Below are 111,443 nucleotides of genomic sequence, written 5' to 3'. Positions count from 1 at the left end.
TTCCAGCCTCCAGAAGGGACGAGATACTACCTCGTGCAAAACAACTGCCATGTCCCTGAGGCGGCAGTCACCCTGCTTCCAAAGCTCTGGGCTCTGCTGCAAACTCACCTTGTCACCTGCAGAAGGATCGTTTCCAAGCCCCTCCGCCGAGCACAATGTCTTCTCTAACATCACTGGTTTGGAAAGGGATTTGTTTAAGCATCTAAGCTCAGCTAAACAAAGGGAGTTGCACACAACGCAGTATCCCTGGAAGCTTTAACAAAGGATCTATTAAAACTTGCTTGCTTGCCCATTTTCAATCTTTAGCTTGCAAAAGTAATGCTCGACAAATAAGCAGGGGAATTTTCCAAAGCGTTAATGCGTTGTTGGTATTCACTTTAGAAATAAGTAAGATTGTTGAAGTCTAACCGATTAAAGCTAGTATTGGTTTTGAAGTAATCAGGCACTGACTTTTGAAAGAAATCTGAATTTGAGGCAGTAGCCGTCCCATGATCACTTTCGAACAAGAGTACAACATTCCATACCATTTACAGGCTGAAGGCTTTGACTTTCAGCTAAAGGACTCGAAGGCTGATCTGACAGGTGGACAAACCTCCCCAGCAAAGCACAGTCACTGACAAATGTCCAGCCCTCTCGCCCTTGAGACTCCGAGGCCCAGGCAGACTCTGCTGACACCTGGTGGCAGACTGTGAGTTCAAAGCTGATTTCCCTCCACCTGACCTGCTGCCTGGATTTCTAGTCCGTGTAACGAACACCTGCTAAAACAGCAGGAAAGGCGTTTTGTGGAGGAAGAGCTGCTCTACAAGATCTAAAGATTAATGGCGGGGCATTAGCACCACTGAAGAAGTCTGGGCAGGTACCAAGAATATTCACACTGCAAAGCCTGCCTTTGCAAAATTGTTCTTCCCAAAGATATTTGTCTGAGCAACCTCTGAATCTACTTCTGCATCTGTTCATTCTATCACGCCTCCCCTGCTCCTGTTCTTTATGGCCAAAGAATACAGAAAGGAATGGCCTTATTCTTACAAAAAGGAAATTTATTTATTTTTTTTTTTAATTTTTTTTTCAATGTTTATTTTTGGGACAGAGAGAGACAGAGCATGAACGGGGGAGGGGCAGAGAGAGAGGGAGACACAGAATCGGAAACAGGCTCTAGGCTCTGAGCCATCAGCCCAGAGCCCGACGCGGGGCTCAAACTCACGGACCGCGAGATCGTGACCTGGCTGAGGTCGGACGCTTAACCGACTGCGCCACCCAGGCGCCCCACAAAAAGGAAATTTAAATGGCTCTGCTGTTGTTAATGAACTCAACCCTAATTGGGAAAAACTCCAACCAGAAGAAAGAGGACAAGTACAGGAAACATTTGACTGGTAACATTTGACAGGTAACATGCCAAGCGTTAGCTTCATCCAAGGGCAAGGCACCCAAGGAAAGGGAATGGGAGGGAAGGTTTTGTGGAAAATGAAAAGTTGAGTCCTTGCCTGGGTCCCAGGAGCAGTACTGGGCAGTATTATGGGAGATGACAGGTGCAGGTGGAAGGGAGAGAATTCACAAGCAGTGGAAAATACCTGACTTGTAGGAAAAGGCCTGTCTTTACTTCCCAATGTGCTTCTCTCTTTTGAGAGAGAGAGAGAGAGAGAGAGAGAGAGAGAGCACAGCCACACACTCGAGCAAGTGGGAGAGGGGCAAAGACAGAAAATCTTAAACAGGCTCCATGCCGAGGGCTAAGCCCTACGTGGGGCTCGATCTCACAAGCCTGAGATCATGACTTGAGCTGAAATCAAGAGTCTGATGCTTAATTGACTGAGCCACCCAGGCGCCCCACTTCCCAATGTTTGATGTGGGATAACCTTTCATTCTGTGCCTAAACCTTCCCTCTGTGCAATAAATCTTCTTTGTGCAACAGCAACGTGACAGTTGTCCCCAAAATAGAGTATGTGTGTGCCAGGCACTGAGCCAGGTCATCTGACCAAAACCTCAGAGCCCTTCTGTGAAGTCAGTGCTATCATACCCTATTTAACGGGGAAAGAAACTGAGACGCAGACAGACTGGGTGGCTGGCCCGAAGTCACACCTCCCAACTAGTGACAACATATGCATTCTTCTAACCCAGGGCCGTCTGCCTTCAAAAACCCTCTTCTTTCCTCCTTCCTCACGCTCACCAAAACCAAACACTGGGGGAGAAACAGTTCCGATCCATGCCAAAGTGCACCACTGGCCGTTTTGAATTTGTGTCATTTCAAAATGTCACCACAAGTTCACTTCTGGGTCACTTGTAAAACAAGCAACTTTGCTTTAAGGTAAGTGAGTGGCGGGGGGGAGGGAGGGGGGAGATCCTGCTGTAATTTGTACAGTTGTAGGATCCACGGTTCAGTTCCAGCAGAAACCGAGTACAGCTTTCCAGGGACAGTGCAAACAGAAACAAATGACAGTCTAGGCCACGTATGTTGCCTCTTGTGAATAACCACCACGGCGCTTTTTCCAGCTCACGCGAGAACCCCGCTGCAGAAAACACCTGGCAGCAGAGGGAAGCCACAGGTGCCGCAGCACCCAGCTTCAGGCCAGTAAAAACCAGCTAACTCTTGATGAGATGTTTCATCTCACGTTCAATTCCCCAATTCCATCCGAGACACATATGCGCGCAGGACTGCTGACCAATTACAGCCTACGTCTGTGTATAAATGCGGATGGCCGTTCTTCAAGTGCAGAAGCTTCTCGAGTTTGTCCGATCGACACGGGTCTCCTTTGCTATGAAATGAGCTTCAAGAATCTATAAAGTTTTGCTTTCAGGCTCAAATACAATCTCAAGGTCATTCATTCATTCAAGAAATATTTATGCTGCCCCACTAAGTGCCACAGACTTCTATACACTGGGGGCATTCTAACAGCAGGAGACAGACCAGAAAAAGATTTTTTTTTTTTTTTTTTTTTTTTTTTTTAGAGTTAGAGGGGCAGGGAGTGCTGCAGGGGGCAGGCTTTTGCTATTTTATATGGGGTGAGCGGGGAAGTCTTTAACAGCATTATGCAGACACCTGACAGAAGCGAGGGCAACTCACAAAAATAATGAGGAGAAAAGGCATTGCAGGCAAAAGGAAGAGTGAGTGCAAAGGCCCTGGGCTATGAATGTGTTTGGCAAGCACCAGGAAGAGAAGCAAGGCCAAAGCGGCTATTCAGAGAGAGGAGAGATGCTGGTTGAAGTCACATAAGCTTAGGGGCTGATCACATAGGACCTCACAAATCTCAGCAAGAAATTGGCTTTTTTCCTCAGCAAAGCATGACAGGATTTAGGTTCTGAAACAATCACTCTGACTGCTGGGGGAGGGACACCGTAGCAGGGCAAGGAGTAGGAGCAGGGGGTCCCAGTTAGAAGGCTCTTGCAGTAATCCAGGGGAGAGATGGTGATGCCTTGGACCAATCAGTAGCAGGGAAAAAGGCGAGTCGAGGCTGGAGGCTGGATATACTTCGCAGGTGGAATTGACAGGGCTGGCTGATGGACCGGATGTGGGGTAGAAGAGGAAAAAGAAAAATGTCTCCAAAGTTTTGGGTCTACACAAACGGACGAGGGTTCTTTCCTTCGGTGGGGAAGACCGAGGGGCGACCAGGGGAGGGGAGAGAGCTCAGAAGCTTGTTCTCTGACATGTTAAAGTCTGAGATGTCTGTTAGCTCATTCGCCACCTTAATGGAGATATAGAGTGGCCAGTTAGAGGTACGAGTGCGGGGCTCGGGGGAAGATCTGGGCTGTGGGGTAAAATGAGGAGTCGGCAGCATGTAGTTGGTGTTGAAAGCTGTGAGATGGCTGAGCTCATCACGGAGGTAGATGCAGTTAGAGAAGCCAGGGGGACTGGGCGTTCCAGTATTGGAGGAGATAAGGGCGGGCGGAGGAAATGAGGTTGAGTGGCCAGTGGAGCACGAGGAAGCCACAAGAAGCAGGGGTTTGCAAGAGGAGGCTGTCCGTTGCTTTTGTGTCAAATGTCCCTGACAGGTGGACTCAAACACGGAGAAGCACATTCCTCTGGCAACAGGGGAACCACTGGTGACCCTGCCCGGCGCGGTGTCAGTAGACCGAGGGGGACAGAAGCCCAACCAGAGAGAGTTCAAGGGAAGCTGAGAAGTGGAAAAAAGGAGGGTGTGCAGAACTCTGTCAAGGGTTTGTGTTAACAGGAAGATGGGAGTCACCCCAGCATGTTCACATGCCGGTGGGAATGACCCGGAGGAGGGGCGAGGACAGCACTGTGGTGGTGCTTGGGGGTGGGGGCGGGGGCGGGGAGGATGCCCAGACGAGGACAGACTTGGAAAGGGGCACTGCTGCTGGCTCACCACTGTCACAAGCGGGGGGACACGGTAGTGGGAGCAGGAGCAAGCCACCCGCCGATGGCCTGTTTTCTCAGTGAAACAGGAAACAACAGGAGCAGCCCTCAAGAGGAGAGGAGGGGTCAGGGTCAAGGGTCGAGGGTCAAGGAGAATGTCCCCTGGAGGACGAAGGAACCAGGGACGTGCGGGGCTGCTGGGCAGCGTTAGGAACTTACTGGAGCCCGGCACTCATGAACCAAAGCTTTGTCAGTCCACATGCTTGTATCCAGCCGTGTGCAGGCATTCCAGGCACAGAGTGGGACTAAACCCGGGGGCATGGTGGATGAGGACCAGAGAGTCTCCGGGGAGGGGAGGGGCAGTGAAAAAGGTGGTAGGGGCCACGAACTCTAGGCCCGGCGAGGCTGAAGAACCGCTGAGGGGGTGGGCACTGGAGGGGGAGGGACGGAAGGGCAAGGGGCCACGGTTGGAAAACGAGAGGTGTAGTTATGAAGACCGTGTTGCCTACTGGGGTGTGGCTACTGATGATGACCATGGCTAAGGTGTGACTGCGGGAGCAGGAGGCCGAGACGGAGTACGGGATCAGCACATCGCAGCCAGGCTGGTCAGTGACCTGAGAGCCCCGTGGTACTGTGAGGCTTCTCTGTACTGAACCCCGACCAGAGCGGTACGGGAGAGGTGACGGTGAGCCAGGAGCTAATATGGTGAAGGAATGGGGGGGCGGGTGGCCGGGGGCCTGCAGGCGTCTGCAACGGGGGGTGGGAGGTAGGAAGTGCGTAGTCTGATGGCACGGGGAGCAAAGTTGGGGGTTAGAGGGAGGAGGAAGGACAAGGATTAGGAAACTAAATGAGTTTTTGTGTTTGTTTTTCGCTAAACAGAATTTAACACTGAAAGGATAGGAGAGAGCTCGTGATCTTTCTGGCTCCTACCACGAACTCCCCTCCCACAAATGCTGGTGGGGCACAGAGAGAGGTGGAGGGTGGCAATGAGTTTGATAGTGTGGGTCCAACGTGCGCGATGGGGGCTGCCCGGGCCTCCAGAACCCAAGACCCACCGCCTTGACGGTGGAGTTCAAAATATTAACCTCCAACCAATTAAAAGGAACTATCCTGCCAGCTTCAGTTACTCATGCTAATCTAACGAATCAGAAGAGTTCTGAGGAAAGTAAGGGAAACCGCGAGCAACCAGTAATCAGAGCCCTGCCCCCAACACGCATGCACACACAACAAAGAAAAGATGACAAGGGTCGGTACCTCGAACACCATCATCCTCAGACTTCTCTTCCCGCTACAGATGCGAGTCCACAGTCTCAGACACCCCCTCCTTGCCTCCATATGCAGCGGCAGTTTTCCAAAGGGGCCCAGGCAAAGCCGCCTCTCTGGGTGTCCCAACGAGGCAGGAACATCCTCACCTCCCCTGCCTGTGTGTGGAGGAGGCAGAAAGGAAAGCAACTAAAACAGCTTTGCTGAGGGAAAGCTCCTCAAACTCACATACAGCGAGGCTCAGCTAAATGTGGGACTAAATGTGGGACTAGGGCCTGTACGTTCCTGTGGCACAAGAACAATTGAAAAGGGCACAGAACCATGTAGAAGGGGTGCCAACCAATAACAACGGGACAGCGTCTCTTGGCTGACACCCTTGCTACCATGTTTCTCCAAGGGCCCAATATTGCTAAGTATGGCATTTGAAGCCAGGAGGAACCTGTTCTGTGACTTCTCAGGTTTTAGGTCTTGGGCGAGTGTCTTCGTGTCTGAGAGCATCAAGGTTCTTGGTGCCTTGATAAAGTTGGTGGCTGCTGCAGTGCTCATAATAAGCATAAGACACTGTGCACTTACCTTTGTGCTAGCCCTGCGTGCCCCGTAGGCAACGTCTTGCTCGATCCCCAAAACTCTGTGAGGTGGGCATTGGCTTCTCATTCTACAGATGGGGTTCTGCTCAGAGTTCTTTCCAACTTGAGGACTTATGACATCATACTTACGACACCTGCAGTGTCTGGAACATAGTGATGATTCCAAAGGAAAAGGATACTCCTGAACCATGTTTAAGAGAATGAGAATATTTTAAATATCAAATGATAGCGCTTTAGAGCGCATGTGTAAATAATGAGATATATGCAGAAAAAAGTATGGCATATCGGGCTACGCAAAGGAATGACCTTGGAAGAAGGGGATTTTTACTTACCTTAAAAGTTGGTTGTTTTTAACAAGCAGATGTTACCTGCTTGTTAACCAAAATTGGGGAGGCTGGGGGCTCCGTCGGTTAAGCGTCCGACTTCGGCTCAGGTCATGATCTCACAGTTCGTGGGTTTGAGCCCCGTGTCGGGCTCTGTGCTGACAGCTCAAAGCCTGGAGCCTGCTTTCGATTCTGTGCCTCCCTCTCTCTCTGCCCCTCCCTTGTTCATGCTCTGTCTCTGTCTCAAAAAAATAAAAATAATCAAATAATAATAAAATAAACAACAACAGGAAAAAACATACCAAAATGATCAGAAACACTAAAAAACCTATATAGAAGAAATAACCCTAGATGGGATAACCAAAATGTTACTGGAGATTGCCTAACGAGTTTTTTTCCTTGCTTCTTTTAATTTTTTAAAATTAATTTTTTTAGCAGGCTTCATGCCCAGCATGGGGCCCGAACTCACAACCCTGAGATCAAGACCTGAGCTGGGATCAAGAGTCAGACGCCTAACTGACTGAGCCACCCAGACGCCCCTATTTCTTTTCATTTCTGTACAGATATTAGTTATTAGTAATTCTAACACAAATACATTCTCCTTATAAACATTACAGGCTTTTACGATTTTAGGACTTTCACCTCCCAATTGTGGTCCCCTCCCTAGAGGTAATCAGAGTTACCAATTTGGTGTATATTCTTTTTTGCATATGTACATATGTGTATACAATGTGTATATTCATATATATATGTACATATATAGACACATTATAGGTATTATTTTGTGCCTTTAAACAAATGACATCACAGTTTGAGTCCCTCTGCAATTCCATCAAGATGTCCCGAAGACGGTCCCGTGTCAGTAAATAATATATGTGCCCCTCATTGTTTCAAATTAAGTAGTTGAGAATCCAGATACACTGTACTTTGTTTACTCTGCTATGACTTTAATTAGGTTGTTTACAGTGTTTTTCTACTGCAAATAACACTGCAGTAGATTCCCTTATAAATGCCTCCTTCTGCAGGCACGAGAGGGTTTCCCTGGGACAGATTCTGGGAAGTGGAACTTCTGGGTCAATGGAATCTGCACTTTTGGTTTTTTAATAGATACCACACCTAAGGGACTGCACACGAATTTCTACTCCCACTGACAGCGTGGGTACACATCACTGCCAATATTTATTACCAAACCCTTTTTTACTTTTTGCCAACTTGACGAATGAAAATGTATCCTTTTGTTTTGAATTTCCTTGAATAACACCACGTGCTCCTTTTCACATGTTTATAAGCCATACAGGTTTCCTTTTTCATGAACTCCTCCATAAAATGTGTCTGTTTTTTTGTGGCATGTGTGTCCATTTCTCATAGACTTATTATAATAACAGTTATTCACATATTCAGGAAACGAATCCTTTGTCTATGTAAAATTTTTTTTCATGTTTATTTGAGGGGGGAAGGGGCAGTGCGCGTGCATGCGCGAGCGAGAGAGAGAGAGAGAGAGAGAGAGAGAGAGAGAGAGAGAGAGAGAGAATCCCAAGCAGGCTCCTCTCTATCAGTGCACAGCCTGACTCAGGGCTCGATCTCACTAACCCAACGGTAAGATCATGACCTGAGCCGGAATCAAGAGTCAGACACTTAACCGACTGAGCCACCCAGGAGCCCCATTCTTTGTCTACTTTATAACTGCAAATATGGGGCACCTGGGTGGCTCAGTCGGTTGAGTGTCCGACTTCAGCACAGGTCATGATCTCACGGTTCGTGGGTTCGAGTCCCGCATTGGGCTTTGTGCTGACAGCTCGGAGCCTGAAGCTGCTTCGGATTCTATGTCTTCCTGTCTCTCTCTGCCCCTTCCCCACTCACGCTCTGTCTCTCTCTCTCAAAAATAATACATTAAATTTTTTTTTTAAATAACTGCAAGTAGTTTCTCCCATTCACTTGTCTTTCAACCTTTTTTTTTTTTTGAGGGAGGGAGTTAGTTTTTCATAGATACACATAAAATTTAGCAAATTATAGTATTTGCATTTTGTGTTTTAAAGACTTCTCTATCCCATGGTCATATATACAATCCATTTTTTTCCCTAATAAGCTCATCATCTTGTTTTTCATGCCTAGTTATTTAATCCATTTGAAATTTATGTGAATGGTAGCAAGTAGGACCCTAACTCACTCTTTTCACGCCTAGCCAGCTGCTAAAAATATCCTTTTCTTTTTTTAAATTTTATTTTTTTAAATTTACATCCAAATTAGTTAGCATATAATTATCCTTCTTTTCTTACAAATACATTTATTATATACTAAGTTTCCACATACATTAGTTTTACTTGTTATTCTCTTTTTTTTTTTTTTTTTTTTTTTGGTCTATTTCTGTATCACTCCCCAGTTGTTTTAATTATACACCTTTAAAGCATATTTTGACACCTGGTGGGTAACCCCCCTTCCTTTTTGCTTTTTCAGTTGATCGTGGCTCTTTTCGCACATTTCCTTTCCCAAATAAAATCTCTAAGCCAGTTTGTCAAACGCCAATATAAATCCTTGGGGGTTTTGATGGAGGTTACACTAAGTTACAGGTTCGGTACAAACCTACGTCTTTACGACACCGGGGTTTCCCTCTATGAACATGTGATCCCTCTTCGCTTAGGTCTCTTATATCCTCTAGGAACGTTGTGTGCACATGTCTCAGTAGGTTGGTCATCAGGTGCTCTGGAAGTCTCTCGTTACTTCTCCTAATGTGTCACTCGATACGCTTGGAATCCTGTTGTCTGCAAAGGGATGGTTTACCTCCTCTCCAGTGTCTGTGCTCCTTATCACTTTTCTTATTGTATTGGCTACAACAAGACCCGCAGAACAATTCTGGATAGTCCCGGCGGCAGTGGTCACCTTGGTCCTGCATCTTCTCTGATAGGTCTGCCTAGAACACTTGGCCAGTAAGCGGGTTCTCTGTGGACAACTTTCGCTAAGCGAAGGGCACATCCTTTTCCTGCCTTTCACTTATGCCCGGGGTTGCGGATCATCAAATGCTTTTTTGGCAGCTACTGAGAGAAGCGTAATTTCTTTCTCCTGTAATCTACAGATTTTGTGAATTACTTTGATAGGTTTTCTGTAGTTTTGAACCAATCTTCCATTCCTGGTAAAAGCCCTCTTCAGTCATAAGACATTTCTAGTTTTGATTTCCACACCTGTGTTTATAACTATATGTAACTGTCTAATCAGGAAAACACACACCAAAACAAAGGACTTTGTATGCATCTTTTTGCATTATTTGTTAAAAAAGAAAATATACAGGTAAAAAAAAAAAGGCTTCATTTTTCTTAGAAAAGAAAAACTCGGGGCACCTGGGTGGCTCAGTCGGTTGAGCATCCGACTTCCGCTCAGGTCATGATTTCACGGTTCATGGGTTCGAGCCCCGCATCGGGCTCTGTGCTGACAGCTCGGAGCCTGGAGCCTGCTTCAGAGTCTGTGTCCCCCTCTCTCTCCACCCCACCCCTGCTTGTCCTCTGTCTCTGTCTTTCAAAAATGAATAAACATAAAAAAAATGAAAAAAAAAATGAAAAACTGGTGTGTAAACTGAGTGCAAAACGAGCAAATGTAATGTGCTCTAACCCGTTCTTCTCCTCACCAAATCCCCTACTTGGGTCAACGCCCTCGCCATCAAGCCAGCCACTCGCTCCGGCAAGAATCACCAAGTCCCCACTCCTCCTTCTGCTACACCCTCCACACCCAGCCCTCACCAAGCCCCAGATTCCCCCAGTCCCTCCACCCCACACCTCTAACTGGAGGCCACAGGGCTGACAGGGCAAGGTCAGGACTTCAAGATACACCCAGGTCCAATCCCACTGTACACGACTGCATCACTTTGGGTGAACTACCTTACCTCTCTGGGCCCCGATTTCTTTATCCATAAATAGATATGATACTATCAAGACTGAAGAGCTGGGGTAAAAAGTGAATGAGATAATATACGTAAAGTACCCCACAAGATGCTTGCCATGTAACGCGAGACCAAATGTCAACACTATCTCGCGAGAAAGTCTCCTCCCCTCCCCTTCCCCTGTGCTGAACTCTGGAGGTCAGGCCATCCAGACTTTTACCTGGTCCATGACAACTGTCTTTCTGCCTTCTAGATGCTGCGGCCAAAGCTCCCTTTCTAAAATACAAATCTAGTCCTATAATTTATCTGTTTAAATCTTTCCATTGGCTCCCTACTACCTACTAGGTAAAGTTCCAACTCCTTAGATAGATAAAGGATAGATAAAGCCTAGCTCAACCTCCCTTCTGGCCTTCTCTTCCTCCCCTCTGGTGCCAGGGCCTCCCACTCTAGTACATTGAAATCTGTAACTTCCTGCGGAAAATCCCAAGTTCTTTAACAGCATTTTGCCTTTACACATGCTGGTCCCTCTTCCTAAAAGCTTTTCCCTTATTTTCTACTAAGTAAAAATTCCTATTCAATCTTTTAAAAAAAGCTCAACGGATACTTCTTTTAAAATAAAAATTAACCCAGGGCACCTGGGTGGCTCAGTTGGTTAAGTGTTCAACTCTTACTTTTGGCTCAGGTCATGATTGCAGTTTGTGGGACAGAGCCCTATTTCGGGCTCCATATTCACAGCATGGAGCTTGCTCGGGATTCTCTCTCTACCCCTCCCCAGCTCTCTTCTCTCTCAAAATAAACTTAAAAAAAAAAACAAATAAATAAAAATAAAAACTAAGCCTGCACAGAATATAGAATTAACTATCCCATCATCCATTGTTCCCATGGCAGCTTCCATTGTTACTATATTAAAATTACTTGCTTAAATATCTTTCCCCACTTGCTGAGGCAAAAACTGTGTCTTATTTAAGTGTTTATTCACTCCTCGGGAGCCTGGGTCATTGGTCCATTCAGCCCTTTTTTAATGAATGAAACCATGAATAAACTTTCTCTTTTAAATAAGGCTCTACTATACTAAATCTTTCAACAAGCCCCAAAAAACCATATTTTGATTATGTTAATCAGACTTCCAAAGCTGATTTTTTTTTTTTAAGTTGGCCTCTACCACAATGAAACCAATTTGTCCTACTAGCAATTTTGAGGGTTCTTGGAATAATTCCAGGGCCGACTAACTTCGTAGGAGTTCTCATTAGATCCACATGCTGTCCGAGAGGCCCCTTTGAAATCAGGACTCTTTAGGAACTGGTAGTAGCCATTATAGGGAACCCAGAGTATTATATTATTTTGAAAAAAATGTACCTTCCATGACTTAGACTTGTTCTCAGTGAACAATTTTCTTCCAGAAGTGCAAACATCCTGCTACCTTTTCTCTCCAAAGAAATGAGTTTGGTTCTATTATAGTTTGCTCTTGAAGTAAGGAAACACAGCTCGGGGGGTGGGAAATCAGTCGTGTTATTTGTGTGGGCTAAAATATGAAAAGAAAAGAAACACTCTTACATCAGAAAACCTCTCACTGTGGCCAAAAAGATGCCACTGGTGGTCATGAGAGACTCATAATCTCTGCTAACCAAAGATGGTAACGGTCCACAGTGGCTCTAATGGAAACCATGGGAAGAACACAAAATGAACAATGACCTTAGTCTTATATTCTTTTCTTATTAAAAAAATTATTTTTGAAATTTATTATTTGAGAGACAGGGTGGACACATGCAAGAGAGCACGTGTAGGGGAGGGGCAGAGAGAGAGAGAGAGAGTGGCAGGGAGAGAGAGAATCTCAAGTTGGACGCTTAACTGACTGAGCCACCCAGGCTCCCCATCTTCCAATCTTTTTAAGGAACCCAACATGCAAGCCACCCAAATAACCCCTAATTTCAGAAAAATAAGTTATGACTAGAGAACCAATCGTCCATGATGATTTTTGGATAACCATTTCTTTCACTTAAAAAAAAAAATCGTATGTTTTTTTTCTCATAAATAAATACATTATTTTACAACAAGAAAAAAAGAAAAAGTACAGACCTGCAGGGACAGAAAACACCACAGACTTCAGCAAAAATCGCAGAGCCTACGATTAATTTTTTAGGTTTATTTATCAATTTCAAAAAAAAAAAAACTCACTAGTGGGATAAAGAGCTTAAGACAGGTATGCAAAAAGGGAGCCCCCAAAGGGTTTTCACCAGGATGAAATGGGATTAGCTTTGTAGTTCTTATAATCTTCTTCACAGAAGAATGCAATTTCAGTTTCATGAGCTGGAAAAAAAAAAAAAAGACAATGGAAAAAAAATGTTAATGTAAAACTAGATTTTTAAGCAAGTATTGAAATCCATATTACTCTGATTCAGTGTTTCAGACGCCGAAAGTGAGAAAAATGAGTTACTTGTTTGGTTTCACATTTCATCAAATCAACAAGAAGTATCGGTTGTTGTTGGAAGAATTCTGAACTCGAATAATTTAAAATTAAAAAGAAAAATACCCAAGAAAACAATTAAAAACAAGAATTCGTACAAGACTCTGGTGTCCAGGAAACCATAAAATTGCTCATGTTATAGACCTCTTAACAGTCCTAGAAAATTAACGTTTATTTTTTTTTCCCCAAATTTGCTGCTCGGTTACTGAAGGCGGAGGAAGAATGCTCTTTTTTTCTCTCTCTGAAATTAGCCTGTAGGTATAATAATTTAATACTTAGAGGATCAGTAGAATACTTTACAGATCACTTTACATTCTCCCTCATGACCCATCAAAATATGTGTCTGAAGAAGTTAATTTTTTGCCTGCTTATGACTAATTCATGAGGCTTCAACAATATGCAAAGTGAAAGACACAAATTGGCTTCTACCGCAATACCTTCAAACACCTCTAATTATTCACAGGGGATATAGCACAGCTAAAGGACCCACAGAGGGGCAAAGCAGTCACATTCTTTCAACCCAGCAGGTCAAGGACTCCGTCTTCTAAAACAATAAGTCAGCAACATTATTAATTCAGACTGGAGACAAATCTGATGGAAAGCCTTCCAATTATTAAACATGCAATTCTTTAAGGTGTGCGCCAACAAGTTCCACATTCGTTTTTTAAATTAAACCAGAAGTTAATACAGTCTGCTTAGCTTTTACAGAAAGAGCAAAAGGGCCTTCAGAATCTCGACAAGAAAACAGACAAGATTATTTGTAATGAATACTGATCACTCAATTAACATATCCTCTAAAAACAGACAAGTAAAACTCTTCAAGCCAAATAAATAGGATAATAGGGAAAGATGCCAAGGATTACCACCCCCGGGTCTCTTAGTTTACCAAACTCATCTCATCGCTAGAATTTACCACAAAAGAATGAAATTAAGGAGCCTGGCACAGCACTTCAGTTAAAAAAAAAAAAATGCTGGTCTTAAGAATATCAAATTTATTGTTTCTCAACCATGAGTTGCCCGTGCTCATTACAGAAAACCCAGAAATGTGGAAAGAAGAAAATAAAGACACCCATAGTCTCAGATCCTCATTCCAGTCTCACTGCATCTTCAAGATTAAGTGAAGATGAATCTTGATGAAAATCAGATTACAATCTCGGCACAATGAGCCTGGGGGTGGGGAGGAGGTGGGCAGAGAGAAACGGAGAATCGGTGAGGAGGGGCTGTAAACAAATGCAGGCCAGGCAAACCAGAAGCTCACGTACAGCTACATTTTACAAGAAAACAGCCTTTAGAAGAATGGCTAAGAGGCCCCGCACTTGGAATCAGTAAACTGTTGACGAGGGGGCTTCAGAAAATTCAGTATTCAAAGAGAAGATGTTTTGGGGTCTGTCCTTTCTACAAAAAGCTCCCGGGGTTTCCTTTTTTGAAGTGAAGCAAGCCCAAAGGTAGACCGATATCATTTACAAGCGATGCTAATCGTTCTTCAAATGGAGAATGGGCAAAAGGCACCCTGTTCTTAATAATCACAACGCAAAGTGTTATCTAGGATGTGCTATTTACATACAGAACTTTACACAGTGCTTTGCCCACACAGCACTTTGCTCAATACACACTAACTGTAATTACGGTTTTCACTTACTGCAGCTGACATTTATCTGTACCCCTTTTGAGAAAGGGATGGATCGTATGGTTCCTCAGTACCGCAGTAACAGGTTCAGAATAAGCGGATGTAAAGAAAACACTGACGAAGCATTTTTGTTTTGACATGCAGGTTTGCTCGGGTTTAATTAACTTACAGATCAACTCATTATTTATCTAAAGTATTTACGCCTTCTCCCATAATACAGGCTCAAAATGAGATCCTCCTAAGATCAAGATTTTATTTCCAGATGAATACTTTTCCTCAAAAAAAAAAAAAAAAAAAACCAAGACTGACAAAATGGATTACACTCAAAAACTTCAGGCTGGTAAAACTGATACCCTTAAAAAACTGGAAAACAAGACACAAATTCAAAGCAGGTTACTCGGAACATTAAAAAGTAAGACTTAAGATGTATTGTAAACTTTAGTAATGTGGTCCTCAAACAAAATGGAATGTTTTTTAAAATCTATAAAATTCTGTTGAAAATGTTTGAGACAACGATTTCCTGTACTGAGGATGCAAATTTACTTGTGAATTTAAAATGAAAACAAATTACAAAAGATTTTCAAGACCTCTCCATAATCACCCTTTCGCACCATCATCCCTTAAATTCTTGCCTCTCCAATTCTATTTAAAATGGCTCCAGAAGAACCCTCGGGAAGGCTACTGTGTGCCAGTCCCCCAGGGCACCTGATTTTAAATTAAATGTGCTGTAGGCGACAGGGCACTCGGGTGCACAGCGCCTTGGCAAGTGGATCTGAAATGAATGTAAAATCTAAAACGCAATAAATACATTGCCAGTTCATCCTTTGTCTTACTATCAAATGATATCAAGTAGGAATCCTTCAAATACCACGCACCATTTTAATACAGACTTTCAAGTTTGCTGAAATGAACATAAGCCAGGACATTCAAACTTTGAAAATGAAATGAATAATTGTATACCATGTGTCCAAACAGGTCAGACACCATATACGTTCACCTTTAAAAGGAAAATAATAATGACTTTACATAAAAGGATGTAAGAAAAACCAATTTTAAATGTGAAATCTCAAGGAAAATTGAAGGCAATCTGCTTAAACTCCTTAACTAGCTTATTTCAAAAAACTCACCCATCGACAAGGATTTATTGCAGTTTCAAACGCCCTGGCCTGTACTAGTCAGCACCAATGTAGCATAAGGCACAGTAACTGTTGTCTGAGAAGAGACAGAGACCTGTGCGCTGACTCTGTGGGACAGATAATGATCAAGGCAGTCTGTAATGTGATAATAATTGCAGATTATGGACACACGTACACACACACACACACACACACACACACACACACACACACACACACACACACACACAAAATACGGGAAGAGCGAGGTTTGGTTTCTGCGGCAATTTGAGACCAAAAGGACAAAGTTCTGCCCTCTCTCCTGGTCCAGGAATACATCTTACCCTTGCCAGGGTCACAAAATCCCAATGTACAAATCATTCAAAACTGTGCTCACAGCTGAGTTATATTTCTAACTTTGCACCAAAGGGATCCGGCAGAAAGTTCCCAAACACAGTGGTTTTTATTTTATGTTTGCTTCAAGCGTCTGGTGTTCCTGAGATCAGCTGGCAGAGAGGGTTTCAAGCTACAGTTTGAAGAAAACGAATAGTAAAAGAAATCTGACCTTTGACAGACTGGACACAGGCCTGTGATGTCCACAATGGTGAGGGGAAGGCAGAAAGGAAACAGTCCAGACCTCTTGCTCTGGAAGCCCAATTTCCTGGGTCTAGCACCTACTTCCCTGGGTACCAGACTATCACTGTGTTGATGCTTAAAGTACAGAACAGCCCCCTTCCTGCGCTGTCAAGGGAGAAGAGCACGTCCGCCCGAAGATATTACTACCCAGAAGAGAATGGGAAAGGGACCCAAACCTTCAGGAAACACAAATCAAACACGAGCCCGATAAAGGAATGGAAGCCAGGGGTACCTGGGTGGCGCAGTCGGTTAAGCGTCCGACTTCAGCCAGGTCACGATCTCGCGGTCTGTGAGTTCGAGCCCCGCGTCAGGCTCTGGGCTGATGGCTCAGAGCCTGGAGCCTGCTTCCGATTCTGTGTCTCCTTCTCTCTCTGCCCCTCCCCCATTCATGCTCTGTCTCTGTCTCAAAAATAAATAAATGTTAAAAAAAAAAATTAAAAAAAAAAAAAGGAATGGAAGCCAAAGAATCCCACAATATCAGCTGTACGTGTGAGGTCATCAGAAGGTGCTGGGCACAGAGTCAGGGATCTGGTCGTGGGCAGGCACCAAGAGGTGACACGCAGGAGGAAAACAGACCACAAGGGAGCTTTGGAAGGATCACAGGATCTGGTTTTATGCAAACTCTTCCCTCAGATCAGCACTTCTGGTTTGGCCCACTGTATCTTGTCTTAAAATATTTCCAGCAAAACACAACTGGTTGGAAAGAGTTACCCTGCCACCATGTCTTTCCTAAGGAAAGAAGCCTCAAAAGATAATAGTGGCAGAGTGTTGCAAAAGGAAAGAGATACCCCCAAAATACTTACATGCAAATCTACCACTTAGGGGAATCAGTGCACAAAACCACAATCATTAATAACAAGGTAAAAATCTTTCGACTACAAATAACAGTTCTGAGCCAAGCTTTCTTCTTCCTTCCAAAAAGCAAATCTCTTTACTTCTGTCTTTTAGCTCTGAGTCCGCAAGCGAAAATTTGCCCTGACGTCAGGCGCAGAATATACAATTGGGATCTGCAATGCAGATAAAAGGTCGGAGCAGGAACTGGAGAATTTCTCCGTGAGAAAAGAGATCTTCAAACAAGTTTGTTCCCCTAATTTCCCCTCCACACACACAGTCCTTCTTTCCCTTTCATGAATTCTGCAGGAAAGTCATAATGATAAATTTGTTACATTGGCATTATTCCCGTGGCAACTGGCTGTGATGGCAGAGTGACAGCTCTACAGCAAGATCAAGTGGTGCAAAGGGAGAGGGACGACTTCGAATTTTTCCCTTAAACCTCTTAAAAACCTAACCAGACACAGCACTGAGGGAGCGGCAATTCCCTAGAAAAGTTGCACACTTCAAGGGTCGTTTTTACAACTCTACTCCCACTTAGAATTTTTGGTTGGTCTCCAGGGCCCGTCGCCTCCTCCTCTAGGTGTTAAATGAAGCTTCTCCAGGGTACAGCTACACGGCCCCAGGCAACACGGAGGGACGTTGTGGGACAGGAGAGCCACTCAGGCTGGGCCTAGCGTCACCCCTGAGCAGGGCTAGGGGCTTGCAAGGTTCTTGTACCACCCTGGGACTCGTGGAAAGGATCTGATTCTCCCCAAAGACCCATGGCTTTAAAACAGGAATGACAAAAAGGTGGATTTGATGCTTACCTTCACAGGTAGTTCATTACATGAGTCTGAAAGTGTTTTTTAATTTTTCTTAATGTTTATTTATTTACTTTTTGAGAGAGAGAGAGAGAGAGAGAGAGAGAGCGAGCGCACACGCAAGCGAGCTTGTGCAGGGGAGGGGTAGAGACAAAGGGAGACGCAGAATCCAAAGCAGGCTCCAGGTTCCGAGCTGTCGGCACAGAGCCTGACGTGGGGCTCGAACTCACAAACTGTGAGATCATGATCTGAGCCGAAGTCGCACACATAACCGACTGAGCCACCCAGGTGCCCATACCGGAGTCTGAGATTGACAATTAAACCAACAACTCACATTTGCCAACTGCCTTCTCCAAAATGGTTTCCAAACAAGTATTTCTGACTGTCTCTACGGACATCGTTCCAGATGCTTTCATAGATTTTTTTCATTCAACTCTTAAGACAACAGTCTGACACAGGTCTAATTGGTTCTGTTTTGTGTTATAGAGATCAGAACATTCAAAAACACTAAATGGCTTCCCAAAGGTCACAAAATAAGTGAAATGCAGAGCCCTCACTCAAACCAATTTTCAGGAGTCTATTCTTTAAAATTGGTTCCTTAATTTACAAATTAGTATATGTGAACTGTATAAAAATTTTCCACTACAAGAACAATTAGACAATATGGAGAGGAAAAAAAAATCAATTGTTTAAAGTGCCACCGCCCGAAGAACCATTTCTAAAATTTTGTTACATGATCTTTTCTCCATATACACATACAGATGTGTAAACATATACTTTAAACAGTAATGGTATCACACAATATATTCTATTTCCATTCAATAAAGAAAGCTCTACACCAGTGATTTCACAAACAGGGAAGGTGAGAGAACCCCTGCCACCCCTCTGAAGGCACATCTCAACCTCCTGGGAGTCACAGAGTTTGAGGAAGCGTACTCCTGTTGGCCTGGTAACAGATACAAGACAAAGTTAAGGAGTGAGAAAGTCTCATTGGCCAAACTGACCTACAGGAAGTTAAAGGTAATATACATTCCCAAGAGTAGTACAAAAGAGTATCCACTTCCCAACATTCTCTTGGATACTACCACTTTTCTTCATGTCTGCTAGTCTTGAAACCACTACTTGTCAGGGAGCCTGGGCAGCTCAGTTGGTTAAGCGGCCGACTTTGGCTCGGGTCATGATTTCACGGTTCATGGGTTCGAGCCCCATGTCAGGCTGTATGCTGACAGCTTGGAGCCTGGAGCCAGCTTCGGATTCTGTGTCTCCCTCTCTCTGTGCCCCTCCCCTGTTCGTGCTCTATTTCTCAAAAATAAATATTTTTTAAAAATGTTTTTTAATGTTTAAAAGAAATAATAAATAACAAATTGGTACTTGTCCAAGGTCACCCAGCCAGTAAGTGGCAGAATGAGGTTGTAAACCCAAGCGCTCTGGCTCCAGTCTCTAATTCTTAACCACTAGATTACTATTACTACATAAAATAGCATCTATCATCATGTATCTCTCTCTCTCAGGACTAATAAGGCTGAACTATTTCTCATATGTTAGCTATTTCTTCCACCAGTAGGATTTCTTATCTTTTTCAAGCTAATTATAAGAGCTTTTATCAATTCAGGCTAATAACTTTTTTGTCATATACAAAGTATTTTTTCATAGTTTGGTGCTTCTGCTTTAACTCTGTTTACAATTTTTAGTTTTTACGTGGTCAAATATATCACTTCGCCCCGATTTATGGCTCTGCCTTCAAAGTCATGCTTGGAGAGCTCTTCTCCCCATGATTATGAAATTACTAAGCTACATTTTATTTAAAAAGAATTTTTTTTACATTGTGACATTTAATCAATCCACAATTTTTTTTGGAATAAAGATTGAGATAAGGATTTAAATTTTATTTTCCTGAATGCTTTGGCAATGGGCCTGACATCATTTTCTGGCTAATTCACTCTTTCCCCACTCATTTGAGATGTCAAAACTGTATCATATTGCAAACTCTGACTTCTTTTTTAGTTTGCTTCTGATCTTTTCCATGGAGCTTTCAACCCGTACATGAATACCACAGCAATCTGTTATAATAATTACAGCTTTATGCGTTAGTGACAAGCGGGGCTAACTTCTAGGTGCTGTATGCGTCAATAACACAGGTGCCACTTGCTGTAATAAGATAACAGCATTTGAAGAAATAAATGCCAAAATAAAAACCGTGTTTGCAAACAATAGCAATCTTACCTACTTATGATATGAAAAGACACTAAATCCAGCTAATAGTGGAAACAAACAGGGAAAGTCAGTCTAAGATTTTGTAACGTGTTATACAAAATCCTACTTAAATTAGAAGACATGTCAGGAACTTACCTTAGCCACACGGATCCTTCGAAACTGAATTCCTGACATATGTCACTAAAATGACTCAAGAGAACACCTGCCAAAAAGATGGAAAGCTTCCTAACAGGGACCTCACTTAGAGTACCCCTTAACCAGTACATGTAAATAATTATGAAGGAAGTGTGATCTGTGCTGTTTCATTAGAGTCACTGACCGCAGAGGTACGTCAGAGGCATAGTGCCTTTAACTGCTCACACCTCTGAAAATCTTCACTGCTGTTGCCAGATGATCTCTTTAGGTGTACATACGCAGAATTAGAGTGACATCTAATGGTCACAAAACATGGCACATGGTATTTCTTTAAAACAGAACCACACGCAGGTTGAAGAGCTAGGTGGGGCCCCTTTTCAACCGCACACACTAGGCTCCTGCTTGAAATTCCACGGCTTGGCGGCCCTGAGTGATCCAGAAGACTATTAGAAACTGCGCTGCACGTTATACAAACAACATCTTACTTCATTATTCCACGTTACTTCTACCAGGTCCGTTTCTCTCAAACCGTCAGTTCAAATGATGCTGATAAGAGTAAGTAGGTTATTAAGTGAGTAATAACCTGTCAATCACTTAAAATAACTCTGGGCAGAATTCTGAGCATACCTGCTGAAAAGAACTATTTGCATTCTGCACATTTGGAGAGCAGATATCTCCTGCCCTCGGTCAAATGATCTGAATGTACATCATTCTCGTCCTCCTCCTCTGAATAATTATCAGGGAGTGTAAAGAGCACCCAGGGTAGCATTTACTTTGCGGTGAGTTATCCAAACATCAGCCGGGCGTCAGCAGAGAGGCTGGGGGAGCGAGCGCCCCTCCAGCACCGCAGGGCCCCTCTCGCTCACCGATTCCAGCGGCTCGCAGCGTGCTGTCTTCCTTCAGCATGAGTCTGTCGTCATCTTCCAAACTCAACACAAGCTCATTCGTCTGGAAAGAAAGAAAACCTGCATCTTACCAGTACTGATAGGTGCTTTGTGTTTGGTAAGACTTCTTGAAGACACAGGATTGTTACCCTGGGTCACGGCAATAACCGGAGTCACATGCTGTTCCCACCACCGACAGGGCAGAAGCACACACATGTGAACACCCATTATGTGTGCTCGCTCCGCAAGGGCTGGGGAGCACAGGGCTTTGGCACCAGGTCCAGATTAAAATTTGGTTTCCACCAATGCCCCGCTGTGTGTTCTCACCAAACTACACAGCCTCTCCAAGACTTAGTTTCCTCCTTTGTAGAAAAGGGGAGAGGAAGGAATCTTCTCTTTTGCCCTGTGGTGAAGATGAAATGAGATGAAACCGTCAATATGTTATCCGTCACAGAGCAAGGACTCTCCACGTTAGCTGCTGCTATTCTGTTGTTGCTGTCGTCATCGTTGTCATTACCATCATCATCATCTCATCCTCACAGTGTTTCAGGAGACCACCATCACCATCATCACCACCACCACTACCATTATCATCATCATCGCCACAACCACCACCACCATCATCACCACCACCATCATCATCATCACCATCATCACCACCACCACCATCATCGCCACAACGACTACCACCACCATCATCATCATCACCACCACCACCACCATCATCACCACCACCATCATTGCCACAACCACTACCACCATCATCATCATCACCACCACCATCACCATCATTATCACCACCACCATCATCATCATCATCGCCACAACCACTACCACCATCATCACTACCATCATCATCATCACCATCATCACCACCACCACCATCATTGCCACAACGACTACCACCATCATTATCACCACCACCACCATCATCACCACCACCATCATCATTGCCACAACCACTGCCACCATCATCATCATCACCACCACCATCACCACCACCACCACCATCACCATCATTATCATCATCACCACCACCATCATCATTATCATCATCCCCACAACCACTACCACCATCACCACCACCACCACCATCACCACCACCACCACCACCACCACCACCACCATCACCACCATTATCATCATTGCCACCACCATCATCATCGCCACAACTACCACCATCATCATAATCACTACCACCATCACCATCATCACCACCACCACCATTATCATCATCATCATCACCACCATCATCATCACCGCCACCACCACCACCACGATCATCACCACCACTACCATCACCATCATCATCATCTCATCCTCACAGTATTTCAAGAAACAGAGAGGTTACGAAACAGACCCAGAGTACATGGAACTGAAGCCTGAGCTCTGGCCAGCTTGACTTCCGGGAAAAACAAGCTTACCTCCATGTATCTAAAAACCTTGCCCTATCGAGTAAACACAGGATCCCATGTCATATTAACTTGATCCCATGTGATATTGACTGTACCCTTTCACGATGAGGTTTCAGGTGGTAGTGGATGAATCTGTCCTCCAATGATTTTTTTTTTTTTTTTACAAATCCAGTTAAATATTATAACTATAGGAGAAGACTTTGAGTTGATATCTGCCCCCAAAAAGCACACAGAGATGAACACACAGTCCACTTGTCAACCAGAATGCAGCTGCTTAGCAACATAGTCTATTTCTAGAATATGGTTAAGAGGGAGAGTCAACAGAAAGGCCACTCCAGCAGCCAAAATAGAAGGCCCAGAAGCCATGCTCCACAGTTCACAACTTCACCTACTAGAGAACACAGGGCTTGATCTCCAGAGCACAGAGATTAAACGGGCGGCGGCTGGGGGGGGGGGGGGGGACGGGGGGCGGGGGAATGTTATTTAAAACAAATCATTTTAGAATAGGTAACAAACTCATAATACAAAATTCTCCAAGTGCATATGGATGGAGTGTAAAGTACGTCTCCTTCCAATCCCTGTCTACCAGGTGCCCAGTTCTCCTACAAATAACTTCTACTAATTCTGGTGTATCCTTCCAGACACTGTCTCTGTATATGTTCATGCAGGCAGAAATGTGCATGTAAAATTTTTCAAACAAATAACAGCATATTGTACGCTATATTCTAACACTTTGCTCTTTTCTCTTAAAACATAGCTTAAAATCATTCCAAATCGCTATACGAGATGCCTCATAATGTAGCAAGGCTGCAGGGTATTCCACTGAAGAGACACAAACACACATACACACACTCTGTCCTCACTGATGGCCATTAGATTGTTTCCATCTCTTGCCACCGTAAAGAACCCTGCAACAAATAACCTCTCATACGTGTGTCATTTTGCATACATACAAGTTTTATGGCGAAGATAGATTTTGCACAAGTTTTATATGTAAGATAAATTCCCAGAAGTAGAACCGTTGGGTCAGAGAATACACACAATTTTTTTTCTGGCAGATATTGCTAAATTATGCTTCACAGAAGTGGTACCACTTTACAGGAACGCTACCAATTGCTGAGAGTACCTGTTTCTCACAGCCCCCCTGACACGGCGTATTATCAACACCGTCTGATCTTTGGCAACCTAACAGATGAAGATTATGTGCAGTCTTAATTTGTATTTATTTTGAGTAAAGCCATAAATATTTTGTTTTTTAATGGGCTCAGAGGATAATTTTTTAAAAAAGACTTTATTTTTAAGTAATCTCTATACCCAACATGGGACTTGAACTCATAACCCCGAGATCAAGAGTTACATGCTGTTCTGAGCCAGCCAGATGCCCCTCAAATGATAATTTTTTAAATAGAATTGTAATACACACACACACACACACACACACACACACACACACACACACTAAGAAAATTAGGCCTTGTCTGTAATATAACTTAGAAAATTTTGCTCCAAACAGAAGAGACTCATAAATATGGAGAACAAACTGAGGGTTGCTGGAGGGGTTGAGGGGGGGATGGGCTAAATGGGCAAAGGGCATTAAGGAATCTACTGAAATCATTGCTTCACTATATACTAACTAATTTGGATGTAAATTTTAAAAAATCAAAAATAAAGTTAAAAAAAAAGAAAAAAAAGAAAATTTTGCTCCAGTGTTCATTCCTTCCTTGATTTTTTTCTTATAATGTTTTTTTTTCTAGTAAAAGTGCTGAATGCCTGTTGAATAAATACATGAAGTAAACTTAGCAATTTTTCTTACAGTTTCTGGGTTTTCTACATCTTACTTAGAACGGCCTTCATTCCAAAATTCCTTCTAAAATTTCACGTTTTCTTCAAACATGTTCATCAATTTCATTTCTTCTAAGCTTTTAATTATGGAGAATCTCAAACATACACTGTATACCGAGCAGCATACTGAACCCTCCACGTACCCATCACCTGGCGTGAACAAATGATCTACCCATGTTCAATCGGTTTCATCTACATTCTTACCTGTGGGCTCTACTGTCATACTTAAGTCATTAACCCGATGGATATTTCTTTTGGCATGAAGAAAAGAATACGGATTCAATTTAGCTGTTTTCTGGACGTCTCCCCAGTTGTCCCAGTAACACTTACAGAATCCTCCATATTTTCTCTACAGCTTTGAATTTACTATACACTAAATTCCCGTATATATTTGGGTCTCTTTCTGTACTTTTAATTCTGTGCCATTCACCTAACAGTTCATGTGCCAGTTACTACGCTGTTTTATTTACTTTAATCATATGGCTAATACATGTCAGGGCTGGCCACTCTCCTTTCTCTTCCTTTTCCTGACTGTTCTTACTTTTTGCATATTAGTATTACAATCAGCTTCTTTAATTCATATATACACAACTGCTGCTGTATTTTATTGGGGTGACATTAAATTCGTAAGTTAACTAAGAGAAAACAGACATCTTCAAGCTGGTGCATCTTCCTATCCAAATACCCTAAGCATTTCCATTTAAGTCTTATGTTGGATCCTTTTGGTGTGTCTATTTTTTTTTTTGTTAAATTGAGGTAGAATTTCACATAAATAAAATGCAAAGATCTTCAGGGGAGTTCAGTTCAATGGACCTGGACAACTGAATAACCCTCACTAGCATTTTGAAGTTTTCTTCTTAAAGATCTTACACATTTCTTAAAAAATTTCTTGCAGGGTATGACTTCTTCCTCTCATAAACTTTTAACAAGAGTAGTTACCTGGTTTCCAAACTCACAAAATAGGAGAAATTAGAGTTTTTATTTAAAAACAATTTTTTAATGTTTATTTATTTTTGAATTTATTTGAGCACAAGTAGGGGAGGGACAGAGAGAGAGGGAGACACAGAATCCAAAGCAGACTCCAGGCTCTGAGCTGTCAGCACGGAGCCCGATGTGGGGCCCAAACCCAAGAACCTCGAGATCATAACCTGAGCCGAAGATGGGCGCCCAACCAACTGAGCCACCCAGGCGCCCCTAGAGTTTTCATTTTAAAACTCTTTAATAGGAATTATTCTGACTTTACAAACAGCCCCATAGTACACACACAGGTACATTTTCTTGATAACCATAAATCATATTACGGTAATTATTTACACTGTACTATTGATTGACTCATTCATTCAACAAAAACTGAGCTCAGGGGCACCTGGGTGGCTCAGTCAGTTGAGCATCTGACTTCAGCTCAGATCATGGTCTCATGATTCATGGGTTCAAGCCTTGTGTTGGGCTCTGTGCTGACAGCTCAGAGCCTGGAGCCTGCTTCGGATTCTGTGTCTCCCCCTGTCTCTCTCTCTGCCCCTCCCCTGCTCGTGCTCTGTCTCTCTGTCTCTCAAAAATAAATAAACATTGGGAAAAACAAAAAACAAAAAACTGAGCTCGTGAGCTCCAAACAGTAGGCTCCTCCAAACAGGAGGCTCTCACAGGAAGGTATCCAGATAGTTTCATTGTAATAGTGGGAAGAAATTTCTGTAGATACCTGGTAATTAAGAAGTCTCTAAAAGTAGAAAATTGAGGAAATGGGGGAAATGCCTTTGTGATCAAGGTCATTAAGACAGTTGGAAGTCGGGGCGCCTGGGTGGCGCAGTCGGTTAAGCGTCCGACTTCAGCCAGGTCACGATCTCGCGGTCTGTGAGTTCGAGCCCCACGTCAGGCTCTGGGCTGATGGCTCGGAGCCTGGAGCCTGTTTCCAATTCTGTGTCTCCCTCTCTCTCTGCCCCTCCCCTGTTCATGCTCTGTCTCTCTCTGTCCCAAAAATAAATAAAAAACGTTGAAAAAAAAATTAAAAAAAAAAAAAAGACAATTGGAAGTCTCTTCCTCTGGCTGAGGAAGGAGACTAAAACTACAGCTGGGTTGCTGGGTTGTTGGAAAACTGATGGGCTGGTCGCTGGTCCAGGGTTGCTTTACAAGCCCCACAGATGAGGAACAGAAAACAGAAAACAGAATGCAGATGGGGAAATGAGAAAAATGACTGGAAGCTGGATAAAGCACAAATGAGGGCTTTGGGGTAAAGTTTTTCTTAAGTTTTAAATCTGTATCTGTAAAAATATATTAACCCCTTTCCTTATAAAAAGCTGAAGAGGAAACATGGAAGAACCATCCCTGGGGTGTATAGTCTGTACTTAACTAGAATGGTTATGGCTTAGATGAAAATTTATAAAGCCAGATTCCAGAAATATTCTAAAGCAACTTTATTTCTTTAAATAAAGACATTGTTCAACTGGAAAGATAAGCTCTAATTCTATAACTCTAACATGCCAGGTTGGAACATGTGTTTAAAATATAAGAAACGGGCTCCTGGTGGCTCAGTTGGTTAAGCATCAGACTCTTGGTTTCGGCTCAGGTCATGATCTCACAGTTCATGAGTTCAAGTCCCATGATGGGTTCTGCACTGGCAGCACGGAGCCTGCCCAGGATTCTCTCTTTCCCTCTCTCTCTCTGCCCCTGCTCCACTCTCTCTCTCAAAATAAATAAACTTAAAAACCATTTTTAACATAAGAAACAATTCTAATAGATTTCCAACTACAAAAGGAAAATTTTCTGATTTTTTTTTTAAATGTCATGATATTGAGTATTTGAATATTATGCATCAGGTCTTTGTACCTAATCGTACGATCATATGGACAAGTCCAACAATGTAAAAATGCAACACTGAATGGAGAATGACATCACTCTATTTCACAACCTTTTCAAAGAGCATATTGTTTCCTTATAACTTTATTATATATATATATATATGTGCATGTGTGTGTATGTATGTATACATATGTATGTATACATGCACATATGTATGTACACACATATGTATGTATACATGTACATATGTATGTATGTATGTATATACACACGCACACGCACATGTATGTATACGTATATATTTTTCTCCCTCTACAACAAGCCCAAACTTCCTATTCTCCACATTTTAGAGACAAGGTTGTAAACCCTCCTGTCCCAGAAAAAGAATGAAGTCGGCGGCCATAGTGGAGGGACATTCTAGCACTCACACAAAGTGCAGATTCCACACCGCAGCCTGGACACATGTGGCACTGAATTTTAAAGCATCTGACAAGGGGTAACGTCAAATTGGTACATATAATCCGTGGTATAAAAAAGTAAAATTACTGGAAAGAACTAGTCCCACCAGCACCTTGATTTTAGCCCAGTGAAACTAATTTTGGACTTCTGGCCTCCAAAACTAGAAGAGAATAAATGTGTGTTATTTTAAGCTACAAGAAAAAACAAATGTTTTTTGAAGGTACTAATTCACAGTTGATAGCCATACCCTGATGCCATTTTCTTTGTAATGTCTGGTATACATTTATTTGAAGGCTGACTGAGTTTATGGTAGGCATCTATGACTAGAGAAGACAATGAAATTAGGTGAATTCAAAAATAAATACTTAATTCAAAAATCAATGGTGTGCCTGGGTGGCCCAGTCGGTGAAGCATCTGACTTCGGCTCAGGTCATGATCTTGTGGTCTGTGAGTTCGAGCCCCTCATCAGGCTCTGGGCTGACAGCTCAGAGCCTGGAGACTGCTTTGGATTCTGTGTCTCCCTCTTTCTCTGTCTCTCTCCAGTTTACCCTCTGTCTGTCTCACTCTCAAAAATAAATAAACATAACAAAATTTTTTAAATTGTTATAAAAACACTCTTATGAATGAGGCATTATGCTAGATATTGGAGATATGAAGAACAGATTATGGTCCCTCATCCTTGACTAGTTTGTATAATAGACTAAGGTTACAGCTTTAATGAGGAGTCGATACAAAGTCATTGACATTCAAGAAAAAAGATCGCTTTAGCTTGTATGAGAAGCAAATCTTTGATTGTGGCTTTATAAATACATTACTCTAAAAAAGTAAGAAAATAGACATATAAACACATGATAAATAAACAGCTTTCTCCAGAGCAGGTAAGATACCATTAAGACTGCAGGCCATGCCCTGTGTGCAACTTGAAGGCATGTTCCCAAGAGCCAGAGTCCTGGACCTTCTCTTACACACAGAAAGAGGTCAGAAAAAGCAAATTATTTTTACCTGCTTTTGGCTCTTTTCTTCTGGTACACAATTAAGAAAATCAAAGATATTGAACTGCCAGATAACAAGTGGTTTCCTCTTTTTTTTTTTTTTTTTTTTTTTGTAACCTAAATTTACTTTACCAAGTTTTATGCTTATGTTTATTTTATTTTAAATATTCGCTTGATATAGAACATGTATTCTTTGGGATGCCCGGGTGGCTCAGGTAAGCATCTGACTCTTGATTTTGGCTCAGGTCGTGATCTCACGGTTCATGAGTTTGAGCCCTGCTTGGGATTCTCTCTCTCTCCCTCTCTCTCTGCCCCTCCCCTGCTCATGCTGGCTCACGCGCTCGCTCTTTACATAAATAAATAAATATTAAAAAAAATAACATGTATGCTTTTTTATAAATTTTTCTTTTAACATTTATTTATTTTTGAGACAGAGACAGAGCATGAACAGGGGAGGGTCAGAGAGAGGGAGACACAGAATCCGAAACAGGCTCCAGGCTCTGAGCTGTCAGCACAGAGCCCGACGCGGGGCTCGAACTCACGGACTGTGAGATCATGACCTGAGCCGAAGTTGGGCGCCTAACCAAATGAACCACCCAGCCGCCCCCATGTATGCTTTTTTAAAAATTAACACTTTTTAACAAAATCTACTACTCACAGGGATATGACTTGGTGAGGTTTTTTTTTTTTTCCTTAATGGAAAAGTAAGGCTGTAGGAAGGGTACTTATGAAATAAAAAAATGCTACTATAATGGAAAATATTTTAGGAGTGCATGTGTTTGTTCCCTTATTCACTGAGACAGCCGACAGCGATTACTTTCTACGTGCCAGATGCCGTACATATGAAACGTACCTTTGATTTATGTGCTTGATGGACAATCTTTAGTTTATCTGAAAGAAAGAAAGAAGTATTTTTACAAAGATTATTCTAAAACTTCATTTTAACAATTTGCAATGGAAAGATACAGCTACAGAACTGAGAAACTTACGTCCTTGCCTTACGACCAGTTCACTTAAAAATGTAGTGCAATGGGGCGCCTGGGTGGCGCAGTCGGTTAAGCGTCCGACTTCAGCTCAGGTCACGATCTCGCGGTCCGTGAGTTCGAGCCCCATGTCGGGCTCTGGGCTGATGGCTCAGAGCCTGGAACCTGTTTCTGATTCTGTATCTCCCTCTCTCTCTGCCCCTTCCCCATTCATGCTCTGTCTCTCTCTGTCCCAAAAATAAACAAATGTTGAAAAAAAAATTTTTTTTTTAAAAAATGTAGTGCAGTAGAAGAAAAAGCACCACTATAGGCCATTAAAGATCACTGTGTTTAAAGATATCTGAAAGCCGTGGCCTTTGGCACACACAACTATATGCCGTAACCTGCAGTCACCTTGGCACACCTTCCCCTTAGAACAGAAGCCAGATGGATCATGTCACTCTGTCTTGTTCCTGGGGGGACTTGCAGAATGCTACAACGAGCAAATAATGTAAAAAAATTATCGGACATTAACATAAGCAGTTCAAAACAATCTACCCGGCTCTCAGAATGCATACAAGTGGCAGGAGGTCAAAGGATCACCCTGGTAATCTGGCCAAGGCTGCTAATGCCCAAAGAGTACCAGTATTTGCCTCCTGGTTTTCAAATGATGCACAGGCTCACACCGTCTAATCTGCTTTATTCAATCCTCCTTCACTCTTTAATCTGTTTACCTTGAAGTCAGGCCACACTGTGCTTTTCCAAGAAGTAATTTCTCCGCATTGGGCAAATTCTGACTCTGTAACAATGACCTCTTAATTATAAATAGGCTCAGCATTCAACAGGCTTAAAGTCACAAAGTTTCCAATTCTTCACTTGGTTTTCTTTCACCATTTAATTAGTGTACTGTGATTACATGTATTATTATATCTGGATAAACTCTTAAGCTTAAACTAAAATTTATTTCTATCAATCATGCCGTTTGATTCCATAAGGAATTCCAATAGTAAAACAAAAGGATCTACTTTAAAAAAACAGGCCCTGATTTAACTCTGTTCTAATAACACAAAAGAATAGGGTAGCTATCCAGTTAAGAACCAGCACTCAGAGTTACCCGTTATTTTAAAGTCAGCTTTCAATTATCAATTGCAATTTTTAATACAAGGTCAGCCTAATCCTAAAACTCTATGTATTGTTAAGAACTAAAACGAAATCTAATCTAAGTGAAAAATGAGTATTAGGAATGTAAATATACCACAATTGCTAAAAATAAGCTTATAAGGTACACAAGAAAATAAACAAATAGGCTTTTGGATTACCTATTATTCCAAGTTCACTATTCTCTTTTTCTCACTATAGACAGATACTGGTTTATTATTAGAGACAAGTTAGAAAAGCCAGTAACAGTTTTTTAAGTAAAAGGATCCTGCTTAGGGTTCAGTTGGTTAAGCATCTGACTTCGGCTTAGGTCATGTTCTCATGGTTTGTGGGTTTGAGCCCCAGGTCAGGCTCTGTGCTTACAGCTCGGAGCCTGGGGCCTGCTTCGGATTCTTTCTCCCTCCCTCTCTCTGCCCCTCCCCCGCTTATGTGCACACATGTCTGTTCTCTCTCTCTCAAAAGTAAATAAATAAACATTAAAATTAAAAAAAAAAAAAGAATCCCACTTAAAGCCTGTTACAATCAATATGCAAAACTGTAGTTTGGTCTTACCAAATATTAATTATGTTCTATATATTGTGCTAATGAGCCTTTAAATTACAAATATCTTTGTTCTAATGGGTTCTACAAACCCATAATAAGAGGGCTATATTTTTTTTAGCAGAAGAAGAAATAACGTGAACAGAAATTTATAGATTTTTCCCTCCAACAGAAACGGGTAAGATGTGATAAGGAACAACAAGCTAGCAAAATATACTATATTAATAATAATGTCCCTTTCTTGTTAAACAATCTTTTTTCACTTGTTCTTACTTCTTTTTTTAAAAAACCTGCATTGGGGCCCCTGGGTGGCTCAGTCGGTTGAGCGTCTGACTTTGGCTCAGGTCATGATCTTACGGCCCATGAATTCGAACCCTGCGTCGCGCTCTGTGCTGACAGCTCAGAGCCTGGAGCCTGCTTCAGATTCTATGTCTCCCTCACTCTCTGCCCCTTCCCCACTCATGCTCTGTCTCTATCTCAAAAATAAACATTAAAAAATTTTTAAAAATTAAAAATTAAAAAATTTTTAAAACCTGCATTATTTTTTTAAATTTTCTTAATGTTTATTTATTTTTGAGAGAGAGACAGAGACAGAGCCCAAGCAGGGGAGGGACAAAGAGAGAGGGAGACACAGAATCTGAAGCAGGCTCTAAGCTCTGAGCTGTCAGCACAGAGCCCGACGTGGGGCTCAAACTCACAAGCCACGAGATCATGACCTGAGCTGAAGTTGAATGCTTAAACGACTGAGCCACCCAGGCACCCCCAAAAATATCTGCATTATTAACAGAAACAACATCTATGGGTATTGCACCCTTAATGGAAATTCCTTGAGGAACATAACCTCATAAAAATAAAAATAAAAAACTTGTTAGGTATTTGACGTGTTCACACGAACATTGTTTAATCTCACACAGCCTCATGAAACAAACAGTATTAGAAGCTCCATGCTGCACAGCCACCAATATTTATTACACACATGCACAGTGTCTAGGTGACAAGGATTTAAAAATAAGACAGCATCCGATGTGCTTTAGAACACACAGTCTGGTCAGGATAAATCAATAATAGATGTAGATGACAATTAAATGGGAGAAGAGCCCATGAGAAATCTCAGACTCTCAAGTCGAGTGAGCCAGCCCTTTGCCCAAGGGCACAAAGACCACAACCAACAGAGTGGAGATCTGACTCTGCACCCTTTCCACTCCCCATCACCCAAAGGATTCTATTCCCACAGAGTATGTAGCAATATCAAAGGACAATGACAGGTGAGAAAGTAATGTTTGGCTGTTCTTAGTGAACACAAAGCAGCAGATTGTTACGAAGCCAAACCCAGACTGAGTTACTAAGTCCCTGGAAGTCTATCAAAACCCTAGTTCTCTAATTTCTAATTTCACAGATAAATGTATTCACTTCTTCTGCCAATTCACCTAAATAGTACACAAATCCTAGAACAAAGCAGTGTTAAAAAGGTGGAAAAATATAAAAGGCACATGATCTACCACCATGATGATTAACAGACATTCTAATGCCAGTATCTAAAAGTTATTTTTCAAAATAACTTACATGGAACACAAGTTTGAGTATGTATGCATATGCATGCACATGCACACGCACACACACACACACACACACACACACACACACACACACACACACAGAGGCATGCACGCACCATGCAAAAAAGGAAACGGCATTTGTAGGTTGATTCAAGTTTAAGGTTATATTGCAAGTGATTATACTCTGAAAGCCATGAAAGCCAGAATTGAGAAGTTTCATATTTACTTAACCATGCTTTTTTATTCCTTTCTCTTATTCAATATTTAGTATGTAAATTCTTTAAGCCCAATAAATCAAAGTACTTTCCATTCAGTGCCTTCAACTTCTGCTTGACTACCCCTTATGACCTCACAATTAGTCTCTGGATATTAAAATGCATACACACGGTGAAGATTGTGATTTCAAAGTATTTTAGGTCATAAGTTGCTCTACCAAATGGGAACAGAATTAAAAGCCACTCCAAAAAAAATGATCTAAGGTAATAAAAAATTTATACTTCAAAAAATGTCTGTACCAATTAACAGAAATATTTATTAGGTGCGTCATAATTTTCAAGTGAAGTCTCAGACTCAAAGTTTGATGAGTGTCATTCTGCTGAAGGTTAATAACCATGCCATCTTTTTACCAAATAATGAAACCCAACTTCCTGCCTCATTACTACATTTTTAAACAACACTGCAACATACAAAACTGCTATGTAATATGGTCAAGTTACTGGCATTTAAATTAATGTTTAATCTCTTCTTTTAATTCCCAGTCTTTAATCACTTTTCTTTTCTGGTTACCTTACAAAGAAATTCATTTAATTTTTTTTTTAATTTTTTTTTAATGTTTATTTATTTTTGAGAGACAGAGAGAACATGAGCAGAGGAGGGGCAGAGAGAGAGGGAGACACAGAATCCAAAGCAGGCTCCAGGCTCTGAGCTGTCAGCACACAGCCCAACATGGGGCTCGAACTCACAAACCGCGAGATCACGACCTGAGCCGAAGCCGGACACTTAACCGACTAAGCCACCCAGGTGCCCCAAGAAATTCATTTTAGACATGGTTTGCCAAATATGCTATTTATTCCTCATAAATAGGCCACTTTCATACACAATTACAGTTTAATGATACACCAGGATTCCTAGATTTCTAAATAAACTTCCATATTGGTTTTTATTTACAGATAGTAAACTAATTTTTAAAAACCAAATTCAGGGGCGCCTGGGTGGCTCAGTCAGTTAAGCGTCCGACTTCGGTTCAGGTCATGATCTCACGGTCCGTGGGTTCGAACCCTGCGTCAGGCTCTGTGCTGACAGCTCAGAGCCTGGAGCCTGCTTCAGATTCTGTGTCTCCCTCTTTCTCTGACCCTCCCCTGTTCATGCTCTGTCTCTCTCTGTCTCAAATATAAATAAATGTTAAAAAAAAATTAAAAAAAATAAATAAAAACCAAATCAAATTGCTAGCAACGTAAAACTAATGTGAAACTACATTAATATACACTTTTAAAGAATACGAAAAATTAGTTACCGTATTTATAATTTCTGAATGGTGGTGGCAGGCTGGTCCTCAAAGGAATATCTATAAAAGAAGTATTATTTTTATTATATTCAAATAGACACTCATAGTATATGCATAGTCTTTTGCTCACTCTGTTCTCCTAGACCTCCAGACTAAGCTACTTTGAAAAGGTCAATAGAACACAAAATGAAGCTAACATGCCACCAAAATCCAAAGGTCACCTAAAATAATGGAACCACTGAGAAGATGTTGAGCCGTTATTAGCTGAACTAAGAATTCAGCAACGTTCTTAAATGCACTGGCATTTTATTCAATACAACAGCATCTATGCACATTTGAAATATATAGCATTCATGTGTGAGGTAGTATTTTCTATACAGTTGATGTTAGTTTAGCATTATGACCCCTTCAGGGTCTTTGGCCAATAGTGGAAACCAATGATCTAGAACAGTCATTACTCTTCCCAAAATTCAGACAACCTACAATATAACTACCTCAGCAAAGAATGCAAAAAAAAAAAAAAAAAAAAAAACAACAACAACCAAATATTCTTTTTAAAAGAGTATTTCAAATACCAGTATTAGTTTTCATTAATAACATCTGATGCTACAATACCTACAGAGGGCAATCTTATATCAAAATTACACATGCATATACCCTTTGATCTAGGAATTCCACTTGGAGAATTGATCACAGAGATACACTTTGCACACTCTGCACACGTGTTCAATATGACACATATACCAGGATACTAACTGTAGCACTGGTTGCAATAGCAAATGCTTAGGAAAATCCAAAGAAATGTCCTCCAGTGGGGGGGCTTTGCAAATAAATTATAATATGCCCAAACAATGAGACATAGTTTTCAACTGTACAAAAAAACAAAAGAGGCCAAGAAAGCACTCTACTAATATAAGATATTCAAGATATGTTAAAGGTAAAGAAAGCATAAGGCTGGCCATTATTTTTCTTTTTTTTTTTTTTTAATTTTTTTTTTTCAACGTTTATTTATTTTTGGGACAGAGAGAGACAGAGCATGAACGGGGGAGGGGCAGAGAGAGAGGGAGACACAGAATCGGAAACAGGTTCCAGGCTCTGAGCCATCAGCTCAGAGCCCGACGCGGGGCTCGAACTCACGGACCGCGAGATTGTGACCTGGCTGAAGTCGGACGCTTAACCGACTGCGCCACCCAGGCGCCCCTGGCCATTATTTTTCAAGTAAGCCACGTTTTGAGTAAAATGGGGGAAAAATAAGAATATATGTTGTAACAATCCTAAAATTTGTATGGAACCACAAAAGACCCCAACTAGCCAAAGTAATGTTGAAAAAAAAAAAACCAAAGCGGGAGGCATCACAATCCCAGACTTTAGCCTCTACTACAAAGCTGTAATCATCAAGACAGCATGGTACTGGCACAAAAACAGACACTCAGATCAATGGAATAGAATAGAGAACCCAGAAGTGGACCACACATGGATGGCCAACTAATCTTTGACAAAGCAGGAAAGAGTATCCAATGGAAAAAAGTCTCTTTAGCAAATGGTGCTGGGAGAACTGGACAGCAACATGCAGAAGAATGAAACTAGACCATTTTCTGACACCATACACAAAAATAAACTCAAAATGGATGAAAGACCTAAATGTGAGACAGGAAACCATCAAAACCCTAGAGGAGAAAACAGGCAACAACCTCTTTGACCTCAGCCACAGCAATTTCTTGCTCAACACGTCTCCAAAGGCAAGGGAATTAAAAGTAAAAATGAACTATTGGGATCTCATCAAAATAAAAACCTTCTGCACAGCAAAGGAAACAATCAACAAAACTAAAAGGCAACCAACGTAATGGGAAAAGGTATTTGCAAATGACATATTGGATAAAGGGTTAGTATCCAAAATCTATAAAGAACTTATCAAACTCAACACTCAAAAAACAAATAATCCAGTGAAGAAATGGGCAAAATAGACACTTTTCCAAAGAAGACATCCAGATGGCCAATAGACACATGAAAAAATGCTCAACATCACTCATCATCAGGAAAATACAAATCAAAACCACAATGAAATACCACCTTACACCTATCAGAATGACTAACACGAACAACTCAGGCAACAACAAATGTTGGCAAGGATGCGGAGAAAGAGGCTCTGTTTTACACTGCTGGTGGGAATGCAAACTAGTATAGCCACTATGAAAAATCGTATGGAAATTCCTCAAAAAGTTAAAAATAGAACTACCCTATGACTCAGCAATTGCACTAGTAGGTATTTATCCAAGGGATACAGGTATGCTGTTTCGAAGGGGCACATGCACCCCAATGTTTACAGCAGCACCATCAACAATAACCAAAGTATGGAAAGAACCCAAAGGTCCATCAATGGATGAATGGATAAAGAAGATATGGTATATATATACAATGGAGTATTACTCAGCAATCGAAAAGAATGAAATCTTGCCATTTGCAACAACATGGATGGAACTAGAGGGTATTATGCTAAGTGAAGTCAGTCACAGAAGGACAAATATATGACTTCACTCATACGAGGACTTTAAGATACAAGACAGATGAACATAAGGGAAGGGAAGAAAAACAATATGAAAACAGAGAAGGGGACAAAACATAAGAGACTCTTAAATATGGAGAACCGAGGGTTGCTGGAAGGGCTGATGGGGTAAATGGTGAAGGGGCATCAAGGAAGACACCTGTTGGGATGAGTACTGGGTATTATACATAGGAGATGAATCACTGGAATCTACTTCTGAAAATATTATTGCACTATGTTATATGCTAACTTGGATGTAAATTAGAAATGAATAAATAAATAAATACATTTTTAATCATGAAGAAAAAAGAATTAGCGTTGGATGCTATTTTCACTGTGGTTTTCTATTTTCTACTGCAATCTTTGTTTGTTTATTCTGCTTACTTTGGTTTTCATTTTTCTTTTTCTAGTCTCTTAACATAGAAGCTGAAATCATTGGTTTGAGATCTCTTCTCTAATTTAGGCACTTCTAGTCCTATAAACATTCCTCTAAGTACTGTTTTACCGGCTTCCCATAAATTTTGCAAAGTTGTGCATTCATTTTTTTTCAGTTCACAATACTGCGTCTTTTGACCTCTGCTTTTGCACATAGGTTATTCAGAAGTATGCTAATATTTGGTTTCCAAATATTTTGGAATTTTCCAGAGATATTTGTGTTATTGATTTCTCATCTAATTCCACCGTAGTCCAAAAAAAAAAAAGCCTACGTTGTACGAGTTTAATCCTTCTACATTCATCATGACTTGTTTTATGGCTTGCAATATGGTCTCTTGGTATACGTTCTGTGTACATGAGACAGGAATGTGTATTCTGTTGTCCGGTGGAGTGTTCTACAAACGTCAACGTAGCCAATTTAGTCCAATAAGTGTTGTTCAAGTTTTCTGTATCCTTACAGATTCTCTCTGTGTTCCATCAATTATTGAGGGAGCAGTGCTGAAATTTCTCACAATAATTGCAGAATCACCTATTTTTCTTTGCAGTTCTGTAGCTTTGACCTCATACATTTTTGAAGTTCTGTCGTGTCAGGTGCATAAACATTTAGAATCCTTATGTCATCTTAATCGGTGTCTTACCATTATCAAACGAGAGTCTTTATCCCCAGCAATATTCTTAACTCTGAATTCTACTTTATCTGATATCAGTTTTCTTTTGATTAGTATCAGCATGGTATAACTTCTTTGTCCTTTTACCTTTAACTGATTTTTATCTTTATATTTAAAGAGCATGCCCTGGGACACCTGGGTGGCTCAGTCAGTTGAACGTCCGACTTCAGCTCAGGTCATGATCTCACGGCTTGTGGGTTGGAGCCCCGCGTCAGGCTGTGTGTTGACAGCTCAGCGCCTGGAGCCTGCTTCGGATTCTGTGTCTCCCTCTCTCTCTCTTTCTCTGCCCCTCTCCCACTCACTCTCTGTCTCTAAAAAATAAATAAAAACAGTAAAAAAAAAAAAAAACAAATAAAGTGCATGCCTTATTGGTAACACATAATTTAGGACTGCTTGTTATGTCTGTCTTTTAATTAGGGAGTTCAGACCATTTACATTTAATGTGATTACTGATATGATTGGATTGAAATCTACCACTTTGCTATTTGGGTTTGGTTTTGTCCATCTGTTATTTCCTCTTCTACATTCTTTTGACAAATGGCTCTCTGACAATTTTTTATGATTCCACTTTAACCCTTCTGTTTGCCTATTATCTATAACTCAGGTAATGTGTGTGTGTGCCCGAACATGTGGTTGCTCTAAGATTTGCAGTAAACAGATTTAACTTATCAGTCTACCTCCAAGCGACACTGTAACACTTTATAGAGAGTGAAAGAATCTTACGCTTCCAGGGGCACCTGGGTGGTTCAGCCTGTTGAGCAACTGACTTCTGCCCAGGTTATGAAGTCACGGTTCATGAGTTCAAGCCCTGCATCTGGCTCTGTGCTGACAGCGCAGAACCTACTTTGGATTCTGTTTCTCTCTCTCTCTCTGCCCCTCCCCGGCTTGTGTGCACTCTCTCTCTCTCAAAAATAAACAAACATTAAAAAAAAAAAAGAGGACCACCCAGGTGGCTCAGTTGGTTAAGCATCCAACTTCCGCTCAGGTCATGATCTCAAGATTCGTGGGTTCGAGCCCTGCATTGGGCTCTGTGCTGACAGCTCAGAGCCTGGAGCCTGCTTCACATTCTATGTCTCACCTCTCTCTTTGTCCCTCCCGCACTCGCACTCTGTCTCTGTCTCTCTCTCTCTCAAAAATAAACACTGCAGAAATGTTTTAATAAAAAAATTTAAAAAGGATCTTATGTTTCTATTTCTCCCCTCCTAGGCCATGTACTAGTTCTGTCATATATTTTCCATAAACGCCACAACGTGGTTAGTGTTTTTCTTTACGTGATGAAACATATTTTAAGAAAATTTTTTAAATAAGGGGAAAAAAAGCCTCTCATATTGACCCATGTTTACCATCTCCAATAGTCTTCATTTCTTTGTGTGCCTCCAAATTTCCATCTGGTATCATCTTCCTTCTGTTGGAAGAAGGCCCTTTAACATTTCCCGTAGTTGATGTTTCCTGGTGATGGTCTCTTTCAGCTTCTGTACGTCTAAAAAGTCTTTCTTATGCCTCCATTTCTGAAAGATGGGAATAGAATCCTAGATTGACTTTTTGTCTTTCAATACTTTAAAGATGTCGCTCCGCATCTTCTGACATGCACTCATTCTGATGAGAAGTCTGTGTCTTTCCTCTTTGTTCCTCCTTATATAATGTGTTCTTTTTTTTGGCGGGGGGGGGGGCTGTTTTTAAACTTTCTCTTTATCACCAGCTATAAGCGACTTCATTATATATGCTTTGGTATAGCTTTCTTCATCCATCTTTTGCTTGGGATTTGTTGAACTGCTTGAATATGTGGGTTTATAGTTTTCATCACATTCGTAAAATTTTCGACCATCATTTCTTCCAATACATCTTCTGTCCCCGTCCCAGCTCCCCTCCTCATGGTCTCCAATTACACGTATATCTGGCTAATGGCAGCTGCCACACCCCTCCCTACCGCTCTATTTATTTTTCTTTCGGGTTTTTTTCTATGCTCTATTTTAGACTGTTTTTGTTGCTTTGTTTTCAGTTTAAGGATCTTTTCTTCCACATCTGATCTACATGTTAATCCTATTCGGTGAATATCCATCTCAGACGTTGTAGTTTTCATCTCTAGTTCAATTTGGGATTTTTTTCTTTTCATACCTTCCATCGCTAACATGTTCAACTGTCCGTCTACCTTCCTGAACATTTGCAGTATAGTTATAATAATTTTCAATTGTCCTTGTCTACTAATTCTGTCATCTGCAGCATTTCTGGGCTGGTTTTACTGGATTGATTTCTCTCCTAATTATGGGTCATATTTTCTCACTTCTTTGCATGCCTGGTAAGTTCTGATTTGATTCAGGTCATTGTGAATTTTATCTTGTTGAGTGCTGGATATTTGTGTGTTTCTATAAACATCCTGAGCTTTGTTAAACTACTTGGAAACTTAGATCCTTCCAAGTCTTGCTTTCGAGCTTTGTCAGGTGAGAGCAGAGCGGAATTTACCCTAGGGCTCATTTTGCCTTACAATTTCAGCAATACCCCTTTAGGTACTCTGCCTGATAACCTGTGAATTACAAGCTCTTCCATTCTGGCTGGTGTGGAGAAAAAAAAAAAAACTATTCTCAGGCCTGTCTGAGCTCTGAGCATGCTGCCTTCTGCTTCCTTCAGATTGTTCTTCACCTTGACTTCCGGTAGTTTCCTTATACCCTTGTGCTGACTGTATTCAACTGAAGACACACGCTCTGCAAATCTTCAGAGCATTCCCTTTGCACAGCCCTCTCCGTTCCAGGTCTCTGTCCTATGAAGTCTCCAGGCTCCCCTCCAGTGTGCCAGCTGTTGAGCTGAACTCATGGAACTCACCAAGTTCTACCTGCTCTGTAGCCTACAGACTCCCTCCAGGTGGTAAGGTGGCACAATCACAGGGGTCACCTTGTTTGCTTCCCCTATCTCAGGGACCACTGTCTTATGCTGCCTGATGTCCGGTATCTGAAAACCACTGTTGCATAAATTTTGCACAGTTTGGTTTTTGTTTTTGTTTTTTTTTTTTTAGTTGTTCCAGGCAAGAGTAAGTCAGTTCCTGTTGCTCACCTTAGCTGAAAGGAAAAGTCTGGGGCCTATCTATTACATTTTGAAAAGGATGTCCAACTTTACACAGAGTTTTTCTTTTATTTTATCTTTCCTCACCTTTGAACTTAACTTTGAGACCTAATGAACTTTTACAGGAGAATCTGGGATTACAGAATGAATTCTGCAAAAATTAATTTAATATTTCATTATTGGAAAGTTGATGAGAAGGTAACCGCTAACTTTCCTCATTCACTTAGGTCTCCATGAAAGGCATCCATAGAAAAATGAATAAGCAAAATAAAGCAACTTAATAAATATACTGCTGGCAGTCAGGATGCCCCCCAAAGAAGTCTGATGTGTTGAAACATACATTTCAATATAAAAATCAATAAAGTCTCAAAAATTATTAAAATATCAACAGGCAATAAAATAATTCTTTTCCTCATAGTAAAGGCTATAAAAATAGAAGGAGTACAGTTTGTAACTTATTTTTAGACTTTCGGGAAAGCACAAACACCTAAGGGAAAGAAGTGACCAGTTCAAGGACTAATCAGTATAAGCAAGAACACCAAACACCCACCATTAATCAGAATAATGTCCAATATTATAACTTAACAAGGGGTCCTGTCTATATAATAGTAAGATTCCAAGGTTCAGTTCTATCGAGATGCTATTCACTTTAATTATGAAATACTCTAAACATAAAAAGTGTGGAAAATGGAAAATTCCTTTAACTCACCAACCAAATTTAACATACTGTCATGACTGCTTCAGATCCTTTTCTATTTTTTATGAAATAAAACAATATAGATACAGCTGAAACCTGTCTTTCCCTAGTCCCCTTATCGCTCCTTTCCTAGAAGTAAGCACTAACTGCCCCTAACTTATCATATCCCCTATGTTGTTATACTCTCATTCTATAAGTCACAGCCACAGAAAACAGAGTGTTATTTTGTGTTCTAAGTTTACAGAGTTCAGAATTTAAACTAAAGAATCTAGGGGCACCTGGGTGGCTCAGTCAGTTAAGATCCGACTTCAGCTCAGGTCATGATCTCACAGTTCGTGGATTCGAGCTCCATGTGGGGCTCTGTGCTGACAGCTCAGAGCCTGAAGCCTGCTTCAGATTCTGTGTCTCCCTCTCTCTCTGCCCCTCCCCTGCACGTGCTCTGTCTCTCTCTCAAAAAATGAATAAACATTTAAAAAAGTTAAACTAAAGGATCTACAGTATATTTTTTAGTACAAACTAGAAAGCATCACCTCAACATAGTGTTGAAGGACGGGTCTCTTTGTGACAAGGTGATAATGTGCTGTGACTATGCTACTACAAAATTACCCTGTTCCTTTCCAAAAAAAAAAAAAAGGGGGGGGGACCAGGGGACTGCTTCTTTACAGCAGCATGTGAAATAATAAATGTAGAAAGAATCACACAGTGAGAAACATCCTGATTTCTAGCAATATCAGCGATTCAGATAAGGATCACTGGTAAATACTAAATCTGCTGGAAACAAGATATGTATATGGTCTCAATGTTTATCACTCCATATGCTACTTATTAATTAGAAAGATACTTTTACAACAGAGAAATCCAGCAGCCAGTGCCTTAGCCAAATGACTGAAATCTGTATGACCAGTAACAGGACAAAGCAACATCAAGCGCTTTCGGATCTGATGCAAACAAGAATGAGTCACCTCCATCGGAGCTCAGCAAACTATTTATGTAAAGGCCAGCTTGTCAACATTTTAGCTTTTGTGAGCCACACGGTGTCTGTCCCAGCCATGGCTGTGTTCCAATAAACTTCGTTTACAGAATCAGGTGGCAGCAGGTGGCAGGTCAGACTTAGCTTGTCGTAGCTTGTCCACCTGCAACCTAGGCGGTAATCCTGCCAAAAATGTTTAACCTGAATCTGATCATGAGAAAACAATCAAATAAATCCAGATAAAAAAAATCAATATAGTGACAGATAAAAGGTGGGGGTGGGGGGCTGCTCCAGATCAAAAGAAATTAAGAAGACATGGTGTGCCAAGACACAATGGAACCTGAGATACATGCTTCTAAATGAAAGAAACCAGTCCGCCAAGACTATATATTGTGTAAGTCTAAGCACATGATATCCTGGAAAAAGCAAAACTAGAGGCATTAAAGGGCTCAGTGGTTGCCTGCGGCTTGTGGGGGAGGATGAGCAGGCAAACCGTGGGGGATTTTTATGGTGGTGAAACTATTCTGTACAACAGTGTCATGGTGGCTACACAACATTAGTCATCTGTTGAAGCCCACAGAACTTTAGAGCACAAGGAGTGAGCTTGAATGTGTGCAGAGTGAAAAACCACCATTTAGGAGGGCGGAAGATCCCAGGAAAGATTGCAGATAGTGACCAAAGAATCCAGCTGCATTGCAAATGTACGAAGCAACCTTCCTGAAGGCAGTGAAAGAAAGGCTGCTGATCTAATTAACCGTGGCAATGAAGAGATTCTTGTAAGACTAAGGCAAAAGGAGCTGCACAAAAGCACTGCGCTCTAGTTAATATCAAGTTGCTTCCCAGAGGGTATAGATGAAAAACTCTGATAATGCTAGACATGTAAACTGGAATTAAAGGATTAAGTAAGTGGATGGCATAGGATGGGAGCCAGAGTTCTCATTCTTGGAGTGGAAACACAAATCCGCCAGGGGAGGAAGCTAGAAGGAGACATGTTGGGATGGACTGGAAAACATCAGGAAGGACTCATGTTTACCACACAGATACAGATGGTAACATGAAAACACTTGGGGATGTGTGTATGCGCACAGGCTGCCCTTTCAGCGGAGAGAGCTTTATTTTTGTTTGTTTTTAATATTTATATATTTTGGGGAGAGACAGACCGTGAGTGAGGGAGAAGCAGAGAGACAGGGAGACACAGAATCCGAGGCAGGCTCCAGGCTCTGAGCTGTCAGCACAGAGCCCGACGTGGGGCTTGAATTCACAAACCGTGAGATCATGATCTGAGCCGAAAGTCGGACGTTCAACCCACTGAGCCAACCAGGTGCCCCTCAGCTGAGAGAGCTTTAAAGAACAATACCCCGGGAGTAATGACCACACCCAGATCTGTGTTCAGGGACCAGGGATCCTTTGAGAAATGGCTGATTCTGGGACAGGGACAGGAAATCTACACAATGAGCCTGAAGCATCTTATAGTACCAGAAAGTAAGAAAGTACTCAAAACACACATACATACCGAGATGGTATACGAGGGATGAAGGAGTTCTGAACTGCAAGTCTGGACAAACCCTCCACAGCTTTTTTCTGTTTTGTGGGTGAAATGATTTTACATTTAGAAGGTCTCACGTGTTACAAAATATTTAAATGCTTCCAAATCAAAGATTGATTAAAAGGTCTTATATTAGCTAGATAGCTGGTTTGGACACTATTCTGAATCTAGAAAGTCATCTATATAAGGTAGTATATACAGTATCTCTGTGATCAGAATATCTGAATAACATCCATCCCCCATATGTTAATAACAGGTTTATTTTATTTATAAACTCATACATAAATATAATCTTCTGTATTTATATACTTATTTATAAATAAATGAGCTTATATTTACTGCATTTATATAACTTTAGGTTTTAATAGCATGATGTTGTGGAACAGTGATTGTCAATGGAGAATGAATCCAATTTAACCAAAGCTCCTTGGCTGAGGGAGAAATACAGAGACAAGGCAGGAGACTAGATGAAGGACGGCAAAAAAGTGAAGAACAGTTAGAAAGGCAAGAAGTCATCTAAAATAACCCCAAAAATTCATGGCACGCAAGCGTGGCTCAGTCGGTTAAGCATCCGACTTCAGCTCAGGTCATGATCTCATGGCTAGTGAGTTCAAGCCCCGCATCAGGCTCTGTGCTGATGGCTCAGAGCCTGAAGCCTGCTTCGGATTCTGTGTCTCCCTCTCTCTTTGCCCCTCCCCGACTCTCACTCTCTCTCTCTAAAAAATGAATAAACATTTAAAAAAATGTTTTAAATAACCCCAAGAGATCATTCATCACAATGACCACTTTTGGCTGTGTGCAAAATTCATTGTGCCACGGTGGCAAACCTCTCTGCTCGCTGTCCATGTTCAAAACGCTAGCGCAAGGTGAACTCCATGTAAAGACTCACTGACAGTGGGTCCATTTAGCTCAGAGATCCCACCTCAGCAAGTGAGGCAGGAGAACAGAAAGGAGGCAACTTAGCGCGGTGTTTAAGAGCACACGTTGTACAGTTAAACTGCCTGTGTCGAACTGCAGCTTTGGCTTTTATGAGCCACGTCACCGCAGGCAAGTGTGTTAACCTCTCTGTCCCTCAGCTGGTTCACCTGTAAGATGAGGACATAACCGATCCCACTTTAGAAGGATTCTGTGAGGATGAAATGAGATCACCTAGTTTAAGCTCCGAGCACAGGACCACATACAAAGCTGGTTATCATTATTACTTGAAAAATTCCCCAGAAATAAACTCTTTGGTCTTCGTCACATACAAAACTGTAAAAGGTAGACAGGTGGCCCACCGACCTTTCAGAGAGGTTCCACAGTGCTTCCAATCGGATAGGCTTGGGCACAGAGCCCACACCCCAAAAGTTCACCTTTTAGAGTCCCACCTGCACGTGTCCTACCCCAACAAACGAAAACAAGCAGCGGCCATGTTGTTACTAACACGGGTAAAAGATGTGGGAAGGCGAGGCCGAGCACCGAGCTGTGATCGGTACTGCTGCTCTAACGGAGAAGGCGTCCTAGGGTACCTAGAAGGAGAAGAGTACAGTGACCCCGGGGGGACTATGTCTCTTTCTGCCACTGCAGCAGCCTGAAGATCACACCTCATTGTCAAGGACTTCAGGAAGAACCTATCCTGCACCGTACCAAGAACATCAGAGCGCTTACAAGGTCAACACTAAGAAACGCTGTCAGCCATAACACACAGACAGGTTTTATTTTTATTTATTTATTTTTTTTTTTTAATTTTTTTTTTCAACGTTTATTTATTTTTGGGACAGAGAGAGACAGAGCATGAACGGGGGAGAGGCAGAGAGAGAGGGAGACACAGAATCGGAAACAGGCTCCAGGCTCCGAGCCATCAGCCCAGAGCCTGACGCGGGGCTCGAACTCACGGACCGCGAGATCGTGACCTGGCTGAAGTCGGACGCTTGACCGACTGCGCCACCCAGGCGCCCCGAGACAGGTTTTAAAGTAAGCAATGTAGGGGTTTGTTTTTACTTCAAAACCCAAATATGCTTTTTGGTGTTATCTTTTCCAAAAGCAGGACACTCTGCAATTGGCAATATGTTAGTGCCAACTCTCAACTCCCCCCTAAGAATTAAAAACACAGCAACAACAACAACACATAACTCTATACGTCAGCCTGTAGTTACTTTCACGAACAATTATGTTCTCATGAAATCTTTCACAGTCACTACGAAGCCAACTGACTGGTCTGTCTTCTGTATATGTCGCCCACCTTGACCTATACAGGTAATACTGAGTAGTAAAACTCCCAAAATTAGAGGTCGGGGGAGATGTGAGGGAGAAGAGTTGAGAAGATTTACAAAGTCAATCAGGAAGTACAATGTCAAGAATTCACCACATTTTGGATTTGGAGCATGCGCTCTAGGCTCAGACCCAGCCTGATGGAAGAAGGCCCCCTGAGTGGAGACCGCTGATCCCGAAGAGGCTGGTCTGCCAGATACCTGGCCTTGCCCAGAGTCTGACCACATCTGGCATGTTCTGGGACAGGGCCAGCTGGGACTCCATCCCAGGCTGTGGGGGGGAGGGGGGAAGGTATGGAAAAATGAATCAACCTGCACTGCAGTCCTGACTGGTGTCCTCATCTGTGTGAGACAACATGTGTGTTCAGAGCAGTGAGGGATAAATAAAATACTGATGATGGTGGGGAAAAAAAAAAAAAGGAATTTACCACATTTTAGAAACTTAGCTATATACATTTCCACTGCATATGTATAAACCAAGATACTGGTTTTGCAATATCATTCTCCAGTAACGGAATCAGAACTCCTCAGAGAGATAGTTGCTTCCAGGGCTGAAGCAGGGAAAGAACAGGACAAGTCTGGGACACCTTGTACCAAAAAAGTAAAGAAGTGCTCAGAGAATGATGGGGACGTGTTAGAAGGGCCTGGGGCCCGATGGAAGGGTCTGTCACCAGCCAAAATGGGGATACCTGGAGCATCAAAATAAATAATGAGGGGCGCCTGGGTGGCTCAGTTGGTTGGGCATCCGACTTCGGCTCAAGTCATGATCTCATGGTTCGTGAGTTCGAGCCCCGTGTCAGGCTCTGTGCTGACAGCTCGGAGCCTGGAGCCTGGTTCAGATTCTGTATTTCCCCCCTTCTCTGTCCCTCCCCTGCTCATGCTCTGTCTCTCTCTCAATAATGAATAAGCGTTAAAAAAAATAATAAAATAAATTTTTAAAAATTTTTAAAAATCAACAAAATAAATAATGAGAGTAAAGAATTATAATCCTCTGACTAAAGTAAGAATCTGTGAGTCCACAGTGATATGATTAATGATTAAATAAATAAATGGGATGGCGGAGGTGGGGGCTGTTCCTTAGTGGAGAAAAACAACTACCATATGTAAGAGGAAGGACAGAATAGGAAAAATCACCATTTGCCAATTATCATCATAATCACTGATCCCGGCAAGAATCATCAAAGAATACTAAACTGGTGGATCAAAGTTTGAGAAGTAACAGGATATTCACATGGCCTCAGAATATATCCCTACAAACTACTTTTTGATTATGATTAAAATTTGCAGTGGAGAAACCTGACAGACTCCACTCCAACCAACTGATCAGAGTTACCATGGCCAGTACTGGTGTTGAGGGACAGTGGAACCTCCTGGTGTGATGCACAGAGAAGCCTGCATCACGTCCGGGACTGCTCTGCCAAACATAGAACCTAAACCCAACTGTGAGAAGACACCAGAAAAATCCAACCCAGATGCACTCTATAAAACAAGTGGCCCGTGCTATTCAAAGCTGCCAACGTGGGATGCCTGGGTGGCTCAGTTGGTTAAGCATCTGACTTCGGCTCAGGTCATGATCTCACGGTTTGTGAGTTCAAGCCCCGCGTCGGGCTCTGTGCTGACAGCTCGGAGCCTGGAACTTACTTCGGATTCTGTGCCTCCCTCTCTCTGTGCCCCTCCCCCGCTCATACTCTGTCTTTCTCTAAAAAATAAATAAACATTAAAAAAAAATTAAAAAAAAAAAGCTGCCAACGTGATGAAGACTGCAGACTAAAGGAATCACAATGTCAGGGGAGCCTGGGGGGCTCAGTCGGCTAAGCGTCCGACTTCGGCTCAGGCCATGATCTCATGGCTCGTGAGTTCAAGCCACACGTCGGGCTCTGTGCTGATAGCTCGGAGCCTGGAGCCTGCTTCACATTCTGTCTGGGTCTCCCTCTCTTTCTGCTCCTTCCCTGCTCACACTCTGTCTCTCTCTCTCTCTCAAAAAGAAAAATAAACATTAAAAAAAAAAAAGTCAAGGGCGCCTGGGTGGCTCAGTCAGTTGAGCATCCGACTTCAGGTCAGGTCACGATCTCGCAGTCCGTGAGTTTGAGCCCCGCGTCGGGCTCTGGGCTGATGGCCGAGAGCCTGGAGCCTGCTTCCGATTCTGTGTCTCCCTCTCTCTCTGCTCCTCCCCCGTTCATGCTCTGTCTCTCTCTGTCTCAAAAATAAATAAACTTAAAAAAAAAAAAAAAAGTCAGATTAAAGGAATTGAATGTAGCATGTGCCCTTGAATTTTCTTTTGCTATATTTCAGTGTTAAGTTCCTGATTTTGATCATTGTACTGTAATTATGTACGAGAATTTCTTGCTTTTAGGAAATATACACTTAAATACTTAGAGATAAAGGAGACTCATGTCAGCAATATACTTCTAAATGGTTCAGAAAGAAAAAAAATGAAGGGGTAAGTTCAGTAAGAGAGAAAAGGGAGAAAAGGAGACAAAGGTGGAGGGGAGGGGAGGCTAAGGTTAAAAAAAAATGTAACAAACCACTAACACTTCAGGAACCTCTGTGAGAGCATCTAGGAATTCTCTGTCCTAGTTTTGAAACTTCTCTGTGTCTGAAATTATGTCAAAGTAAAAAAAAAAAAAAAATTAAGTTGGATATAAAGTGATACATTTGTCAAAACTCAGGGAACTGTATGTAATCTGTCCATTACATCATATATAAATTAGACTTCAATTAAAATAATAAAAGCTTATTCTAGAAGTTTTATCAAATGTTGATGATCGGAACACTTCAATAATTAAAAACAGGGGTTAGAAACCCATTGAGGTCCTACAAAAAGCCTTCACTGACTTCATGCCTATCGAACGTCAAGCTCAAAATGAAAAACGAACACCAGTTGGTCTGGCTGTCATTTCTATGATCACACTGACCCACAGCACTCATGATTTTCCGGCTATAAAGACGGAGGCCTGCCACCTTCCGAGCATGCTCCCCATGAGGCCCTCTGTGTGCTCAGCCAGGTAACGCCATGAGCTACACCGCGTTCCCTTGTTAATCAATCTCCAAATCCATAAGCCCACCACAAACAAACCGAGATCTTAAGTTTTTTTAATTAAAAAAACGGGGGGGAGGAAGTGGCACCTGGGTGGCTTGCTCGGTTAAGCATCCGACTCCTGGTTTCAGCTCAGATCATGATTTCATGGTTTGTGAGTTCGAGCCCCACGTCAGGCTCTGCGCTAACAGTACATACACAGCCTGCTTGGGATTCTCTCTCTTTCTGTCTCCCTCTGTCTCTGCCCCTTCCCTGCAGAGGCTCTCTCTCCCTCTCTCAATTTAAATAAATACACTTTAAAAAAAAAAAAAAAAAGGCGGGAGGGGGAGGAAGAAGCCAAACATGAGGGTAATGATTCCCGAGGAGGGCACACGCAATGCCCAAAGAGCCTTGGGAAGATATTCTGGCTGATGCCAAAGCCCAGACCAGGAGCTGGCCTAGCACCTGGCTGAGAACCTAAATTAATATCTTTCAAAGTAGTTTTAAAAGATTACCATCAATATAGTAGTCAACTATTTTTCTCAAAATATTGATAAACTGAAATGATTAAGACATCTCATACCTTGCTTTAGAAATACTATAAATTCCTTTGTAGTTTGGTCCAAATTAACTCCATGATACACTATAGGTTTGAAATTGCGATGCTCAAAAGAACGAATGAGGCGTACTGTAACGGTCACTTCTCTGGAAGCCATGCGGAGAAATTCCTGTGGCGAGGGACATGAGAACAGTCTGAATAACATCCATTCACAATTACCCAACAAGCGTGCATTTCCACCATCAGCTCCAGGGCGCCCGGCCATCGTTCCCACGCTGCATGGTTACTGACGGAGTCCCCAAACCCAGGCCAGATCCCGGGCACCCAAAAGGGTCCCAAGGTTACCCCCGTCTGTCCACTGTGACCCTGGACAGCTCTGTCACAGTCACTGATGTCCTGATTGGCACAAAACGAACAGGGCCCAGAGGAACACAAGTGACACAGGTGTGTGGGTGGGTGTACGGGAAGAAGTGGGGTTTCCAAATGGACGCATGGCATAGACATGACTGAATGGGATTTGCTGTGCCAGTCGTCCCCTCGCTTGGTCCTGAGACAGAGTCAGCTAACGATACGTCGCGGTTTAATCTCACAGCTGCTGCCAGATTTCAGTGCTGATTTCATTTTCTGCTGTGGTGTTTTCCCTCTTTCACACTATTGTTTAAGCACGTTCGCCTCATTCTAAAACTACATGCTCGTGCTACGTGCCAGCTGTTAATGCCATCGCCCCTAACTCTATCATCAAACCATGAGGTATTACACTGATTTTAAAGGTGAGGAGACAGACTTGGAGAGACTGCACAAATTGCCCAAGGCCGTAAAGCAGGTAAATAACGGAGCCACGTTTAATTCCAAACTGATGCCTGAATCGTGGCTCCCTTGTTTACCTGTTCCAAAGTCCATGCTCTCATACGCTACCAGAAAATCACACCAAATTATTTCCTCCTCAAAAATCTGCAGAGTTGCTCATGATCTAATGAGAGAATTATGGTCTACTTCTATCCAGTAATAAGTACTTCATGCTTTCAACTCTGCATACAATTTGCAGCCGTAATATACAATTGTATTTGGGGGAAAACACCTGTAATACTACACATTAGACATCTAACCTCCCTAGTAATCAGAGAAATTCAAAATAATGAGATCACTTACTGAACTAACAGACTAAAAAATCTGATAATATCTAGTGTCGGCAAGGGTGTAGAGCAATGAGAATTTAATCAGGGAAGGTGGGCATCCCAAACAGGTACACTTTTGGAGACAATCTGGCAATATTTAGTCAAACTGAAGATATATGCTCCTTTCAATCCAGCAATTTCATTCATAGGTACCTGAGGGAACCTCCCAAATATGTGCAAAAGAACATTGTTTATTAATTCCAAAAACTGGAAACAAAATGTCCATCAACAGAAGAGGTAAGTAAACTATGAAACAGTGAAACAGTATAGCCACTAAAAATAAATGGACTATACACACCAACATAAATGAATCTCAAAAATATTATGGCAAACAGAGGGGCAGCTGGGTGGCTCAGTCGGTTAAGTGTCCAACTCCAGCTCAGGTCATGATCTCACAGTTCGTGGGTTCAAGCCCCACATAGGGCTCTGTGCTGACAGTGCAGAGCCTGCTTAGGATTCTTTCTCCTTCTCTCCCCATCCGATCCCCACTTGTGCTCTCTCTCTCAAAATAAATAAACTTTTAAAAATATATATTATGGCAAACAAAAAGAAAGCAAGTTGCTGAAGAGTCAGAGCACATTACCATTTATGCAAAGTTCAAAAACATAGCTTGTTTCCTCAAAAAATTAAAAATAGACCTACCCTATGACCCAGCAGTAGCACTGCTAGGAATTTACCCAAGGGATACAGGAGTGCTGATGCATAGGGGCACTTGTACCCCAGTGTTTACAGCAGCACTCTCAACAATAGCCAAATTATGGAAAGAGTCTAAATGTCCATTAACTGATGAATGGATAAAGAAATTATGGTTTATATACACAATGGAGTACTACGTGGCAATGGGAAAGAATGAAATATGGCCCTTTGTAGCAACGTGGATGGAACTGGAGAGTGTGATGCTAAGTGAAATAAGCCATACAGAGAAAGACAGATGCCATATGTTTTCACTCTTATGTGGATCCTGAGAAACTTAACAGAAACCCATGGGGGAGGGGAAGGAAAAAAAAAAAAAAAAAGAGGTTAGAGTGGGAGAGAGCCAAAGCATAAGAGACTCTTAAAACCTGAGAACGGGGGCACCTGGGTGGCGCAGTCGGTTAAGCGTCCGACTTCAGCCAGGTCACGATCTCGCGGTCCGTGAGTTCGAGCCCCGCATCGGGCTCTGGGCTGATGGCTCAGAGCCTGGAGCCTGTTTCCGATTCTGTGTCTCCCTCTCTCTCTGCCCCTCCCCCGTTCATGCTCTGTTTCTCTCTGTCCCAAAAATAAATAAACGTTGAAAAAAAAAATTAAAAAAAAAAACAACTGAGAACGAACTGAGGGTTGATGGGGGGTGGGAGGGAGGGGAGGGGAGGGGAGGGTGGGTGATGGGTGTTGAGGAGGGCACCTTTTGGGATGAGCACTGGGTGTTGTATGGAAACCAATTTGACAATAAATTTCATATATTGAAAAAAAATTACTTAAATAAAAAAAATTTAAAAAAAACACATAGCTTGTATTACGTTTAAAAATGAAATAATTGTTATCTCTGAGCCAAAGGAAGGAGTATGCAGTATGAAAGAAGTACACAGACCACTTACATTGGTAGAAGTTTATACTTTAGGCAATGTGTTCGGTATATGGGTCATACGTTATTCTTTACACCTTTTAATGTGTTTGGACTCCTTCATAATATACACCACAAGCTACACTAATTTGGCCTAGAAAGTCTTTCTGCATCATAAAATGCTGATACAACATTTTACTAAGGTTGAGGGAATATATAGACCATTATATATGAAAAGTTAAGGTTCAAGCTGCTTTAATACATAATTTATAACTAATATTGTTTATATTTAAATGAATGGTTCTTAATGAACTGAAAATTATTTTCTCCCCCTAAAATAAAGTTAAGGATTCACTTTATAGTCTTGCATAGTGGTTAATGGCCTTAAATTAACAAATCTTTTGGGGCACCTGGGTGGCTCAGTCAGTTAAATGTTCCACTTCAGCTCGGGTCATGCTCTCACGGTCCGTGAGTTTGAGTCCCGTGTCGGGCTCTGTGCTGACAGCTCAGAGCCTGGAGCCTGCTTCGGATTCTGTGTCTCCCTCTCTCTCTGCCCCTCCCCCACTCAAGCTCGCTCTCTTTCTCAAAAATAAACATAAAAAAATTAACAAATCTTTTGATAATTCCAATATTAGCTATGACATTATTTCTTCTTAAACTGGATTACAATGCCCCCACCCAAATTCTGATCCAAGAATTCTACCAAGTAATAGCACTTCAGCAGACATCCACAAAATTACAATTTAAAATATACTGAAGTACTTAATAAAGCAAACTCCTTAAAAAAAAAAAAAGGGATATTATAAAAGAGCCCTGTATTTTTTTTTATGTTTGTTTATTTTTGAGAGAGACAGAGAGATAGAGACAGAGAGTGAGTGGGGGAGGGGCAGGGAGAGAGGGAAACAAAGAATTCGAAGCAGCTCTGAGCTGTCAGCACAGAGCCTGATGCGGGGCCTGAGCCCATGAACCGTGAGATCAAGACCTGAGCCGAAGGTGGATGCTCAATCAACTGAGTAAAATGCATCTAAAATTTCTGTATTTTAGAAGCAGCGTTAGCAGGTTTGTTAAAAGCATGACTACTTCTTCCTCCTGTCATCAAGCTCCCACAACAAAGAAGCCCTCCAAACCACACCCGCACACATGCAAGACACACATGCCAGGAAGCCCGACAGAGTAGTCCAAGTGCCCGAAGAGTTTAGAGACAGACAGAACTAACTAAAAACCATCTCTACCTCTTTGCTGTAACACAAAGTTGGATCCCACACAGTAGAATCTCAATGAATAGTGGTAGCTGCTTTTAGCAATAGTCAACTTGGGATAAAATAGGGTTGGACATAAAGGCAGCTCATTTAGACAGCAGCAGAAGAGCCTAGATTCCCAGGTGTCATAAATGAATCGTGTAAATGGTCTAAGGAGGCTGGGCAGGCTGGCACATGCATGCCTTATGAAACTGTTTTATAATTACAGGTTTGTTTCTTTCCCTTAATACAAAGCTTCCCAAAAGTCATACTTAAATAGCTGAAATTGCAAGTCTGCATTCATATCTAATTTGGTCCACAATGCATTGCCATCTTCACGGGAAATTTGTTGTTATTTGTATCAGTAACTAAAGAATAACAGCTACTGTCAGAAACCAGCCATTTCCAGATTTGTTTTAAGGACTGCGGGAATTACAGCTTGTTGGTTTAGGAATGCAGACATAGTGAAGAGCCAGTTTAGAAAGCTAATATTACAGATTACAAAACGTGACATTTTCCCAGAGGTTCAACCTACTTAAAAAAAAAAAAAATGAATCTCGTCAAATTTAAAAGACATTCCACTGAAGGGACAGAGAAACCAAAACAATACACTTGGGAATAAATTAATAAAAAATCCTCAAGGGCAGACAAAAGATCTGAATAAATGAAATGACCATGTTCTTAACTATGAAGGCTCAAAGCTGTAAAAAAATCAATCCTCCCCTAAATTATTCTATAAACTGAATAAAATCTCAATCAAAGTATAAAAGGTGCTCTAGAAACATGTCACAGATATTTCTAAAATCTATCGGAAAGAATAAATTTGTGAGCTTGGTCATCAAAGTCATAAAAAATGAAAAAAAGCACCAAGTATTGAAACACATTATAAAGCAACAGGCATATAATAGTAATACATGAATAAGCTGGTATGATTCATATTCTTACAAAAGTCAAGAGTAAAAATGTTAAAGGGACAACTTAAGTAATTTAATTAACTTAAGCAATTTAAGCTGTGATAATGAAGCAGGAAGACCTGGCAAATCGGTGGCACACAACAGAAAACTCAGAAACAGACTCTAGGTTAGAGAATTTGGTACAAGATACAAGTGGTATTTTACATTACTGGGGAAAAGATAGTTTATTTAACAAATGGCATTAGGAGAATGGTCAGACATTTGGAGAAAAGTAAGGCTACATTCTTACCTCACTCCTTATATAAAAATAAATCATATAAGGAACAAAATTTACATTTAACTGTAAAACCATTGGGGTGCCTGGGTGGCGCAAACATGCTCTGTCTCTCTCTGTCTCAAAAAAAATAAATAAACGTTGAAAAAAAAATTAAAAACCATAGACAGGCACAAGAAAAATGGGCACATATTTTTATAATCTTAAGGTAAGAAAGCCCTTCCTAACTGAATAAAAATCAGCAACCATCCAGAAAAAGGCTGATAGGTATAACAACAGAAATATGTCAGAAAAGACCAATATCTTGGTAGAAACATGGGTAAAGGTACTTGGTTATCTTTACAAAGCCAATAATGTGAAAAGTTGATCAACTTTACTAGTAACTGACAAATCGCAAATAGAAACAGTAAGATAACAATTTTGCCATCAGATTGGTAAAATGTTTAAAAATTTTAAAAAGTGGCCAAACCAGTGTTGGCAAGGATGTGGAGAAATACTTTTATACACTATGGGTAACAACATAAAATGGGCACAGCCTTTCTGGAGACGAGTGAGGCAATCAAAATTTTTAGTTTACCTGCCCTCTGACATGGCAATTTCTCTTCTAATCTACCCCGAGAAAATTATCACATCAAATATTTTATAAATCCATGAGTTCATAATGATACTTTTAAAAGGCCAGTCACTCTGGGAGTTAACATGGCACTTGTTTTTCTGAAAATTGGTTTACCAAGGTGGGATGGGGCATAGAAATGAGAAAAATAATCAAATTTTATGCTTTTCTTATACAGACTGCATTTCACGGTTATCAAACAGCTGATGAAGAAAAGTTATTTTTTCTAGAAGAATTATAGCTAAAAAGGAAAGAATGATAGGATTTTAAATTTTTTTTCTATTTATTTATTTTTGAGAGACAGAGTGAGAGTGGGGGAGGGGCAGAGAGAAAGACACAGAATCTGAAGCAGGCTCCAGGCTCTGAGCTGTCAGCACTAAGCCCAGTGCGGGGCTCAAACCCATGAACCGCAAGATCATGACCTGAGCCTAAGATGAAAGGTCAACTGACTGAGCCACCCGGGCACCTGAAGAATGATAGAATTTTAAAATCATGATTTACATAGCTATCAGAATGGCTAAAATAAAACATAGTGATAACGCCAAATGTTGGGAAGGGTGCAGAGAAACTAGATCTCATTCACTGCTGGTAGGAATGCAACTCTGGAAAAGAATAGGTCAGTTTCTTACAAAACTAAGCACGCGCTTACCATCCGTCCTGTCAACCGCACTCTTGGGCATTTATGCCAGAAAAATGAAAACTTAATGCTCACACAGAAACCTGAATATGAATGCTCGTAGCATATTCATTTGTAATACCCCAAACCTGGAAACAACTCGAACATCCTTCAACGCGTAAATTGCTACACCAACTGTGGTATATCCATATCATGAAATACTACTCAGTAATAAAAAGGGATAGACTATAAATATGTGCAACAATCTTAATGGATCTCAGGGAAATAAAGCTGAATGAAAAATGCCAACCACAAAGGTATCATACTGTAGAATTCCATTTATATGTCATTCTTATAATGACAAGATTACAGAAATGGAGGACAGATTAGTGTTGTCAGGAAAGGAGGAGAGAAGGGAGCAGGTGTAGCTATAAGAGGGTAGCATAAGACAGCCTTATGATAAAAATGCTCTGATTCTTGACTGCGGTGTTATCCACATTGATCAATACGTGTGATAAAATTGCACAGAACTAAATACATGTGCATGTACAAGTAGTGAAATCTGTATACCATCCATGGATTGTATCAATTCCCTGGTTGCGATGCTGGACTATATACTCAAGCAAGGAATTAACCACTGGGAGAAACTGCGTGAAGGGCATAAAGGAGCTCTCTGTATCATTTCCAACAGCTGCATGTGAATCTACAATTATCCCAAAATTATTAGTTGCTAAAAATCATCATTTTCAAAATTCTATGAAATAATAAATGTAAGGAAAGATCATAAAGGGATGCCAAAATGACGAGGCACAAGATTGATGGGAAACTTTAGAACAGATACATCAGGGGCTGATGGCACCTGAACTTACTAACAATCAACCCTCATGAATGATGCTAGTTTCCAGATCTGACTTCCCACTTATGGGCTATCACGACAGGTAGAAGAACGCGTCCAATGACACCAGAAGGAGGCTATCAGTCAAGTTCAGACTGGAACATTCTACCTAATAAGTGACTTGGTTTCTTCAACAAATAACATGAGAAATGAAGAAGGGGTAGAAAATTATAAATTAAAAGTGACTTAAAGAGATATATCAACCAAAGCAACATTTAGATGGGTTGTGATTTGCATAATATTAGATCTCATTAGGAATTAATGTCAGTTCTGTTTACTTGATATTACGTTTGAGTCCTTATCTTAAATTTTTTTTAATGTTTATTTTTAATGTTTGTTTATTTTTGAGAGACGGAGCATGAGCAGGGGAGGGGCAGAGGGACAGAGGGAGATACAGAATCTGAAGTAGGCTCCAGGCTCTGAGCTGTCAGCACAGAGCCCAACGCAGGGCTCGAACTCACAAACTGTGAGATCATGACCTGAGCCGAAATTGGACACTTAACCGACTGAGCCACCCAGGCGCCCCCTCTGAGTCTTTATCTTAAAAGAGTAAGGTGTATGGGGCTCCTGGGTGGCTCAGTTGGTTGAGTGTCCGACTTCGGCTCGGGTCATGATCTCACGGCTCGTGAGTTCGAGCCCCGCGTCGGGCTCTGTGCTGACAGCTCAGGGCCTGGAGCCTGCTTCCGATTCTGTGTCTCCCTCTCTCTCTGCCCCTAACCCACTTGCATTCTGTCTCTCTCTCTCTCTCTCTCTTTCAAAAATAAACATTAAAAAAAAATTAAAAAAAAAAGAGTAAGGTATATATAGGCAAAATGGTATGAATGATTTGCTTTCAAATACCCTGACAGAGGAAAAGTAAGTATGAGAGGGTAGATTTGGGGGGAAAGAAGAAGAAGAAGAAGGAGGAGGAGAAGGAGGAGGAGGAGGAGGAGGAGGAGGAGGAGGAGGAGAAGAAGAATGGTAGGGGCACCTGGGTGGTGCAGTCGGTTAAGCATCCAACTCGTGATCTTGGCTCAGGTCATAAGCTCACAATCTGTGAGTTTGAGCCCCACATCAGGCTCTGTGCTGATGACAAGGAGACTGCTTGGGATTCTGTCTCTCTCCTTCTCTCTGCCCCTCTCCAGCTTGTGCTGTCTCTGTCTCTCTCCTCTCTGTCTCTCTCTCTCTTAAAATAAGTAAACTTAATTTTGGGGGAGGGGAAAAAAACGAATGGTAGAACTAGAACATTGTCAACTGCTCAAGCTGGGTATATACGGGGCCTCGTCATACTATCCTATTTTTTTATGTTTAAAATTTCTCACAAGAAAAATATTTTAAGAAAAGGTAAGTACATGCAGATGTACATTCAACGAAGCTGTTTTTCACTAGAGTGCTTCCAACAGTTAACAAAAATTAGAATCCATCTAGAGGCCCACTGGCGAAGAACTGGTTAAGTAAATTGTGTCACACAGCTGCCGTACGATAAAATCCCCTGCAGCCACTAAGGGCGATATGGTTCCAGGGACACTAACTTTGAAAGCTGCCTATGGCATATTAGTGAATAAAAATAAACACAAGCGAGAAAACGGCAGGTACGCAGTATCTCCATAAGCACGGCGAGACGTCCAGATGCTGACAGTGGCTTTACCGAAATGCTGACAGTGGCTATCTCTGAATGGTAGACATACCAGAGACTGCTACCTGTTTTATATGTTCTTAATATTGCTGGATGTTTTAATAACAATTATGTGTTTTTAAGTTTAGCTGTTTCCCTGTATGCTTACTTTCATGTGGTATGCACCAAGAAAAAGGTATTTTTAAAATGAAGCCATTTCCGTTTCTTTTAAGAGATAACTGGACAAAAGCAAACAACCCAGGACTTATCAATACTGTCAAGGATAGACGAGGCTAGAGACTCAGTTAGGCAACCAATAATGCATTAAGGGTCACCAAATAAATCTGAAGCACACGCAGCCCAGGCACCAGAAGTAGGTCACACGCCCAGGACGAGTCTAACCTTGTCCAAGATGGCACAAAGGCCCTGGGTACCCAGCCCTTCCCTCCTCTCTGATGTTACCTGTCACCACCACAGTCCACCTTCCATGTATCACTCCAGCATCACTGACAGCCCATAGTTTCCCACACATACCACGCTGTTTCTAAGCCTCTGCCATACCTTTCCAAACCCCCCCCCGGCTTTCCCCCCAAACTCCCTCTGCCCCTCGCCTCTCTGCCTCACCGTGCAAGCAAGCATCCTGCAAAACTCAGTCCAGACCACCTGCTCCGGGACATCTCTGCTGCTCCGCCTCTGCCCCAGGCTGAGCCAAGAGCCCCTCTGCTCGCCCACAGCACTGGGTCATGCCGCAGGGAAGACAACTGTTAAAGCGGGTCAGCATACAAGCCCCTTGAGGGAAAGAAGGTTCCATGGCTTATTTTTGTAGAGCCAGCAATACGTGTGGCCTGAGGCACATCAGAGCCCCCCAACGATGTCAGGAGAAGTAATGTGCAGCTGAAGGGCTGAGGAAATGAGGAAAATCTGAAGCCTTTCCTACGGACACCCTGCCATTATCAGTCCTGCGCAGTCACGGTACCTAGGGTCTATGAGCTTTTCCACAGCCCGTGAAAGTGTTTGAGACCTTAAAAAAAAACAAAAACAAAAACAAACACAAAACCTTATTATTCCAGAATATGAAAACGTTTTAAAAAGTCAAAATTAACATTTAATCAAATACCTACAACATATAACCTTTCAACAGCAACTCGGCTCTGTTCATAATTATATGTCAGGTTTTATGTAGCATATGGGTACATTTTATATGATGTAAGGTGGGGATTTGAAATGTTATAGTGCCGAGGGGTGAGGGGCATGAGAGAAGGAAGGAAGGAAGGAAGGAAGGAAGGAAGGAAGGAAGGAAGGAAGGAAGGCAGGCAGACAAGACAAAAGAAACATAACAGTGCCTGGGGCTTAGGAAGGTCATTAAACCTCCCTGCCTAAAAAAAACCTGTTCTGGTACTTCCCCAGCTGGTTTGGGATCATGAAGTAAAAGCCATATCCAAAGCAAACTAAATTCTTGAAAGCACAGGGTGTTGAAACCAATTTGACAATAAACTTCATATTTAAAAAAAAAAAATTTAGGGGCACCTGGGTGGCTCCGTCAGTTAAGCGGCCGACTTCGGCTCAGGTCATGATCTCACGGTCCATGAGTTCGAGCCCCGCGTCAGGCTCTGTGCTGACCACTCAGAGCCTGAGGCCTGCTTCAGATTCTGTGTCTCCCTCTCTCTCTGCCCCTCCCCTGTTCATGCTCTGTCTCTCTCTGTCTCAAAAATAAATAAATGTTGGGGCGCCTGGGTGGCGCAGTCGGTTAAGCGGCCGACTTCAGCCAGGTCACGATCTCGCGGTCCGGGAGTTCGAGCCCCGCGTCGGGCTCTGGGCTGATGGCTCAGAGCCTGGAGCCTGTTTCCGATTCTGTGTCTCCCTCTCTCTCTGCCCCTCCCCTGTTCATGCTCTGTCTCTCTCTGTCCCAAAAATAAATAAACGTTGACAAAAAAAAATTTTTGAAAAAATAAATAAATAAATAAATAAATAAATAAATGTTAAAAAAAATTAAAAAAAAATTTAAATAAATGTCCATCAACTGACAAATAAATTCTTGAAAGCAAAGATGCAAACACAAAATGTGTGTAGGAACCCCCTCACCTGGAGCTCCCAGGTCCCTAACAGGTAACCAGCGCATCATTCAGAGCCAAGAATGGACGCAGCCCAGCAGCCTCCCTCCTGGACCAGAATTCCCCGGTCCTTACAGGATAGGTCGGAGCTGTTTTTTCCGACCCAGGCTCCAGAAGCACAACCAGCAAAGGTGGAAATGCAGCAGGGAATGGTCAGGGAAAGCCAAGCCAAGCTGCATGCCAGCTTCCCTGAAGGCCAGCTGTTCTCCTTCCAAGCCGGCTCCCCTCCTCGTGGCAAAATTCCGAGCTGAAGCACTATAAACCGGTTGGCACAGGCTCCTGAGGTGAAAAAATAGACACAGTACATAAAAGCTCAGAGCCTAGCATTAGGACAAGCACAAAACATGCATGTTCGCAGAATACTCGATTGTTAACTTTAAGTTATCTCTATCAGCTCTAACTAACTTACTACAGCCGATTCCGGTTATTTGCAGTAGACAAGGTCTAGAAAGTGAATCAGTGAATATTGAACCACTGCCCCTAAGGACATACAGGGTTAGGTTCTCATGAGTCTCTGGGATGTCCGGTCACAACACTTTCATCAAGCAACCAAAATATGACCTTGTTTTATGTGTGCTGATGTTTAAAGATGCCTCTTTTATATTGTTGATTTATTATCAACATTCAGCTCACAGCCAACGGCACTGTAACTCGGGTCTGGGAAAAAAAAGTTGATCTTATACACGTATTTTTCTTCTTCGGGCATATCACAGCCTTCGTGCACTCAGAAACACCAGACTGCACTTCAGCACTACACGTAGCCATTTTGGAGAGTGGGTTCACCAACAAAAAGCACAACGATGTGAAAAGTATGGCACTAAACAGAACGTAAACCAGCCACTTGTTTACAACCTGAGAGCCGAAACAAGAAGGTCCCCCTGTTTGACCTCAGCCGGGAGCGTGAACACTGGTGAACTATTTTTCACTGTTCTGCGCATGTTATTTCCACCAAAAAACTACTCTGAGTATTGCTTTCAGGGTTACAAATAAATTGTAGTGAGTTGGCGAATTCATAAATAAAGAATACGCAAATAATGAAGACTTTCTTACCAAAAAAAAAAAAAAAAAAAAGTACATGTGCCTTTAAAAGCATTTGAAGAAGGCATGCTCTTGACCTTTTTGTAAAAGAATGGAATCCAGAACGAGTTAACTATTAGAAGCTTTAAGAGTATGAAAGCAGTCAACATTGAAGCAGTCAACGAGGGGAAGATTCTATCTATAACCCCCAGACAGTAGAGGGCACTGGGCGACCTTCCTTCCTGCAACCAGCACGTTTCCGAGAAGTGGTGTATTACGTCTTGAATTTTAACAGATTCCTAGGGTGCATCATTTTGAAAAACTAAACATCTTTGTAAAGTTATATCTACTTCCTAAATTTAAGTATTATAGAACCAAGGCTGCCATATATCAAGTTTGCTTTAAAGCTTGTAAATAATCCTATGCATTGCTAAATGTCATCCAAATGGGTCATTTCACTAAAGTCGGGGGGTGGGGGTGCCTAAGACCGGAAGGAGGGGGGAAAAATACCTTCATTATTTTTATTAATCTTAAAAGTACTGAGCACCTAGCATCCTGCTAAGATGGCGAATGATAAATGTTCACCTTTTAAACAGAACTTAACCTTGCCAAATTAATACCTTTATATAATATTTCAGTGTAACTAAAGTTCATAAGAACTATTTATGAAGTTCATCAATTAAATCACATCACACTGAAGACTATGACTAAAAGTGAAAGGCTCATTCCACTTTAATCTCTTCTGGCCTACTTCAAAAGCATATTTTGTTTTTTTAACCTCCACAGGGAGAACCAACTTTTATTGTAAAAATAGATCTCAGTAACAATGAAATAGTAAAAGCTGGTCATTACAATAAAAAGAGAAAAACTGAACAGGAATTTGCTTTAAATTTTCTCGAAAGCATAATTTTTTTAAAATATGAACTTAAGAATATATTTATAGACTAAGACCACATGAGGATTAAATAAACATTTGAAAACCCCTTGGCCTTTTTCTTCTAAGTATTTAGTGGTATAACTGAAATCAAAGCACTATTAGAAAACTCAGTTTATTCACCTTTCATGGACATAAGACATTCGAGAAACATATTTTCAATGTATTAACTTATGAATGATTTTGAAGTTTTTAACCTCAACCATTTATTTAATGTTTATTTTTGAGAGAGAGAGAGAGAGAGAGAGAGAGAGAGAGAGAGAGAGACAGAGGGCGAGTAGGCGAGAGGGGGGGAGACAGAGAATCTGAAGCAGGCTCCAGGCTCTGAGCCGTCAACACAGAGCCCGACGCGGGGCTCAAACTCACGAACCGTGAGATCATAACCTGAGTCAAAGTTGGATTCCCAACCAACTGAGCCACCCAGGGACCCCAACCTCAACTATTTGTTAGGTAGGTAAAAAAAACAGTCTTCTTCTTTAGGGGTTTACATAACACCTTAAGTACAAAATAAATATCAGCTAAATCTGATGACTACAAAAATGCTTCTCAGTGTTGTAACTACTCTGTTACATAATGCCATTAGCACCTGCCCTTTCCTGAGGCAGAGTCATAAGCAATTCTAATAAATAAAATGTTGAATGTCGTGAGTATATCACCCCCTGAAAAATCAACACCTGTAATTCCACAGACCTGCCTTTGTGACCCTCAAGTTGGGGTAAATACACAAAATCGCAATTTGGGTTCTCTGTTCAAGACAAGTAAGACTCTCTAAGAACTACTATCCTGGACAGTCGAGTTTCCCAAAGGGTTAGACACTTAACTATTTGGAAAGAATATTCCACACACTTTCCTTCTTAAACAAGGTATACTGAATATCAATTCTACTTTTTTTTGATTCACAGCCCTCGGTGAGAATGTTAACCCTTGTACAATGCGTTGGGAGGCAATTCTCCAGGGATCTCTCGCACTTTTGCACATCTTAGGAGGAAACGGCTGCTTTCATTCTGGACTATCTACACACAGATGTGTGTCTGGTAAACAGCCTAGAAACACAGACATCCTCTCCCTCCAGAGGAGAGGGCAGAGTTGTTTACTGTCCAGTAGAACAAAAGGAGAGTCCCCTTCCAGGCTAAGGTTAGGCAGGTTTGTTTGTACCACTTAAAAAAAAAATCTGGATTACCTCAACTCAGGGTTCTACAGCCGCAGACTCATGGGGCAAGAGGAGGAAATACACAAACGTGAGACTCATGCTATTGGCTGTGCTGTACTACAGTCCTCTGTCCGTGACCCAGGAGTCTCATGCTCTCTGCCAGCACCTAGATTGGGATTTCCTAAACTCAGGGCTCTACAGCCATGACTCAAACCCACTGAGTGGGCAGCATCTTTCTGGACCACTCTGCATTGCCCGCGTGGGATAAATGGGCCAAGAGGCGCTGACACAAACACGCAATTCATGCTGCTAACTGCGCCGTGTAGAGACAGTCCTTTGTCTCTGACCCCAGATTACCATGTCTTCTGCCGGCGTCCAGCAAACCGGGCTGACTGTCGGCTTTCAACTAGGATAAAATTTCAGGTTCTTCACAGTTCTTGGCAGTTGCTGCTGACGATGGACGCTAGCAAAGACATGGCTTTCTGGAACAGAAAAGACAAAGGTCTCATGGGCTTTGGGGATATAAGAAGATCCCCTGGGGTCTGGCAGCAAATGCTCTTGTCCAAGAGGTGGGTGTTGGGGAGTAAGGGCTGATTAACCTTTAGAGGATGAGCAGCAAAGGGTAGGACTGACACAAGCTGTCCAGTGGTGCTTTGGCTGTGGCTCACCGTCCTTGGCAATGCTGCACGCCACCTCTCAGATGAGAGGCAATGTGGCTGTAGCTGTTGGAACAGCAAAGGAGTCCCCAGAGCCTAAACAAATGATGTCCACAATGAGGATCTAGAGCTCTGGGTGACTGAAATGTTCATTAAGTTGGACGATGAACAGCCACCAGGCCACTTGGAACTAAAAGTGTGCCTTGCTTCCTGGCAGAGAGCCCCTCTCCTGCTCTGCACCCCCAGTCCTTCCCCTCACCCTCTACCCTGAGATCTGCTTTAAGAAGAAGGACAATTCCCCGAAAAACAAATAATCCAGTGAAGAGATGGGCAAAAGACATGAAGAGATGCTTCTCCAAAGAAGACATCCAGACGGCCAACTGACACATGAAAAAATGCTCAATGTCACTCGTCATCAGGGAAATACACATCAAAACCACAATGAGATACCACCTGACACCTATCAGAATGGCTGACATTAACAACTCAGGCAATAACAGATGTTGGCCAGGACGCGGAGAAAGAGGACCTCTTTTGCATTGCTGGTGGGAATGCAAGCTGGTGCAGCCACTCTGGAAAACGGTATGGAGGTTCCTCAAAAAATTAAAATAGAACTACCCAACGACCCAGCAATTGCACTACTAGGGAATTTATCCAAAGGATACAGGTATGCTGTTTCGCAGGGGCACATGCACCCCAATGTTTCTAGCAGCACTTTCAACAATAGCCAAAGTATGGAAAAAGCCCAAATGTCCATCGATGGATCAATGGATAAAGAAGATGTGGTATATATATACAACGGATTATTACTTGGCAATCAAAAAGAATGAAATCTTGCCATTTGCAACGACGTGGATGGAACTAGAGGGTATTCTGCTAAGCAAAATTAGTCAGTCAGAGAAAGACAAATATCATATGACTTCAATATGAGGACTTTAAGACACAGAACAGATGAACATAAGGGAAGGGAAGCAAAAATAATATAAAAACAGGGAGGGGGACAAAACAGAAGAGACTCTTAAGTATGGAGAACAAAGAGAAGGTTACTGGAGGGGTTGTGGGAGGCAGGATGGGCTAAATGGGTAAGGGGCGTTAACGAATCGACACCTGAAATCATTGTTGCACTATATGCTAACTCATTTGGATGGAAATTTAAAAAATAAAATTAAAAAAAATTTTTTATTAAAAAAAAAAAAAAAAAGGAGGAGGAGGACAATTATGGGTAGGCTGAGGTCTCCCTGTCCTTAAGAGAGACTAGAAAGCCTTATGCACCTAAGTATGCTGGGGGACTTCTCGGAAGGGAAGGACTCCAACTTTTATGGCCTCTGTGGATACAGGTACCAAGTCACCACCCTACCTGGCCCTGTGTAAGGAGGTACTCAGATTCAGCCAATGCGGTTTGGATAAGATTCACAGTGGGGGAGAGAGACTAATGTGACCTAGTGGATGGGGCCCTTCAGGCCAATCCAAAGTACTATTGCTTTTTCACGTGAATGTATAAATGGTAGGTTACACTTACTTCTACTTCCCTGTCCGTAGTGCCGGGGGGATACTCCCCCATCGGGAGGAGCTACAGGCAGAGAAACGCCACCACAAGCTCCCCTGCATCCCCTCCCCAGGAAGAACTGAAAATGGACATGACCCCTCTGCTCAGGGGGCAGAACTCAAGGCCGTTGCCATAGCTCTGGTTGATGTTCCCATGGATGAATCTGATGTTTGTACTGACCCCTGTGCTGTCGCCAAAGGCCCAGTGGTTTGATCTGCCACTTGGAAAACTGTCCGCTGGGCTGTGAACCGTGGCAACGATTCTCAGCTGCTGACCGAACCAGCGGGGCAACTCATCCAGATGCCCACAAATCTGGTGGAGCCGCACTCCAGCTACTGATGGCACCTACACCACCCGGGCTGCCCGCACGGCTGCCTTGGTCCATCCTCGCAGGCGGGCACAACAAAAAGAACTCCACCTCTGATACACGGCCACCGCCGCGTGCCAGACTTGTGACTCCAGCCAGAGGCCGACGCGCTGGTCCGGTGGCGAGGGAGGCCACACCACACAGACCGTTGCCCCCACCGGCTTCTGGCAGACTGCTTACACTTGACCTTTGACCTCCTCTCAGGAAGCCACACTCCCAATGACATTTTTTTTTTCAGGTTATAGTCTTAATGTCCCAAATCACCTGAAACCACTGTGACCTTTGAAAAGAATCTGTGCCATGTGTTTGGTTTTCCACACTATTTGCAGTCTGACAATGGTGCATCTTTCATCACAAATGCTAAGGAACGAAGGGCTAACGGTCAAGGTATTCCATAGACTGTCTACTCCTCCCTACCATCCACAGCCATCTGGCATCGTCTGAAAAAAGGCTCCTGAGAAATCAACTCAAAACAATTTCTCACCCTACCTGCCTAATCTCCTCCTGGAGCACATAACGTACAAAGTACAATGGTCTGTCCCCTGAATGTGGCCGTCCCCGGAAAAGGATCAGCCTCTCTCCGGAGCTTCCTGGTTAATGACCAGAACAAACAATATTGCAAGTGGGGGTGAGGGGGTTGATACAGACCAGTGTGAAATCCTGGGATTCCTTACTGGCCATTCCTTTGTAAGATGCTTCTTTCTTTCCTCTGCAGAAACCCCCTTGCCAGCCTAATTGGTACATCCTCCGTGTGACAGGTCGCCAAAAGGGGCTTAGGGGATTTGAATTCTGGTTCAGCTGCTTGGATTCCCTTGTTGAATTGACCAAGTCCCAGATCACAAGAATAATGACCCACTCAAATGCACCGCAGTCCAAAGTAGGGGACATAATGCATCTCTGTGAGTTTTATAAAAATTCCCTTCAGGGGAAGTGCCTGGCTGGCTCAGTCAGTGGAGCGTGCGACTCTTGATCTCAGGGTGTGAGTTTGAGCCCCACATTGGGCGTAGGGATTACTTAAAAATAGAATATTTAAAAAGAAAAAAAATATCTTCAGGGAGTAGGAGTTGATTAGAAGAAAGGTGAAAGTGATAGATGCTGGAATGAAACACGCAGATTTCTGTACAGGTGGAGGGAGTGAGATAACCTCAGCATCTAGGGAGAGAACGACTTACACCCCAGGAAACGCAGGCAGGGAGCTCTTTAGAGATCTTTTGTCTTTCACAACTGCCTGTCCTTGCAATAGTCCTCATGAGGCAAAATACCCTGCTGAGTTTCCCCCAAACTACGGTAAGCACCTCCAATCTCCTGACACCTGAATCTGCCGACCCCTAAAAGATGGCTCTGACCACCATATGATCACTGTTACCAACAAGTCTATCTGACGCATACATCCCAGCTCCGATGCCTCCCATGCAAAATACTTGTCAGCATTTCCAGGTGTCTCCTCCGCCTGTTCCCACAGACAAATGCCACTCAGCTGGTAGCACAGACAGGACAGACAGGACTGACTGCCCTCAGGCAGCCCCACCAAAGGCAAGTTCCACATGCAATGATGTGTGCTTGAGTGAAAACCCTCCAGTCCACCAGCTGGCCGAAGGTTACACTGGAGGCCTTGACAACCTGTGCCCTCTGAGCCACAAGGCTCCCAGGGTAAACTGTAAAGAAATTTCTTTCCAAGGACACCATGTGCACCACCAGGCCTGTGATTTGTGTGTGTGTGTGCAAGTATTAACTTGCCTCCTTCTCAAAAGCGCTGTTATTTGCATCTTAGACCTGTGGGTGTTTCAAGAAAACACCACAAGCAAGCTCTCGGGTAACCAACACAGGTGATCACTCCAAAACTAATCTAGTTACTCAGTGGGAGCTTCCAGAAGATTAAATGGCTCATTGCTTTAGGTGTGTCTTATGGATAGTCTTCCCTACGACCAGTCTTCCAGTTAGAAAAGGTGGTATGAAATCTGTCCCCAGGTGTGTTCTTTCCATGTATTAGTTCTTTTACTTATTGAGGTATAAATGACATACGAGTTACTTATATAATAATTACATAATAATTAATATTTACTATTAATAAATATTAATTGATAATCATTTAATTTTAATAAAATTGTTTAATTTTAATAATTAATATTACAAAATTATTTAAATTTTGACTTTCTGTATACACCTGTAAAAGCATTACAACATTCAAGATCATGAAAATATCCATTCCCCTGCCTCCCGACCAAAGTTTACTCATGCCCCTACATAATCACTGGTCCTCTCCCGAGGTAACCACTAATCTGCCGTCATGATAGATTAATTTGCATTTTCTAGACTTTTAAATAAATGGACTCAAATGGATTATACTTTCTTGTCTAGCTTCTTTCACTTGGCTTATTTTGAGAAATCTGTCCCCAGTTGTAGCTAAAGTGATTAGTAACACCACCTTGCACCGCAACACATTCAGGTCAGGATCAACTCACGGGCCAGACTTGTTATGAATGACAGAATCATTCTAGACTACAAACCAACATGTCTTATGAATACAAACATAAACATCCTTAAATTATTAGCAAATGGAATTCAGCAATATATACAAGGAATTACATGCCATGACCGAGTGGGGTTTCTTCCAAGGAAACAAAGCTAGTTCAATATTTCAAAAGTAATCAGTGTAATCTACCACAGCAGAAGGCTAAAGAAGAAAAATCACACAATCATATCAGAGCTCAGGAGGGGTTAGGGCTGAAGGGAAGCAGTTGTGCCTATTACAGAATAATAGGAGGGCTCCCCGATGATGGAAATGTCCTGTATCTAAAGTATTTCAATTGTGGTATTACTGTTTTTGCAAGATGTTACCATTGGGAGAAAACAGGTAAAGGGTACAAGGGATCTCTGCATTATTTAACGACTGCGCGTGAACCTACGATTACCTCAAAATAAAAATTAGGGATTTTTTTTTTTTAGTGCATTATCTCAAAATAAAAATAAAGTATTTGTTTTTTTTAAAATGGCATTGTTTCGGGGAGCCTATGTGGCTCAGTCGGTTATGCTTCCGACTCTAGATTTCGGTTCAGGCCATGATCTCCCAGTTTGTGGGAACCAGCTCCACATCGGGCTCTGCCCTGACAGTGCAGAGCCTGCTTGGGAGTCTCTCTCTCCCTGTCTCTCTCTCTGCAAGTGCATGCATGGATGTTCTCTCTCTCTCAAAATAAATATTTTTTTTTAATCTCCAAAAAATCGGCATTGTCTCCAAAGGAATTATCAGTCAAAACACCTGTCATCATATTTTAGTATTTCTAATTCCTATCCCTAGTCATAAATATAATACTTCTTTTTTTTTAATGTTTATTTATATTTGAGAAAGAGAGAGACAGCGTGTGAGCAGGGCAGGGGCAGAGAGAGACGGAGGCAGACTCTGATGCAGCCTCCAGGCTCTGAGAGGTCAGCACAGAGCCCAAGGCAGGGCTTGAACTCATGAGCCGTGAGATCATGATCTGAGCCGAAGTCGCCGCTTAACCAGCTGAGCCACCCGGGCGCCCCAGTCATAAGTATTTCTAGACAGGATACAGGCAATATCTCAGCAGTGTTTATTTACGTTTAAATAAGTCTTAAGAAAGTCTTCCCTACTCCTAGACAACGTAGAACACTTCCTACCACAGCCCCCTGATCGCAAGCCCTGGTCTCCTAGTCTCACCTCAGCCCAAAATACCACCCCACCATGTTAGCTGGACAGACACAGGACAAAGAGCGAATCATACACATACAGGTCTCACACACACTCTTCTCTCACATCCAGCTTGCTACAATTCCTCTGAATATGAACACTCACAGGAACAAGAGAATGGCAAAGGGGAGGGACTGGCTAACACCTCCAGCTGCCTGGCCACCAAAAATGAGTTATGCCATCAGAAGAGTATGAGAGACACAGGAAGAGAAAAGAATGGGGGGAAAAGACAGAGGGAACAGAGAGAAAAGCCACGCTGCATTCTTATCCCCCCATCTCAGCACTTACCTCCTTCCTCCACCTTCACAAAACAAACGTCCCCTACTCTGCCCACCTCCTACCCCAGAAGCATTTCCCAAGTGCTTCCTTCCTTTTAAAACACACTAATCTCCTCCCAGCTTTGCTTGAGCCATGCCTCAGGAATCACATACCAAGAAATGAAAATAAATACTGAATGGAGATAATTCATCATTTGTGAGCACTCTAGCCTTTGCCCTCTAGCAAAGCTTTCCTGTAACTGTAGTCCATTTTTTTAAATAACTAGGTTCCTTTTAGAAATTATAGGTTTAGTTTACATCAAGACACCTAATATAAAACTACGACTCACACCCACTGGGCAAGCACTGCTTTCAACCTCTGTTAAGGCATCTTGCCCGGCTGCCTCTACGCTGAGACCCAGCAAGGGTAGCCTGTGAGTACTGTGAGCTGTGTGCTGACAGCTCAGAGCCTGGAGCCTGCTTCGAATTCTGTCTCCCTCTCTCTCTGCCCCTCCCCCACCTGTGCTCTGGCTCTCTCTGGCTCTCAAAAATAAATAAATGTAAAAAAATTTTTAATTTAAAAAATTTTTAAAAATGACTGTAAATAAAATAATTACAAAGTGTGCTAGTTGCTAGCAAGGATATAAACAAAGCTGAGGAACTTGCACTTTCTGGGGAACATGCAAAGTAATTTCCCTTCCAATGTTACCCAAATTTAGAATTAAAAATTCATATGATTTAGGGGAGCCTGGGTGGCTCAGTTGGTTGAGCATCCGACCTCAGCTCAGGTCATGATCTCCAAGGTTCGCAAGTTCAAGCTCCACATCAGGCTCGCTGCCGTCAGTGCGCAGAGCCTGCTTCAGATCCTCTATCCCCTCTCTTTGCCCCTCTCCAACTCATGCTTGCTCGCTCTCTCTCAAAAATACATAAATATTTTAAAAATTCATATAATTTATTGACCCCCAAACATACTCTAAAATTTACTTTAAAAAACTAAATCGCAGATGCCGGCTTGCTATTATCTCTTTAGGTTAAAAGTTAAATGTCATTCCAACTGCATAGACTAGAAGCAGTAAGTGGAGGCCTTAAGACACCATTTCCTTAGGTAGAAATTACCCAAAATGAGTCCCTGAGGGAAGGAAGCAGGAAGCAGGCTGGAGGGCATGCCTTCACCTGTTTCAAAACCTGGCCTAGCGGGGGCTCCGCAACACGAAAAACCACTTAGCACCCTGCTCCCTGGGATCCGCAATCCTCACTAGTTCCATAGTTCAACTGCATTAAGCAACTTTTGTGGATTCACCTGGGCACAAAACCATCATGTGAAAAAGTGCTTTGTTGGTTTTTTTTTTTTTTTTTAAACGTTTATTTATTTTTGAGACAGAGAGAGACAGAGCATGAACGGGGGAGAGTCAGAGAGAGGGAGACACAGAACCCAAAACAGGCTCCAGGCTCTGAGCTGTCAGCACAGAGCCCGATGCGGGGCTTGAACTCACGGACCGCGAGATCATGACCTGAGCCAAAGTCGGCCGCTTAACCGACTGAGCCACCCAGGCGCCCCAAAAGTGCTTTGTTTTAGGAATGTGGAGCATATTCCAAACAAGCAACCAACAAATCAACTCCACTTAAATTGGAGATTGCCCCCACAACTATATGGTCAACTGATCTTTGACAAAGCAGAGAAGAATACCCAATGGAAAAAGGACAGTCTCTTCAGCAAACGGTGTTGGAAAAACCAGACAGCAACATGCAGAAGAATGAAACTGGACCACCTGCTTACACCATACACAAAAATAAATTCAAAATGGATGAAAGACCTAAATGTGAGACAGGAAAGCACCATTCTAGCGGGGAACACAGGCAGCAACCTTTTTGACCCTGGCCATAGCAACTTCTCACTCGACACGTCACCCGAGGCAAGGGAAACAAAGCAAAATGAACTATTGGTGCTTCAGCAAAATAAAAAGCTTCTCTTCTGCACAGCAAAGGAAATAATCAACAAAACTCAAAGGCAGCCTACACAATGGGAGGAGATTTGCAAATGACATATCAGATAAAGGGTTAGTATCCAAAATTGATAAGGAACTTACCAACCTCAACACCCAAAAAATAAAGAATCCAAGTAAGAAATGAGCAGAAGAGCGACATTTTTCCAAAGAAGACATCCAGATGGCAAACAGACACATGAAAAGACGTCAACATCATTCATCATCAGGGAAATACAAATCATCAGCACAATGAGGTACCACCTCACATCTGTCAGAATGGCTAAAATTAAGTAACACAGGGGCGCCTGGGTGGCTCAGTCGGTTAAGCATCCGACTTCGGCTCAGGTCATGAACTCACGGTTCATGGGTTCAAGCCCCGCATCGGGCTCTGTGCTGACAGCTCGGAGCCTAGAGCCTAGAGCCTAGAGCCTGCTTCGGATTCTGTATCTCCCTCTCTCTCTCTGCCCCTCCCCTGCTCATGCTGTCTGTCTCTCAAAAATAAATAAATGCAAAAAAAAATTTTTTTTTAATTAGGTAACACAAGAAACAACAGGTGATGACAATGATGAGCAGAAACGGGAACCCTCTTGCACTGCTGGTGGGAATGCAAATCGGTGCAGCCACTCTGGAGAACAGTATGGAGGTTCCTCAAAAAGTTAAAAATAGAACTACCCTATGGCCCAGCAATTGCACTACTAGGTTATTTACCCAAAGGATACAAAAATACAGATTCAAAGAGGTACATGCACCCTGATGTTTATAGCAGCATTATCAATAATAGCCAAACTATGGAAAGCGCCCAAATGTCCATCAACTGATGAATGGGCAAAGACGATGTGGTATATATACACAATGGAATACTACTCAGCCATCAAAAAGAAGGAAATCTTGCCATTTGGAAGAACATGGATGGAGCTAGAGTGTATTATGCTAAGAGAAGTAAGTGAGAAAAAGACAAACACCATATGATTTCACTCACACGTGTAATTTAAGAAACAAATGAACATACGGGGTGGGGGGAAGAGAGGGAAACAAACCACAAGAGATCTCTAAACGATAAAGAACAAAGGTAATGGAGGCAGGTGGGTGGGGGATGGGCTAGATGGGTATTAAGGAGAACACCTGTTATGATGAGCACTAGGTGTTGTATATTAAGTGATGAACCACTGAATTCTACTCTTAAAACCAATAATGCACTGTATGTTAACTAACCAGAATTTAAATAAAAATTTGAAGGAAAAAATGAGAAATTTTTGAAAATTAAACAAACAAACAAACAAACAAACTAACAAACTGGAGGGGCACCCGGGTGGTTCAGTGGGTTGAACATCTGACTTCAGCTCAGGTCATGATCTCGCGGTTCAGGAGTTCAAGCCCCGCATCAGGTTCTCTACTGTCAGCACAGAGCCCACTTCAGATCCTCTCTGTCCCCCTCTCTCTATCCCTTCCCCGCTTACGCTCTAGCAAAAATAAAATAAAAATAAAAGATAAAATAAACTGGAGACTACCATGTTAAAACACTAGCCCTGCTTTCTACAGTGTCCAGTCAAAACTCAATCACATCAACCAATCTCTGAGGAATATGAAGTTACACGGTCAGAGCTACCTAATCTTTTCAAATGTGCCAAACATAATAACCTAATGTTAAAACCTAGTGACTTTAAGATACATTTGACTAGAAATCTGACCCACACAGGCAGTAATCTGAATTCCCATTAGCCCATCTGTAAGCACTACATGATGGAACAGAAATGAATCCAGGCTTCATCTGTGCCTCAGAAGGGGATTTAAAAAAATAAAAATAAAAACAAAAACAGCTCTGAATTGTCACTTTGGGAAAAAAACTGTACTTCTTAAGATTCAAATGTAATCTCCCCCAGTGTAACTCCAAACTTTTTGTCAATTTGTTTGGCTTTGCTTTCTCTACCAAAATTACACAGAGACTAAAATAAAGCCTCCAAATTTGTTCTCTGCTACTGGCCTCCACTTCTTCCCACATTTTATAAAGGCTGGCCTACCACTAGTTAGGAAACTACCTCCGAAAGCTTCCACCCCACCTTTTTTTCTCAACTCCTATAGCCATAAATTGGGGAGAGGGGGGTGTGGATTTGTAGTCTAGACCTCTTGACACAAATTAGGAATTGAAGAGGAATCATCTCCTTTCTTTTTTTTTCAAGTTTATTTTTATTTATTTTGAGAGAGAGAGAGAGAGAGAGAGAATCCCAAGCAGGCTCCCCACCGTCAGCGCAGAGCCGGACATGGGGCTCAATCTCACAATGGTGAGAACATGATTTGGGCCCAAATCTAGAGTCGGATACTTCACTGAATGAGCCACCCAGGAGCCCCATCTTTTTTTAAATGATCTCCAGAGAATTTTCCGTCAATCCCCTCCCTTCAGCCAGCTTTGACAGCACTACCAGAAAATTCTTATCATCCTCAAACTCTGCCATCCACCTGTGCTGCTTTCTGTTCCCATGGAGAATATCACCCTAACTTTGTAAAGACCTGCCCCCTCAGTGTCTCATCCTCTGCTTAAAAGCCTGACTTCCCATCTCAAAATAAAAGTACCATATGGTACCTATAAAGGCCACGCTCTCCGTCACCTAGCCAGCCTGCCACCTCTTTCAACTCTCCAGTCTCCTCTCTTTCTTCTCTTTCCCTCCACTCCCTGGTCACACCTTCACACTTACTTGCTGCCTGGAAATTCTGTTGAGGGGCTTTCTCAAATGTTACCTTCCCTTGCCCTCCACCTCCCATGTAAAACTAAACTTCCAACCCCCTATCCCCCTAACAAACTTTCTACTTATTTTGTTAACCAGCATCCCCAATGTTCCAGGAATGCAGGAATTTATCTGTTTCCTTCACTGCTGTATCCTCAAGGTCTAAAAGAGCGCAAGTTAGGTAGCAGAGAGTTCAGTAAACATTTGTCAATGAAGAGTCATTCACTTGACAGACACTTGCTGGGTACCTGGTCCGGGCCGGGTTTGTTAAGGCAAATAAGACACTGGCAAAGCTTTTAATGCACCCGATGGAGAAATGCAACACAAAACTGTGCATTGCAGGACCGCAAACTTAAAGCCACGGGCAGGTCACAGACACGCCCAAAGCTCAGAGGAAGAGGCCTCGGCTTCGCCTTTCTGGGGCCGGTCCAACTTCCCACGGCGCAGTTCTCCACGGACCGATCCCGGAGGGTCCCCTCTAGACCCCCGAGAGGAGCGGAGCGCACTCGCCCTCCCCAGGCCTGAGAGGTTGCTAGTCCAGAGCCGCAACTTCCGGGCTCTTCACTCCAGATACACGATTTAATGAAACAAATTTAAAAGCCTCTGCTCTTCAGCCACCGCCCCTTCCTCTCTGCCCCGCGGTGCATTCCCCCACGGCGGCCCGGAGCTGAACCCCGCTCGGACCTGCCTGCACGGACCCACAAGCACGCCCGACTTCCGCGGCCCAGACCTGTTCCCGGCGTCCCGTTCGGCTCCTCTCTGCGCCTGTGCGAGTAAACCCACGTGGGTTCGGGAGAGGTTGGCCGCGCGGTGGAGGCTGAACACGCCCCCCGCGTGAGGCTGGCTTCTGATTGGCTGCCTGTCGCTGGCCTGGCCCGGTTGGAGCCGCCTGCGGCTGCGCCTCTAAAGGCGCTGCCAGTCGAGTCTTGTGCTACTGCTTCCTGCTCTTGGCCGCCTCCGCTCACTCTCTGGAATCCTTGCAACCCCGCCGGCATGTCTCAGGTATAGCGCGTGCCTAGCCTGGCTGCCAAGGTGCGGCGGGGCTAGAAACTGGGGGGGTCGAGGGGGGTACTGTCCCGTAAGCAGAACTCCGCAGAGTCTTTCCCGTCCCGGCCCCGCTGTGCCTCCTGGACCTGTGCCCAGCTCTGATTTCTTTGCACAGAGCTTTGTGAGCGGAACTTTCCAGGTTTGGACTTAGCTACCCACCGGTAACTGCTGGGAAGTTGCCCGTGGGGTGGACTCCGCGGTGAGGCAGGAACAGGAGTTGGAGAAGAGGGTCCTAGGGAGAAAGGTGGCAGGTAGAGGGTTGCATGGATTGAAGGAGCAAGGGGACCGAGTTCCCCATCCGGAAGGTCAGGGCAAGAGTAGGGAAGCCATGCAGAATGGGAAAGCAAGGAAGTGGTTAACAGTTTAGAGGTCAGGGGACTCAGGGGCCGAGTGTCCAACGTACGAGAAGGGGAGAGGTGACCCAGAGGCCTTTCCCTCCTTGGAATGTAGCCTCTTTTCTGAGACCGAGCTGTGTGGAATGACCTCTGACTCATCACCTCTCTCCAATTGGAACACCAGGAGAGAGGTCGGCGCTGGACGCCTGGTCCCGGGGGGGGAGGGGTCCAATGGCCTCTGGCCAGCCGCACTCAAAACTGTACCCATCTCAGCTGTTTCAAACACGCTGTGCTAGTCCTATCCACAAGTCGAGGCTTTACTGGGACCCCGGCCTGGCCCAGGGGTGGTCAGGCAGTTGGCCACGTTCCTTTTTAATGAAGTGAATGCCTGCTGCAGGCACTCCTAACTTTCCTCCTTCACCGCTGTGTTTCTAGCACCTGATAAATAGTGAGAGCATCCAGTACATAGCTGTCCATCGAATGAGCGAACCAATGTGCTTCCCTTCCTTGTTTTGCTGAGTCTTTCTGGCTTCCCTCTTGGGGGGATGAGAAGACACACTGCTTTTCCGCAGGGGCGTCTCAGGCGTGCTGCCTTTCCAACCTGTCTCTCCCCATTACTGAGCTCTATTTAGGCCTTTCCTCTCCCCCACGTTTAGGCTGAGTTTGACAAAGCTGCTGAGGATGTGAAGCACCTCAAGACCAAGCCAGCAGATGATGAGATGTTGTTCATCTACGGCCACTACAAACAAGCAACTGTGGGCGACATAAACACAGGTATGCTGAGATGAGCTTGGGAAGGCCCCGCGTCAAAGCAGGCTCCGCAGCCTTGATGGGTGCTGGAGCTCTTCTAATCTGTGGGAACTGCACTCTCAAAACCGCCCGAAGCCCTACTCTTCACGTGGGACACGGTAATAGTTCATGGGGCTCCCCCCGCTCCTCACGAAGATCACGTTCCTGAATGGGACTCACAGACCCTGCACTGTTCTCAGTGGCTCCGGTCGCAGAATTCAAACCCGAGTTTGGGCAGGACTTTACGGGCTATCACCAGCATTTTCCATCTACTTGGGAAGAAGCAAAGACCCCAGCTTGGAAGAGACTTGGTCTCAACTCAGTCGTAGCTTTGTTGAACCACACTGCTTCCGTAGCATGCCTCCCCAGACAGTCAGGACGGAAGTCAGAGCACTTGGCAGCCTGATGTCGGGAGCAGAGAAGCAGCTGGCTTCCTGTGGCAGGTCAGAAGCCGTTTTGCTGACCACAGCCCTGATGACCATTTCTCGCCTATCAAAAAATCTTGGTACAGATTTTGAGGCCATAGTCTAGACTGCCATAGTCTGAAGACAGCCTTTCCCCCCTTGGACGGTTTTTATTCTGCCCCTAAGTCCCTGAAACCCAGCTGTACACTGAGGCAACAGCACGATTCACGCTATGCAAAGGCTCAGAGGCGGTGGCCATGGCAGCCCAGAAGGAGGTCACCCCCTTGTCTGTTCAGGAGGGTGGCATGGCCCCCAGTTCCACTGCAGTTGGGGTGGAGGGTGGAGCAAGTCGGTGGCTGCCAGCCATCTGGAAGCAGGAGATGGTGCCCAGAGCTAAGGATCGTGAGCAGCACCAAATCAAAGTTCACAGGAAGGGCTTAGCTGAGAGAGGTCTAGGGGCAAAGATGAGTTTTACGCTAGGTTTATAAATTCTGTATCCTCCCAGGGAGGGGGGGAGAGATGAAGTGGGGGTGGCCGGAGGGGCTGAGATGCTTTTCTGCCAGACCGGATTTTCACAGACACTGGCCTCTGCCCTTCTTTTGCAGGAGCACACATAGACTGAGTAACTCTCACTTCCTGACTGCGGAGGCTTCGGCTCCTTCTAGGGCGAGGCAGGTGGCCCTGAGTTAGTGCAAATGTACGTCTCCCATCCGCACAAAAAGGGCTGTTGGAGTGCGCTTGCTCTCCTAGATGATGACTCTGCAGGTGCACCTCCTGGTACCCCTGGGAATACCTCCCTGAAAGCACCTGCGGAGACTTGATGTTTCTCAGACACAGTGGTCCCGGCGGTGAGCACTGCCACTTGCTCCTTTTGCCTTTGCTCTCGGCATGGCAGTAAAATAGGTCAGCGGGGAGGTGGCGAGGGTGTTTCCCAGGTGCAGCTGATGACAGGTCTGGGAGCATAAAATCATGTTATAACTTTAAGGATGCTTTGCCTTCGGGGGGAACAACTGCCCACAAATCATCAAGAATTAGACTAACAATTTGGTAGAAAAAATGGGGCAAGGATATGAACAGACTGTTCACAGGAAGGGACTCCCAGAAAACTGATAGCAATAATAGTATGAAGGAGAAGAACCGGGTGGCTGAGAGCAGGGGTGGGAGGGAAACTTTATAGTAGCCCTCCTTATAGCATTCAGATTTTAAGCCATTATAAATGGATGTAGTACTTGTTTTTAAAAAAAAATGTTTTTAAGTATGCCTTTTAAAAGAAATCTTGCAGGGGCGCCTGGGCGGCTCAGTCAGTTGGGCGTCCGACTTCGGCTCAGGTCATGATGTCACAGTTCATGAGTTCGAGCCCCACGTCGGGCTCTGTGCTGACAGCTCAGAGCCTGGAGCCTGCTTCACGTTCTGTGTCTCCCTCTCTCTCTGCCCCTTCCCTGCTCGTGCTGTGTCTCTCTCTGTCTCAAAAATAAATAAACATTAAAAAAAATTTTTTTTAAATAAAAAGAAAAAAGAAATCTTGGAGTTGTTTAACTTTTAAAACAAAGACCATCTAGTAATGAAAAGTTTTCTTACTATTTTCTTTAGATCATAAGTTTGGGTTTCTGTACATCTGGGTTTCTAAAGGCAGAACCCACTATGCTAGACCCATTTAACTCCATAACAGAGCCTGGAAGGAACAGATGAAGTGAAAGATGGCTTTCAGGGCAAGAACATCGATAATGTTCTCCGTTAGAACTTGAAGCAGATCCGGGGCACCTGGGTGCCTCAGCCGGTTGAGGGTCGGACTTCGGTTCAGGTCGTGATCTCACAGTTCATGAGTTCAAGCCCCACATCAGGTTGCCGTCTGCTCTCAGTGCAGAGCCTGCTTTAGATCCTCTGCCCTGCCCCTCTCTGCCCCTCACCCACGCATGCACACGCACTCTTTCAAAACTCAATAAAACATTTTTTAAAAAAAAGGCTTGAAGCGGATCTAATGTCCTTTCTTCCCTTGTTTCAGAACGGCCTGGACTGTTGGATCTCAAAGGCAAGGCCAAGTGGGATGCCTGGAATCAGCTGAAAGGTGATTGTTCTCATCAGTTTCCCCGGTTTGTGAAGCCCAGTAATGAAACACTCTTCATTATGAAGTGTTAGGGGTGAGGAAAGAAAACAAAGTGGATGAGGCCCATGCTAGAAACCGGCCTAACCTAGCCAGAATGGAAAAAAACTGGGCCACCTACTTTTTCTTCTAATACCATGTATGCCTCCTCCAAGAGCACCATCTCTGCGCAGTGGCATCATTGGGAGAGGAGGGGCTGGGGACCAGGTTACTGAGAAAAGGCTGGGAGGTAATTAGTTGGCCTGGGTTTTCCGTATATTCCCGCACCTTCCTCTCCCCGACAAGGCCGGGTAGTGACCCCCTACCCAAGCAGCTTTCCCCAGCTCCCCTCCAGCCAGAAAGGCACATAAAAGAAAGGAATGAGCTAATGCATGGCAGGCTGCTGGCACATCGTAGGCCCCTGAATGGAGCTATTATATGCTAAGCAACGGCAGCCAAGAAGGAGCCCGGCTCCGGCTTAATCACGTGCCACCTGCAGCAGCAGGACCCACAAGTTGGCAGTGAAGTGCCTGCCAGCTTTTGTGTTCTTGCTAGCTCATTTCTGAATAAGCCCTCTGTCTTCCTGCAAATGGAAAACCCTTGAATTCAAAAAGGGCCAGAATACAATAAATACACTCCTAGGATTTGCAAGGAACTGGGACAGGAATGCCCGTCTGACTGCCCGTTGTCACTGGGCATTTCTGTCCCAGTGTCCGTGTACTCTCCAATGCTCCAGAAAGCACTCGGATTCCCGGCGTATCTCCCCTTCGCCGCAGAACCCAGGAAACTGGGTGTTACTGCTGCGGTCAGTGCCCTTTGGACCGCAGCACGAAGGCAAAACTTTGCCTCCTTGCACTCCATGCGCCAGCTGCCTTCACTCAGAGTTCATGCAACTTTACTCACAGCTTCCCTCTGGGGAGAAGAGGGTATCTGGCTTTGCTTTTTCATGGCCACATCTGGCAGATAAGAGCCCGGCAGAGGGCTACTTGATAGGCCAAAGCCAACCATGAGAGGAAGCAGGACGACTAAAGTCACTGCAGCTCCCCGTGTTAGGCTTTCCTGCCTGTCCGGAGTGTGCAGCCTCTCTCCCCAGGCTCCGGTTGACCGCTCATTCCAGCAGTGGGGGACTCACACGGCCGGCAGGCCAATGACAAGCTTCAGGACAGCTGTATACACGTTATGGGTTCAGGGCTCTGTGGAGCATTCACCGTGGGCCAGGCGCCTTAAGTATTTCAGGCCAAGCCTGTGAGGTGCAGGTAGTGGAATCCCCACTTTACAAGGGAAACTGAGCCTCAGAGCATTAAAACGGGGGGCTGTCTAGGGCTGCAGTCTGCTGCTTTCCTACCGTGCTGCCTCTCTGACCAATAACCCTGTTGACTCCTTCCAGGGACTTCCAAGGAAGATGCCATGAAAGCTTACGTCAACAAAGTAGAAGAGCTAAAGAAAAAATATGGAATATAAGGAACTGGATTTGGCTGCCGGCGATGCATTTCATCTAAACTGATAACAATGCCTTGTTTTTCTAATGCTGTGGATGACGAGAAATGATGAAAATAGCCCATTAACCTAGATCCTGAAGACTCTGCAGGATACGGCCCTAACGGAGTAGGGGCTGAAATGGTTACTGACCTGCTCTGAGTAGTTTTTATCTGTAGATCAATTAAAAGTGCATTTGTTACTTTAAGTCTTGGGTAATCTGAGTTCTTGAAATCGCTTCCTCCGTTCTAATGGCTCTTCCTCACTTCCTTTTTCTAAAGATTTTGTCTGGAAGCGTTGGAGCTCACCCTCCACTCTGCTAGGGTGCGAGGTAGGGGACCCACCTAGTCTAAGCCTGAAGTGCACACACCTCTGATGGGGAGGAAAAGAATTAGAGAAATCGCTTTTCCTAACTCCTTGTTCCTCCCCATTCCAGCCACATCAGTTGCATGCGCTGGCTGAGACTTCAGGCCGCAGGGACTGCCAGTCCTGTGCTGGGGACATTGCTGGCCTCAAGCTCTGAGGAAAGCAGGGTTGACAAATATTTAAGGTTCGTCTGAGGTCCATCCAGTCCGTGGTTCCAGAGCAAATGAACAAGGCCAGAGGCCCCTGTCAGGAATGAACTATACCTGCCACGGGGCATCCACAGAGCCCCAGGCTCACAGGCAGCTGGGCGGGCATAACCGAGTCAGGTGGTGTGGGTGCTTAGCAGGAAAAAAAGGAGATCAGGACCCCGGAGGCCAGGGGTTAAGGTTACAGAGAAGAAAGGCTGGAGCTCGACCCTGGTGGGTGTAGGTTGCTGAAAAGAAAAAAAAGAGCTGGCAGGCCCTCCTCACCAGATGTTCTACTCCACTCGTTTCCACGGTCTTGCAAGGAAGGTTGGGGTTTTCCCATCGTGCACCTGTGGCTGCGGAGGCTGAAATCAAGGAGAAGCTCCTTGAGGCCAAGCAGCTCTCCGTTCCCTCCAAAGCCTGTGCCCCGGTCTTAGACATGGTTCAGCCAGAAGGACAGGAGTTACAGTGACTTGCCCAAGGTCACTCCGCTGGTGACTAATCTGAGAGCCAGCATTCACGTGCACGTCTCCCTGGCTCGGGTGCCCGTACCACACAAGGTGGTCCCCCAGGCGTGACCCGTGCTGGAACGGCAAGGAGGGCAACTGTCTGATAGGGCTGGAGTACGGCACACCTTCGATGGAAAATGGGACTAGAGAGTGAGAAGTCTTGATAATGAAGTTGAAAAGTACAAAATTTGACCGTCATCAAATGTGATAGGCGGCTGCTGGGAAGGAGATGTGGTCAGAGGCGTTCCGTGAACCTGACTACATCGGTGGGTTTTGAGAATGGTGACCGTCCGGTTCCAGCCCAGCCTGCGCATGGAAAACTAGGCCCAGAAGCTCAGGGGTAGGCAGGAACCTGCTCCCCATGGGGTCAAAGTCCCAAAGCCTAGCCGTGCAACTGGAGCGAAGTGACTTCCTGAGTAGCGATGCCATTTACATGGAAGTCTCCCCTGGACGCTGATGTGACTGAGGGCATGTGGGGCAGGAGGCCCACAGATCTGCCCTCCTGCCACCTGGCTGCCCTGCACCAGCCTGGTGGTGCCAGCCACCAAGGCCGCAGAACTCCCAGGCTTCCATGATCCCTGAGGGAGGCAGTAGGGAGCTATAGCCACACACCTATTATTATCTGGATTATCTGCTTTGATCAGTTTTTGGCTGCTTCTGGTGTAAACCAAAGGAAAAGCCACCCTGAATGGAGCCCAGGGCGTGGTTCTTGTCCACACAGACCTGGCTCCGGGCTCAGGCCCAGCACGCCTACCGCGAGGGTGGGGGTCTGCGTGAGATGAAATTGTGTGAGAAACTCCTGCCATAGAGCGGGTCCCCGGTGTGTGGCACTTCATCCGGAAGTTTTGTCCCGCCAGTCTGAAAACCACTCTTGTCCCTGGGAACGTCCCTCGCAATCAACGTCTGTCAGAGTCAAGGACCTAGCCCAGAAGCAAAAGGCCCGTCCACCCACAACTGTCGCGGCCTCCAGTCACTGGCTGTCAGTTGTGAGAACCCGCAGGGCCAGCCTCCCACTCGGGTTGGTGAATTTAATCCTGCTTTGAAGTGGGCACCACACCTCAGTGCTCTGTAATCGGGACTACTGGACCCATTATTGAGATGAGGGAATTAAGGCCCAGGTGACGTGAATGGATCCAAACCCAGGAGTCTCTGTCCAGGAAGGCCCTGCTTGTCCCCTTCTGTCACATTCTCTCTCGTGGCCACTGGCTGCCACTCAGACCTGCATCTCCACTGTCGCTCAGAGGACAAGGGTGACACTTGCCTCACTGGGCTAGCAGAAGGTGCTAGGAAACACCCCACCTGTGCCAGTCTTCCTGGGGAGTGGCTCAGGGAGGCAGGTCACATCTCCCAGGATGGAGCAGGGCCCCAGTGAAACATGCTTTTTTAAGCATCTCAGGTGATTCTGAGCCTCTGCGAGGTTTGGGGAGCCCTGAAGCACCCCCATCCCCACCCAGCCCCCACCCCCCCACACACACACTATAGAGCAGTGGTACTGATTTCTACCAAAGTAGCCAGTTGTGGTGTTCTGAGAACACATCACCAGTGGGCTCAGGGGTCATGCCTACTCCAATGGCTTCTGCAGAAGTCCATATACAGCCCGGGGAGGATTCACAGGGTGTCATTTGGGAACAAACAAGAAGGGCAGAGGAGCAGGGCAGGGCACCCAGTCTTCCCCTCTCCTCGGTGAGGCATCCACAGCTCCCCTGAGGTACTTCTTACCTCCAATCTGCCTCTGGCGACAGACTCACCCGTGAATCTCACTGCCATCTCTCAGGTGCCGGATCACGAATCTTCTTGGAGCCACATTTTCTTCATCTAGAAAATGGGCTGATAGAGTAAAGAACCTCACAATGCCCAGCAGACACAACTTCCTAGAAGCCCGGAGGCCTTTCCTAACGCACATCCTCACCCTTGATACTTCCTTCCCCATTATCCGGACAGGTCCTGGCCTAGAGCCACAGAAGGCTGTTCCCCACCTTGGCCAGGCTCCATTAAGTGGGAAGTTACTGCAAATGCAAGTAAGTGTAGGTTGTCTCGGGATGTTCTCCCTCCACACGAGTAATTCCAAAAGCCAAAAGCCTGGGAACCAGTGTCGAAGATCAATAAGGGACTTGCTCTGCCACTATATGCCTCAGTTTCTTCGTCAATAAAATGAGGCTGAGCAGAAGGGCATTGTCCGGGATAAATAGGAAGGAAAGCCGTAGGAGGGGAAAGAGAAGGCACCGGAAATGCCTGCCTTGATGTGAGTCAGGCTGGGAAGTTGTGAGGGGGTGGTTTAAGTAGCCAGATGATTAAAGGCGTTTAAAATTAAATTACAGGTGTTTGGAGTTGAGGACAGGGCAGGAAGAATAACCAGTAGAGGCAGGCTTTAGCAGAGCTCTGCCTTTGGGGCCTGGGTCAAGGCAAGACAACGCCTCTGCCCTTGGCAGCTCCCAAGGAAGAGATCAGAATGTTTCCTCTCTTAGTTATTTATTTGTGTGATTCTGCATGACTTCTCTTTTGAAAGAACATGGGGTAGCTAAGAACAGACCAGAAAATAAGCAAAGCTCCCTCGGGAGTCTAGAGTTGAAAGACAGCTCAGGTGCCATCTTCGCCTCGAAAGATCTGTAAACCGCAAACTGCAGGGCAACAGAGGTGCCCTGGGATGCCCTCTCTGCCTTCATCCAGAGAATCCGCCCCCTGCTTTGCAACACCACCCCCACCACTGCCCCGCCTTGGATACAACTCAACCCTTGGAAGACCAGGAATTAGTCAACTGACAGCTTGTCCTTTTTTTTTTTTTTTTTTTTGTAATTTTCTTTATAGTTTTTTTTTTTTTTTGAGAGAGAGAGAGCAAGCATGAGGGAGGGAGGGGCAGAGAGAGAGAGAGGGAGAGAGAGAATCCCAAGCAGGCTCTGCACTGTCAGCGTGGAGCCCAACGTGGGGCTCAAACTCACGAACAACGAGATCATGACCTGAGCCGAAATCAAGAGTCGAACACTTAACCTACTGAGCCACCCAGGTGTCCCAACTGATAGCTTTTTCTGAATGTTTTATGATTTGGGATGAGTATCCTTGCTAAGTAATGAATGAACATAGCTCTAGACTACGGATATTTTCCTTTTGTATGTAGCTGTAAAGTCCGATAAAGTCTTTCCAGGGAAATTGGTGAGAAAGCAAGCATGTGGCACGGCACTGTGGGGAGGGGTAATCTCTGGGGCCCTTGACCCTGGCTGCTGGCCCCGGGCTGTCACCACCACTTGGATCTGCCAGCCACAGTGGGGCATGCAGCTGAGTACTGGGAGAGCCCCAGGCCTCTGAGAGTCTCCCTCCCCCTGCGCCCCAGCATCCCACTTCAACAAAGACATTCTTGCCCTTGGGGGAAAAAAAGTTTTTTTTTAAATTCTGGCATCCAGAATTATGGGAGAATAAATTTCTATTGTTTTAAGCTACCTAGTTTATGTGATTTGTTGCAGGAACCCCAGGAAACTAATGTGCCTGCCCACTCTGTGTGGCTGCCTGTGGGCTGGTTCCCTCCACCGGCAGCCCTCTAGAAGTAAGACCCTGAAGGTCTTTGTCAAGTGCAAATGTGACACCATTACCTGGAGGACTCTCTTGCGAACACTCGGTTGGGTTCATCTGTGTTAGAGATCCAGGGCCTTAAAGCACGGGGGTTAGCAGTTTTATCATGAACAGGTAGAGCTTCAGTTGCTGCCCAGGTGACCACACTGAGAATTCACCCACCAGCCCCAGAGCATCGCCACTGAGTAGGAGAGGTGCCGATAGAAAAGGAGGACTGCAAAGTGGGAGGGGTTTTGGAGAGGTGATTACCCCACCCTTAACACGGTTTTGCCTCAGTGTGGCCCTGCCAGTACATCAGGTAATATGTTGGGGAGGAAGGAGCCTGGGCTTTGCAGACAGATTTGAATTTGAATCGCGGTGTGACCACTTTTGTTCTTTGAGCAAGTTTCTTATCTTCTCCGAGCCCGAGATAGTTTGTGTATAAAATAGGATGATCTTGGGGCGCCTGGGTGGCGCAGTCGGTTAAGCGTCCGACTTCAGCCAGGTCACGATCTCACGGCCCGTGAGTTCGAGCCCCGCGTCGGGCTCTGGGCTGATGGCTCGGAGCCTGGAGCCTGTTTCCGATTCTGTGTCTCCCTCTCTCTCTGCCCCTCCCCTGCTCACTCTCTGTCTCTCAGAGATAAATAAATGTTGGAAAAAAATGTAAATTGCCTCATCTCTACGAGCGAGGATTGAATAAATGCCTAATACACAAAAGAAAAATTAATACATGATAGCTATTATTGGTCAACAGAAGAGTTTTGAATAAATAAAGAATGAATTCATCTTTTTTTAGGGTTTTGGGATTTGAGAGGTTCTGACTGAAGTAGCCTACTCTTCCCAGTCTTAAATTGTGTATCTTTTGTGTTCATGTGTAGTTGGACCAGCATCCCTTCTTTTGAGGAAATATCTCTGCTCCACTATTCCTGAGGAATTAGCTCAATAGAACCCTAGAATATAGCACAGATACTTTTTCCTAAGGATCCCAGCACGAAAATTCTAGGCAAGAATGATTTCTTGGGCTACCTGACCATGAGTGGACCAATCCCATAGCCAGGAGCACGAAGCACCTTGATTGGCCAGGTCTCAATGGAAAGTTCCCCCATCCTTGGGAACCTCTAGCTGTAGAGATTCCCAATCATAAGCTTGAGCTTCCAGCAGCATGTTAGAAATTATTTACCATAGCAAAAACTAAAGTTAATATTCAAAGAGAAGCAGGGGCAAAAGAGAGGTAGAAGGAAACACAAAGCTCTGCAATATCATCTGGGTTCTGTATTCAGCTGGCAAGATGCCAGATTTACCCCTGAGCTATTCAGAAATGTGAGCCATACATTCCCTTTTCATACTGATATAGCTGGCTTCTTGTTACTTTCAACACAAAAGGTGTAAAATCGTATCCTTAACTCTTTTTCCTGAGTTGACCTGCCTGGTGGATGTATTAGTCAACTTTTTGTCATTGTAATGCTCTGTAACAAAGAGTTCCCAAAACTCTGTCTTATAAAAATAAGCAAATACTTCTCACTCATGGGTCTGCTGTTCAGCTGTGACCCTGATGGGCTTCCCTGAGATCAGCTGAGCCTGAATCAGGTTGAGGTTTGGGTTTGGGTATGGTCCATGTATCTCCTTATTCTTGAACTAGCAGGTATCTGGGAGTGTGTTCTTCTCCTAGAAGATTGCAGAAAGTTCGAGAGGCTGAACCAAGGTTTGCAAGCACATTCAAAGATTCTGCCTGGGTCATAGCTGCTCACATTTCATTAATCAAGTCCAAAGTCCAAAGGCAGCAGGGCAGGAATGTTCACTCTGCTTACTCCAATGGGAGGCACTACAGAGTTTCCTGGCAAAGAACATGGATATGTAATTCTGTTATAGGGAGGAAGAAAAAAAAGTGGGAACAGTAAGCTGAAAAAGAGAATAGGTTTGAAATCTGGGAAGTTGTAGGTCACAAATGTACTCCACCACTAATATACTTGACCAAAGGACATTCTCCTGGGTCCACAAAGGTCATCCTCTCCAACCAAGTACCTAATTTTAGAAGAATACACAGGGAGTGATGAGAGAGAAAAAGGATATACAAGCAGACATGATAGAGGGAGCTCCAGCAGCCATATAGGACCATGAGGAAATCTCAAGAATGGAAACAGAGAAGGATCCCGATTCCTGATGATTGATGATTCTGAAGAAGTATTGGATCATCCTTGGGCTGCTCACCTGAAGACTTCCTTCTGTCAAAGAATAATCCCTTGTGTATTTACGTCACCTTTTTGTCAGGGTACTATTACTCACGGCCAAATACAATTCCTAAGTGATACAGGTATCGTGCATAGTCAGGACTATGTCCACATAAAGTAAGTATGGTAATATTACAGTGTATGGGAACCAGGATTCTGGATCAGAAACTAATGCATTTATTATCTGGGGGTCTCAAAAATTTGATGTTCCAGGAGTAGTAAAAGAATAGAGACACACCTGACTGGCTCAGTCAGTAGAGCATGCAACTTCTGATCTCAGGGTCATGAGTTCAAGCACCATGTTGGATGTGGAGCCCACTTAAAAACGTATATATTATATATGAAATATATATACTAAATTATAACTATATATGTATATGTATACATATATGTATATATATGTATATAAAGAATAGAATACGAATCTAGGGGATTCTTTTGAGTAAAAATGATCTTTCAAATTTGGGTTGTAAGAACATATTCCAGTATGTGATATATTAGTCTCTGCACGTCTCTATATGTTTTAGGTATTTTTTTTAAATAGTGGGAGGAAAAGAAATTACTTTAGTAGTCCCTCAGGTCAAGTGGACCTAAAGAAAAATCCCTCCAAGCCTCCCCCAGTGGTGAGGGAAATGGTTTGCTTTACATTATCGTGGCCAAGTGGATGATGGCTCCCAACCCTTCGTACCCTTCATGGATAGAATTACAGAGGTGCCTGGGTGGCTCTGTCATCTAAGCATCCAACTTTGGCTCAGGTCATGATCTCACAGTTCATGAGTTCGAGCCCCACGTCGGGCTCTGAGCTGACAGCTCAAAGCCTGGAGCCTGCTTCGGACTCTGTGTCTGCCTTCTCCTGCTCATGCTCTGTCTCCCAAAAATAAGTAAACATTTTAAAAAATTAAAAAAAGAGAAAAAAGAGAATTACATACCCGTGCAACTTTGCTGCCTCACCTTGAAGACCCTCCCACTAAAATGGCCAGAATTTTCATCTCCACTCCATTGACACGAGGTGTGGTCATGAGACTCGCTTTGGCCAATGAAATGTGATCAGACACAAGGCAAGCAAGAGCTCTAAATGGGCCTACTTGGCTTGCTTTGCCCTCATATGCTTTGCCATCTGCCATGAGAAGAATATTCCTGAGGAGCCACTGTCCCAGGGGGATGAGAGACAGATAGATCACACCTAACTTAACCCACAGCCTAAAGTTAAGCCCGGTTGGTCGCAGAGAAGCCCGACTGAGCCACCATCAGCTGAAGACCTGTGAGCTACTACCCACTGATGATAAATGTCGTCAGATCTCGGGGGGGGGGGGTGTTGGTTATGCAGCATTATTGTAGCAGATGTTTACAGAGGACATTTGGTGTTTGGGCCCAGCCAGCATCCCTTCCCTCTCTCATTTGAGCGACTGCCGCAAGTGGTTCTGGTAGGCTGCCAACCACAGTACCTCGTCCCAGAAGTGGACATATCTGAGTCCATTCAAGATAGCAGGAAGGGGGAGGAAAGGACAAAAGGACACCCACTCTCCTCTAACCATCTACGGTAGGCAGAATAATGAGACCCCAAGGATGTCCATGTTCTGATCCCCAGAACCTATGAATATGTTAGGTTACATGGCAAAGAGCAATTAAGGTTGCAAATGGAAGTAAGGGTGCTAATTAGCTGACCTTAAAATAGAGAGAGGATCCTGGGTTATCCAGCTGGGCCCAATGGGTCCTTAAATGTGGAAGAAACAGAGAGAACAATCAATATCACAGTGACATAGTATCGCTGGCTTTAAAGATGGAAGGGGTCATGAGCCAAGGCATGCAGCAGCTTCTAGAAACTGAAAAAGACAAAGAATGAGAGCCTCCCCTACAGCCCCCGGAAGACATACAGACCCCCTGACACCTTGACTTTAGCCTAGTGAGATCCATGTCAGACTTCTGACCTCCAGAACAGTAAGACAATAAATTTGTGTTGCTTTAAGCTACTAAATTTATTTTTTTTGTTGTTTGGTTGGTTTTTTTTATATATATATATTTTTTTTAATTTTTTTTTAACATTTTATTTATTTTTGAGACAGGGAGAGACAGAGCATGAACAGGGGAGGGTCAGAGAGAGGGAGACACAGAATCTGAAACAGGCTCCAGGCTCTGAGCTGTCAGCACAGAGCCCGACGCGGGTCTCGAACTCACGGACCTCGAGATCATGACCTGAGCTGAAGTCGGCCGCTTAACCGACTGAGCCACCCAGGCGCCCCAAGCTACTAAATTTGTAATAAATTAGTAAGCAACAGGAGATCAGGCAGGATTATAGGAAACAAATACAGGATCTGTCCCTAAAGAACCACACACGTCTCTGCCTATATCTCATTGACCAGAATTTAGCCATGTAGCTTTGCCTAGCTGTAAGACAGGCTGGGCACCTGGCCAACCCAAAGAGAACTAGGTATCATTAAAAGGGGAAGGGGAGAATGTACAGGTGGCAACCTTGGTCACAGAATTCCACTCCTTGGACCACACTGATTACCGGGGGTGGACATGACTTAACAGATTAGCTCTGACCTCAGACTTCATTTGGACACTGAAAGAAAACACTTTTCTTTCTCTTTTTCTTTTTTAATGTTTTTTTATTGAGAGACAGAGAGACACAGAGCATGAGCAGGGAAGGGGCAGAGAGTGGGGGAGACACAGAATCCGAAGCAGGTTCCAGGCTCTGAGCTGTCAGCACAGAGCCCGATGCGGGGCTTGAACTCACAGACCACGAGGTCATGACCTGAGCCGAAGTCGGATGCTCAACCGACTGAGCCACCCAGGTGCCCCAGAAAACACTTTTCTGTTAGTGTGTAACAAGTCACCCCCAAAATTAGTGGCTACAAATAACAACAATGTGTCATTCTCATTCTCCTCGTTCTGGACTTGACTGGGTTCCACGGGATGGCTGTCGTTCAGAATGGCTCACCTGGTTTTCCATGGTGGGCATGGAGTCCTCTGAGAGCCTCCTCACTCAGGCTCGCACCCGGTGCCTGACACTGGCTGTCAGCCAGCACCCCTACCCAGCGATCTCCACGTGGAGTTGGCTTCCTCATAGCACGAGTTCCCAAAGTGAGTGTCCCAAGAGACGCTGGTAGAATCTCTACGACCTCGCCTCCAGAGTCACACGACATCCCCTCTGCCATCATCATAAGCTCACCCAATTTCAAGGAGAGAGAACACAAGCCCCATTTCTTAATGGAAGAAGCGTCAAAGTCCCATCCTTGGAAGACACGTTTGCAGCCATTAGCAGGAGTAGAACCTGCCAGAGATTCATGACCTTAACACATGAGGCCTCCATCAAGCTGTCCTTCCTAGATAACTGAACCATTACATCCCCTTTTTGCTTGAGCTAGTTGGATGTGGTTTCTGTCACTTCCTGGCTACAACAATATAATGCACAGCTCACAAGGCTGCTCTAAGGATTAGACAACTGACAATGCTTGCAAACTTCACATCACGAAGCAAACTCTAGGGACTCTCTAAGTGAAAGTTACTTCCCTTCCCTTCCAGTGACCCTTCACTTCCTCTGCGGATGGTAGGAATTTGCAGCTAATGCCATCCATGTGGCAAGACAGCAATGGCAGCAACCTTTGCCACTATGGACAGTTCCTTGCTTGCAATTATACTCTTGGGAATTTTGTAACGCATTTGCTCCAGCCCAATGCAGACAAAGTTCTGTTTGTCAGTGGTAATCTTTGTTCCTTCTACCCACTGACTTAACATTTCCATCAAAATGAGCCTAAATGGAGACCGGTACTGTCTTCATAGTATAAGCAAAATATTCTGCAAATGATTTGAAGAGTTTTTAAACAAACCTTTCAAGGTACAGTCTCCTTAAATGCATCATATTATGAATCCCCGGTAGACCTCTCTTTCATGTCCCACTTTCAGACTGCTGCCTTTAAAATTCCTTTTCTGGGGTGCCTGGATGGCTCAGTAGGTTAAACATACGACTTCAGTTTGGGTCATGATCTCACAGTTTGTTGGTTCGAGTCCTGCATCGGGTTCTGTGCTGACAGCTCAGAGCCTGGAGCCTGCTTTGGATTCTGTGTCTCCCTCTCTCTCTGCCCCTCCCCCACTTGCACTCTGTCTCTCAAAAATAAACAAACATTTTAAAAAATAATAATAAAATAAAATGAAATTCCATTTCTAATTTGAAAACAGTGTGCATGTATTATAGATAACTTGGAAAATACCAGAAACTATAAAAAGGAGAATAATCTCTCATAATCTTTTAACATATCATGAGGATCACATCATGTATAAAGTTCTATAACCTCATTTCTCTCCTGTAAGAGAATATCATGAAAGTGGCTACAATTAACAACTCAGGAAACAACAGATGCTGTCGAGGATGTGGAGAAACGGGAACCCTCTTGCACTATTGGTGGGAACGCAAACTGGTGCAGCCACTCCGGAAAACAGTGTGGAGGTTCCTCAAAAAATTAAAAATAAGGGCACCTGGGTGGCTCAGTCGGTTAAGCCTCTGACTTTGGCTCAGGGCATGATCTCGCGATTCGTGGGTTCGAGCCCCTTATTGGGCTCTGTGCTGACAGCTTGCTCAGAGCCTGGAACCTGCTTCAGAGTCTGTGTCTCCCTCTCCCTCTGCCCCTCCCCTGCTTGCACTCTGTCTCTCTCTCACTCTTTTTTTTTTTTTCAACTTTTTTTTTTTTTAAATTTATTTTTGGGACAGAGAGAGACAGAGCATGAACAGGGGAGGGGCAGAGAGAGAGGGAGACACAGAATCGGAAACAGGCTCCAGGCTCCGAGCCATCAGCCCAGAGCCTGACGCGGGGCTCGAACTCACGGACCGCGAGATCGTGAACTGGCTGAAGTCGGACGCTTAACCGACTGCGCCACCCAGGCGCCCCACTCTCTCACTCTCAAAAATAAATAAACATTAAAAAAAATTAAAATCAGAAGTACCCTATGACCCAGCAATAGCACCACTAGGAATTTATCCAAGGGATACAGAAGTGCTGATTCATAGGGGCACATGTACCCCAATGTTTATAGCAGCACTTTCAACAATAGCCCAATTATGGAAAGAGCCTAAATGTCCATCAACTGATGAATGGATAAAGAAGATGTGGTTAATATATACAATGGAATACTACTTGGCAATGAAAAAGAATGAAATCCTGCCACTTGCAGCAACGTGGATGGAACTGGAAGGTATTATGCTGAGTGAAATAAGTGAGAGAAAGACATTATATGCTTTCTCTCCTATGTGGATCTTGAGAAACTTAACAGAAGACCATGGTGGGGGGGGGAGGGGAAAAATAGTTACAAATAGGGAGGGAGGGAGGCAATCATAAGAGACTCTTAAATACAGAGAACTGAGGGTTGATGAGGGTGGTGGGGGAGAGGGGGAAATGGGTGACGGGCATTGAGGAGGGCACCTGTTGGGATGAGCACTGGATGTTGTGTGTAAGCAATGAACCACGGGAATCTACCCCCAAAACCAAGAGCACATTTGGCACACTGTATGTTAGCCAATTGGACAATAAATTATATTTTTAAAAAAAGAGTATGTCATGAAAAATGTCTGCATAGTATTTCTAACATATTGTTGAACTGTCATTTAATTAGTACCCTGATAGGTAATATCCCATTTTTGCTATTATTATAACTTATAAAATATCTTCATATTTAGATCTTCAAAAAAATTTTGACTTTTCACTTATATATAGGTACATCCTTGGATATAACTTATTGATTCAGAATATAGAATCTTTTTATACATATATAAATTATGTCCATAAGCTCTTTTTTTTTCAATATATGAAATTTTATTGTCAAATTGGCTTCCATACAACACCCAGTGCTCATCCCAAAAGGTGCCCTCCTCAACACCCATCACCCACCCACCCCTCCCTCCCACCCCCCATCAACCCTCAATTTGTTCTCAGTTTTTACGGGTCTCTTATGCTTTGGCTCTCTCCCACTCTAACCTCTTTTTTTTTTTCCTTCCCCTCCCCCATGGGTTTCTGTTAAGTTTCTCAGGATCCACATAAGAGTGAAAACATATGGCATCTGTCTTTCTCTGTATGGCTTATTTCACTTAGCATCACACTCTCCAGTTCCATCCACGTTGCTACAAAGGGCCATATTTCGTTCTTTCTGATAGCCATGTAGTACTCCATTGTGTATATAAACCACAATTTCTTTATCCATTCATCAGTTGATGGACATTTAGGCTCTTTCCATAATTTGGCTATTGTTGAGAGGGCTGCTATAAACATTGGGGTACAAGTGCCCCTATGCATCAGTACTCCTGTATCCTTTGGGTGCATAAGAAGCTCTTACTGGCGTGGCACCTGGGTGGCTCAGTCAGTTAAGCCTCTAACTCTTGAGTTTGGGTCCAATCATGGGTCCGCTTTGTGGGATCAAGACCAGTTGGGCTCTGCAGTAACAGCATGGAGCCTGCTTGGGATTCTCTCTCTCCCTCTCTCTCTGCCCCTCCCTGGCTTGCATGCATGCTGTCTCTCTCATTCTCTCACAAAAGAAATAAGTAAATAAACTTAAAAAAAAAAAGCTCTTAATACTAATGTATAAAAGGGTCCTTCATCATTACATCCTTGCCAGCCTTGAGTATTAACATTTTATTTTTTTCCCCAAAGTTTTTATTTATTTAAGTAATCTCTACACCCAACATGGGGTTCGAACTCACGACCCCCCAAGATCAAGAGTTGCATGCTCTTCTGACTGAGCCAGCCAGGTGCCCAGAGTATTATCGTTTTTAAAATTATAATTTGGAGGGTAAAAAATGGTTTCTTGCAATTAGAGCCTCTGTCTCAGTCCCAGCTCCGCTCTCCAAAGTCTAATTCTGCCGGAGGGAGCAGAAGGCCAAGGGTTTTCCATGAACCAAGGTGGTGTGCCTGAAAGGGTTAATTAACCAGGGAGGCCCTGCCACTCACAGCGGGTGTTCTTTGGGCATCACTACCGTGATAGAGTCACCCTTCTGAATGGAGCCATCAAGACTCAAACACTCACACAGGAATCTGAGCTCCTGCATGGACAGAGGGAAACGTGTCAGGGGCTCTTAGGCAGGAAACCCTTTTCCAGCGCAGATGGGACCCACGGACGGAGGGAAGGTCTGCAGTAGCTGGTGACAGGGAGCGAGAAAAGCTGCCCTCCTTTCAACTTTAAGGGACTTTGAGGGTGTTCAACTTACTATTTATTTCTCTCCATTCTTTTGGGGAACCTTTCCAATGCACAGAAAAGTTGAAAGACTTTCACAGTGAACACCTATGTCTCTACTACCTAGACTTTTAGCACAGCATTTTACTCCAGTTGCTTTATCAGCTAGCAATTCATCCACTCCTTTATCCGGCAACCTGAATTCTTCTATTTTTTTTTTTTTTTAAGTAGGCTTCACAGCCAACATGAGCCCAATGCCGGACTTGAACTCATCACCCTGAGATCGAGGCCTGAGCTGAGCTAAGATCCGCCCAGGCACCTCTTACCTGAGTTCTTTTCCATGCATTTCAGAGTAAGCCGCAGATGTTAGTATGCTTCCCCCTAAATACTTAAACAGGTATGTACTTGAGTACTTGAGTACTTGAACATTTGTTTACAATTTTATTGTGTCTTTGGGGTAAAATTTATCTCCAATAAAATGCAAGCATCTTAAATATACCACTTGATAGCTTTTAACAAATGCATTTACTTGTGCAACCCAGATCCCTATCAAAATATAGAACACTACTGTAATCCAGAAAGTTCCATCATGCCCCTTCCCAGGCGATATCTTTCACCATGCTCCCGGAGGCAAACACTGCTCTATCTATCCTAGATTAGTTTTACCTGTTCTTCAAGTTCATATAGGTGAATTCATACATTTGGATTGTTTATGGGAGGTTTTTTTCACCTCATCTAAGGACACTTTGTCATGTAGGAAAAAAACTAGCAAGCTATAGGGCTTACTGGGAATCTAGTGTTCATGTGTAACCAGGGAAAAAAACATTTTCCTTTAAATAGAATCTAAAACAACAGTGGAAAACGCCATTGAGAGAGTCCAAAGGCAAGTCACAGAGAGGGAAAAAAAGGCTTGCAAAATGTCTATCCTACAAAATACTCATATCCAGAATATGTAAAGAACTCCCACAAACCAATAATAAAAAGACAGATAATACAAAGGAAAAAAAGAGCAAAGCACTTGAACTTCTCAAAAGAGGCTATGCAAATGGCTAGTAGTAAACACATGACAAGGTGCTCAACCTTGCTAGTCATCAGGGCAATTTGAAACCACAATATGACACAAGTATGCAGCCACCAGAATAGCAAAAAGGAAAAAGACAAATAAATGTCAAGAGTTGGCAAGGATGTAAAGCAATCAGAACTCTCATACACTGTTGACATTCTAGTAGCACAAATATTTCAGCTCAAATATCTTACGCATTGGTTGATAGTATCTACTAACGTGAAACGTCTATACCGTAGGGCCCAGTAAGTCATTTCCAGGGTATTCCAAATGAAATGTATCACCAAAACACTTGCACAAAAATGTCCATAACAACACTATTCACAATCGCCCCACACTAAAAATAACCCACAGGTCCATCAACACGAGAACAGATAACTAATACGGAGTAATATACAGTAATGAATGGACAAACTACTCACACAACAATTCAGATAAATCTCATAAATATTGCAGTAAGTGGGGTAAAAGACAAAACATAACATAGATGTATGTTACATCCTTACTAAAAAAATAGCAAATCAAATCCAGCAATATATAAAAAGAATGAAACGAGATTTATGATAGGAACACAAGGTTGGCCCAACATTCAGAAACGAATCACTGCAATTCGCCATGTTGAAAGACTCAAAAAACAAAATGTGATCACTTCAAGACACAGAAAAAGCATTTAACAGATGGCATCCCCCATCTATAATACAAACTCTGAACAAACTAAGACCAGAAAGAATTTTCTCCAACTTGATGAAAGGCATAGATAATAAAACTCGAGCTAACATCATACTCAAAGGAAAAAGACTGAAAGCCTTCCCTCTGAGAACAGGGACAAGGTAGAGATGTTCACTCTTACCACTTCTATTCAACAGTCACTGGGGCTTCTAGCAAGGCCACATGGTAAGGAAAAAGAAATAAAAGGCATTTAGATTGGAAAGAAAGAAGTAAAACAATCTTTATTTACAGGTGATATGATTATATCCAAAGAAAAACCTAAGGAATCTATCAAAATCTACAAGAAGTAGTAATTGAGTTTAGCAACATCATAGGATACAAGATCGATGTTAAAAAATCAGTTCTGGGATGGCTGGGTGGCTCAGTCAGTTAAGTGTCCAACTTTAGCTCAAGTTATGATCTCACGGTGAGTTCAAGCCCCGCATTGGGCTCTGCACTGATCGCCCAGAGCCTGGAGCCTGATTAGAATTCTGTATCTCCCTCTCTCTCTCTCTGCCCTTCTCCACTCATGCTCTGTCTCTCTCTCTCTCAAAAATAAATAAACATTAAAATTTTTTAAAAATAAAAAATCACTTCTGTTTCTATGTATTAGCAATGAGCAACTGAGAATCAAAAGTAAAAAAAAAAATTTTTTTTACAGCAACATCCAAAAACGTGAAATACTTACAGATGAATTTAACAAAATATTTGCAAGACTTGTGCAATGAAAACCTCAAAGCATTGCTAGGCAAATTCAAGAACACTTAAAGAGGTATACAATCCTAACGGATCAGAAAACTCAACGTTAGACTGTCAGTTCTCCCCAAATGCATCTGTAGACTCAACACCATCCCAATCAAAATCTCATCAGGCTTTGCCAGCTGATTCTAACATTTACACGGAAATTCAAACCTTAGAGAAAAGTAAGTTAGAGAACTTTCACTACTTACTTTACGACTTATTGTAGAGCTACAGTAGTGAGTGGTATTAGCATCAGGGTAGACACAGATAGCAATGGAAGAGAATAGAGTCCAACAATTGACCTACGATTATACGACCAATTAATTTTTTTTAATCTTTTTTCATTGAGATATAACTGACCTATAACATTATATCAGTTTCAGGTGTACCACATGATTTGGTATTTGTACAGACTGCAAAATGATAACCACAATAAGTCTAGTTAACATCCATCACTATGCAGTTACGAATTTTTTTTATTGCGATGAGAACTTTTAAGATTTACCCTTTTAGCACTTTTCAGTCAGGGGCGCCTGGGCGGCTCAGTCGGTTGAGCGTCTGACTTCGGCTCAGGTCATGATCTCGCGGTCCGTGAGTTCGAGCCCCACGTCGGGCTCCGTGCTGACAGCTCAGAGCCTGGAACGTGTTTCAGATTCTGTGTCTCCTTCTCTCTCTGACCCTCCCCCATTCATGCTCTGTCTCTCTCTTTCTGTCTCAAAAATAAGTAAACATTTAAAAAAAATTTAGCACTTTTCAATTATACAATACTGTATTATTATTGTCACCATGATGTATATTACATCCCCTTATCTTATTTATTTTACGACTAGAAGCTTACCCTTTTTGACTCCCTTGACCCATTTCACCCGCCCACCATCCTCTGTTGCAACCAGCAACTTTCAAATATACAATACAGTATTATTTTTTTTCCCAACATTTATTTATTTTTGGGACAGAGAGAGACAGAGCATGAACGGGGAAGGGGCAGAGAGAGAGGGAGACACAAAATCGGAAGCAGGTTCCAGGCTCTGAGCCATCAGCCCAGAGCCCAACGTGGGGCTCGAACTCCCGGTCCGCGAGATCGTGACCTGGCTGAAGTCGGACGCTTAACCGACTGCGCCACCCAGGCGCCCCTACAATACAGTATTATTAATTACAGCCACCCTGCTGTATGTTCCATCCCCAGAACTTCTTTATTTTACAACTGGAGTCTGTACCTTTTGATCATCTTCACCCATTTCACTCCCTCCTTCCCTCTCTGGCAACCACCAATCTGTCCTCTGTATCTATGAGGTTGGTTTTTGTTTTTTAGATTCCAAATATGAGAGAGATCACACGGATTTGTTCTTCTCTGTCTGACTTATATCACTTATCATAATGCCCTCGAGGTCCATCCACCTTGTCACAAATGGCCAGATTTCCTTCTTTTTATGGCTGCATGATATTCCATTGTACACATGTACCACGGCTTCTTTCTAAATTTTATTTAAATCCAAGTTAGTTAACATGTGGTGTAATAATGGTTTCAGGAGTAGAGTTTAGTGATTCATCACTTACATATAACACCCAGTGCTCATCCCAACAAGCGCCCTCTTTAAGGCCCATCATACATCCCTCAGTTTGTTCTCTATATTTAAGAGTCTCTTAATATATAGAGGGTTTGCCTCCCTCTCTGTTTTTATCTTATTTTTCCTTCCCTTCCCCTAAGTTCATCTGTTTTGCTTCTTAAATTCCACGGATGAGTGAAATCATGTGATATTTATCCTTCTCTGACTGACATTTTGCTTAGCATAATACATTCCAGTTCCAACCACGTTGTTGCAAATGGCAAAATTTCATTCTTTTCAATTTAATTGCCGAGTAATATTCCATTGTATGTATATATATACCACATCTTCTTTATCCATTCATCTGTCGATGGACCTGTGGGCTCTTTCCATAATTTGGCTATTTGATAGAGTTGCTATAAACATTGGGGTGCATATGTCCCTTCGAATCAGCATTTTTGTATCCTTTGGATAAATACCTAGGAGTACCATTGCTGGGTCATAGGGTAGTTCTACCTTTAATTTTTTGAGGAGGCTCCATCCTGTTTTCCAGAGTGGCTGCACCAGTTTGCATTCCCACCAGCAGGGCAAGAGGGTTCCCCTTTCTCTGCATCCTCGCCGACATCTGTTAGGTGCCACAGTTTCTTTATCCATTCATCCACTGATAGACCCTGGCTGGCTCGCACTTCTCGGCTATTGTAAATAATGCTACAATAAACATGGGGTGCATATATCTTTCAAGTTAGAATTTTCATTTCCTTTGGATAAATACTCAGATGTGGAATGCTAGGTCATATGGTACTTCGGTTTTTAATTTTTTTTGAGTAATCTCTTTTTTTTTAATTTTTTTTTTTAACGTTTATTTATTTTTGGGACAGAGAGAGACAGAGCATGAACGGGGGAGGGGCAGAGAGAGAGGGAGACACAGAATCGGAAACAGGCTCCAGGCTCTGAGCCATCAGCCCAGAGCCTGACTCGGGGCTCAAACTCACGGACCGTGAGATCGTGACCTGAGCTGAAGTCGGATGCCCAACCGACTGAGCCACCCAGGCGCCCCTTGAGTAATCTCAAAAAGCTTTCATAGTGACTGCAGCAATTTACATTCCCATCAACCGTGAACAAGGGCTCCTTTTCTTCCACATCCACACCAATGCTTGTTATTTCTTGTCTTTGAATACCAGCCATTCTAACCGGTGTGACAAGATATCTCAATGTGGATTTGATTTGCATTTCTCTGATTCGTGATGGTCAGCGCCTTTTCAGGTACCTGTTGCCCATTTGCATATCATCTTTGGAAGGCGTCCTTTCGGACCCTCTGCCGAACTGCCTGCCCAAGTAGCTGCACCATTTTCGCATTCCCAACAGCCATGAATGAGAGTTCCTTGGGTCCACATCCATGTGAGCACTTGGTATAGTCAGTGTTTGGATTTTAGCTGTTCTAACAGGTGTATAGTCATATCTTGTTCTTTTAATTCGCAATTGCCTAATGACTTACGAAGTCGAGCATCTTTTCATATATTCACTTGCCTTCTGCTTATCTTCTTTGATGAGGTGTCTTTGGAGCTCTTTTGCCCGCTTTTTAATTGGGCAAAATAGTGGGGGTAGTATTGGCATCAGTATGTTTATTTTCATATTGTTGAGTTATAAGAGTTCTTTGTCTGGGTTGGATACAAGTGCTTTATCAGACATGTGTTTTTGCGAATATTTTCTGCTGGGTTGTGGCTTGTCTTTTCATTCTCTTTACAGTGTCTTTCACAAAGCAAGCATTTAAAATTTTCTTTTATGGGTTGGGTTTTTGGTATCGTATCTAAAATGTCCTCACCAAAGCCATAGGTTTATGTCCTATGTTATCTTTTAAAAGTTTTATAATTTTGCATCTTACGTTTAGGTCTATGATCCATTTCAAGTCAATCTTTATGAAAGGTGTAAGGTCAGTGTCTAGAATATATATGTATATATTCTATATATATTTCTATATTCTATATATATATTCTATATATATATTTTTATATATTCTATATAACCCATATATATATGTATATATATTATTTATTTATCTATTTATTTATTTATTTATTTATTTATTTATTTTGGCATGTGAATGTGCCATACTTCCAGCATCATTTGTTGAAAAAACTACCTTTCTCCATCGAATTGCCTTTGTTCCTTTGTCAAAAATCAATGGACTATATTCATGGGGGTTTATTTCTGGGCTCTATTCTATTCCATTGTTCTCTGTGCCTAATCTGTCCCTAATACCACACTTTTTTAATTACTGGAGTTTTATTAGTCATTTGATTTTTGACAATGGCTCCAAAATAGTTCAGTGGGGGTAAGGCTATCCTTACCCTTCATTTGTTTTAACAAATGAAGCTGAAACAACCCATGTCCTTATGGGGGAAAAAAAATGAATAAATCTGTCCCGTATTTCATACCAGGTACAAAAAGCTAATTCAAAATGGATCTTAGACCCAAATATAAAAGATAAAGCTATAAGACTACTATAGGAGGGGCGCCTGGGTGGCTCAGTTGGTTAAGCATCCGACTTTGGCACATGTCATGATCTCACGGTTTGTGAGTTCGAGCCCCATGTAGGGCTCTGTGCTGACAGCTCAGAGCCTGGAGCCTGCTTACAATTTCTGTGTCTCCCTCTTTCTTACCCTCCCCTATTCATGCTCTGTCTCTCTCTCAAAAATAAATAAACATTAAAAATTTTTTTTAATTAAAAAAAATAAAACTGCTAGAGGAAAACATAGGAGACAACTTTTGAAAACTGGGGGTAAGCAGAGATTTCTGAGATAAGACACAAAAAGTACAAACCCTAGAAGAGAAAAATTGATACACTGCATTTCATTAGTATTAAAACCTTTACCCTTTCAAGAGCATAGTTAAGAAAATAAAAGGGCAAGGGGCGCCTGGGTGGCGCAGTCGGTTGGGCGTCCGACTTCAGCCAGGTCACGATCTCGCGGTCCGTGAGTTCGAGCCCCGCGTCAGGCTCCGGGCTGACAGCTCGGAGCCTGGGGCCTGTTTCGGATTCTGTGTCTCCCTCTCTCTCTGACCCTCCCCCGTTCATGCTCTGTCTCTCTCTGTCTCAAAAATAAATAAACGTTGGAAAAAAAAAAAAAAAAAGAAAAGAAAAGGGCAAGCCTAAGCTTGGAAAAAGATACTACAAATACATTTATCTGACAAAGAAATTGTATCTCAAATATGTAAAAAGTTCTTACAGCCCACTAAAAAAAAGACGAGCAACCCAATTGTAAACTAGGCAAAAGATTTCAATAGTCACTCCAGAAAAGAAGATATGCAAAAGGCCAATAAGCACAAGAAAAGATGCCTAACATCATTAGTTATCAGAATGATGCAAGTTAGAGCCACAATGAGGTAACATTACATGGCCACTAAAATGGCTCAGATTACAAAAGATTAACACTACTAAGCATTGAAGGTGTGCAGCAACTGGAACTTTCATGCACTGCTAATGGGAATATAAAATGGCGCAACCACTTAATAATTTAGTAGTTTCTGGGGCACCTGGGTGGCTCTGTCAGTTAAGCACCCAACCCTTGATTTCAGCTCAGGTCGTGATCTCACGGTTCATGGGATTGAGCCTCGAGTCGGGCTCTGTGCTGCCAGCACAGAGCCTGCTTGGGATTCTCTCTCCTTCTCTCTCTGCCCCTTCCCCACTCATGCTCTCTCTCTCTCTCTCAATAAATAAATAAACTTAAAAAATAATTTAGTAGTTTCTTATAAAGTGAAACAAAAATCTTACCAGATGGCTGAGCAATTCTTCTCTTTGGTATCGACTACAGACAAATGGACACATGTGCCCACAAAAAACCCAGCACACAGGCATCCGTAGCCGTTTTTTTTTGTCAATGACCGAGAAAGCTCCAATGTCCATAATGGGAGAACAGAAAAGCAAATCGTGCTGTACTAACACAATGAAACTACCGTTCCACAGTAATATAGAAATACTGGTCCGGGGATGAATATCTAATACATTTTGCTGAGTGAAAGAAGTCAGACACAAGAGTACGTATTTTTTGTTTCACTTATATGAAACTCCAGAAAAGACAAATCTAATCTATAAGGTCAGAACCCAGATCGGTGATTCCCTTGGGCCAAGATGGGAATGGGGAATTGACTGAGAAGGGACACGTGGAAATTCTTTTGTATAGTATGAATGTCCTCTATCTTGATTATGGCGGTCTAACATGGCGCATAAATTCATCAAGGGGCGCCTGGGTGGCTCAGTTGGTTGAGTTGGAGCCCCGCATTGGGCTCTCTGCTCTCAGTACGGAGCCTGCTTCAGATCCTCTGTCTCCCCGCCCCCTCTCTCTGCCTCTCCCCCACTCCCTCTCTCTCTCAAATAAATAAATAAATAAATAAATAAATAAATAAATAAATTTGTCAAGATCCATCGAAATATACACTTTAAATGGGTACATTTTGTTGTATTAAAGTATACCTCAACAAGGCTAATATTTTTAAACAAAAATATGCGATCAGAGGAAAATATAATGTTGTACTTTAAATACATCTTATATTTTAAGCCTATTCAAATTTGCCTATTAAAAGCCTATAAAGGTATTATGGAAGAGACATGTCTTGGGACAACATATGATGAGTCAACTAGCATTCCAGAAATGAAGGTAATAAGCAAGGTAAAGGCAGAGGACATTTTGGGTCAGCAAGTTGGGGGCCTGATGAGCAAAGCATACAGCTCCTGGGATACCCTAGAACAGAACGCCTAAAGCAAGGGATTTGTTTCAACACCGGCAGGTCTGGATTCAAATCCCGGCACCTCCACTTACTCGTTAACCTCTCCATGACTCCATTTACTCATCCGGAAAGGGGGCTGTTACTAGGATTCAACAAAATCTGATGTGTTTAGATGTACAAAATGCCTGCCACTCAGCATCTGCCCCATAAAGGAGCCAGGTTTTATTGTGTGGAGGAAACAAAATTGGTGTACTAACCCCAGAAGGTAAGGAAAAGGAGTCTTTCCCTTTTATGGACACATAGCCAACCCCTTCTCCGAGATCCTATGATATCCTACGTACATGTCTCTCGGAGGACCAGTCACAGGCATGGTGTGTAAATGATCTATTTATGTATCTGCTGTCCCACTGCCTGCTAGACAGTGGGATTAGAGCTGTACCTTGCACGCAGTAGACCCTCTGTTTATACAGTAGTCCCTCCTTATCCATGGGGGATACATCCCAAGGTCCCCAGTGGATGCCTGAAACCCTGGGTCGTACTGAACCCTTTGTACACTCTGTGTTTTCCTATACATACATACCCACGATAAAGTGTAACTTATCACTTGGGCACGGTAAGAGATTAACAGCAATAACTGATAATGAAATAGAACAATTATAACAATATACTGTCATGAAAGTTATGTAAATGTGGTCTCGCTTTCTCTCAAAGGATCTGATTGTCCTGTACTCACCCTTCCTGTGATGATATGAGCTGATAAAATGGCTACGTGATGAGATGGAAGTAAGTGAATGACGCAGCCATGGTGACATAGCATCGGGCTGCTACTGACCTTCTGATTCTACATCAGAAAGAGGATCGGCTGCTTCCGGTGGGTGGTTGACTTGGGGTAACTGAAACCACAGAAAAAAACCGACGCAGGGTGGACACGACTGTATTCCAAGAGTGAGCCTTCGTAGGAAGCGTTGGCGCGCCCTCTGGAGGCCAAGGGAAGAACTATGACGGTACCAATCATCTTCCTTTGTAGGTGTCCCCACAAGCTTACCCAAGCCCACGGCCCAGCTCATCTTGCAGCCTTTTCTTTTTTTTTCTTTTTTATGTTTTTATTTATTTTTTGAAGGAGACAGAGAGAGACAGAGAGACAGAGCATGAGTGGGGGAGGAGCAGAGAGAGAGGGAGACAAAGAATTCGAAGCAGGCTCCAGGCTCTAAGCTGTCAGCACAGAGCCTGATGCGGGGCTCAAACTCACGAACTGTGAGATCATGACCTGAGCCAAACTGGGTCGCTCACCGGACTGAGCCACCCAGGTGCCCCTGACAGCCTTTTCTTGATGGTAGTGCTGTGAGAGTAGATTTCTGCTGAATCCTGTAGTTTTTATGCAGAGCCCAATCCTGGACCCCACCACCTGCCTCTTGCCACCTGCCTGGTGGGGCTTGAGGGGTATCTGCCTCTCTAGCCCACCTGCTGGTACTCCTGCCCTCCCCAACTTCCCCCTGGTAAGTTATAGTTCCAGCTGGCCCCAGGCTGTGGCAGCCATGAATGCCCTTGGAAGAAGCTGGTCTCTCCTTCCTCTGAAATGGCAACTCCCTCCTCTAACCTACGAACTCACATGGATCTATTTCTATCACAGGACACTCTAAGTGCTGTATTACAATTATTTGCTAGGGATACCTGAGTGGTTCAGTTGGCTAAGCGTCTGACTTCGGCTCAGGTCATGATCTCGGAGTTCGTGAGTTTGAGCCCCACATTCAAGCTGGCAGTGAGGAGCCTACTTGGGATTCTCTTTCTCCTCCTTCTCTGCCCCTCCCCTGCTTGCTCCCTCTCTCTCCACCCATTCTGGTAAATACACTAAAAACAAACACAAAAACAAAAACAATTATTTGTTAGCATAACTGCCTGCTCCCTCCTGGATGAGGTCTTTGAAGACAGGGGCTGTGCCTTTGTCTTTGTCTCTTCAGAACTTAACCATATAAATCCTCAATAAATACTTGTTACATGTGTGGACAGATGGATGTCAAAATTCCATCTTCTTGCCTTCCTTTACCCTACCCCCTTCGAAGATATTCCAGAATAAATTAATAAATCTCCATCGCTATCTGCCATTACCGTAATTAAGATAACATTATTGGCTGTGACAGTTAAGCCCAAAATCTCAGTGGCTCACACTGAGCCACTGAATTTTATGGCTCACTCATGGGAAGCTCAAAGCAGGTTTCCCACTCAGTGGATGGCACCTTCCAGACATTGGCTCTGTCCTCCCCTATAGCCTTGGAGTTGTCAGTATTCAGTGTGTGGCCTGGGAGACAAGGCAGAGGCTTTTATTTTTAATGGTTATTTATTTATTTTGAGAGTTTAAGCACAAGCAGGGGAGGGGCAGAGGTAGAGGGAGAGAAAGAATCTTAAGCAGGCTTCATAGGGCTCGATCTCATGAACCATGAGATCATGATCTGAGCCGAAATCTAGAGTCAGATGCCTAACCAACTGAGCCACCCAGGTGCCCCACAGGGTGGAGGTTTTTACGGGCAAGGTCTGGAATTGACATACGTCACTTGGGCTGATAGTCTATTGACTACCATTCAGTCCCACAGTACCCTAACTCTAGGTGAGGTGGAGAAATGTATTTTGGTTGTGTGTGCTCAGAGAGAAAGCAAATGGGTTTGCTTTGTGGCCAGCCAGTCTCTGCCACACCACCTACATGGGAATTGTTTTACTAATTGAAAGATGTGGGAATTTATATTCTGTCATTTACATGGGTGGAATATTTTTTGCTTTTCCATGGGTAGAATATTTTAATATCAGAATGGCTTTTTAAAAATTTTTTTTTCAACGTTTATTTTTATTTTTATTTTTGGGACAGAGAGAGACAGAGCATGAACGGGGGAGGGGCAGAGAGAGAGGGAGACACAGAATTGGAAACAGGCTCCAGGCTCTGAGCCGTCAGCCCAGAGCCCGACGCGGGGCTCGAACTCACAGACCGCGAGATCGTGACCTGGCTGAAGTCGGACGCTTAACCGACTGCGCCACCCAGGCGCCCCCAGAATGGCTTTTTAGAGCAGAGAGGAGTACTTCCCATCACTTGTACGGGAATTCACGCTTTTATTAAACACAACAGAATTTAAATAAACCGCATTTGGAGAATAATTGTTCATAAATGTTTGAACACTGATTACAAACTGAATTCAATAAATATCCTAGGGGTGCCTGGGTGGCTCCGTCGGTTAAGGGTCCAAGTCTTGATTTCGGCTCAGGTCCATGATCTCATGGTCTCTCTCTCTCTCTCTCTCTCCCTCTCCCTCTGCCCCTTCCCTGCTCGTGCATGCATGTACCCGCGGGCAGCCTCCACTCTCTGTCTCTAAAAAGCAAACAAATAAATATCCTAAACAATTTAAACCAAAATTATAGTCTGATCACAACTGATTATTTGAAGCTTTCAATACACAAAGTACGGCCCACTCTCTGCTTTCATAAATACTTTTATTGGCACACAACATGGCTCTCATGGCCAACAGCCACGCCCTTCATTTGGATGCTGTCCGTGGCTGCTTTTGCTCTACAACAGCAGAGCTGAGCAGTTGCAACACATCCCGCGTAGCCAGCAAAGCTGAAAATATTTACTATTGGGCCCTTCACGAAAAAGATCTAAGGGAGTCTGGCTGGTCGGTGGTAGAGACTCTTAAAATTGGGGTTGTATTGGGTATAGAGATTACTTAAAAATAAAATCTTTTGGGGCGCCTGAGTGGCTCAGTCGGTTAAGCGTCCAACTTCGGCTCAGGTCATGATCTCGCGGTCCGTGAGTTCGAGCCCCGCATCGGGCTCTGTGCTGAGAGCCTGGTGCCTGTTTCAGATTCTGTGTCTCCCTCTCTCTGACCCTCCCCCGCTGATGCTCTGTCTCAAAAATGAAATAAAAACGTTAAAAAAAATTTTTTTTTAAATAAAATCTTTTTAAAAAGGAAAGGAAAAGACCTAGACTGTTACAAAAATATCCACAAATCCAATAGCTACTACATTTACATTGATACGTGCTTTAAAACACCAGCCCCACGGGGCACACGGGTGGCTCAGTCAGCTAAGTGTCGGACTTTGGCTCAGGTCTCATGGTTTATGGGTCTGAGCCCCATGTCAGGCTCTGTGCTGATCATGCAGAGCCTGGGTAGCTCATTTGGTTAAGCATCCCACTTAGGCTTGTGAGTCATGATCTCACGGTCTCACGGTTCTTGGGTTCAAGATCTCATGGTTTGTGTGTTCAAGCCCTGCGTCGGTCAGCTTGGAGCCTGGAGCCTGCTTCAGATTCTGTGCCGCCCTCGCTGTCTGCCCCTCCCCCGCTCATGCTCTGTCTCTCTCTCTCAAAAAATAATAATAATAAACAAATAAATAAATATCAGTACCACGGGATCATCTTCTAATCATCACCTTTACACTTCTTTTACCTTTATAGAAGAATTATGGTGGTGATTATTTTGACAGCTTCTAGGAATACAGCAAGAGGCCTTGAAAAATGAGGGGGAAGAGAGGGAAAAGGTCAGAAAAAGAGAAGAGGGGAAGGGAGGAGGGGAGAAAGCACCCTTGCTTTCTGAGGACTCATTTTAATTGAGCAGGATGACTAGAGGTTTCATCTCCCAGAACTCAAGGACTAACATCGAGGCAGCTAGTCTCTCCTTCTGGAGACTTATCTCATCCTTCATCTTGCAACACAGTTTCAGGTTTCTTTCTACTTTGTGACTTTGCGTGACCCCCAAGGCCACCCATCCTGGTCGCCTCTCACCTGCTCACGCTTCCTGTACTCACCCATCCCCACTTGCAAACATAGAGAACACGTTGGACATCGTTTTATAAACAGACAGAGACTTAAGAAATAAGAGATCCATACATCACACTCTCCCTACCACTGAAATACGTTTAAAACACTGTCTTTTTGTATATACTTCATATAAACTTTCCCACATATCACTATAGCCTCAGGTCTTTTTAGGCTAAACTTGCTCTTATCAACTACAATTATTATTCAGCTTGACTCACAAATTGTGATGAGTGGCCAACGGTTGCACGCAGACCCTTTGTTCTGTTAGCACTTCCCGCCCCTCTGGCCCACCCCATATCCCTGTAACCTTCTGATGTTGGAGGCCAACAGCAGGGTAGGTCAAGCCCATCCTTGTCTTCTCCTCCCTGGACATGGAATCCATTACCTCCTCTCTCTCTTTTTTTTTTCTTAACGTTTACTTATTTTTGAGAGAGAGACAGAGTACCAGCGGGGGAGGGGCAGAGAGAGGGAGGGAGACACAGAATGTGAAGCAGGCTCCAGGCTCTGAGCTGTCAGCACACAGCCCAACACGGGACTCGAACTCATGAGCCGTGAGATCATGACCTGAGCCTAAGTTGAATGCTCAACCGACTGAGCCACCCAGGCGCCCCTGGAATCCGTTAACCTTCTAATGGAGTCCTGATTGCCTTTAGTGCAGAATTATATTAAAGTACAAAAGCTGGGTACGTAGAAATGAAGCTAAATAATAATAATCTTCTGCTGTCATTTTTGAAGTTATAGACCTAGAAAAGAAGGGTCTTTCGAATGTGTGATTGCTCACATTCCAAATTAATGGGGTTTTTTTGTGTTTTTTTTTTTAATCCTAAAAAGACAGCAATCTTGAAAACCTGACTTGACGGAGAGAAAAAAGGTTCTGATTTCCAAAAGCCTCCCTCCCATTACTTATCAACAGCAGAGCTTGGAGGGTGGAGAGTGGATCATTCATATAAACTACAGTGTAAAGGGAATGCAGATCTGGCCTAAGGAAGGGGTGATTTCACTCCCTGGGACAAAAAGGAGCCTCTAGGTAGGTCTAAGAGGGAGGGAGAAGGCAGCTGGCAAAAGAGAGCGAGAGGGCAGGAGGTGAGTCCTAAGAATCTCTTCCTCTCTCCCTCCTGTGGCTGAATATGGAGAGGGGAGATCAAGTCCCCTAAGCGCAAAATACTGTGGTATTTGAGGGTGGGGGTGCTTCAAACAGGTGCCCCCCCCCCCCCCGCCCCGCTTCCAGGCACTCGGGCAGATCTTGGGAAGGCTTGAAGGCCTCTGCCAGGGAAAACAGTGTGCCCATGTTGAGGGCTGGGATGGGACAGCTCCAGGACCCAGAGGCGCTCGTGGTCCCAGAAGGATAACCCAGGCGCTGACTTCCTCTGCAAGGTGCAAAGGGAATCTGAGGAAGAGGCACATAGGCAGGACTTATAAGCCAGGCAACCAGGCCTCGAGGATAGCAGTGCCAGCAACCACGAGGTGAGGGCAAGTGAGCACAGGGCCACGGGAGTGCTGGGCTTGGGGCCGAAGACATCAGCAGGTCCTGAGTTCCTGGAGCCATCCACACACCAGTAAGGGATCCAGGGGTGCCCCAGACACAGCCCTAGGCCAGAGACCACCCTCAGCCTCTGGTCTCCCAGGAAGGAAGGATGGGAGGGAAGACTCCTTCAAAGAAGAGGCCTGATGAGAGTCTTAAATCTGGAAACTAAATATTTGCAAAAGCCTCTTTTAAACGAGGAGAAACCCAGGGCCTTTAATCTGCACGTTACCACTCCCAATGCTCAGTTCCCATCCTCAGTGGATTGGGGGCATGGCAGGGTAAGCCAGGACGAACATCTGCCTGGGCCAATGCCTCGTCCCCCAGCGCCTTGTCTTCTGTGTAAGTCGTGCCTCCCTGCTGGACGGGCCGCGTAGGCTGCCGCGCTCCGCCAGCTGAGCTCCACGGGCCCCGCAGAGCAGCGGGGCCGCAGGGCGCTTTGACCGTGGCTCGCGCTGTACTTTGGGCACCTGGCCTCTAGAGGGCGCGCCGACACCTCCACTGGCCAAGCCAGCCTCGCAGTTTTTCCAGCCTCATTGAAACCTGTGTTCCCGGTCCTCATTCTTACCAGCTTATCACAGCTTCACTGATACTTTTGTCGGGCTCTACTTCTGCAGGCGGTGCTGCAGTTCGGAACGGCTTTTTTCCTCTCTCAAACTTAAGTTATAATATGACGTGGTCGCTAAATACTCGTGTTCCATCCCACCCTGGAGATTTTCATAACCCTACACACCCACGCGCGCGCACACACAAGCCTTTAAGAATGATTCTGGAAGGCCTGTGTGCCCACGCGGCCGTTCTCCAGGACGTCCTGGGACAACCTGGGACAGCCCCATTCATTTCTGAGCTCAGTCTGCCCAGAGCCTCTCACCTGGTGAGTTACTGCCCCCGAGGATGGGAAGGG

The 111,443-nt window shown here is 43.6% G+C and overlaps 2 protein-coding genes and 1 long non-coding RNA gene across 17 annotated transcripts; 1 reads left to right on the top strand and 2 right to left on the bottom strand.

The window, feature by feature from the left end:
- Positions 1–2,902: 2,902 nt before the first annotated feature.
- Positions 2,903–6,674, bottom strand: LOC109502634. The gene is made up of 2 exons (XR_002744753.2): positions 6,143–6,674; positions 2,903–5,727 (listed from the first exon to the last, which is right to left on the bottom strand). It is a non-coding gene; the product is annotated as an uncharacterized LOC109502634 (long non-coding RNA).
- A 5,801-nt stretch (positions 6,675–12,475) lies between these two features.
- CC1H2orf76 (chromosome C1 C2orf76 homolog) lies at positions 12,476–105,080 on the bottom strand. 15 transcript variants are annotated; one of them, XM_045033680.1, is made up of 8 exons: positions 76,006–76,092; positions 64,442–64,566; positions 60,955–61,262; positions 50,038–50,182; positions 34,287–34,337; positions 29,411–29,448; positions 21,039–21,120; positions 12,476–12,654 (listed from the first exon to the last, which is right to left on the bottom strand). In XM_045033680.1, exons 4-8 carry the CDS (start codon positions 50,168–50,170, stop codon positions 12,578–12,580), a joined length of 381 nt encoding a protein of 126 aa, XP_044889615.1. In that variant the 5' UTR covers positions 50,171–50,182; positions 60,955–61,262; positions 64,442–64,566; positions 76,006–76,092; the 3' UTR covers positions 12,476–12,577. The 15 variants fall into 15 exon arrangements, with proteins under 15 accessions (XP_044889615.1, XP_023115022.1, XP_023115024.1 ...); XM_023259254.2 differs by having other exon boundaries at positions 61,059–61,262; positions 76,006–76,091; XM_023259256.2 differs by lacking the exon at positions 76,006–76,092 and adding an exon at positions 64,684–64,934 and having other exon boundaries at positions 61,059–61,262.
- DBI (diazepam binding inhibitor, acyl-CoA binding protein) lies at positions 76,191–81,660 on the top strand. Its single transcript, XM_003990705.6, has 4 exons — positions 76,191–76,323; positions 77,360–77,477; positions 79,899–79,961; positions 81,364–81,660. Exons 1-4 carry the CDS (start codon positions 76,315–76,317, stop codon positions 81,435–81,437), a joined length of 264 nt encoding a protein of 87 aa, XP_003990754.1. The 5' UTR covers positions 76,191–76,314; the 3' UTR covers positions 81,438–81,660.
- Positions 105,081–111,443: the final 6,363 nt, after the last annotated feature.

Source organism: Felis catus, chromosome C1, assembly GCF_018350175.1.
Source record: "Felis catus isolate Fca126 chromosome C1, F.catus_Fca126_mat1.0, whole genome shotgun sequence".
NCBI lineage: Eukaryota > Metazoa > Chordata > Mammalia > Carnivora > Felidae > Felis > Felis catus.
Note: the sequence above shows the minus strand (reverse complement) of the source record. Positions and strands in the feature narration are given on the sequence as shown.

What these genes read in the sequence shown, in the direction of transcription:
- DBI (XM_003990705.6), top strand. An exon ending in TGTGGGCGACATAAACACAG is followed by an intron (nt 77,478 to 79,898) that starts GTATGCTGAGAT and finishes CCCTTGTTTCAG; the next exon opens with AACGGCCTGGACTGTTGGAT. An exon ending in TGCCTGGAATCAGCTGAAAG is followed by an intron (nt 79,962 to 81,363) that starts GTGATTGTTCTC and finishes GACTCCTTCCAG; the next exon opens with GGACTTCCAAGGAAGATGCC.
- CC1H2orf76 (XM_023259250.2), bottom strand. Translation starts at nt 76,316, where the DNA reads ATGCCGGCGGGGTTGCAAGGATTCCAGAGAGTGAGCGGAGGCGGCCAA. An exon ending in ATTCAGAAATTATAAATACG is followed by an intron (nt 29,449 to 34,286) that starts GTAACTAATTTT and finishes TCTTTCTTTCAG; the next exon opens with ATAAACTAAAGATTGTCCAT. An exon ending in GCTGCGAGCCGCTGGAATCG is followed by an intron (nt 12,655 to 21,038) that starts GTGAGCGAGAGG and finishes TTTTTTTTCCAG; the next exon opens with CTCATGAAACTGAAATTGCA.